This window comes from Rana temporaria, chromosome 7 (assembly GCF_905171775.1).
Source record: "Rana temporaria chromosome 7, aRanTem1.1, whole genome shotgun sequence".
In the NCBI taxonomy this organism is placed as follows: Eukaryota; Metazoa; Chordata; class Amphibia; order Anura; family Ranidae; genus Rana; species Rana temporaria.
Window position 1 is genome coordinate 113833215 of NC_053495.1, and position 105251 is coordinate 113938465.

At 43.3% G+C, this 105251-nt stretch overlaps 1 protein-coding gene across 3 annotated transcripts; it reads right to left on the reverse strand.

Moving 5' to 3' along the window:
• Positions 1–7628: 7628 nt before the first annotated feature.
• On the reverse strand, positions 7629–102461 carry WDR47 (WD repeat domain 47). Of its 3 annotated transcripts, none has more exons than XM_040359853.1 (15): positions 102207–102461; positions 71496–71662; positions 58224–58307; positions 58019–58103; positions 43423–44225; positions 40614–40740; positions 40083–40261; positions 39340–39597; positions 37401–37461; positions 31712–31875; positions 31419–31588; positions 28740–28910; positions 27170–27301; positions 26258–26476; positions 7629–10507 (listed from the first exon to the last, which is right to left on the reverse strand). In XM_040359853.1, the coding sequence occupies exons 1-15, from the start codon at positions 102255–102257 to the stop codon at positions 10365–10367; spliced, it is 2814 nt and encodes a 937-aa protein (XP_040215787.1). In that variant the 5' UTR covers positions 102258–102461; the 3' UTR covers positions 7629–10364. The 3 variants fall into 3 exon arrangements, with proteins under 3 accessions (XP_040215787.1, XP_040215788.1, XP_040215789.1); XM_040359854.1 differs by lacking the exon at positions 102207–102461 and adding an exon at positions 72270–72408; XM_040359855.1 differs by lacking the exons at positions 58019–58103; positions 58224–58307; positions 102207–102461 and having other exon boundaries at positions 71496–71514.
• Between the last annotated feature and the right edge of the window lie 2790 nt (positions 102462–105251).

The following is a 105251-nucleotide window of genomic DNA, read 5'->3' on the forward strand; positions in this document are numbered from 1 at the left end:
TTTGCAAAATCCAAGTATACCACGCCTCTGTCCAAGGTTTTACTTGATGTATTTATCTGCCTATACCGACGTATAGCGCGCACCCCTAATCTAGATGTGAAATTCCTGGATTTTTTTTATTTTTATTATTACTTTCAGTTTTGGTGTCTTGCCCGGTGTCCGTCTGCAGCCTTCGTGGTGTCCTCCCCGCACTGTGTTTGAACGCCGCCGACATATACAGAGCGGGGGGTGGTTTTGGTGTTGAAGCGAAATGTCCCTGCGTCTTATGGTGCGAATACTGACCAGGCACTTGGCTTCTCCACCAGATATAGTGTAGCTGAGCTGATTTGATAGGTGGGGTGGTATTGCTGTGTGTCTACCACCCACCAATAATAATAATAATAATAGTAGTAGTATTATAATATACAATATTCAGGGAGAAATGGTCAGGGACAGAGCAGATCCTGCATATCAACATCCTGGAATTATGGGCAATACGTCTGGCCCTACGATCCTGGATGGTGGAGCTTCAGGACAACTGTGCTAGCAGGGTTCTGTCCAACAATGCCACTGCAGTGTGTGTGTGTGTGTGTGTGTGTCTCTCTCCATCCACATACTAGCCTGGGCAGAGGGACATGTGCCGATTCTATCGGCAGTCCATATCCCAGGAGTAGAGAACTGGAAGGCAGATTTTTTTCCGCCACCAGCAAATCTGCCCAGGGGAATGGTCCCTACACCCAGGGGTGTTCAAGGAAATTTGCCAATGTTGGGGGTGGCCAGAGGTTCACCTACTGCCATCCAGGTTCAATAACAAACTACAGCAGTTTTTGTGCTGAACAAGTTCCAGTCATTCTGGTGGCACCAGTCTGGCCCAGAAGGCCTTGGTTCACAGAGATTGTGAGACTGGCCATGGACGCTTCCACGTTGCTCCAATCTATTGTCTCAAGGTCCTATATTTCACCCCAATTTATTTGAAGCCATGAGGCTGAAGGACCGTGGCATCTCGGGACCAGTAGTGTCTACCCTAGTGAATGCTAGAAAAGGTGTCACTAGGAAGATTTATCATAAGGTCTGGGAGACTTATATTGCTTGGTGTAAAGCCAGAAAATGGCATCCTTGGAAATATGTGATTGGGAGAATGCTCTTTTCTACAGTCAGCTGTGGAAATTAAATTTGCTTGAGTACAATCAGAGGTCAGATTTTGGCCTTGTAAGTATTCTTCCAGAGATCTTTATCATCCTAGTCGTTAGTCCGAACCTTTATATTGGGGGCAACTCCTTTTGCTTCCCCCTTTTAGGTCACCTATGTGTCCTTGAACTTGGTGCTGTCTGTTACAGAAACAACCATTTGAACCTATCAAGGAAATTCCATTAGACTTGCTGTCATGCAAGCTAGCCTTCCTCATGGCTATCACCTCGGCTAGAAGGGTGTCGGAGTTGGTGTCCCTTTCATGCAGGGAACCGTACAGTACTTGTTCCTTCACCACTACAGGGTTGTGTTACAACCTGTTCAAATCCTTTTTGCCAAAGGTGATGTCATCCTTTCATTTAAATCGGGACATTATTTTGCCTTCTTTTTTCAGCCTCGTTTGGTGGAAGAGACGACTGCATTCTTTGGACATGGTCCGGGCAGTCAAGGTTTATTTGTCTAGATCTGCAAACTTCCTTTTTGTTTTACCAAAAGGACCCAAGAAGAGGCAGGCTGCTTCCATTGCCAATTGGGTCCGTCAATTGAACATTCAGGTCCTACAGTCTGAAACATAAAGCGATTCCCTTTAGGGTGAGAGCTCATTCTTTTTTTTTTTTTTTTTCAAATTTTCCTTTTTATTTCGTTTCTTTTCCAAGAAAACAAAAAGCAAGAAAGTGATACAGGAAACATAAGAAGAGGACTAAACACAGTCCTATACATCAACATATATATATGGATATTATATTTATTCTCTCTCTTCAACTCTATTTACTGTTCATAATATCTGTATCACTACTAGTTTCAATCCATTCCTCTATGAGAGACCAAATACTTTCTACTTTTAAACTAAATTTCAGACTACCCGAGTATTCCATCTCCCCCTAAGTATCCATTTATTCTTTATCTAAAGTACCAATTCCCTCCTTATCCCTGCAGCACTAACTTCCTCATTTTATTCCCCCTTTCCCTCCCCCTTATCCCTACCTCTAGACCCCCTTCTTCCCCCATTCCCCTCCTCCAGCCGTATATATATCCTCAGGCCGGAGAGAAGAATTAGGAGAAGAGAAGAAATGGAAAAAAAAATAAAATTAATAAGACAAGACAACCCTCCCCTCCTCTGCTGTCCTCCCCCCGTGCGCGAAATGTTCTCTCTCCTATTTTCCTTCTTTCTTCCATCTACTACCCTTTATCCTATTCTCCTAATAGCTTTTTACCTTCCTCCGACTGTAAAAATAATTCCCAAGGTGCCCATATCATTTTAATTTGCTCTTTCTTATCTATTGTTTTTGGGAAGAGTTTCTCCATTATCCCTATTTTCCTTACTTTTTTCAGCCACATAGATATTGGAGGTGCCTCGGGGTCTTTCCATTTTGTTGCAATGCAACTTTTCGCCGCATTTATCAAATGACACATCATTGATCCCTTATATCTCACCGGATACATTTCAGCATGATGTAGTAGAAAAAACGAGGGGTCATCTGGAATCTGATATTCCGTAAATACTTGTGTAATTCTCCGTACTGTTTCCCAAAATTGTCGTATTATTGGACATCCCCAGAATGTATGTAGCATTGTCCCTTTCTCCCCGCAGCCTCTCCAACATCTATCTGACATTTCAGGAAAAAATGTGTTTAAACGCGCTGGCGTATAGTACCAACTTGTTAATATTTTATAATTTAATTCTTGCATTTTCGTGCATCTTGAAGAATTTAATGCTAAATTTATAATATTTTGGCTTTGTATTGGGGAAAAAACTTGGCCTAAATCTCTCTCCCATTTGACTAGGCTCGACATTCTAAAGTCTTCTGGTGGTGCAGTCAATAATATATACATTTTAGAGACCATATGGGCTAGTGGTTCCTTTCCTCCACAATACTCCTCAAACTTTGTAAGTGCCCGTTTATACTTTTCTGCACCATCCAGAGTCTCCAGAAAATGTCGTACCTGTCGCGCTTGCCATATCGGTATCCCACCGCTCCCTCCCCCTTGTGCTATTTCTCCTATTGTCATCCACCCCCTTTCGCCCAGAAAGTGGGAGGCTTGAAATCTACCCTTTTCTTTTAATTCCTTGAGTATATGGGATTCCATACCAGGCTGGAATTCTGGATTTCCTATTATTGGGTAGAGGGGGGAATTATTAGTTGAAAAATTCGGGTTATGAGAGCTCATTCTACCAGGGCTGTAGGAACCTCCTGAGCTTTTCACCATCTGATATCTGTGGCTCAGATTTGTATGACTGCTACCTGGTCTTTAGTGCATACGTTCACAAAATTTTATCAAGTGGATATTCGAGCAGCCAAGGATTCGGCTTTCAGCTGCAGTGTACTGTGGGGCTGCTGTATAAGTTCTGATGGCTATTGTTTGGCAGGGTGTCTCCCTCCCCTCAAGGCTATTGCTCTGGGACATCCCAGTAGGTAATGAATATTAGCCTGACTCTGTGTCCCATGATGTATGAAAAAGAAAAATAGGATGAATTTTTATTTTATTTTTTTGTACTCACTGTAAAATCCTTTTCTGAGTCCATGGACAACACAGCTCCTTAAATCTTGACAAGTGGGTTATGTTCCCTGTTTATAGGAGAGGACTAGGCAGAAACATGTTAGATAATTAAATACATGGGGGGGCGGCAGTCCCTCCAGACATAAACCTCCTCACTGCAGCCCCAGTTCGTAACAAGCAGTACAAACCTAAAAGGAGGGGTGGGAGCTGTGACCATCCATGGACTCAGAAGAGGATTTTACTGTGATTACAAAAAAATCCTATTTTCTCTTATCTTCCATGGACAGACACAGCTCCTTAAATCTTGACAAGTAGGACATCCACAAGCAATGTCAAAAAAATGAGGGGTGGGAAATATATCAGTAAAACCAATTTTAACTTCACCCCAAACCAAGCAGAGCTCCTTAACAGAGGAGGTGCAACTTTAAACAGCCGCCTGCAAAAACTAGCAGTTGAAAGAAACATCAGAAGATGCACTCACAGCAACCATGTAAATTCTGGGAAAAGCATGAACGGACAAGCAAGTCACCGCCTCACACACCTGTTAGACCGACACATGCTGTCGGGAAAAAAAAAAACCCAGGAAGCACCATTGCCCTGGTCGAAAGTGCCATGACCGGCAAAGGGGACCCACCCCTTAAGAGCATAGGCCTGTATGACAGTCTGCCTGATCCACCGGAAAAGGTGGTCGACTAGACCACCAGGCCCTTTTGTGGACCAGACACCACCACAAAAGAGAGTCAGATCTCCGAAACGGATCTGTAGCAGGCTGGTACACCCGCAAAGTGAGTACCACGCCTAAAGTATGAAAGGCAACTTCCATAGGATGCGCCGGCCGAGGATGGAAGAACAATCTCCTTATTCTGGCGAAAGGCCGAAACCACCTTCGGGGGAAGGTCGCGGATGCACCACCACCTAATCCTTATGGAGGATCAAGCATGGCAGCTTGCAAGACAAGACCGCCAACTAAGAAACCCCTCTAACAGAGGTAAAGGCCACCTTCTGAAAGAGTTGTCAAGAGAAATCCTGGACAAAGTCCTGGACAGGCACACCAACAACGTTCCCCCCCTCTGTCAAAAAGCCATGTCACCCGGGTATATATTAGCATAAGCCGGGGCACACTTAGTGTCCATGACTATGCCTTGAGCCTGACAATAACATTTTCCACTGGAACTTGTTATTGGTCAAAAAAAAATCCAACAATATTATAACAAAAACATTGTGGGCCCATTTGTCAGTTACTCTTCTGTCTAAGATTTTGCCAATGACGTGTAGTCCCTTTTTATGAGGTATGGAAAAATATAGAGCTTCTATATCCAGCGTGACTAATGATGTATTTTAGTCCAAAATGCAGTGCTTCAGTGTAAAAACATATGTGTTATAGTCCATGTGATAGAGTCAATATATGATGAAAAAACTGATAAGAACACCTCCACAAAGCTTGAATGACAAAAGCACACCACACCAAATCAACGTGCTCTCAATCTGCTTACCAGAAAATATAATAACAAGCAATGTGATCATAAAATGAAGAGGGTCAATAGCAAAGGAAACACTCCAAAATTGTAAGATGGATGGTAGATATCAACATCAAAAAAGCCTCCAGGACTCAAACAGGCAGATGAATAGATTATACAATCATCAATGGGAGGTTTGACCCAGTATGAGGAAAGAAGCAATCACAGTGAAGTCCGTAAAAGTAAACCATACAGCATTTATCATAGTCTACTTGCAGGATAAACAGGAATATAAGGCATAAAAAACTCAGCGGCTCTCAGCGTACTTGCATCAGCCAGCCTGACATGTTTCATCCTACTTGGATATCATCAGAGGCACATGTATGGTCAGGTAGGATCAAGTCATGCAAAAGGGTCAGTAAATGTGAAGTATCCTTGAAATAAGCAAATTGGTTCCCAACAAAAGGTTAAATTTTGTCAATATATTCACCAATTCTTTCTGTGAGTGATCCTTACTCGTGAGATAATTGGACATCCAGGAGGATCGTCCAAGGACTTGTGGACCTTAGGCAGCGATTAAAAAACTGGTATCTTAGGGTTTTCTACCTTCAGAAAATCAACAGCTTTCTTATCTATTAAGTTATGTTGAGAACGGTCAATAAGTTTAAACTGTTTCTTTTTGTCTCCATCATATTTATATTAGGAATAGGAGTAAACTATTGTTTATTATGAAGTATCCAGTGGCATATCCTAATATATCTTATTTTGTTTGTAAGGACAATATTCCCTCCTTTGTCTGCAATTTTACTAATTTCTGAGTTCTGTATTCAAACATAATTCCTGTAGGGTTTTCCTCTCCTCTCTCATCAGATTGTCCTGGGTGGAGTGATCCCATCTAATTTTTCTAATTTCATTAGTTACCACCTTAACAAAAGCAGGCCACTCCAGAAACTGCAGACAGGGGGGGAAAGGTCTTCTATCATTTAAATACACCCACATCCTTCAATTTAGTCATGTCATTAGAAAAATCTTGTCCATCAGTCAACACAATAAACACCCTCTAGGTATCATGAAGGAACTTTAACCACTTCAATACAGGACACTTTCACCCCCTTCCTGCCTAGGCCATTTTTCAGCGCTGTCGCACTTTGAGTGAGTGAGTGAATAACTTGTATAGCGCTACAAATGCAAACTGATTCACCTCAAGTCGCTTTGTATCCGTTTCCTTCTATTTAGCCTTCAGAATAGGTGGGTCTTGAGTTTTTTCCTGAAAGCCTGGTGATTCACTTCCGTTCGGATACTAGTTGGTAACGCGTTCCACAGGCGAGGTCCTTGGACTGCAAATCTTCGTTTTCCTTTGGTCTTGTAACGGGCCTTGGGGATTTGTAGTAGATTTTGGTTAGTTGATCGAAGAATGCGATTGGGGTTGTGGATTCGGTCCTTTACTGCCAGTCAGTGGAGGGACCTCAGGGAGGGAGTGATTGATTTTAACTTTGACTTCGTCTTTGAATGACAATTGCACGGTCATGCAACACTCAAAGGAATCAGTACTCAAAAGGAATTTATAATTTTCTTCACACAAATAGAGCTTTCTTTTGGTGGTATTTAATCACTGCTGGGGTGTTCTATTTTTTACTTAAACAATTAAATAAAAACTGTATTTCTTAGTTTCTGTAAGTAATTTTTCTCCTTCACCGATGTTCTGATGAGGTGGCACCAATATGCCACACTGGCGAGCACTGATCGGAATAAAACTGACAGCAGCCAAGTACAGCGATCTCCCTTGCTGAGCTGTTGCGTTCTGACAGAACACACCAATCAGCACTCTTTGCCATTGGCTGAGAGCGATGATCAGGAGTCGGTCAGCTACTGGTTTTCCAGCATGCACGTCCAACAGAAGCCAGCCAGACTGACACACATAGGCCGAATGGCTGGCTTTTGTCAGACAGACTGACTACACACGGACCGAATGTCAGCCATGGTCTTCTGACATTCTGCCTTTGTGTACCCGGCTTAACACTGCCTCCTGATCCTCTTCATTTCCACCTATTCTAGGCCGGGAGAAAGGCCCAATGAATAAAGACTAAAAGGCTGCTTGAGGCCGATCAGTGTCCATCATAATAGGTCAAAAGACAGGGGGGTTGTTGGTTGGGACTTTCAAGGCACTGATGGAAGACCAAGAGGGTAATGTATAATGTAAAAAGCGATATTTATTTACATATAACAACGTAAGTTGCAATTCCAGTGCAAAGTTTCCAGTTTTTTTGGGGGGGGTTTGATTTTTTTTTTTTCTGTAACCCGGTGCATTTTGAATGTGTTGTGCCGCTTTTCAGTGCAGTTCCTTGCAGAAAACATGCAGCTTATTCTACGTTTGTTGACTGTGCTGGAATGCACTGCAATGTAGTGTACTTTACCATTGAAATCCATGTAACCTACTGTCCATGTGTTTTTGATGCAGAAAAAAAAATGCACTGGACTGCATGTGGTGTGAAGCAGCCCTGAAGGTTTAAACAAAACTGCTTTAATATGTTTTGTAGAAGCTTGGTGTACATCTGGATCTTACAAAAGCTAAAGTCCACAAGAAAACTTTTTTTGCACAATTGTGACAGTTACAATCCCACTGTGAAAATAAAATGAATGCGTCCGTAACTAGACAAAACAACTTCTAATGTGTAACTCCACATAAAATTGTCACACTTTTACAGAACTTGTCCATTACTAGAAGCTGAAATAATGTATCTTTAACATCTTTATTCATACTGCAGCACAATTACAATTTCAAAGTAACATTTCCACATGGAACAATATGTAAAAAATATCTGCATACAGTGCACAGAGTATTTAGTATGTTAAAAGAACAAAACAATATTTTCACTTTATATCAAATAAATAAAACATTCCTAAATCCGATTTAGGATTTTTTTTTTTAAATTTAACAAAAATAAAAATATACAGTATGAACAGAATAATCTAGAAATATTAGCATTTACATTAGTGAGTACAGTTTTCAGATTCTTTTTCTACCATACACAAGTAGTTTTGGAGTGGTAGAAAAAGACAAAAAGACCGTTAACACAAAACAAAGTGCAATATCCAAGTAAGTTGGTGTTTGCTCTGAAAATGAAATATAAAGTGTTCCATGCTAATGTGCCATGCTGTAATACACAGAACTCTTTCTGGCACCTAAAGGGTTATATGTGTAATCATGAACACACAGTGACATTTAACCCCATCACTGCCTTTTAATATATTACTGGCCATTTAGCAAGCAGATGGAGTGCAGAGCAATCTGGTTTGTGTTGCATATATTTCCATGTTTAAAAAATAAAAAAATAATAATAATGTAAAACAACAATATAAACACTGAATAATCTAGCAGCATGTAACCCCACAATAAAATGAAGCATACTGTATATTAGTGCTGAGCATCTTGATTTTCCTGGCCGGTTGTTATTGGTACAGCAATTTAACTGCTACAAGCTTAGAAGGACCTGTAAGCAGACCCAGATAGCAGAGCTATAGGTCTGGATCAAGTGCATTAAAACTGATTTAGACAAACTATGTAATATTAATACAATGGTAAAAGAAAAGTTCTAGGTCCGAGTTTTCGGTAAAATTAATTGTCCATTTTAACCCATGATTGCCATATTGTATAACACCATGAAAGTCACTTGTACGTACGATAACATTATCCATCTGCAATCACACAGCATAGCACAACACATTCATAATGAAAATAGATTGCTCTTTGTTGATTGGCATATTATTAAAGGGGACCAGCTGAAAATGAGGGCAGAATTTACTTTAAGTCAACCCTGTCACAAACCTAAACAATTTAAATAGAGCATAGAATGAGAAAATTACATGAGCAGAGGTTGTCTTCATTGGAAACTGCCCTCAAAATTATCCATAGATTCAAATATATAGGCAGCTAAACTTCTATGTACATCTAAACTTCTTCTGTAAAAGCTGAGCTTAGCCTCAACCCCACTCCTACTGGTCCTTTAACAAGACATGCGATCTTACTGACCAATAGGAAGGCTTGGGATGGATGGAATGAAGGGTCAAGCACAATCTGAAAAAATATTAATTCAGCTGCCTATAATGGTCAAATCTACTAATTTTGGTGGCTGATCTCCATTTTTCCACGTGCGCTCAAACTGAATTATCAAGACTAGTGACAGGAACTTTAACTTTGGTATTTTCAGAAGGAAAAAAATAAATAAAAAAATCCAGCAATTATGTGTGAATGCTTAGTACATTTAAGAAAATAAAAGATCTATTCTGTTTTAAAGGGCCACTAAACCTAATACATAAATTGCCTCGCATAAAGAAGCCATAATAAAATTTGCAAATGTACCTAGGATCACCGATACCTGTACAGAACACAGGAGATTTCATGCTTTATGAATATGTTATGTGTAGGTCAATGCAGCCAATTATCAGTGATGCCAGGATGGGGAGAAGCTATTTTAGAGCCCTTCATGATCAGAATTTTGTTTTTGATATTTTCAGCTATAACAAGTTTCTGTATAGCATTTTCATACAATTTAGTTTGTACTCCCCTTACTGATCTTTAACCACTTCAGCCCTGGAAGAATTTACCCCTTCCTGACCAGAGCATCTTTTTTTGCGAGCGATTCGACCCTGCGTCGCTTTAGCCGACAATTGCGCGGTCGTGCGACGTTGTAATATATACATATATGAGGTGACCATAATGTAAGTAGTTTATAATAGCATTGTTCATAACTTTTACTAAAATAGATTAGTGTAGGGAAAATGCTACAGGATCTTCTGCAGTAAAATCAATATGACCTTTTCTGCTGCCAGAGAGGAGAGAAGGGAATACAAATGAATTGATTAACTAGATAATGGAACAACTGACAATATTTAGGATGTGATTTTGCTTTACTTTTAAAGAAAAATATGTTTCCTGCGATAGTGCAACCATGTCCTTTTTTAGTGTGTTTGGAGAGAGGCGCAAACAGCTAGAAAGTTAGCATTACATCCCATCCATCAGAATATGGAGGCTTGTGACAACATGCTTCAACCCTGCAGATCCTTCATTTCATTTCCACTAAAAGCATGCTGGTACTAGGAGTTGCTGCTGGGTACAAGCATAGAATGACATACCTCTCTGGCAGCTTCAGAGTTAAACCATTAAAAGCAAAACCATTGCAACCAGGAAATGTGACATTAGCCTCTTGAAGACAGCCATGTGATACTTTCACAAGTCTATGACTAAGGATTGTAAGTCCACAAGGATACAGTCCGATCAGCCGACGATGAAAGGAAGGAGAGATCTTGCGTATGCCAGCGGCACTGGATCACCTTGTCTTTGTGCTCACCCACATCAATGATTGGAAGAGGCTTAGTAAGGTCACCTGCAAAAAAAAAATAAGGTAAAGTAAACCAAGGTAAGAAACAATAAAAAAAATCTCAGAACCTACTCTTAGCGTTTTGCAGCTTGAAGCCTGAAACTACAAAACGCTGGAGGGGAAAAAAATCAATTATTCTCTATGGAGATGGTTCATATCTCCACTCCAAATCGCCTGAAGTTCAAACAAGTTCTGGAGCTTTTTTTTTAGGCAGATTTGGTCATTTTTCTGCTTTTTACATTGGTGACCTTTTGACCTGTAACAAAATCGTGGTAAAAACGTGACTTTATGCCTAAAAACTCTACACTTAGGTGTGATTGGGGCCTAAGAGCAGTCTTATGACTTCCAACAGTGTCCAGCTGAGCACTGGTTAAAGCTTGTAGAAGGAGTTTTCATTCTCCCTTGATTATCATATGAGGCTGTAGGACCCCTGACCCTCTGTCTGGACAGTGCCGATTGGCCCTGTGCTGATCACACGCACTCTCCCAAGATAAAAACTCTCTAGCAATACACACCAAACTGACCATGTGCAGCTCGTCACCTAGCCTCTGTAATAGCTGGAGATAGTTTGGGGACTCTGGAAGAAGGGCAGGATCAGATAAGACAGGATCAAACAGCCTTTTTACACAATGCAGAGCCCTTAGGTTCCACAGTTAGTATAACAAGCATGCTTTACTGCAAATGTCCACTGATTTTACTGTTGTGGGTTTAGCAACACTTTAAGCTAGGGTTACTATCAGTGAAAAATTGGAATTTGTGGTTTATATGTAAAATCATTTTCTTGGAGTACCTTACAAGAAACAGGGAGAACCTTATATTCATAACTACTTGGGCCGAGAATGGACAAAAAAAAGGCAGGATTTCCCACCTAGGCATAACCTCTTCCAGCTCAGCAAGGCCTACGTTTTGTAGCAAGCAATGAGTAACAAAAAGGGGAAGGGTACCTGTGATATACTACAAGATAAAAGATGTATATTGTAACCAAAAATCCTTATTTCTTAATCGTACATCACAGGACACAGAGTGTCTTCATATTCATGACTACTTGGGATATCACAAAAAACACTGAACATGAGGGTTGGGCAACACAGCAAAAGGACCAACAAGCCCAAGGCTCCTCTGTCAAGAGATTTACAATATCATACCACATTCTTCTTCACGATGTGGGTGTGATCAGAATAACTGGAATAACCTGCTCCTTTGTCCTGCAGGTGAAGAAGCTGCAGTAGAGAAAATGCATAGATCTGGGAGAATTAATCCCAAGGAGTCACCAGGGCATCCACCACAAACGCCCAAGGATCCCTGGACCAGCATGCAAAACCTGTCCAACTTATCAAATCTGAACGCCAAGAGATCCACATCCAGCATCTCCCAAAATCTCTGCAAAAACCTCAGAGTGAAGGGCTCACTATGCTGAATTGAGCCGTTGATGACTGAGAAAGTTGCCCAATTGTGCACACTGGGAATGTGTACTGCAGAAGAGGATGGAACATGAAGTTCTGCCCAGGACAAGATCAGGCCTGCTTATTTAGATTTTTTTTTTGCCAAAGCTCCTAAACTCAACTCCATAAAAGCCTGTGTGTCAAAGTATACATAGGCTTTTAGCCGAGTTTAAGAGCTGCTACGGTTAGGCAAGGTTCAACCACTCTCTCCTAAATGCGGAAGAATCGCGTTCAGGACGGGAACAATTTGACCGCCGGCCGTGGTGAAATCGCAACGCAATTTTGCTGCGTTTTGCATTTTCCTGCGGCCGTTGTAAATGATGGGCAAGTGTACATAAAGCCCAACTGTGCTGGGGGCGTGTTGTAGGGCATCTCAGCACAGGAAAATGTTTACATAGGGCTGCATATATGTGTACGGCCGTCGGGAAGAAGTTAAGTTCTAGTTCTGGCCAGCTCGGTAGATAAAAAAAAAAAAAAAAGGGAGATGGATGCATTCCTAATTTTTCCCCCACTGAAGCAATATGGACCATGCTTTATGAGTTTATTTTTTCCTCTCGATCAGCTGTGGGTATAGGATTCTGTATATGGGGGTTTTCCCATTTACTTATACTATTTATTATTTGTTTGCTATGTCCTTGGATACCTTTATCCACAAGGTTATTGTGGATAAAATAAGGCAAGATTAACAGCTTAAGACCAACAACCCAGCCCACCCTAAAAAGCTGCTGTATGGAGTTTTTCGCTTATCCACCTTAGAAACCTAAGGTTCCCAGAAAATCCTTAAACTGAAGGATTGTGCACCTGAAACAGAAGAAAAACCCCCGTTGGTCTTACCGGTAACAGTATTTCCAGGAACCTTTCAGGACAGCTACTTAAGAGATGATTGGCTGCGCCCTCTACAGGAAACACAAATCGGATACAATTTAAAAGGCCCCCCCCTTTCCTCTGACCCTCAGTTGTTTAGAAGATCAAAGTGCACTCGGCAGAGGAAAAAACACAAAAACAAAACACCTCCACCAGGTGAAAGTAAAATAGGGTGGGAACATGGACGCTGTCCTGGAAGGTTCCTGGAAATACTGTTACCGGTAAGACTAACAGGGGTTTTCCCCCCTCACCTTCCAGGACAGCTACTTGAGAGGATAAGCAAGATACTATACCTTAGGGAGGGACAACAGCCTGAAGCACTTTTCTATCAAAGGAGAGGTCCTGGCTGCAAAGCATCTGAACTCTATAATGTTTGGCACATGCATGAGAGGAGGACCAGACGGCAGCTTTAGAAATTTCTTGTCATGATGCCCCCGCTCTTTCTGCCCATGACATAGCCACGGATCTCATAGAATGGACCCTAGTTCTAGAATGAGGGATACGACCTGATGCTTTGTAAGCTTTGCAGATAGCTTCTCTAATCCATCTAGCAATAGAGCTTTTAGACGCTTTGGACCCTTTCTTGGGGCCACTGAACAATACTAACAGCTGGGAGGAACTCCTAAACCCACTGGATTTCTCTAGGTAAAGTAGAAGACATCGCTTTACATCTAAAAAACTAAATCTTTCCTCTTCCGCATTTTTGGGAGAGGTACAGAAACTAGGCAGGACGACTTCCTGGGACCTATGAAAGTTAGAAGATACTTTGGGTAAATATAAAGGATCAGGTCTAATCACTATCCTGTCCTCTAGAGCAGTGGTCATCAACCCTGTCCTCAGGGCCCACTAACAGGCCAGGTTTGCACAATAACTGAAATACATCACAGCTGATAGAATACTGCAATCACTGAGCAGCAAATGATAAGTCTGCAACTCCCCAAGGTAATATATAAAACATGGCCTGTTAGTGGGCCCTGAGGACAGGGTTGATGACCACTGCTCTAGAGTCCTCAGAAAGGGATCTTTACAGGAAAGATTGTAGATCAGAAATCCTTCTCCCTGACGTAATAGCTAAAAGGAAGGAAATCTTTAAGGAAATACATTTCAGGGAAGCTTCATGCAAAGGCTCAAATGGAGCCCTTGTTAGAGCATTTAACGCCAATGATAGATCCCAAGGAGGCACATGTTTGACGATCCTGGGAGCATGTCTAGATCTGGCTGAAAGGATCCTTCTAACTAAAGGATCTTCCACTAGCCTCTTGTCTGAAAACACAGACAGGGCCGCAACCTGAACCCTAAGGGTGCTGACAGATAGACCTTTCTCCACTTCCTTGTACAAAAAAATCCAATATACTGGAAGTGGAAAAATAATCTAAACCGGAATTCCTTTGCCAGGAATTAAAAGTTTTCCAAACTTTCCCATAGATTCTTCTAGTTACCAACTTGCGGCTGTCGAGGATAGTTTGAATAACTTTCTCTAAACACCGTCTCAACTGTAAGATGCGCCGCTCAGCCTCCAGGCCGTCAAATGGAAGGTCTGAGGGTTTGGATGCAATACTGGTCCCTGATAGAGTAGATCCTTCCGATCTGGTAGGGACCAGGGAAGATCCACAGAGAGGGTCTTCAAAAAGGAAAATCAACTTCTCCTGGGCCACCAGGGGGCAATCAGAACCACTTCTGCCCGATCCTGAATAATTTTCCGAACTACCAGACAGAGATAAGAGTGGAAAAGGGGGGAAGGCGTAGGCCAGAGCGAAAACCCACAGGAAGGAGAGAGCATCCGTCCCCAAGGACCCTGTCTCTCTCTCCAGTGAGAAAAATGCCGGCAGCTTTCTGTTGAGACTGGAGGCAAAAGGATCCACTGCAGGAAGGTCCCATCTTGGCACAATCTCCTGGAACGTGCCTTGATGTAATTCCCAACAGCTGGAACTGACGCTCACTCTGCTCAGATAGTCTGCCAGCATATTCTCTGAACCCCTGATGTGGACTGCTCCGATTGAGGTGACATTCTGTCCAGGACAGAATCTGCTGTGATAGCGTTAGAAGTGACTCCGAGTGCCCCCTTGCTTGTTCAGGTATGCCACCCAAGGGGCATTGTCTGAAAAAAAAACAATAGGTCTTTCGAACCGACCCTCTCTTGCAGAGCCAAGAGAGCTTTCCCTACAGCTAGTAGTTCCCTGAAATTTGAGGAGCAACCTGCCTCCTCTGGCAACCAGGCTCCCTGGGCCTACCAGCCCTGAGAGTGCACACCCCAGCCCCACAGACTGGCGCCTGTAATAACTTTTACTGGAGCATGTTGCGCCCAGTTCTTCCATCCCTGCAGGTGTTTCCTCTGCTCCCACCAGGATTGAGAAAATCCTCTTGGCAGCTGAACTAGCTGATCTAGAGAATCCTTCCTGCGATACCAATGGTGCAAGAGCAAGGCCTGGAGTGTAATTGGGCCCAGGGCACCCCTGGGATGGCTGCAGTCATTAATCCCAATAACTGCATGATTCGCCGAAGCAAAGTCTGTGGGAGAAATTTGAAGGCCTGCACGGTGAGAAGAAGTTTCAAAATGTTCTCCTCTGGGAGAAAAATCTTCCGAGCAACAGTCTATTAGATAACCAAGAAAAAGCATGCTCTGGGAGGGTACCAGACAAGACTTCCGTTGGTTGACTTTTCACCCCAGATTCTGAAAGGTCTGCAAACTAACTGCAGATCCCGGATAAGGGACTCTGTCTCAGGCAAAGATCAGAAAATCGTCCAGATATGGGACGATCGATAGACTCTGTATACGAAAAAAGGCCATGACTTCAGCCATGATCTTTGTAAAAATTCTAGGTACTGCCGAGAGAACGAAGGGAAGGGCATGAGAATCACAAATCTGAGGAACCTCCAGTGGTTCTGGCAGATTGGAACATGAAGATAAGCGTCCTGAAGATCCAGGGTAGCCATGAATACCTCTGTTTACAATAGAATCCTTACAGAATATATGTTTCAATCCGGAAACGTCTGTAGAGAATATATTTGTTCAGGATGCTTAAATTGATGACCATCCGGAAGCCGCTGGAGTCTTTTTGAACCAAAATGACGTGGGAATAAAATCCGCGGAATTTTTGATTTTCCAGAACAGGGGATATGACCCCTTCTGTTTCCCACATGGAAACTAGATTCAACATGCCTTGCCGTCTTTCTTGGTTTCTCGGCAGATGAGTAAGAAAAAAATCTTTGGGGGGGGGGGGGGATGGGGGAGACTTTTGAATTCCAACCTGTAACCCCTTTCCAACGTTTGAAGGGTAATGGAATTGTCGGAAATTTCTGCCCATTCTTTGATGAAATGGGACAACCTTCCCCCTACCCCTATCCTGGCGTCACTGGGGATTTTTGGAAGGGGCTGAAGGAGTAAAGAGTCCCCTTCTTCGGCTTATCTTTGTTTAAATACCACTTTTTCTTCGCCTGTTGGTTCCAAAATTAACTTTGTTCTGGAAACCGCAAAAAGGCTTCTTATTCTGTGGCTTATACTTTTGAGAAGAAGGGAACCTTTTACTCTTCTCAGAGGAATGAGCTAGGACCTCCACCAAGGAGGAACTGAACAAGAGCTTGCCTTCAAAGGGAATGCCGCAGAGTTTGTTCTTGGAGGTAAGGTCCCCCTCCCAAGACTTAAAGTGGATGTAAACCCAAAATTCCTCTTTTATTGTTCAGTGAAAATGAACAGACTTCCAGATAAAAACCTGTCTAAATAAAAAGTCCATTCCTCTCTCCTTGCTTTGAGTGACAGGCTATTTACATATCTAGCTTGGACATGTTTATCATATGTTAGGTTATGTTTATCATAATATGAGGTGAATCACAGTTCGTTGTATATTACCAGGATGTGTTATGTGGGGGAGGGGTGGATTTCTCACTTTTTATACTGTGGATCACCTCATATTATGATAAACATAAACATAACATATGATAAACATGTCCAAGCTAGATATGTAAATAACCTATCACTCAAAGCAAGGAGAGAGGAAAGGACTTTTTATTTAGACAGGTTTTTATCTGGAAGTCTGTTCATTTTCACTGAACAATAAAAAAAAGAGGATTGCTCAGAACTGGATTAACTCTGTGTGGCAAGACTGGGCACAGATGATAGGAAATCTTATACTCTACATTGTGACATCAAAAACGGGAACCCTTCTGTCCGAAAAAAACGGACTGAACACACCCAGGACTTGGCCACAACCAGTACTGGATGTTGCCAGAGCAGGGGGCACCCCCAACCACAGTTACCAGACCTAGGAAAAACAAAACAGTGCTCCTGGAGCGGCTGGAAACACAAAACAACTGAAGGTCAGAGGAAAGGTAGGGGCCTTTTAAGAAGGATGTCCAAAAATGCCAGACACCCAAGTCATCCCACTTCACAAAAAAAGTATGCCAATACTTGCAGAGGCACCACTGTGACAGTGTAGCTGCTTGCTGCCACTTAATACTGCTGCACTGGAGCTGTGCAGGACCACTGAGAAGAACTGCCAATCACAGGTGTTAAAAAATGACCAGAGGACGTCAAAATGGTCCCTGTGCAAACACGCACAATAACATCACACATACGCACTGTGGTCTGGTCTTCTATGTCGGAGTATTGCTTTGCGGTGCATACAAACACACCAAGTGCCCCAAGCACAAGAGGACACAGGAAACCGCCACACATGGTACCGCTTCACAGCCACAGGCCCAATCTTCATCTCACACAGTGGGCACTGCCACACAGGGCCTACAGGGACATCGCTTCCCCTCAGGGGATCACTGCCCTGGACCTTTAAAGCATGCAGCCAGCAAGTTCCCCAGAGATCTAATGCTGAAAAGCAACCTTACAGGCGATTCCTTCTGCGTGTGAGGTCCGGGTATCATTCCTCTTGGGCCCAGGGCTCTAGGTGACAGATCTGCATTAAGCCTTCCCTTTCCCAGTAAAAGTGTGCAGAACAGGTCATGAAAAACAGGAGACTAGGGCCCACAGAAATGAATCTTCAGAGAGATTTCACAGGTACATCCATCACCCAAGGACAAAAACTGTGGCTTGGCTGAGCTTGGATGGGATGGATATGCCTGGGCAGGGAAACTGCTTTTTCTTTTGGGCAGTGTTCATTCACCTGAAGGCGGTAGCATATCCCAAGTAGTCATGAACTTGCAGACACCATGAGTCCCTTGATGTATGGCTAAGAAATGCATATCAAAATGATTGATATATCAATAGATATAAATAAGCTGAAGATATATTTGCCATTTCAAATAAAACTGAGATGCTGCCTGCCTACACCCCCAATTCATCCATCTTACTGGTCAATAAACCAACCAATCACTAAAGTGACCAACAGGAAAAGGGTAGGGCCAAGTCTGCCTTTGTATCAGCAAGGAAGGTTTGCTACTCCACTTTAGGAAGAATACTTATCACAGTGGCTGAATATACAGTACATTTCCACTCAAATCGGACAAAGCCTGTCAGGATTTGTTCACTCCACAACCTGCATCACTTGAGGAATATACACAATGCCGGACTAGTGGACACTTATTCCATCTTGCAGCCCTGGAATTGTAGGCTTCTAGTCCACCCAGGATAATACTTGCATGGAGTTTGTATATCTTTCCCCTATTTGTTTGGGTTGCTAGAATGGGTCTAACATCTCAATTGGGGTTTGTCACCATGAACAGATTTGAATAGAACCTAATGCCCTGCTCTTGTAATCTCTATAATTACACCCTGAGACGTCAATAGGTCCAGTGCCTGGAACAAAGACCTTCTTTTCACTGGGTCTTTCGGAACGTTCGACCGAAAAGGTGGAAACTCACAAAACTCTAGTTTGTACCCTAGAGATACAATGGAGATGACCTATCTGTCTCTGATCTTTTCCTGCCAAGCCTCTGAAAACTGCAGAAGCCTTCCTCCCACTCGAGCGAGTGGGGGCGCCCCTTCATAAGGAGGCCTTGGGACTCTGCTTTGCAGATTTCTGCCCCCACGGCTTCTTCTGGCCTTGAGGCTTGCCCCTCGCACCTGATGGCGGAGGCCGTCGTGGCTGGTGCCGCGGAAGAGGAACATTTAAAAAAAAGAACGTCTATTGCTTCTTTTCACTGGTAAAAGGGCACTCTTACCACCCAAAATGTTCTGGATATATTTATCCAAATCATCCCTGAACAACCATTCCCCATGAAAGGGAAAACCTGCCAAAAGCTTTTTGCATGGCAATTCAGCTGACCAATGCTTCAACCAGAGAATTCTACGCATATGCACTAAGAGAGCAAGGCCTGACACCTGATAAATAGAATCTTTAAGAGCATCAACCACAAAACAAAAGGACCCTAGTTAGCTCAGCTAACTCACAGGCCTCTTCCCCTTGAGTAGGCACACTTTAATAACTTGGTCTATTAGGGATTGACAAATGCCCATCGCTGCAACTGCAGGCTGTGCTGCTGCACCTGCTACAGCAAACAAATTTTGAGCAAGGATTCTCGTTTCTTATCGGCTGGATCCTTAAAAACCTGGACATTGTCTACTGGACAAGTTAGACTTTTATTCACAGAAGAAATAGCAGCGTCTACTGCTGGCAAACTCCACTTCTTAGTGAACTTTTCCACCAAAGGGTAGAGAAGAGAAAATCCTCTAGGAGGAAGAAAATATCTATCTGGGTGATCCCAGTCAGCATATATCAGCTTCTCCAGCAATGGGTGTACAGGAAATGCATGTGTACCCTGTAGAAGCCGTAAAGAACCCAAAAGAAGAAAAGGGGACATCAGCTACCTGTGCTGGGAGCAACTTGTATCCAGAACGGACCAATTCCGTAAGGTATTGCACTAGCAATTTATGAGATTGAGAGGCTGAAAAGGGAGAGTGAATCCTCAAAAGGGGGAGTCAATCACCTGCCCTTCCTCCCGGTCACCCAATGGTATCTCAACATCAGCCAATTCCTGTTCCAACACTGGAAGATCAGGCGAAGGAGAAGGGGGCCTATCACGTTTTTTTCCGGACTGGGGTGAAGACGCGAACATATTGGCTATTGTTCCTTCCAAACCAGCTAAAGCTGAAGCCAAATCGTCTTTGGTGACGTATGCAGAGGCTGAAGTACTGGAAGTGGCTACTATGCCTGAGAGCCTGAATGACTCAGACTGGCCAGTTGCTTCTGGGGCTTCGGGGGAGGATAGAACTGTGGAAGCGGGACTAGGATCCTCAGACCCTGACCTTGGCGCCCTTGCGCTCCTCCCCTTCTTTCAGGAAGACATAATTCTAAGCACAGAAGGCAGAGGTACTTACAATGTGAATCTACCGCCGAGCTATAGTCCAGCACTGGAAATATACCACTATCACTGCTCAGCCTGATGCTGAGTAGACGTGCCCTTAGGAATGCCTGTAACCAACACCCATACAGCGCTTATATGCCCTTGTATGCTCTGTGTCCCTCTGTCAGCCACCAGACTCTTTGCAGAGTAAAAGCTTTATAGGCAGTGAGCCTTGCGCCTTGTATTATGTGAACGCCGGCCGTGCCAATCCACGCCCTCCACATCCTAGAATAGCTTAAACAGAGCTATTCCCGCGCGAACGAACGGTCCTGCAAATGGAACGCTCGGGGAAAGAAGGGCTGCTTCCCAGGGAAGGCCGACCGAATGTTTCAGAGACGGCGATCCCCTAGCCCTTTTGGCAGCCATGACAGAGCGAAGTAAGGATGCAACACTGTTCCACAAGAGCGCTGGCAGACACTGAGCAAGCTGCAGGGGAAGCATGGTAATGTTAAACACCAGGTATGTTACAATTACACCTTCTAGTAGTAAAAAACAGGCAAGGCAATATTTACTCAAAAGAAGTCCAAAAGTGAACCGTATGTGTTCCTTAGGATCTTCTTTGACTTACCATTCCCACCACAGAATACTGCTGTAAAAACACAGCCATGTCATGACGGACCTTCAAGGACTAGGTCCCCCTTTTATACTGGGGTCCACACTTTTAGACCCGTACAGCACCCTGCCAGGACAACCTTTGGTTTGGGTATGCGACCAATGTGATCCCAAGGTCCATCCCTCAATAGAGGAGCATTACAGGCAAGTGACCTCCGTTTTCCATGAGGCTCGGGTACCATCCATTTCGGCCATTGCGCTTTGGCAGCTAGGGTGGCTCCGACTGCATAGCCCCTTGATCCTGTTTAACCACTTAAGGACAGAAGGTGTTTTTCAGATTCGGCGTTTACAAGACTAAAACATTTTTTTTTTGCTAGAAAATTACTTAAAACCCCCAAACATTATATATATTTTTTTCTAACACCCTAGAGAATAAAATGACGGTCATCGCAATACATTTTGTAACACCGTATTTACGCAGCGGTCTTACAAGCGCACTTTTTTTTGGAAAAAAATCACTTTTTTTAATAAAAAAAATAAGACAACAATAAATTTGGCCCAATTTTTTTTATATATTGTGAAAGATAATGTTACGCCGAGTAAAATGATACCCAACATGTCACGCTTTAAAATTGCGGCCGCTCGTGGCATGGCGTCAAACTTTTACCCTTAAAAATCTCGATAGGCGACGTTTAAAAAATTCTATAGGTTGCATTTTTTGAGCTACAGAGTAGCTCCAGGGCTAGAATTATTGCTCTCGCTTTAACGATCGCGGCGATACCTCACTTGTGTGGTTTGAACACCGTTTTCATATGCGGGCGCCACTCGCGTATGCGTTCGCTTCTGCGCGCGAGCTCGTCAGGGGACGGTGCGCTTTAAAAAAAATTGTTTTTGTTTTCTTATTTATTTTTATTGATTTTATTATTTTTTACACTGAAATTAAAAAAAAAAAAAATTATCACTTTTATTCCTATTACAAGGAATGTAAACATCCCTTGTAATAGAAAAAAGCATGACAGGTCCTCTTAAATATGAGATCTGGGGTCAAAAAGACCTCAGATCTCATATTTAGACTTAAATGCAAGAAAAAAAAAAAAAAAAAAGGAAAATTTGTCAACCAAAAAATTGTCTCTTTAAGACGCTGGGCGGGACTGACGTTTTGACGTCACTTCCGCCCAGCAGAGCTGTGAGGACAGGTGGGGGCCATCTTCCCCTCACTCAAGTCCTCACACATCAGGCAGCAGCACCCGATCTCCTCCGCCGATACCGATGGAGGGCGCGGGAGAGCGGCGGGAGGGGCCCTCTCCCGCCACAGATAACGGCGATCTCGCGGTGAATCCGCCACGGAGACCGCTGTTATCGTTTACAGGCCCGCCCACTGAAAAGATGGATACCTCGGTTGTGGCAGCAGCTGCTGCCGTTACCGAGATATCCACCTTTAAAAACAGGACGTATATATACAGTGGGCGGGCGTTAAGTGGTTAAGGATTACCGCAATGGGGCTTCTTCTTTGTCATAACACTTCTTCAACCGTGACCAACACCTTCAGACACTGGCGAAAAAACTGAGGTACTTCCTGTATGGGAGGGGTTATATAGAGGAGGACTTCCTGTCTTGGGTTGCCAGTGTCCATTCACCTATAGGTGGTGTATAACACACATAGTAGTTACTATAGCTGCTCTGTGTCCCGTGATGTACGATAAAGAAATAGTTTAATTTTCTAGATTAAATCGTTTTTTTTTGTTTATAGTGCAAAAAAAAAAAAAAAACACAGAGGTGATCAAATACCACCAAAAGAGAGCTCTATTTGTGGGGAAAAAGGGAAATCAATTGTGTTCAGGTACAACATAGCACGGCCGCTATGTTGTCGTAAGTTAAAATTACCCAGTGCTGTATCGCAAAAAATGACATGGTCATTAAAGGGGTAAATCCTTCCGGGGGTGAAGTGGTTAAGCTTCTATTTACTCAAGCCTGAAAGTGACATGTGTATTGTATTTGATTCTAAAAATCCTATCAAAAGTACTGAAAGTACGGATAGGAGAGTTTGGAATGCAGCCAACGTTTGTTAATTGTACAAGATGCTTTCCTGGGATTATGTAAAGCAGGGCTTGACAAACTTGCTTTGAATCTAGGAGCCAGCTAAAAAAAAATTTTAGTGTAGCAACCGGAGCAAGGCAAGTTATTTGCATTCCCTAATGCTGCGTACACATGACCGTTTTTCAGGTTTTAAAAAATTACATTTTTTTTTTTTCATTAAAAACGACCGTGTGTGGGCTCCAGAGCATTTTTCACGATGTAAAAAATGGGCATTAAAAATTTAGAACATGCTCTAATTTTTCACTACGTTTTTAACGTTGTAAAAAATGGTAGTGTGTGGGCTGTAACGACGTGAAAAAAACGTGCATGCTCAGAAGCAGGTTATGAGACGGGAGCGCTCGTTCTGGTAATACTGGCGTTCGTAATCGAGTAAGCACATTCATTACGACTGAAAAGCACGAATCTACTACGAATTTACTAACACGAAATCAGCAACTTCCCGTTTATAGTGCTGTTGTACGTGTTGTACATCACCGCGCTTTGCTCGAGCATTTTTTTTTCACGATCACGTGTAGGCAAGGCCGTTTTAATGATCGGGTTGAAAAAGAACGTTGTTTTTTCTAGACCATTAAAACGTAATTTTTAACACCCCGAAAAACGGTCATGTGTACGCGGCATTACTTACAGCATAGTGGCTGGAAATAATGACAATAAAAACATGTTATAGGGGGGTAACTCATTATGCCGATTGCCCTCTGAGCAATTCCGCCCCCCCCGCAATCTTTGCAAACTACACAGCCCTGGAAACAGTGTAGAAACAATCTTTTCAAGGGCTCCTGCCCATTTGTTAGCGTGGTCATGTGAACAAACTCTCACTGACCAGTGTTGTCACATGACCACGCTAACCAATGGCCAGGAGCCCTTGCAAAGATTAGGGCTGGATATCTCAAGTGTACGGAGATGCACACCGGCGACGGTGGGAGGATGATGTTACACAAGACAGTGAGTGCACAGGGGACAGCAGCAGTGAGGAGGCTGTTAGGAGGGTCTTAATCGTGGTGGGTGCCAACAGTGAATGGACTGACAAAAGCCCAGGTGCCAGGACACAATTTCTAATCGCCATGGTGACCTGGCACCTGGGATTTGTCCAGCCCTGATGTAAAAGGGAATCAATGCTGTTATGTGTCGTCTAATGTTACAAAAGGTCATGGATGACTTTGGAATTCTGAATAATATGTCTGCCGTGTATCATCTCACACAGTTTTTGGTGTGCCCAGTACACATCATCATCATAACCTGGGACTTCCCTAAGCAATAAATCAGAAGGGTGGGCATAAAACTGCCCTAATAATGACAAGGTTCAACAGACCCAACTCAGAGTGTTGCTGCAAGAACCTTGAGGCCAGAAACTACATCCACAGAGGATTGGACATCCACCTGGTAGAATTTTGAAACAGCATGAACAAAAGATTAGGCAGCAGCCTTACAAAGCTAGGCAACAGAGTCAATGTCAGAATGCCCAGGAAACTCTGAATGGTACAGTGAGCACATATTCGTGCAGGAGGTGCTTTGCCTTTGTCCTTATTATTCATGTTATTGAGATTAGTTGTCTTATCTACATAGGTAAAAAAGGGAATCCATCTTCCTGATGGAATTTGTGATTTTGATGTAGACTATGATGCTTTGGACCACCTGCATAATCTCCTGTGGATGTTTTGGAGTAGGGCACAATAAAGGAAGGACCATGTCTGTATTGAGGTGGAAGGCCATACCCACCTCAGGATGAAAAGAGGGTCTTGGGTGCAAGCCTACTTTTTCCTTGTAAACAATGAGGAATGGCTCATTACAAGCGAGAGGCACTAACTCAAAGACATATCTTACAGATGCGATAGCCACAAAGAAGGCTACATTGTGAAAGAGATCATCCTAAGACAATCAAAGTTCCCTGATGGGTTCAAATGTTAGTTTCTGTAGAGCAGAGAGAACCAAATTGAGATCCAAAAGGAAGCAAAGGGTGTTGTAAGGGTGGTTTGATTGAAGAAGCATCTTAAATAAAGGTCTTTAAAAGAGAAAGCAAAATCAGGGTTTTTGTAAAAGAACGGACAAGGCCGAAACCTGTCCTTTAAAAGTACTTAAGGCCATGTTCTGCTCAAGTCCTGACTGTAGGAAGGCCAAAATGTGGAGGCACAATGTAATCTCTGGGACTGAAATGTTCACAGGCAAAGAAGGATGTCCATGTATGATAGTAGAACTTTCTGGTAGTTGCTTTTCTTTCATTTACCTTATTTGAATGACAGACTCAGAAACACAAGGAATTGTGACATTGTTGAAGAAAAATCTGCCTTGGTCAAGAAGGCTACGTATTGCTTGCCTGAGATAGAACTATAAATCGGATCCAGAAAACAGTGTTAAACAAGGTCCTACTCCGATGCAAGGTAAGCATCATCACCTTGAGTGGTTTGAGTGTTTTGCAGACCTTTCATAGAAAGAATATTTGCCTGGCCTTTTGCTGCAGTTACTTTGCACCTGGTTTCCACCATTGCTATCTTTGTGGGTATTTCCCTGTGGGGTACTCACGGGTGCAGGGTAAGAGTGTCCAAGAAGATGACCTTTCAGTAGCAAAATCCTTATGGCAAAAAGCCAGGTTGAAGCATCTGAGTATCTTATAAAGACTCTAGGTAAATGTGGCAGTAAAGTATGCAGTCTGTGGTGTGCTGTTAACACTTGGTCATCCACTCGAGACAAAAAAAAACAACAACTTTGAGTGGTTGAATTTTAGGGCTTAATTTGAAAAGTTTAAAGTGGAAATTCAGACCATTACCAAGCTTAAACCTGCATCTAACCCTACCCCCTTTCTAAATCCTATTCTTACTAGCCTGTAGAAAGAAGGAAGAGGTCTATACTACCTCTGATGGTGCTCTGGTCTTGTTATGTGATGCAGCAATGTCACCCATAGACTTACTATGGGGTATCTGTTATCCACTGTCCCTCCTCTCCCATAAAGCAGCTGCTGGGAGCCTATCATGTGACAAGACCAAAGCAACCTGTATGTGGGGGGTTTACACACACTCCACAAGCTGCCTGACTGCTGGAATAGTGGCCCTCAACCCCCCTCCATGTGATATAAAAAAAAAGGTGTAGTTTAAAAAAATAAAATAAAAATATCATCAAAAAATAAAAAGTTACACCGAAGCACTGAGAACCGCAACCTCCCCCCAAAATGGAAACAAACCTGCCAGTCAGAGGTGCCTACGTAAGAAAAGATTGCTTGTGCTCCATGTTACATATTGCCACACACACACACCAGAGTGAGAGCAATAATTCTGGGGCCATTATTTAATTAACTCTAAAGTGATGGCCTGTAAGGGCCTTTAAAGTGTCCCCTATGAAAAATACAGGGTATCAAAGTTCATTGTTTTGTTATGTACAGAATATCTACTATTGGGTATATTCATCAGTAAACATGCATATCAAACTTACATTATCACCCAGTAACAAATATGAAGCTGATCACATAAGCATCTGACTGCTGCAACACCAAAATAATTGTAATAAAGAGACTTGCACCTACCTTGTAAATCTGTCACTTTAATTTTCATATCGTAAGAACCAGTAAGCAAATAGTGAGCTCCAGCAGAGAAGCGAACAGAGCGAACATCACTGGAATGGGGTTGATAACTTTGCACCATACGACCTCCTCTGATATCATACAGCATACAGCTCGAGTCCTCTTGTCCTGTGGCAAGCAGTCTTCCACTAGGGTCCACAGCCACAGAGGCCACAGCACTCCCTGCCAAAACATGACCGCCAATTCATTACATAGTTGGCTAAGCCAACGAGAGAAACACTTCCAGAAAACTGATTCACCCTTCTATCAATTTTCTAAAAAGCATTAAAATGCACAGAAACGTGTTGCATGGGCTACGTAGAAACAGACTACTTAGCTGGATTACATGCAACTTCCAATCCATATGAAACATTGCATTAGGACTGGATTTTTTTTTTTAGGAAAAATCACACGCTACTTATAGACACTGTAGACGGAACCGAGAACTACTTTCAGTTTGGGAAATTGGCTTACATAAATTTTAAAGCCAAACCCCAGGCCAAACTATTTATTTTGTTTTAAGTTAAAAAGAAGAGAATGGTTAGAACCTCTCTGTCTGGCTTTTACTGCCGTCTGTCCTTTTGGGGAGATCGCCTCCTACTCCTTGCCAATACAGGAAGTGAGTGAAAAAGTCTCCAACGGGGACACAGACAAAAACACATTTTAAGTAGGGTATAGAAGGTTAGACTTCTGGCAATGGTTTTATTCCAGCCTGTGCTTGCCCTGGTGAAAATTGGACCCACAAATTTTTATATGGGTGTCACAGGGACAGAAAGCAAATGAAAATGTTCCCAGTGGAGTCACAAACAGAAAAAATAAATAAAATGTAAATCTTTCCCACTCTTTTTTTTTTTTTAAGTTTTTGAAAGACTGTACCTGTTCCATGGAATGTAGTTCCAATTACTCGAACACAGCTTGGTACACGCAAGTCCCAGAACCGCACAGTTTTGTCCTGGGATCCAGAAGCAATCATCCACCCACTCCAAGTGTAAAGTGACAAAATATGCCCTGAAACAAAAACAGCTACTTTAAAGGAAATGTATTGACAAAGCATGCTGAACAAAGAAAGAAAGTGGTTCTAAAGACTGAACATTTTTTATCTTGATGCATTCTCTGCATTAAAGTAAAAAAAAAAAAAAAAACCTTCCGAGTGCAGCTCCTTCACCAGCCCCCCACCCTCCTTATACTTACCTTAGCCTGATCTCGATCCTGCGCTGCGCAGAAGAGCAGTGGCTCTCTCCCTCTTGATAGGCTCAGAGACAATGTCAATCACAGTCAGTGAGAAGGGGGGTAGGAACAGGCAGTACTTTGTGGGTCAATGAAGCGAGCCCGCACAAGTGCCCCCATAGAAAGCAGCTTGCTATGGTGGACACTCGGCAGGAAGGAGCCAGGATTGCCAACAGGGTACCCGAGAAGAGGAGCATCGTTGCAGCTCTGTGAAAAACCATTGCACAGAGCAGGTAAGCATGACATGTTTGCTATTATATTTTAATTAAACTTAGTTTTTAATCAAGTATGTACATGAAGCAACCAAATTTGTCTGTGACCCAAGAAACAATGAAGAGTGTCGCTCCAAGCACAAACATGCAACAATCCGGTGGCTTCAATGCTGCTGGGTGCCAGCATCCAGCCTGCTGAAAAGGAGTATCAAAAAGAACAGGGAGCTGCACACCAGTTGCCAGCCCAATTACCAAGTGCAGAAAAATGACTTCTGCTTGTCTTATCCCAAGCCACATCCCCTGATGTGTTGCACCCTCCCACGATCTTAGTCAAAGAAAGTTCATTCATACACAGTCCAGTACAAGTACCACCTACAAAAATCATAAAAGGTTTTCTGTAGTGACCATTAATACCGTGAATGCTGAAATTTAAACATGTTCGAAAATCCCTGTGCAACTGTACATTAAATGATTTCTGTGGGGAAAAAAACATAAATGTCAGCAAGTGTATGCTGCATTGATTGAGCTGGAGATGATTGGGGTGTAATACGATTCCGCCCTTGGCCTGGTCAGATTGCAAAAAGAGTGATGGGGGATTGGCAGAATCAGCAGGTATTTGACAGCAAACTAAGGAATAAAATGAGAACTATATTGGGCCCTTTTCACAATGGTCTATGAACCCCAACTCGCATCAAAGTCGGACCAAAGTAGTATAGGGACTACTTTGAAGTCGTACAGATATGAATTGTCATCACCGGGAATCATGGGGTATGACTTGTCATGTGACTCTGATGTGCAAAGTCGCAGTAAAAGTCGCACACGTGTGAACAGGGCCTTACTGTAACAAGGTTTTGTCTGTTAGGGCAAAAAGATCACACAATCATGTCCTCTGCTTATAAGTGAATCATTTCCAAATAAATCTTTGGCTGCAGAAAATGCACAAATTCTCTTTGGGCTAGGGCTCTCAAATAATTTATAAAAAATAATGTGGTTTGTGTCATGTATACCTGTATGTCCACTTAACGCATGCAGTCCCTGTCCCCGCTGGCAGTCTGTGGTGTAGATATTACAGTCTCCAGCTCCTGCACTGATTAGAATGGCACCTCCACTCTCTGGACCTTCCATGAATGCCAAGTCTCGAATTGTACCATCGTGCATGCTGAATTCCAGGTCTGGACCTGAGGAAGCAAACCAGCAGAAAAGTTATGGAAAAAGTAAAGAGCAGACAATGATACAGTGCACTTTGGACCAAAGGTCACAGATTGAGATTTTGTGAATATCACACAATATAGTTAGTTATACATTATATAATACTTTATTAGTTCTACATTATAGCATAAAATCGGGAAGGCATCAGTTTGCATAATGGTAACAGGCAAACAGGTTTAAATAAGGCAAACCTGTCAGTGGCTAACATTGCTCAATACCTTTCAAAGATGTAAATTGCTTGGCTCTCATGGGGACTCTCTGGTTTCAATACTTGGAGCAATTAACCAAAAATGGGTATACCAATCCAAAGGGATGAAGAAAGTCAGCAGTCCCTGTCACGATTCCGCCCGCCAACGGCGACTAGCTAACCACGACGGGCGTTATGTGACGGGGCTATATGAGGAACTAAGGGAATAAGAAGGAATTTCTACTGAGCATGCAAGACTGGCTGCGATACTTTCACAGCCCGCACTACTTTTGGCCACCACTAGAGGGAGACTCCACTCCAATCCAGCTAGCTGACCACACACAGGCATATACGAATCTTGCATACAATCTGGTGCACTCTAATGCCGCGTACACACCATCACTTTATGTGATGAAAAAAACGACACTTTCTGTGAAGTAAAAAATGACGTTTTTGAAACTTCAATTTTCAAAGACGAAGTTGCCTACACACCATCGTTTTTCTCACAATGTTCTTGCAAAGTGAGGTTACGTTCCACCACGTTTTACCAGCTTCTGGGCATGCGTGGATGAAAAAACGTCTTAGAAAACGACGTTTTTTGCTACACACGGTCAATTTCTGTGAAGTAAAAAGTGCACTTTTGAAAAACGACACATAAAATTGAAGCATGCTTCAATTTTTTTTGGTCGTTTTTTACAAGACATAAAACGACGTTTTCCCCCACACACAGTCAATTAAAGTGACGTTTTTAAAAACGTCATTTTTTTTTCATCACATAAAGTGATGGTGTGTACGCGGCATAAGGGTTGGGAAACAGTCTAGCAATTACTACACACTTCTAGGGTTCCTCCAGCTATCCTGTAAGCTTGAATCCCAGTGTTAATCACTCTTCCCACTGTCCCCACACACCAAACACAGACTAATCGATAGCCTGCCACCACCCAACAGTTTGTCCGCAGACTGGTCTGCTGAGCCACCACACACACACACACAGATCTCCATCTGGCAGATCTGTTAACTTACAATCTGCATGCAATCTGCCAACACACAGGGCAACAGCATACCGATTGGCACGTAACATAGACTGAGCACTTGGGCACTAAAATACAATAACCTCTCCAGAGCTATGAGTCCGAGCTTAGTACACATAAGTCACTTATTAATTTTATCATTTAATATCCCGAAAGTGGGCAGCGCATACAAAGAAAAAAGTTACCAAAAAGGATACAAATACAGAAAAACAATTGGCAATTTGCTATGAAAATAAAAAGGGATAAAAACAGAAATAAAACTTTACCAAAGGCTATCCGTTAGTAGAAGCATACTGGAATCTGTCACTCCCCAGTGTGGAACTGGCTTCATGGAAGAACAATGTCCATATCTCAGGCTACTCCATTTATTGAAATATGGATTTGGGCTAGGCTTTAGCCCTTGGCCAATCAACCCTGGGGGGTATTCCTGTCTCAGCCCACAAGATGTTTTGTGTTCTGACATTACAAGAGTCGATTGGCCCAGAACAGCGCAGATTGCTGGGTCATGGATTGGATTTCCGATACCAGCGCATCAGTCTGATTGAAACAGTACCAATCACTGCCTGCCTGCCGCAATCAGGCGTCATATAACAGTTTTGTGTATTTTTCTAGGATTCTACACACGCTACAAATACAGATTGACATGTACGTGTAGCCCAACATGTGTACCATCAAAAGGAATTATTTTCATCTCTCTGCCGCTAATATTTTAGCTTTTATGAGACATAAAATAGATTCCTCAGATCTGATGATATAAATCAAAGTTTGCAGACTGGCCTAGAAACTGGTCCTGTCCCTTTCAAATGCTAATGAAAGAACATATGTGGCATGACTGATATTGGAAACTCTATTTTTAATAACCCAGAATTAAACTACATCTACAATTACACTATTTCTATAGTTCACATCATCTCGTTAAGGAAAAACTATCTTATGCTTATATTTACGTCACAGTCCCTAGCTGTATTCTTGTTCCAGATAAGTAACCCAAAAAGGACTGAAGCCAGAGGGTTAGCATGACAGCTAGAATACTATATATTATATATATATATATATTTTTTTTTTTTTTTCAGAACAGCTTTCTTTAAATAGGGAAAGACCAGCAACCCACAACAACCAATCAGAATTCATCCTTCAGTTAACTGATGCAGTAAATGTAAATCTGCTTGCTATGGGTTACTGCACTTCAGATTAACAATAATTTACTGAACAAGTACATTTTTTTTTAAACATAACTACTAAAATTCAAATGACCTTACCAGTTGCATTGCAGGTCTCTGCATTAAATGGAAGGACTTTAACATATTTGTCATTAGAACCTGTAGCAAGAAGCTGCCCACAGGAGCTCCACGCAACACAATAGATTGATCCTTTATGATGCTTGTTTCTCTTGAATCGAACAACTGGTTGTGCAGGACCATTTGGAGGACTTTAAAAGGGAAAAAAACAAGAAAAAAAACAAGACTGATTTCTGAGCAGCACCAACATTTTGTAAGAATTTAGTTCCCGTAACCAGTACTGTGCACTGCATCCTAATGCATCACATTCTTACCTGCTGGCATCAATGACATCAGGATATGCACAGACTCTCAGTGTTTTGGAATTAGATCCAACCGCATACAGTGACCCACTAGGGTGGAAAGCTACTGCGCGAATTGCCTGTGTGTCCTCCAAAGTGTTGAGACAGACAAACTGCTGTTTTTGTTTGCCATCCGGCTATAAAATGAACACAGAATTCTGAAGTTAGGTCATGGTAATATTTAATTTTAGGATACAATGGCACTTTAAAAAAAGCAGCACAGTACTTGTAGCAAGCAAACAGATCTCACTTTCTATCGGCTAGGGAAAAAAAAAAAAGATTTCTGGTTGTTATGAACTATTGCACATTTTGTCTTATTAAATAAGCATACTACATACAAAGTTATGAGACTATGTGATAATTAAACAACTGTCATCAGTAATAGGCTGAATGTATTTTTTTCTTAGTCTTTTTTCTCCTTTATTTTCACTTGATGATCATGCCAGTAATACACCTTCTGTTCTTGGGTAACAATGCTCACCAACAGTACTGCATCTGTTGTTATCCTAGGACTACAAAACATGTGCCCTCTCCTCTTCTCTATAACACAGTGTAGTCAGAGATAGCTGGGAACAATGTAATTAATAAAATTGCAGCACACGCAGATAGCATAGAAAGCCAACCACTTTGAAGAATTCTAACATGATCTACATATTTAACACAACTCATCCAATGGTATATAAAAAACAAAAACAAAAAGGGAAACAATGAGTTAATTGTTAGGCTTTACATACACTCTATCTAACCTAGGAATCATTTACAATTTTTCAATGCACATGTGTTATATCTTGCATTAATGGGCATTGCAATAAAGTAGCCAATTGAACACAATGGGCTGCCAATGCACAAAAAATATCCCGAAAAGAAGACATGTTAAAAAATGTATTCTACAATGCGCCCACTGACGTGTGCCCACTGTCTCAATGCACTGGAGTGCCATTCAAAATTAATGGCATTGCAATGCATGCAACATGTGCTGGCAAGAGTTACCATAGCACAACAGTAAAAATGGATCCTTTAAGGTTTTCCAGACCCTTCTTGCCTTTCTGTGAAGCAGTCACCAAACTTGAAGCAAACCTAATTTTGCAATTCCTCATCCCTGTTCCTGCCAGGCCATTTTTTTTCAATTTTTCAAAGACATGATAAAACGCATATTATTAGCTTGAAAACATATTTTAAAAATATTATTTTCTGAACGCAAAAGACATATAAAAAAAAGCTCTTTGTTTAGATTTTTATGGTGCACAATATTTGCATAGCCATTACTGAAATCTTTATATTCGCTAAAAAGAAAACAAAAAAATAAAAAAAATACAATATCCACATTTTAATTAACCCCTCACATTGCCCCCCCCCCAGCAGGCCCAATAAGTGGGCTTTAATGCTGGAAGGTAGTGGAGCGTCCCTATCATGTGACCGCTGTGATTGGTTCTTGTAGCAGCTACATACATGCCCAGGAGCCATTGCACTGGCTCTAAAATCAGAAGCTGCAACCAAAAGCGGTTGGTGATGGTTCGGTCAGTGTGCTAGGAGCGTGCAGTGAGCGCACACTCTCAGCACACAACTTTAGGCTGCCATGGACACAAATATGCAGCAGCTGGGTATTAAAGCCCAACTTTCCTGCTCTCGCATATATGTGTTACGCTGTAGGCAAGAAGTTAAAGTAGTTCTAAAGGCAAAAGTTTTTTTATCTTAATGCATTCTATACTTGCCTTAGCCCTATCTCGATCCAGTGATGTTGTACGAAAGCCTCGGCTGTCTGGCACTCTCACTCCTGATTGGCCGAGACACAGCAGCATGTGCCATTGGTTCCCGCTGCCGTCAATCAAAGCATGTAAGCCAATCAGGAGGAAAAGGGGTGGGGCCAGGCTGATTGCTGTGGGGCCACTCGGCAGGAAGGGCAGAGAAGTGCCGGCGAGGGACCCAAGAAGTGGAGGATCTGAGCTGTTCTGTGTAAAACCACTGCAGAGAGCAGGCAAGTATGACCCAAAAAAACAAGACTTTATCACTTTAACCACTTCCATACTGGGCCATAGTAAAATGACGCTGGGCCATTATATGACGGGTGGACGTCATATAATGTTCACCTGGGGGGGCGCAGCGATCGGGGGTGAGGCATGTCCCTCGGGACACAGAATATCCCCAACTAGTGTAAAGAGACAATAAAAATGGCTCTTTACCACGAGACCGGCTGCAATTGCAAGCACTGTCCTCGTGCACGCTGCTCTCTCGCGCCCCCATCGGGTACGGGAGCTAATGAAATTGGCTCTTTACCAAGTGATCGGCTCTATCCAACTCACAGCTGGTCACAGAATGTAAACAAACCGCGGTAACTAGCCGTTACCAGGTTCTCCTCCTCGCATCGATCGTAGTGTACACCAAATCACACAGATTGCCCCCAGTAATAAAGAGTAACTGTCACCAGCCCATCAGAGTTCTCGAGTACCTGTCACAACTCCTAATAGTACCCGAGTACCTGTAGACCATCTGAGTACCCGAGTGCCTGTCACCAGCCCATCACAGTATCAGAGACCAGCCCATCAGAGTACCTGTTCCCAGCCCAGAGTTCCTATCTGCAGCCCATCAGATTACCCAAGTACCTGTCTCAAACCCATCAGAGTACCCGAGTACCTATTTTCAGCCCATGCCTCATAGAATATACTTTGGGGTGTTTGCTTTCCAAAATGGGTTCATTTTGTGGGCAATTCTACTGTCCTGGTGCTCCTAGAACACGTGATGGTGCTCCCTGCATATTTGGCTATGTACATGCTATGTGTTAGAAATATATCTTATGAATTGACAACTTAGTGTAAAAAAAAAAAAAAAAATTGTTATGACCATTTTGTGGGAAAAAAAAATCTTAATTTTCCCAAGAGTTGTGGGAAAGAAATTACGACATTTCAGGGCCTCAAGAAATTAGATGGGCTGTCAGTGTATCAGGTGTGGTAAATTTTCAATGATTTTCAGCATAGCTTGTAGACTCTAATGTTGGCCATACACTATACGAAAAATCGTCCAAACCAATTTTTGAAAAACGAACATTCAGCAGTGAGAGCAAAATGATAGTCATCATGCAATGACCAATAAATCGTTCAGTGAACATAAATTAATCTTTTGTTTTTTTTACATATACCTAATACAAACAGTTCGGACAGCAAACACATTAACCTTTCAATTTATCGTTCGTTTGGCAAAAAAAATTACAAACGTCCCAACGATTACCGATTCTGTGCCCATTAACAGGCCGAAAAACAAACAAACTGGCCAAATGACGAATTTCGAATTCCGATTTTTCGTATAGTGTATGGGCAGCATAACTTTCACACAGACTTAATAAGATCCACTATTTTGGTTCTTTTTATCAAAGATATGTAGCAGTATATATTTTGGCCCAAATTTATGAACAAAATTTACTTATTTGCAAAATTTTATAATAAAAACAAAAAAAAAAAGTTTGTTTTTTTTAATCGTTTTTTCACTTGCATCGCAAAAATTAAAAAGCCCAGTGGTGATTAAATACCACCAAAAGAAAGCTCTATTTGTGTGAAAAATTCTAACCATTTTGTTTGGGTACAGTGTAGCATGACTGAGTAACTGGTATTCAAAGTGCAAGAGCACTGAAAGATGAAAATTGGTCTGGGCAGGAAAGGGGTATAAGTGCTCTGTACTGAAGTGGTTAAATACAAAATACAAGACTGTGTTGAGTTAGTAAATCACAAATATATCTAACCTTAAAACCATGTACACTTGTAAAAACTTTTTTTTTTTTTTTTTTTTATAACAATACTTTAAAACTGTAAATAGGTTTAACATTAAAAATACATTTCTAACTAATGGCTTTAAAACGAAACCTAAAATGATGGCCATAAAATCATTTTTTTTCCTACCTGTAGCAATTATACTGCATTTGTTGCATAAAAGGAATTTACATTCCTACATGCATCCTCACTGCATGCATGTGCGTTTGGGGTCTTGTGTATATACATACATTTTTATTAGTCAAGGTACTCCATCTCATAGTACATGGACGGTGACAGGTACTTTTTAGGATATCAGGGGTCCATTTTATTTATACTTCTGATGCGTTCAATCCACAGAAATTTATTCTGCGCGCTTTTATATAGAATATCCCAAAGCTGTAGTTGTAATTGCACCTATGAGTTGTTGTAGTTTGTGTATCTCACAATTCTACCCTCTTACAGATCAGCTCAAATTATGCTCACTTTCAAATAGTACCATTATTACATGACTACATATCCATACCTGTTATTTACCATTGACAGTCAATATTGTCTTTATTTATGTGTAAATAAGAATATAGTTTTCAGTTGTTTGTGGGACATCATGCCTAATTAAAGGGGTTGTAAAGGTTTGTTTTTTTATTTTCTAAATAGGTTCCTTTAAGCTAGTGCATTGTTGGTTCACTTACCTTTTCCTTTGATTTCCCTTCTAATTTTTTTTCCTTTGTCTGAATTTCTCACTTCCTGTTTATCCTCAGTAAGCTTTCCACCATCATCCGAGCGGTGGTTAGTCAGCCAGAACAGCTTACTGAGGAGGAACAGGAAGTGAGAAATACAGAAAAAGAAAAAAACATTTAGAAGGGAAATCGAAAGAAAAAAGGTAAGTGAACCAACAATGTACTAGCTTACAGGAACCTATTTAGAAAATAAAAAAACAAACCTGTACAACACCTTTAACTTGGAACAAGCATACAGCCAAATCAGGAGAATCAGGACAGCCTGCTCTTATCATGGCAGGGACTTAAAGCAAAAAACAAATAACAGATGGGGAGCTTGTACTCCTAAAAGCATCATTACAGCAATATTAAAACAAAAAAACACACACATTTCATGTTACAAATGTGTAAAAAGCAGTTTCCAATTTACTTGCTAGCACATTTAAAGGTGTTGTAAAGGAAAAAAAAATTCCCTAAATAGCTTCCTTTACCTTAGTGCAGTCCTCCTTCACTTACCTCATCCTTCAATTTTGCTTTTAAATGTCCTTATTTCTTCTGAGAAATGCTCACTTCCTGTTCTTCTGTCTGTAACTACACACAGTAATGCAAGGCTTTCTCCCTGGTGTGGAGAAAGCCTCTTGAGGGGGGGGGGCGAGCAGGCAAGACAGGACACTCTCTACTTTGCAGATAGAGAAAGGAGCTGTGTGTTAGTGGGCATGCTGACACTCCTGCTCTCTCCCTCCCCCTCAAGAAGCTTTCTCCATACCAGAAAGAAAGCCTTGCATTACTGTGTGGAGTTACAGACAGAAGAACAGGAAGTGAGAATTTCTCAGAAGAAATAAGGATATTTAAAAGCAAAATCGAAGGATGAGGTAAGTGAAGGAGGACTGCACTAAGGTAAAGGAAGCTATTTAGGGAAAAAAAATATTTCCTTTACAACCCCCTTTAAAGCCAGCCATAGATGGGTCAGATGTTTTATTCAACCAGCATGTTGAAAGAAAAATAAGGATTCATCCAATTCAATTTTCCATCAGAAGTAGTTTGGTAGATCGACTTCTGTACAGCCACAGTGCGCATACATGGATCAAAATACAGCCCACCCCTGATGAACTGGTCAAATTTTGATCCATATATAGGCAGCCCAAGGTAAATGGAGATTCAAGTCTCTAATTTCAAAGAATTTTACAGAATGGAATGTGCTTTTACCTCTGAACTTTTCCTTGATCCAGCACTTGCAGGTTCTTCAAATTGTCCTGGCTCTATTGCACTACAAAGTAAATCAGTCAAAAGTTATTACAATGGGTAACCACCTAAAAAATAAAAAAATAAAAAAAAACAGAAAACACAACAACTGCAGTTAAAAAAAAAAAAAAAATTCTGAGACCTGTGGAAAAAAAGATTTTCTCACTACAGGATATTCAAGGTTTTTACATGTGCCCTAAATGTTTCTATATCTTGGAACAATATACACTGTTCTAACTTTAACCATCAGGCTAATGTGAAAACAGAGGATTTTTAGGGTCACCATACACATTACAATCTGACCATACAGACAACTTTACAATGTACCAAACACTATGTAATATGAGGACTGGCTTAAACTATCTTGCAGTACATAGTTGTTGGTACATCTAAAAGAGGTTGTACAATCAGAACGTCATTTGCGTGGTAATGGGTGTTGAACTTTTTTTTGGAAAAAATATATTTTAATACATTTTAGTGCAAAACACAATACCCATTTTTTGGGAAAATATAAAAACTGAAGTTATTCTGAGTAAATAGATACTGTATTTATTGGCGTATAATACCCACTTTTGTACCCTCAATATGGAGGGTAAACTGTGCCTGCGTGTTATACACAAATATTATTTTTACTAACTGCAGGCAATCTGCCCCGGGTTCCACCCATTGGTGGGGTGTCAGGCCGGCTGCCCCACCTTTTGGCTGTGGGACAGCGCTGCCAGCATACTTTAAAGTTAAGAAAACATTAATGCCAGTCCTTTCTCATAGTCCTTACTCATCCTTTCTCCGCGTCTGGGAGTCAGTGTCCGGAGAAGGGGGTTCATGTCTCGGGCAGGGGAAAAAAAATTCTAGAAACTTCCCTCTTAAAGTTAGGTTGCATGTAATACGCCTGTGCGTGTTATACGCCACTTAACATGTCATGCTTTAAGATTGAGAACACCCGTAAAACAGTGCCAAACTATGGCACCTAAAAATTTCCATAGGCAAGGCTTTTAAAGCCTTTACAGGTTACCAGCTACACAGGAGTTCTAGTGCTAGAATTACTGCTCTTACTCCGACATTTGCGGTGATACCTCATATGTGTGGTGCAAACACCGTTTACATATGTGTGTGGGATTTACGTATGCGTTCGCCTTTGCGAACAAGCATGGGGGAGAGGGGGGCTTTACATTTAGTTTTCTATTATTTATTTTAATTTTTTCTTTTTTACACTGTCTCTCTACATTTTATCACTTTTATTGCCATCACAAGTGATGGAAAACATCCCTTGTGATAGCTTGGGCAGTGACAGGTACGCTTTACTGAGACATTGCCATATCTCTCCTCTGCCCTTAAAGGCATCTTATCCAACCAAGATTGGTTTGATCAGCCAGTAACCGCTTGTTTGCATCTGTGCAAAACCAAAAGTGATAAAATTCTTGTCACCGCCAGCTTCCGTCCAAGGCTGCAGGCATCATCCCAGTATAAACAACAAAACACTAGGAAGTTATATGAGCCCTAGCAGACTCAGAGGTGTCACTCAAATTGCACTATATTATAGTATTCTCCTTTACTCCTTACCTGGCAGCTACATAAAAGACCATGTAAGGAGGTGAATGGAAGAGCTGGGCAAGCACAGACAGTAATTGGACACAGAAGAGAAAAAGGCTATGACATGCAAGAAGGAAGAGGGCTGTGCTAGGAAACTGACTCTTCCAAAAGTAAACCCATCTTTCTTTTAGGAAGTTTAAAGGCACATTGCAAATGAATAAAAATAATCTATGGTCAGCATTTAAAGTACTTTATTTTACCGTGCGTTTATCTAGAATTTTTTAAGTTGGTAATAGTCTTTTAAAATGACAAGATTTACTTTCTACAGTTGTGTACACAATTTCAAATCTGGAAACAGACTTATTTCACTGACCCAGCACTTCCATACACAGGTGACTCCTCTGGGAAAGGGATGTGGTTAGAGGCATCTTGCTTGTGAGGAGTACTGGTACTGATGCTCTGGCCATCAGGCTGTGGATTTCTAAGCAATGAAGTCGATACTGGAGGTGTGTGTCCATTGGTGGCTGAAGAGCTGACATCTTTGGGACCATTGTGCTGCTTATTCGTTAGTTGAATGTCCTCACTCAGAGGCTCCATCCCCACATTCAACTCCCCTAACTTCTTGATTGAGCTTAAAAAGAATACATAAAAAAAAAAAAAGGACTTAATTAATTAGGGCGCACACACACACACACACACACACACATGTTCTACAAATCTGAGTACTCTCATAAACATTAAATGCCACAGCTATGTATACATTCCTATCTTTGCATGTTTTAAAACAAACCTGTCTGACTTGATTATGGTGTTGTACAGCAAATTAAGACATAAAAAGCTGTATTGACATTTTACATTCATGCATGCCAATCAAAGCCTTGCAGTTATACCACCAATAGCTTAGCTGAAAATTGCACGTGGTTAGCACAAACACAAAACTCTCTCCCTGCCAAAACATGGTGACTGCACCCAATCTAAATTCTGTATTACAGTATAATGTTAATCCAGGAACTGGTAAACTTCATCAAAATTCTAGCAGATTGCAATCCTTTTTGCAAGTTGTCTTATAATGAATAAGTAACAAGTGTGTTTGGAGCAACTTAATAATATAATTACCGATTAAGAAATTGCTCTGTGAGATTCTGTGGATGCTCTGCCTCCTCTGTCTGGTTCACTCCCCCTTCAAAAAGCATTTGCTGGTACAGCTGTCTTTGTTGCTCCTTCTGCTCCAGGTGCTGCTGGTAACGTAGTTTCTGCCGGTAATATTCTTCAAAATGGTCTGTGGAATCCCGAAACTAAAACACATACCACAAAAGAAATGTCTGAACAATCGGTCTGGCTTGTTCTTTGTAAATTGTGACCAGACAAGTCCTGTATTCTCACAAAAATACATTTAATCTCAGGGCTAAAAGGAATCACCCGAATGATAAACATGCTATGCTCGGATCTGGTTCTTCTGACTCAGAAAGCAAGGTATAGGTTTTATAGGAAGCTTACCCGAGAGTGGACAATTATGTATAACACTTGGGGGAAGAAGCATGGTGGCAAAGTTGGGAATTTTACTAGTAACACGGAAGTAAAATATGATTGTATATTCCATTCACCATCCCATGTCTAGAACTATAAAAAACTAGAGAAGGAAAATACCTCATTCTTGTCTGGCTTCTTTGGTTCCTCAAGGACAGCAGCACTCTCCTGGTCTTTTTCAGAACTTGGATTTTGGCACAAAGTCTCACTGCTATTCATAATCTCGTTTTCCTGTGGGGTGTCACTCCTAAAAAACAAAACAAAAAAATAAGAAAATTAGAAAATGAGAAAACACCCTTAGCAGTTACTTGCCTTTTCATTTCTTTTTACAGAGATGCACAGGTTTTCTCCCTTTGTCCCTAATAAAGACAGACCCCAACTGATAATATAGGAACACCAACACTTTGTTCCTATGACCTTATGTGGGTTTCCAAGCCCCAGATTTTTATATTTTTTTAAATGATACTAGTAGGTAATCTGTAGAGACATGTGGGGAATACAGGTTGGAGTCAAATATAGATGGCACACAATTATACAGTTATTTTGCAGTAATAACAAAAATTGCCTGTATTATAACAGCACATAAAAGATCATTTGGTTTGCTTATTAACTGAACATTTTAAGTTGGCTCCATAACCTAGTATCAGCATTAACAGTGGAATATTAACACTTACACAATTAACCATTCAAGGAAATCTATTCATGTCAAAAAGAGGATTTGTCCCATGGAATATAAATCCTGGGATTCCAATGTCTTTTGAAAAAAGTCACAGGAAGCAACGAAATTCGTCAGAGCGGAGCCTAGTGACGTCATCATGCCACCAGGAAGGAGCTGGCTGGATACAAGCCAATAGTGATGCTGTATGTAGCCTTACCCTTAAGGGAGACGTGTACCTGTATATACCTTAACATGTTTTTAAAGTGGTGCACTACTGTTTATTAGTAAATGGAAACTAATCTAAACTAGATTTTTTTTTTACTTTTGGCGGTACACGAGTAATGAATATAAAAATCTATAGATATTTATTGTAGAAGACATGTATATAAAAAAAGGTATCTAGACTTATAATACAGTATTACATCAGCATGAGATTGTCAGGTGGGAGTGGCAGACACTGTTATACACGGATAGCAACATTGACGGTTTTAGTGTGTATACATTTTTTATGTTTTATGTATAAAAACTTGTGTGATTGACATCTTTGACAATGTTTTTGTCTATGTTTATGTATGTCTTCTATTAGACTTCCATGCTCCTGATGAAGCGCTTTCACGCAAAACAAGGACAGCCGAGTGTCTCCATTCACTCCCTTTGTACAATTTCCTTTAGATTGACCAAAACTATGGAGTAGGAGGGCCCACCTGAACAATCTATTCAATTTGTATGAAATCAGGCAGGCCCTTGCACTATAGAGTTGATGGTCGATCTAAAGGAGATTGTACACCGTATGGTTACCTTAAGGGAAGAAGTAGGACAGTGGGTTAAAAAAAAAAAAAGATGGTATATTAACCACTTGACAACCGTATACTGTATATATACACATGGTGGCAAAGCGCCTCTCTTGTATGCGATTTGCATGCCCGTGCCACCCTGGCTGTGCTGCGATTCGATGCAGCATGAAACAATTAGCGGGTGCCAGCCACCGATTGGTAATGTCCTGAGCCAATCGTCAGATGACAGTGACCAGAGTCCTGTAGGTAAACTGTAGGACTCTGACAGCAGCACATCGCTTAGTAAAAAACAGCACACATTAACACATGTTGGTCACACATTTAACCCCTTGATCGCCCCTGATGTAAACCCCTTCCCCGTCAGTGTCATTAGTACAGTGACAGTGCATATTTTAGCACTAATCACGGTTTTGGTGTCACTGGTTCCCCAAAAAAATTCTAAAATGTCAGTTAGGTGTCCTCTTTGTCTGCCACAATATCACAGCTACAAGTCGCCAATCGCCACCATTACTAGTAATAAAGATACAATAAAAAAATCCATAAATATATCCTATAGCTCTTGGGCGCTATAACTTCTGTAAACCAATCAATATACACTCATTGAGATTTTTTTTTTTTTTTTACCAAAAATATGTAGCAGAATACATTTTGGCAAATACAAATGCATGAACATTTTTTTTTTTACATTTTTTGTTTGGTGTGTTTTCTAGAAAAAAGTAAAACAAATAGGTTTTCCCCAAACTTGTTTATAGTGCAAAAAATAAAAAAAAATTGCAGGTAATCACATACCACCAAAAGAAAGCTTTGTGTGGAAAAAAATAAATAAATAAAAACATAACATTTTATTTGAGTACAGTGTCGCACGACTGCACAATTGTCAAAGCAACTCATTGCCATATTGCAAAAAAAATGGCCTGGTCATGAAAGGGGTAAACATCTTCTGGAGGTCAAGTGGTTAATGAGGGAGGTGTGGTCCAGAGAGATAAATACCCCCTATTCTGTGATGAAGTAAGGCAGTGCATGATGGGATATGAAGTTTCCTGGATGGTCACATGATGCTACAGGAAGTGATGGACTCGGAGTGCATATGTTATTATTTTGAACAGAATGGTGCAGATTCAAAGCTGCCATGGACTAGGTGAGAGGCAAGAACAGTGGGATGGCTTGGGCAGAAAATACATTAGAAAAGGCTTCTATATTAAACAGTAAAATTCTGCCTGAAGAGATGAACTTGGTCTTTAAACCAATTAACCAGATGACCGTGTTCCTTACACACAAAGATCACTTTACCATTTTTGGGGATTCATACATTTTAAAAACAAAATACAGTGAATATGGGACAGGTTAATGATGAACAAAGCTAAACTGCTGAACTCTAGAAATAGTTTTCAATACAAATTTTAAACTCTTCAACTTAAAATGTTTTGCTTTAATGTTTTCTTTGTCCTATAAACACACCCAAAGATTTGTTGTATACCTTTCAGACGATTCTTCGTAGATACTGTGACAGTCTGAGCTCTCCAACATTAAGCTGCGGCTGAGGTTTTGTACTCCAGGATAATGGAAGTTGGCAAACGAGTGAGACATTGGAGAGGTTTTGCTTGTAGGCTCACCTGACCTTTTATCATGACTGCTCAGTCCACATGTCAGTCCATCTAAGGCTGGGTTCAAAGAGCGAGACATATATGCATCAGCAGATTGTGGGCGTCTCATTGGTGAAGAGGGGTAAGGGGAAAGCTTGCTGATGAGCGGAGTAAGAAGGTCAGCATACCCAGCCTTGCTGGGCTTCATAAGCTTGTCAACATGGATACTCAGGGTCTTCTGTTCAAAGGCACAAGAAAACACACTAGGGGGCAAGTTCTGAAGCCAAGATAAAAGACTTAAGTCCAGATCATCGCATCCATTACCACAGAGAAGGTCTATTCCAAGTAGAACCTCACTCTCTGTAATCTCTTCACCAGTGGCTTTGCTCTGGCAGAACTCCACACAACATTCATAGAGCAAGCCCTTCATGATGAGCTGAAACAAGCGATTATTACTGGCTTTGAATCCAGCCTCACTTAGTTTACGATCAGCAGGGATAAACTCTGCTACCATAGCACAAGCCTCCTCAAAACAGTGCACCCGCGCCGTGCTTGGATTCCAGTCCTTGAACTCTGCATGGTTTGTAAGCCTTGGGAGAGTTAGCAGAAGACACAATTTACTGTAATCATCTTTGGAAGTGCAATATTCTTCAAGGGCATGAAGGCATTTCACAGCTTCTTGCATTGTAAATTCAAGCTGTAAAAAAAGAACAAACACCAATGTAAAAAGTTCTGTTAATTTACAAATAGATTTGAATTCTCACAAATTCCATGAACCTGCTGCACATCAAAGACTTGTATTCTTAACTAAACAGTTTCAATTTGTATGCGATCAGGCAGGGCCTTGCACTACATGCAAGTATAAAGGAAAAATCAGACAAAGTTGTATAGTGTGTATGGGGTCTAAGAATGGGTGGGGGGGGGGGTCAAGTGACACAAAAGGTAATAACTGTAGGAGATGAGCTGATGGCGATAGTAATAAGACAGTTGTATCAGTTGAGAGCATAATAGGCTTCTCTAAAGAGATGTGTTTTTAGGGATTGCCTAAAGGTGGCTAGAGTAGGAGATAATCTCAGAGATTGGGATAAGGAGTTCCAGAGGACGAGAGTGGCTGTGTAGACGTTCTAGATGTGAACAAGGGAGTAGGTCTTGGGTGGACCGAAGAGAATGGAATTTTGGGGTAATGTTAGAGATGTACAGTAGCTGGGGGCAGAGTTGTGGTTGGCTTTGTAAGATGTTGTTAGAATTTTGAATTTTATTCACTGGGTAAGCGGAAGCCAATGAAGGGATCGGCAGAGGGGGTAGAAGACAATGAGTGGCTGGTAAGGTGGATGAGTGTGGCAGCAGCGTTCATGATGAAATGAAGGGGGGATAGCATATGCATATGCAAAGGTAAGCCAATGAGGTGGGAGTTGCAGTAGTCAAGCAAGAGATAACCAATGAGCGAACTAGAAGTTCTGTGGCATCTTAAATGTTTGTTCTAGGCAAAAAAAATCTTTTAGCTTTAACCACTTAAGCCCCGGACCAATATGCTGGCTAAATACCCAAGGGGTTTTTACAGTTCGGGACTGCGTCGCTTTAACAGACGATTGCGCGGTCGTGCGACGTGGCTCCCAAACAAAATTGGCGTCCTTTTTTCCCCACAAATAGAGCTTTCTTTTGGTGGTATTTGATAACCTCTGCGGTTTTTATTTTTTGCGCTATAAACAAAAATAGAGCGACAATTTTGAAAAAAATGCAATATTTTTTACTTTTTGCTGTAATAAATATCCCCCAAAAACATATATAAACCATTTTTTTTTCCTCAGTTTAGGCCGATACGTATTCTTCTACCTATTTTTGGTAAAAAAAAAAAAAAAAAAAAAAAAAAAAAAAATCGCAATAATTGTTTATCGGTTGGTTTGCGCAAAATTTATAGCGTTTACAAAATAGGGGATAGTTTTTTTGCATTTTTATTTTTTTTACTACTAATGGCGGCGATCATCGATTTTTTTCGTGACTGCGACATTATGGCGGACACTTCGGACAATTTTGACACATTTTTGGGACCATTGTCATTTTCACAGCAAAAAATGCATTTAAATTGCATTGTTTATTGTGAAAATGACAGTTGCAGTTTGGGAGTTAAACACAGGGGGCTCTGTAACATTTAGTGTTCACTGTGTATGTGTTTACTAGTGTAGGGGGGTGTGGCTGTAGGACTGACATCATCGATCGAGTCTCCCCTATAAAGGGGATCACTCGATCGATGCGCCGCCACAGTGAAGCACGGGGAAGCCGTGTTTACACACAGCTCTCCCTGTTCTTCAGCTCCGGGGAGCGATCGGACCCCCCACCCACGTCAAGCAGAGGACGTACAGGTACGTGATTGTGCCTGTCCGTGCCATTCTGCTGACGTAAATGTACATGAGGAGGTCGGCAAGTGGTTAAACAGAGCAGGGAAACGTTACAATGGTAGGTATGGAGCAGCATAAAGTTTTAGAAATCAAAATAGTGACCACCCGGACATAGTTGGAATAGGTGCAGTGTATGTGCCACAAATTCCTGTTTGTTTGTTTTTTAACAGGGAAAAAATTCCTGTTTGTTTAAGGGACATCACCTTAGACCCAATAAAATGCATCTCCTGGAAAAAAAAAATTAGATGGGGGTTTATATTGCTGTATATAAACACTAAAGATCTCTTAATTTTTAAGTTAAGACCTCTAAACATTACAGGAGATGATCAGTTCGTAACGCCATCTTATTGGGGGTACATACACAACATGAAAAAATAGATAGGCGGAACCCTGAAATCAAGGGTGGCAAGTGGGTCATGCATGCCACTCTCTAGCAGTGCAGTCTTGCACCTACATACCTCAAGTTTTACGCAACAACAGCAGAAAAAAAAAAAAAGCATAAATAAATAATCCTTCAAAAGCGTATACATTTGAAACACTATAGAACAATCCGTACCCACCCAGCGCCTAATCCCCAACTGATAATGAGCTTAAACCCTAAACAAGATTAACAAAAACGCGGAGAATATTCTCTCGTCCAAAGGATGAAAACAGTTCAATACAAGATTGCTCGGCTCCCTGAGCTACAGTATGGGAGTTTCTAGCCATGGTTGCAATGTGACAGTCGTTTCTGTAGTGTAACAGTTTGTAGGAGAGCATCCCAGGAGGGAACAGTAAGAAGGATCTGGATGTAGGAGAACACCCTTCATAGGCCACAAGGCTGTCAAGCAGGAAAAAACAAAAGACTCACAATTTGCCCAAGGAGCCAAGCCATCGATCTGATTCCACTGGGGTTACAAATAAACTGAGCTTTGCCTTTAAACACACAAAGCCTCATGGGGTATAACATGCTATAAGGGAGATGCCTCATCACTCAAACGCTTCTTTACCCCTTGTGTTGCAGCTGAGAAATCAATTATTGTAGATCAAATCTGGCAAATTACAAGCCTTCCACAATGCTTGCCAACAGTGGCCTTGGGGAACCCGCTGGAAGAAAAGCTCTCCCAAGGCTGTCCCCAAGGCTGTCTTCATCCACTCCGCAAGGAATTCCTCAGGGTTTTTGCCCTCCGGGAACCCGAGGAAATGTAGGTTATTCCGACGTAGTCGGTCTTCCCGGTCTCCCAATTTAGCTGCATGCATCTTTTGTTCCAATGAGCTCCGATTGATGCAGATAGATGTCGTGCGACGTGGCTCCCAAACAAAATTGGCGTCAATATTTTTTACTTTTTGCTATAATAAATATCCCCCAAAAATATATTAAAAAAAAATATTTTTCCTCAGTTTAGGCCGATACGTATTCTTCTACCTATTTCTGGTAAAAAAAAAAAAAAAAAAATCGCAATAAGCGTTTATCGATTGGTTTGCACAAAATTTATAGCGTTTACAAAATAGGGGATAGTTTTATTGCATTTTTATAAAAAAAAATGCATTGTTTACTGTGAAAATGAAAATTCCAGTTTGGGAGTTAACCACAAGGGAGCGCTGAAGGGGTTAAGTGTGACCTCATTTGTGTTTCTAACTGTAGGGGGGTGTGGCTGTAGGTGTGACGTCATTGATTGTGTTTCCCTATAAAAGGGAACACACGATCAATGACGGCGCCACAGTGAAAAACGGGGAAGCTGTGATTACACACAGCTCTCCCCGTTCTTCAGCTCCGGGGACCAATCGCGGGACTCCAGCGGCGCTCGGGTCGGCGGGTCCCACGGTCACGGAGCTTCAGACCGGGTCGCGGGAGCACGCCCGCGACCCACGGCTGGGCACTTAAAGAGGACGTACCTGTACGTGCTTGTGCCATTCTGCCGACGTATATGTGCAGGAGGCGGTGCTTAAGTGGTTAGGCAGAGCACCATTTTCAAGCAATATGGGGAAGAAAAAGGATCATTCTGCTGCCGAAAATAGTGAAATAGTTCAATGCCTTGGACGAGGTATGAAAACAGATATTTCACGAAAACGTAAGCGTGATCATCGCACTATTAAGAGATGTGTGGCTGATTCAGAGCACCGACGGGTTTCGTGCAGGTAAAGGCACATTGAGGAAGATTTCTGCCAGATCCATGCATTGGATCAGGAGAGCAGCTGCTAAAACACCATTACATAGCAGCAACACAGATATTTGAAGCTGCTGGTGCCTCTGGAGTTCCACGGAAATCAAGGTGTAGAGTTCTCCAGAGTCTTGCAACTGTGCATAATCCTTCCATTCGGCCACCACTAACCAATGCTCACAAGCAGAAAAATACATGAAGACCAATTATCAAACATTCCTGTTCACTGATAAGTGCCGTGCAACCCTGGATGTTCCAGATGGATGGAGTAGTGGACAGCCACCCTGTTCCAACAAAGCTGTGACGTCAGCAAGGCAGTGGTGGAGTCATGTTTTGGGAAGAGAGCTCGTGTGACCCTTTAGGGTCCCCGAAGGTGTAAAGATGACCTCTGCAAAGTATGTGGAGTTCCTGACTGACCACTTCCTTCCCTGGTATAGAAGGAAGAACTATGCTTTCCATAATAAAATCATCTTCATGCATGACAATGCACCATCTCATGCTGCAAAGAATACCTCTGCATCAATGGCTGCTATGGGGGATAAAAGAAGAGAAAGTCACAGTGTGGCCTCTATCCTCCCCTGACCTCAATCCTATTGAGAACCTTTGGAGCATCCTCAAGGAAAAGATATATGAGGGTGGGAGGCAGTTTATATCTAAACAGCAGCTCTGGGAGGCTATTCTGACATCTTGCAAACAAATTCAAGCAGAAACGGTCCAAAAACTCACAAGTTCAATGGATGCAAGACTTGTGAAGCTGCTATCAAATAAGGGGTCCCATGTTAAAATGTAATGTGACCTGTTATAATATTTAAAAAGTTAAAATGTTGTTCAAAGTTTGATTGAAATAGCTTTTGATTTCAAGAAAATATGCTGCAAACTCAACAAATGACAATTTTCAGTTCTTTACAACATATAAAGTGTTTTGAAACTTACTGTGCATAATAATTTGTAAGTTTGTCTATTGGTGCCCATCAGTGCTGCTTAACAGTGCCCATCAATTCTACATATCAGTGAAGGGAAAAAAAAAATGTTGGCTTTTTTAGTTTATTTAGCAAAAATAAAAAACCTGAGGTAATGAAATACCCCCAAAAGAAAGCTCCGTTTGTGGGATGAAAATTATAAAAATGTAGTTTGGGTACAGTGTTGCATGACCAAGCAATTGTCATTCAACGTGTGACAGCGCTAAAAGCTGAAAATTGTCCTTGTGCAGTTACCTTAGCTAATGCTACCGTTTTACTTCAGCAAAGCGACTGTCCTGCCACTGAAGAAATTTTATTTGAGATTTTGAATGTTGTTACACTGCTGCAGGCCCACAACCCTAAGCCACTGCCTCACAGTCAGCAGCAGTTTTCACTCTGCCATGACCTCTCTTGCAGTTGGCTGTTGACCTATCAGATGAGATCTGAGCGCACAAAGCAAGCTGACAACACTGCTGCTAAGCCAGTGTCTTAGCATAACCAGCCTGCAACTGGAAGTGCTGTCACTGGCAGGATCTCTGCATAACGAACTTTGCAACAGATTTCCAAAAAAAAAATATATATATATATTTACCCAAGACGACTGTATGCGGCGAGGCATGATGCCATACTAAAAATAGATTTAGGGTTCCTTTACCTGCAGTCCTCCTTCACTTACCTCATCCTTCGATTTTGCTTTTAAATGTCCTTATTTCTTCTGAGAAATGCTCACTTCCTGTTCTTCTGTCTGTAAATCGCCACCATAATGCAAGTCTTTCTTTCTGGTTTGGAGGAAGCCTCTTAAGGGGGGAGGGGGCGAGCAGGAGTGTCAGGACGCCCACTAACACACAGCTCCTTTCTCTATCCGTGTCCTGACTTGCCTGCTCGCCCCCTCAAGAGGCTTTCTCCACACCAGGAAGAAAGCCTTGCATTACGATGGTGAGTTACAGACAGAAGAACAGGAAGTGAGTATTTCTCAGAAGAAAAAAGGTTATTTAAAATCAAAATGAAAGGACGAGGTAAGTGAAAGAGGACTGCACTAAAGTAAAGGAAGCTATTTAGGGAAAACAATGTTTTTCCTTTACAACCCCTTTAAACCATTTCAAATTTGATGTAAAGGCATCATTCATAATACTTTCTGTAAAATATATAGTTAGGTCACCTTTTTGTTACATTTTATTATTTTAGCCGTTTGTTTTTTTCAGCAAATTCTACCAACTAGAGGAAATTGCACATGAGGAGCAATTCTACTTTGAGAAAGGCAGGAAAGAGACATTACAGAGGAATTTGATAGTTACAAGAATAAACAAGGGGCTTCCTTTCCTTTCCTTTCCATAGTGATCTCTGTCCTCCACTGTCCAACTTAACATTTACTCACTTCTAGGTTCTCTTCCTTCAGACGGTTTGTAGGGAAACTGGCTGAAAGTGGGAGCAATAAATCGTACCGAGATTGTAAGCAAGAAAATGGTAAACCATTTATAAAAGCATTGTAGGTTTAGCTCTCATACTGCAGTCTCCTAGAATGAGGACCTTTTTATTGTGCAGCTCTCTGACATAAGCAGCTCTCTTTGACATGGCAGTCTTCATCACAAGCCATATTTGTTTTTCTCTACATATTGACATTTACTTTAATAAGAACACCACATAAATCCCAGAACAAGGATGGTAGGGATAAAATTAGTGTTGGTGGCAATTTCCTTATGAATTGAACTGCTTGACTGTGGAGGCCAATATTTACCTTGAGCCACTGCCACATAAACCAATGCCACATGAGTGCTCATCTGCATGCCCGAGCCATGAGTACACTCTAGTAATGGGATTTTGTGACAGTTGCAAGAAATGTCCAAAAATGCACTTTATTGAATCAAAACATAAATAATGACACCTACTATGTTTTTATTTTAGACCATACCAATTCCCATTGAGAGTTATGCTCACCAGAGCACTCAGTTTTAGTACAAGCTTGTTTTTTGGATATTTATTGCCGTTTTCTGTGCTGTACTCTGGGCAATGGTAATGTGGCAGACATGGTGTGCAGAGAAAAACCCCACCCCCCCAGGGCCACCCACATTTATTGAACTCCAGCTCTGAGATTTGAGAAATTGGAAATGCCTTGAAACATGTCATCTTGGAGACCCTACGCTTACTGGCATTGAAGATTTCATTGTCCATTGGCGATGCACTTCCTGATTATCGATGACACACTTCTGGTCCGACGCTGCACCTCAGGTGTTTCCGCTGTCTTGTTTACACCCACTTCCTTCCATCACATCCATTCTCACTTTGGATTGTGGACCTTGCCATACCCGCTGGTCGGGTTATTTACAGGAGTGCCTTCCATTAACAGTTCCACTGTGATAGAAGCTGCCCATTCGCTGCACACCATGTAAAAAAAATAGTGAGCCGCAACACGGAAACCATTAAAGAGGAAGTAAACGCAGTTTTTTTTTTTTTCTTGCCTGCAAAGAAAAGGCATATTGTGCTAGTATGCATCGCATACCAGCACATTAAGTGAAACTTTCCTGCAAACAAAGCCCCCGTGGTCAGCGCTGGAGGCCGCATCGATCTTCGTCTGTCTTCCTTCCAAGTCCACAGACTCCGGCTGTGTGACTGGGCGGAGCCACGTAACGTCACTCCCGCAAATGCATGCAGAAGCAGTCAGTCACGGCACAGGCTTCTGACGAAACGGTACGGGTCGCTGTTCCTTCAGAGTGTATGCGCCAATGACGCCATCAGCGGTGTATACAGTAAATATCTCCTAAACGGTGCATGCAGATGAGCACTTATGTGGCATTAGATTAGGTGGCAGTGGCTCAAGTTCAATATTGGCCAACGCAGTCAAGCAGTTCATTTTCATAAGGACATTGCCACCAATACTCATATCACTACTGGCCTTGCGCTGGGTTTTATGTGTCGCTTGTCCGGTTTTTCCAATCCTCATGTAGGAATTCCTGGCAGCAGGACTATTGGAATAAGGTTAAACATTGGCTTCACAGGTCTAGTGCCTTGGTTCAAATTATGTGTTTAATAAGGAGCAGCCTACTTAATGCTTTCATGATAGGTGTACTCCAAAAGTAAGCACTTTGATATGCTGCCATCACCTTATGCTTTATGGAGGACAGACTCATGAATTTGGGGAGCTGCAAGAGATCTTTCATCTCTTTCTTATTTGTCTCCATTGCAGGATGATCTACCATTGCAAGGTGCAACATATGCAAAGGCTAATCTGTAGATGCCCAGACACACATTTAGGATCTTCATGAAAGAAGCTTTCTTTGTCATTAGTCCAACTCTCAGTCAAAAAATAAAAATAAAACTAGAAGAATTTTCTGCCATCTACTACAGAGATGATAAATAGGGCAAGAAAGGAGAGATGAAAAAGCAGCAAAGAAGGTGAAACACAGAGGCTCAACTGCTACACTAGAAACAGTATCCTCCTCCAACTGGCAGTCCTCCATCTTGGAGCATCTAGGGAAAATATTGCAATTGGCACCTATCTGGCAATTAACCCTGACCTGTTGGTGGTGCAGTCACTACTGTAAAAGCAATTTGCAATCTTTTTAAAGCCATCACCATTAACCTCATAATGCACCAATTTCTGAGGGTAGAAGTCAATCTGTAAACACCACCAAGAAAATCTAGGTCAAGCAAATCCCCCATTCAAACATTTATTGATGCATATCCAAATGCTGCTTCTTTTCCTCCCTACCAGATGTATAAAGAAATTCACATAGTGACCCCAGGGTTGGGGTCCAGGACATGACCAGGAAGAGCTGTACTCATTAAGCAAATTGTAAGCTTTTAAAAATTGCGCTTCTTGCCAAAAACAAAAAAAACAGTATTGTTTTCTACAACCTTTCAGAGACAATGCAAAATTGTCAACAACTTATGCACCTAGGAATCAAAATATAAACCCAACTAGCAGCTGATCATGAATGGTGATCACCCACAAGGGCACTTGGGCAAAGAAACAAACATCTGGCTGTCCCAACTCGCCACCCCACACCCGATATCTGAAGCCATAATTGAGTGTGCAAATGGCACCAGTAGATCGAGCTAGCCCAGTCTCATTTTAGATTACCCCTTACCTATCTCTTTTAAAAGGGAATTCAGTACACCATGTGGAATAGTCACCTCAATGGGCAACTTTGTCTGCAACAAGCAAAGAGAATTTTATCATGGAAAGACGCTTAGACGCTCACTTCACAGTGGGCATTTGGCGCCTAACTAAGCTCAAAAATCAATCAATCAAGACAATCTTGGTTACGTATTAAACTTACCCACCTCTTACCCACTCCTGCAAAGTGAGAGTGTGTTCTTAAAAACTCCTGCTGTTGACTTTAGTAATTTTTACATGCTGGATAGATCTAAAGCAAAGTATGCAAAAGTACTAATCACTGGCCCCCCTATTTGTAGTACAACCCTGCACTTAGGATGAATCTAAAAGTCCAAGAAATAAAAAATCTGTCCCAATAAAGATCTAAAGCAACCCTATGATGAAGAAGAGGAGTCTCACAAAAACAAAAAATGGCACAGATGTGGTATTAAGTTCCCATAGATAATGGCAACATCGTCCTGCTTTTTTACTTAAAGCAGAAAAACAATTCTCCATTAGTACCACATCTCAGTTAAACTGGAAACTTTTCTGCAAATCTCATCAACTGTGCATTACAGTAATCTACTTTTTCTTTCTGGTGCTATTTTTTTTGCAGGTTTCACAAGGACAGAGAAATTACTAGTGTCTAATACAGGGGTGCCCAACCAGTGGCCCGGGGGCCACATGTTGCCCGCAGAGCCCTCTGATGTGGCCAGGGACCTCCTGCTCTGGGATAGCAGGTTGGCAAGCCCAGATTGTGGGTTGTCGACCCAGCATCCCAGAGCATCAGTGTTGTGAAGCAAGTGTCTGCAGAGCCACATAAGCCGATGCTTCCTGTAAAGCGCCAACTCCTCTCATAGGCGGAATGATATTAAATGCACCCTGCCTGGGACAGCAATAGGTGGCGATATCTGAATTGAAGACTGTTAATAAAGGTGGTGTTTATTACTAAACTGTGTCTATGGGCATATCTGTTCTGCAGTGGTTACTGGGCTGCTTTCAAACGGATCCACAGGTGCACTGCAGAACACCTGTGGGTTATCTGCACTTTGCCATAGACTTCTATTACCTACGGGTTTGGTGCAGGTAAATAAAATGCACTACACCTGCAGGATATAATAGAAGTCTATGGCAAAGTGCAGATAACCCACAGAAAAGCCACAGGTGCACTGCGTTACACCCTTGGTGTGGGTAAACCACAGTGCATCAGTGTGAAAGCAGCCTTAGGACTCTTTTACGTGATCAGTCTGACTCAACCGGACCCACTGGCCACCTCTTTTGAGCCACAGATGTAAATGGACTAGTGGCCATATACCCACCTACCTCCAATTCAATCTGCTAAAAAAATCTGGGCAGATTGGATCAGAGGGCCCATAGAGCAGAGTGGGCCATGTCCATGTCCACTCTGCATATGCAGAGTGGCCATGGACCTGTCATCCGCCTGCTCTGCTCATTGTGGCCCACGACCGGTTACTAAATCACTTAAGTGGCCCTCGCTCCTCAAAAGGTTGGGCATCCCTGGTCTAATAGATGTGCCTATACAATTTACCGCTGTTACTGAACTAGAGCCCTATATTTTGTATTCATTATTTGTTTGCTTTTGCAATGCATAAAACATGAACTGAATGGGCAAAGTAGATGCAGAGGTGCCAAATAGGACACAAAAAAAGAGCATTCTTTAGACAACAAAAAAAAAAGCACTCCAAGTTTAGGGCATTACAGGAGCACACATAAATCGCCTATAGTGTGAAATAGCCAACAAATCTCTTAAAGCCACAACGATAGAGTCTATAACTACTTCCAAGAGAGAACAGAATAAGCTCAAAGCATAACAGAATGCCAAGCTGCAGACTTCGGCACTGTCAGAAGGCATGCTGCAAGCAGCCCCTGGAATGGTTAGGCCCCTTTCACACTGGGGCGGTTTGCAGGTGCCATTGCGCTAAAAATAGCGCCTGCAAAACGACCCTAAACAGCGGATGCCGTTTCTCCAGTGTGAAAACCCGAGGGCTTTCACACTGTAGCGGTGCGCTAGCAGGACCGCTCCAAAAGTCCAGCTAGCAGCATCTTTGGAGCGGTGTGTTTACTGCTCCTCCACCGCTCATTCCCATTGAAATCAATGGGAAACCATGAATATACCGCCTGGCAATGCGCCTTTGCAGAAGCGCATTGTGGACGGTATTAACCATTCTTCGGCAGCTAGCAGGGGTTAAAACCACACCCGCTAGCGGCCGAATACCGCCGCAATTCAAACGGTATAGCCCCGCTAAAAACAGCGGCGCTATACCGCCACCGCACCTCCCGCCCCAGTGTGAAAGGGGCCTTAGTGGAATGTGAACTGAGGGCACCCAGACCAGCGATATGAGGGGGATAAATCGAAAATCAGACATGTTGCAACCACATGGTGATATGCCAAAATATATAGCCTCATGGTACAAAGCAAGGGCTCAAGCACTCATGAAACCTAGATAGCCGGTATGCTGGAAAGCATTAAATCGAAGATACTAAGCTCCAGAAGGGATGTGAAAAGAGTCTTGAAGAATAAAAACAAAATCATTGAAGAAAACAGAGCACAGCAAAAAAATTGGTTAAAAAAAAAAACAGCAGAGCTATAGAATTAGATGTCAAAACTGAGGCATGCTGATAGTAGGAGGCGTTATACTGAGCTGGACCAGTTTGGACTAATGTATGTATGTATGTACTGTATATGCCATACCTGTAGGATCCCCATAAAGGTGGAAATCACTATAGTACACTCTGCTAGCTTCCACTAACTTCTGTGTCCAGTGCTGAGTGCCTGTTTTACTGCATTGTGTATTTGATCCCCTGCTGATTTTGTACGTTTGCCCACTGACAAAGAAATTGATCAGTCTATAATTTAATGGTAGCACCATAAGCCACTGTGTCTGGTGGACACAGCAGTCGCAGATCACGCAGCGAGCAGAACTACATATTGGTATGTTGCAGTGCCTGCTCAAGCCGCCAAACAGTAATAAGATTACTGTTGGCCAGTCGGCAAGTGGTTAAAAGCAGTATTACACTATTGGACTGTATTTGGTTTATTATATTTACATTCTTTCCACATTGAGAGAATTTGCATGGATGGGGTTGAAATGATGGAAAAAAGATTCTGCATGAAATAACTGGTTATTCCAACCCTGACGTTTATTTTCTCTATGAGATATATGGAGAGAACGCAAACCTGACCTTTATAATTTGGAGGTAAATATTATCTGGGGAGTGAGTCTTTCTGAAGGAGGTGGGGGGGGGGGGGGTAACACAGTTGGAGCACATTTGAAATGCTGTTTAGAACACATGTGGTGATATGGATAATTTACCTGGTTAAAAGTTGTGGATCCATTTCAGAGGACATTTTTTGTCTGGTGAATGCAACAGAGTTACAGAGAAACATTGTGGAGAACTTTGCAACATTGAATTTATGATTTGTAGCACATATTTAAATTTTGGGGGCTAGTTCACAGCAGAACCGCACAGGAACACACTCCACATTCCCGTGCGTTGCCCTGCAGAGCGATCTGCCAGCTCATTATGCAAACTGCAACGGACTACACAAAAAGGAGCGCATACTCTACTTTAAAAAAAATGCGCCACACCACATTGTATTGTATGCACTTCTTTTGTGCTTGGGGTGTTAATGTATATGCACCCGCAGCAGGTTGCAAAAACAGTCTCTTTTGAATGTGATGCTGGAAAAGTGCACGGAATGTGCCTTTCCTGCACCGCGTTCTAGAGTGAACTTGCCCTTAATGCCAGTTGTGTATGTGGCTAGAATATTAGATCCATTTAATCACAGCTGCTTTTGACATTATAAGGCATTGTTCACACGGCGCCGATGCCCATACATATTGAACAGGCCTTTCATTTGTGTCCCTAGCAGGCAGGTGCTTGTGCAATAGCCAGTCAAGTCTATGAAGATGCAGTGGCTGCAACACAGCCCCACTCGTCCCAATGTGACAAGCGTGCGGGTGCATGACCCCAAACACAGACAATGTGCATTCTGAGCACTCTGACATCAAAACGAACGACTGTGTCCAACAGCTGCTGTGTCCTTCCAGGCTTAAATAGGCTGCCTGCCAGGGATGATCACAAAAATAAAAATGGGCCGTTCACTGTGTATAGGCATTAGTGCCCCTTGGAAAAGGTGTTCTGGTTTATAAAAATTGTTGATTTGTGGTTAAAAAGTTTATGCCACCTGCAAATAATTGGGCATGTGCCAGACCATGCTAGACTTCCTGCGCTGTTAAGTATTTATTTCTTAAAAGTCAGCATCTACAGTACTTGTACTGTTTTCCCATAGCTGAGAAAATAACCTCTTTAAGGATGAATAGCTCCGCAATAAAAGGATCTCCGTTAACCGGTCAAAAAAGTGAACTTGTCCTTCATTTTATCGACCTTCTCACATTCCATATTTGCAAAATGATCTTAAATGTGCAGTAAACTGACAACTAGGCAGAAGGCAGCCCCACCTGGCTACTCCAACACCACAAAGAAGCCATCCTCAGTACCCTATGAAAGTGCAACTCCCCAATCCACCTATAGAAATTTAAGGCACCAGGTTTCATTAGGATTGCGTCCTCTTTCACGCAATTTTCAGTTACAATAATAAAAACACTGCGTACTTCATTGATGTCTTTTCCATATTCAGTAGCATTATAGAGTGCAAAGCTGTCTATGTAAACAAAGTAAAGACTATTCTTTGTGTTTACAAGCTACAAACTGTAGAACTGACAGATGCAGCCTTGCAAACTATATCATTGCTGAAAACAAGCGTTGTTGCACCCTTCTCTCACAGAATGCTGCATAATCTGATAAATTCACATTTCCATAAGGGAAACCTTACTAAAGCATGAAGGGTACACCCACACACAGAATTAATATCTTACATGCTGTGGTTCCTCTTCTGCTGACATTGCATTGTTCACACAAAGTGCTTCCAAAAACTTCTGCTTTAGGACAATATATCGAAACCTGTACAGGACATTGGGAGAAGTATTAAAATGTAAATCCTGGGTCTCTGATTTTATTTAAGCAGTCAGGTAAAATCATCCTACAACACTGTGTTTTATCAGTCACAATGATACAATTCACCTTTTTTTGTCAAACTTCTCCATGCATTCCAGAGGCTGGATAAACTGAAGGACTTCATCCCACTGTCCATCAAGAATCAGCTGTCTAGAAATTAAAATGAAATACAAATAAAACACTTTCCACTGAAGAAAAGGCACACCGGCATACAACATTCTGTTAAAATACTAAATTTTTATCTTGAGCAAGCCTGCATCAGAGATATAAAAACATATTCACAAGTGAACAATTCTATAAACATTATACAAATCAAACACAGAAATTAGATGACAGTAACACATTAAGAAATTAGTGATTCAAATGATCCCTTGTATTCTCCCCTGACAGGTTCTTTATACCCAATCAGTCGACTGTGACTAGGCACTTGAAACATTTCAGAGGATCACTGGCTCCCTTTTTCTCATATTTATACATCTAGCGAAAATCTATCATGCGTGCAACTTCAAACAAAGTGTGTTCATGTACCTGGACCACAGTGTTTATACCTGCACTGAAAGACAAAACAAAAGAAATATAGGCTCCCGGCTGAAATATTTCCAGTCCCACGAGATAATAAAGCAAATTCAGATACACCATCATTTAGGCACAATTAAATAACAGGTAATAGATGGGTATTAATGCGTATGGCTGGGGTCAAGTAGCCAGTTCTCTTATCTCTCAATTGTCAGGATATTCAGCATAAACAATTAATCATTAGTTGTTCTCAAGGGATTGCATACCCTGGCAGAAATCATGACATTTTTGCACCGATATTGAAAATCAATATGACGGATCTCCAAACTTTTCAGCACAAGGGCCACATTGTAGATTTTACAAATATTCCCCCTCACATCAGATTCCCCCTCACATCTGTGTCTCCCCCATTCCCCCTCACATCTGTGTCTCCCCCATTCCCCCTCACATTGGTGTCCCCATCAGAGGTATTCCGCACATCTGTCTATCCCTCAGATTCCCCATCAGAGATTCCCCCATATCCGTGTCCTGATGGCACATTGCCCTCAATTACCTCTTGCATTACTGTCACGGTACAGCTCTCCTGCACCTCCCAGCTCCTGCCGGCTGCTACATAAGCAGGCTACAAGCAGCAGGATGGCCAAATATAAAAACAGCAGGTAGGAGACGGGAGGTGCTGACGACATCATTTGTTGCTAGGACACTGGTGGTCCTAGCAGACAATCCACAGCACAGCATGAGAGGGGGGGGGGGTGGATATGGCCTGCAGGCTGGGGTTTGGAGAGCCCTGATTTAAAGGATAGTGATCATATGAAGCCAATTTAAAATAGTTTGGCTTCTTTTTTAAATCAGAACAGAAATCACCCAAATGGCCCGGATTAAAATTAAACATACCCTGAAATGTTTGGCCTTGGTAAAGACACACATAGGTTAAAATGGCAAGTACAATTTAAAGAGTTTGTTAGCTCTCACATGTGTGGCACTGAGCAGGTGAGATTCTGAGCCATGGGGGGGAACAGAAAAGAACTGTCAAAATACTCTGCCTGCTCAGATAACCCACTTTATATCCTCTTTAAAGTAGAGGTCATTCCACTGCAACGTCTACGGAATATTTATGCAAGGGCATTGGCAAACACTTAGGTTATATTTCTAAGGTTTATGATATACTGACTTCTGCTGATGCTAAGCTTCCTTACATGAACCAATGGGAGCGGGATACCAGGAAAACACTAGAACTAGCTGAATGGCACAAGCTGGCACAATACACAGCAAAAAAACAATTTACACCTCATTTATAGAAGCCAACTACAAGGTGCTTCTAAGGTTCCCGGAAGCCTCCCCCCACTGTTTAAGAGGTTGTGGTCAGGAGGATAGAGCATAACACATATGGTGGACATGTCCAAAAGTCAAAGATTAAAATTCACATCTGTAAATTTCATTTACTCTCTTAGACCCCATTCACACCTGAGCGTTTTGTAGCTTGAAGCCTGAAGCTACAAAACGCTGGGGAAAGGGGGAAAAATCAATTATTCTCTATGGAGACGGTTCATATCTCCACTCCAAAACGCCTGAAGCCAGAAGTTCAAAAACACCTGAAGCTCAAACAAGTTTTTAGGCAGATTTGGGCACTTTTCTGCTTTTAACATTGGTGACCCTAGACCTGTCCAAAATCGCAGTAAAAAATCGTGACAAATACGCTGCAACTATCACGGCAAAACGCGGTAAAAAACGCCGCAAAAGCTACGCTCAGGTGTGAATGCAGCCTTAATGGTGTTAACCTCATTAAATCTCCAAAACAGACCTTACTTTGCCATCTAGTGGAGGGAGGCCGAGCCTCACAAAAAGACCGATAGCAATTATGGCCGTGAGAATCACTATTGCCAGATTGTGCAAATCTCCCCTCCCCTCCTCTTGAGTTACTAAAAGCCAAGAGGTCTTGGATTATTATCAATGAACACCTTTCTGCTAGATTACGTGATTCAATGCTGATATTTGAGAAAACATGGGACCCTTGGATTAAACAACGGGTGCCACTAGTTAACCCAACAAGGACCTCAGGCGGGATTGGTTCTGATGCTCAATTCCACTATTCTGTTTTTTCTCCTTTCTCTCCTTTCCTTAAACTCCCAGAATCTTCAGGGCCAATTATTGTCCGCACTGAGCTTTGTACTAACCTTGGACACTTTATGGGAGTTCTGTTTGGTATCAGTTGGTACTGGACTTCTGGTATTTGTTGATCTCTGCATTGAGGACCTACAATTGTGATTTCCCCATGCAGAACTCTGGTTTGATCCTGTTTTTGTATTTTCTGTTGTAAAGCTTTAGCTTATTATCGTGAAAAGCCACCGATTAGCTGAAACTTTGTATTCTTTGGTAAAATCTCAATAAAAAAAAAAAAAAGGGATTGGAAACATAAGAACTGTCGTAAGACCTGCATAACAAGGTAATGCAACTTTATAGAGATGGAAATTATATATATATATATATATATATATATATATATATATATATATATATATATATATATATATATATATATATATATATATATATATATATATATATATATATATATAAAATTTCCATCTCTATAAAGTTGCATTACCTTGTTATGCAGGTCTTACGACAGTTCTTATGTATATATATAGCATTCTTTGGACAGATGAAACCCAAGATTAATCTGGACCAGAATGACGCAAAGAAAAAAAAAAGTGTGGAGAAGGCTTGGAACAGCTCATGATCCAAAGCACACAATGTCAAAAAAATGGTGGAGGCAGTGTGATGGCAAGGGCATGCATGGCTTCCAGTGGCACTGGGTCATTGGTGTTTATCGATGATGTGACAGAAAACAGAGCCAGCCGGATAAATTCTGCAGTGTTTAGAGATGTACTGTCAGCTCAGATTCAGCCAAATGCAGCAAAGATGATTGGACAGCACTTTACAGTACAGATGGACTTTTGGGGCTTTTGAAGGAAAATAAGTGGAATATTCTGCAATGGCAATCACCTGATCTCAATCCAATTGAACATGTATTTCACTCACTGAAGGCAAAACTAAAGGCAGAAAGATTCACAAAGAACTGAAGACAGCTGCAGTTAGAGGCTGGCAAAGCATCATAATGGCAGTAACCCAGTCTTTGGTATTGTCCATTGGTTCAAGACTTCAGGCAGTCATTGCCAGTAAAGGTTTCCCAACAAAATATTAAAAATAAACATTTTATTTATGGATTCATTTGTCCATTTGTCCAATTACATTTGAGCCCCTGAAAATGGGGGGACTGTGTATAAAAAATAAAATGGTCGCAGCTCCTAAAATTTGTACTTGATATTTATGTTCAACCACACACACACACTATATTGTCAAAAGTATTGGGACACCTGCCTTTACATGAACTTTATTGGCATCCCCGCTAATAAGCTTTGTACACACGATCGGATTTTCAGCGTACAAAGTGTTGGACTTTTGTCCAAAGGGCGTTGGTCATGAACTTGTGTTGCATACAAAAACGGCAAGAATTGTCAGCCAACAAACCCGAAACAACATGTTTTTTCAGCTTTTTCGCGCCACCCTTTTGGGCAACTTCTGCTAATGTTGCCGTTAAGAAAGGCTTTCCAGCAACTAGAGTGACAGAACACTACCTGTGCGCAGATTCCGTTAGAAAAGCCGTTCAGCGCATGTGCGTGCGCAATGGTATGTATGACGGCGCGCGTACGTGCATGGGGATGCGCACGGACTTCCTGACAGCGATTGGCACCAGATGCACTAAAAGGAGACCGACGCCTTGCTGTCTGGTCTACAGCGTTTCCAGAGACCCCTACTACGTGTTTATTCTGCATATCTGATTCCAGTTGATTCAGCTTGTCCCTGACTACCCCTGCCTGCTGCCCATCTCTGATCCCGGCTTGTCCCGACTCCGCTTCTGCTTCTCCTTTGGCCTGTTTGCTGCCCGCCTGATACCGACCCGGCTAGTACCTTGACTCATCTTCGGCATCTGTTCCTGTACCTGATCTGCCCGCCAGTGTATGACCCGGACTGCCTGCACCTGCTTGTGTCCTGAACTACAGTACACCTCCCTACTGTCTGCTGTATCCAGCTTTCAGTCTGATCCAGCCCGACTACTGTTCCAGCCTTACACCTGCTGCAAGTCTCCTCTCAGTCGCATCAGAAGTCCGGACCAGCCCCTGCATCAGCTATCCGGTCAGGCACTTGTCCCTCTTTGCACTCCCAAGCTCCTGTCTGCTCTATTAGGGGTTCTGGAGCCAGAGGTATACGAGAGGCCGCTCCCTGCATAATGGGCTAAACCACTAGGTACGTGACAGTACCAGACAGCCATGTCTGAGCCCACGCAGGGAGCCACTCCTATGGCCGCAGAAGACTATGTATCAGAGTTCAGGCGTTGGAGTCCCGACACAAACTGGAACAATGCCACCCTGCGTTACCAGTTTCAAATGGGAGTTTCTGAATCATTGAAAGATGAGCTGGCCTGAGTGGGCATCCCGGAAACCCTAGATGCTCTCATCAACCTATCTATTCAAATTGACAGCCATCCAAGGGAACGAAGGTCAGAGCGAACATCTGGTCCCTCTCGTCCAGTGTGGATGCTACCACACGTGCCTAGTTTCCCTCACTCTGCTTCCTCATCCCCAGTGACCACCACCTCCGATACCTCTTAACAGGTGCAGTTGGGCTTGCTTCGCCCTTCACTCACACCTGAGGAACGTCAATGGCGGCGGGCCAACAATCTCTGCCTCTATTGTGGGGAATCTGGACATTATGCGAGGACTTACCCCGCAAAACTCCTTAAGTGCTTCTCCATCTCTTCTGCTCTAAAACCTGCCTTGCTAAACAATACCTCTCACCTGGCTGTCACCATTTTCCTACAGCTTCCAGGAGGGAATACTCAGGTAACCGCTATAGTTGATTCGGGAGACTGCAGCTGCTTTATGGACCTATCCTTTGCCATCAGATACCAAATTCCCCTGCGGCCAAGGGCAAGGGGACTTTCTGTACATTTAGCTGATGGATCAGCTATTAAGTCTTGGCCAGTCACGCAAGAAACTGTTCCTCTAAACACCGCCATTGCCGGAAACCATCAGGAACTGCAGTGTTTAGACATCATTGAATCCCCACTGTTCCCCATCATACTAGGCATGCCTTGGCTCAGAACCCAAAAATTGATTGATCTCCGGGAGGATCAGTTTCCTTTCTCCCTACTGAAACCAACACTGCTTACAGGAAGCTGCTGATGTCCCGTCCTCTTTACTATGTTTGGTTAACGGATGCTGAAACCCGCCAATCTGTCCCAGAAGCATACCACAGTTTCTTGGATGTTTTCAGCAAGAAAGGTGCAGAGACTCTTCCCCACATAGGCCCTAAGACTGCCCGATCAAACTCCTATCCGGAGCAGAGATTCCTTTTGGGAGAATCTTTCCTTTAACAGAACTGGATTTAGGGACTAAAAACTTACATCGATGACAACCTGGAGAAGGGGTTTATTCGTCCTTCCACCTCCCCAGCAGGAGCAGGGATTTTCTTTGTGGCGAAGAAAGACCACTCTCTACGTCCCTGCGTAGATTATCAGGAGCTCAACAAAATTACGATTATAAACCGGTTGCCCCTTACCTTGCTAACCAAACTGTTTCAGAAACTTGGAGCTGCAGTAACATTCACTAAGCTGGACCTTCGTGGAGCTTTTAACTTAGTTTGTATCCAAAGAGGGGACGAATGGAAGACCGCTTTGCACCCAGTTCGGGCACTTTGAATATTTAGTAATGCCCTTTGGTCTATACAACGCCCCTGCCACATTCCAGCATTTTGTGAATTACATTTTCAGAGACTATCTTGACCTGTTTGTCATAATATACCTAGATGACATCCTGATCTCCTCCTCCTCGGTTAAACATCGTGAACATGTTAGTCATGTTGGCATATTTCTTCGACAACACGGCTTGTACGCAAAACCTGAGAAGTGCAAGTTTGAAGGCCAAAGAATCCAGTTCCTGGGGTTGATCATCTCCATGGAAAGTGTCAAGACGGATTCTCAAGGCCAGTCAAGTTCCTCCACCCCAAACTTGCTCATCCATGTCTTTATGGACCTTACTTTGTGCACTGGTGCCCAGTCATGTTGGAACAGGAAGGGGCCATCCCCAAACTGTTACCACAAAGTTGGGAGAATGGCACTGTCCAAAATGTCTTGGTAGGCCGACGACTTAAGAGTTCCCTTCAACGGAACTAAGGGACCAAGGCCAACCCCTGAAAAACAACCCCACACCCTAATCCTCCCTCCACCAAATAATTTGGACCAGTGCACAAAGCAAGGTTCATAAAGACATGGATGAGCGAGCTTGGGGTGGAGGTACCTGACTGGCCTGCACAGAGTCCTGACCTCAACCCAGAACAACGCCTTTGGGATAAATTAGAGTGGAGACCGCGAGCCAGGCCTTCAGTGCCTGACCTCACAAATGCACTTCTGGAAGAATGATCAAACATTCCCATAGACGCACTCCTAAACATTGTGAACAGCCGTCCAAGAAGAGTTGAAGCTGTTAAAGCTGCCACTCAATATTAAACTCTACGGACTTCGACTAGGATGCCATTAAAAGTTCATGCTCGTGTAAAGGAAGGCTCAATATTTTTGACAATATAGTGTATATATTAATATCAAACAAGCTGACTCTTAATACAACTAACTTCACAAAGCTCAACATATGTAATTTATGCATAGCATAATGTATACATTTTTCATATTTAGTGCCTAGAGCAAAGCATATTTGACAATTTATATATGTTTGAATTCCAGAGCAGATCTGACTGCTTCCTAACATTAGCTAACCAAGCCACAACAGCACAGTGCCGCTTCTTGACTATAGTTCTAATTTGAAAACACAGTTGGCAGAGACATACCATCTACAAAGTGAGCAATACCTCTCAGGGGCTCTGGTGCGCACAATTATAAAATGATCTATATGCATATTGCTTTGGAATAAAATTTGGAAGGAGCTGAAATGGAAACCTTACCCACCGCCTCTTAAAGATGACCTGGAGCATATCTATCAATAAATTTAGAGTGCATCCAGGGGGTTTATTTATTCAAGGCAAATAGACTGTGCACTTTGCAAGTGTAGTTTAGTGAATGTGGTGGAGAATACTCAATCAGGTGCAAGGAAAAAATAAACAGCATTTTTGCTTACACATGATTGGATGATGAAAATTAGCAAAGTTTCACCACTTTCCTTAAACTTTTGGGAAAATGAGTGCAATTCTATTTACAGTCTATTTGCGTTTAGCAAATCAAGAACTCTTAAAGGGGTTGTAAAGGTTAGTTTTTATTTTTTTAGGTTCCTTTAAGGTAGTGGCATTGTTGGTTCACTTACCTTTTCCTTCGATTTCCCTTCAAATTTTTTTTTCTTTGTTTTCTTTCTCTGAATTTCTCACCTCCTGTTTTTTCTCAGTAAGCTGTTCTGGCTGACTAACCCCCGGGCCACAACAGCTCGGATGATGGGGGCAAGCTTAATGAGGAGAAACAGGAAGTGAGAAATTCAGACATAAGAAAAAAAAAAAACATTTAGAAGGGAAATCGAAGGAAAAGGTAAGTGAACCAACAATGCACTAGCTTAACCACTTAAGCCCCGGACCAATATGCTGCCTAAAGACCCAAGGGGTTTTTTACAGTTCGGGACTGCGTCGCTTTAACAGACAATTGCGCGGTCGTGCGACATGGCTCCCAAACAAAATTGGCGTCCTTTTTTCCCCACAAGTAGAGCTTTCTTTTGGTGGTTTATTATTTTTTTATTTTTTGCGCTATAAACAAAAATGGAGCGACAATTTTGAAAAAAATGCAATATTTTTTACTTTTTGCTATAATAAATATCCCCCAAAAACATATATAAAACATTTTTTTCCCTCAGTTTAGGCCGATACGTATTCTTCTACCTATTTTTGGTAAAAATAAATATCGCAATAATCGTTTATCGGTTGGTTTGCGCAAAATTTATAGAGTTTACAAAATAGGGGATAGTTTTATTGCATTTTTATTTTTTTTACTACTAATGGCGGCGATCAGCGATTTTTTTCGTGACTGCGACATTATGGCGGACACTTCGGACAATTTTGACACATTTTTGGCACCATTGTCATTTTCACAGCAAAAAATGCATTTAAATTGCATTCTTTATTGTGAAAATGACAGTTGCAGTTTGGGAGTTAAACACAGGGGGCGCTGTAATTTAGTGTTCACTTAGTGTGTGTTTACTACTGTAGGGGGTGTGGCTGTAGGACTGACATCATCGATCGAGTCTCCCCTATAAAAGGGATCACTCGATCGATGCGCCGCCATAGTGAAGCACGGGGAAGCCGTATTTACACACAGCTCTCCCCGTTCTTCAGCTCCGGGGAGCGATCGCGACGGAGCGGCTAAAAACAAATAGCCGCGCCATCGTCCCGGATCGCTCCCCTAGGCTTACCGACCGCCGCATGTAGCGGGGGGGGGTCCCGATCGGACCCCCCACCCACGTCAAGCAGAGCACGTACAGGTACGTTGATGTGCCTGTCCGTGCCATTCTGCTGACGTATATCTACATGAGGAGGTCGGCAAGTGGTTAAAGGAACCAATTTAGAAAATAAAAAATGAACCTTTACAACCCCTTCAATCTGCATATTTGTTCCACATCAGTGACTTAAAGCTGAACTTAATCTAAAAGGGGAAGTTCCACTTTGCCTCCCCACTTTTTGGGGAGGGACCACAGTGAATATGGTTTTGATCCAGGTAATTCCAATAATTCCTAAACCGAATGTGTAAAGCAAAAAGTATTGAAACATTTTTAAATGAAATTTGTTAGGTCATCGAACATACTGATGAGAATTTACTGGTACGTATGCATGTTTGTTCTAAATCGATTAGTGTATTGTCAGCTTCAGCAAAGTAAATAGTGGTTTGTAAAAAGTGAAAGATAGAAAATAAGGTTAAGCACTTGTCCCTTTGAATACCCAATTATAAACAAAATAGGAATAAAAGAAAAAAAAAGGAAGGAGAGATCGTCATTGCACATGGTTCATTAATTGGACAGAACTCAGCTCATTTGAACACTCAATGTTCTAAGTTTAATTTCCTTAAAAATCGACGCCAATATCTTGAACGCCTCAAACCCCTAAAACTCAGGATGCTCCAATATGCAAATCTCAAAGTTTATCAGAGATATTTGAGGGCAAGCCCATCTTGCCTTCTGCAATTCCCTATTTGGAACAGTGGTCACAAAAACTAGAAGAACACACAGGAGGACTAGCCAGGGACTTTTTCAGAAAATTCACTTTTGAGCATCATGGGTTTTGGGGATCCTGATGACACGCTCTAAATGGTAGGTGCAGGTACCAGAGAATGTCTGCATTGTGGATTTTACGCTACAGGAGTAAAGGATTGTCATATATTGAACATATGAAAGGAAAAATATTTCATTTCTGATTCATCCTTTAAAGCAGCGGTCTTTAACATTTTTGGCAACGACGACTGCGTGGAAGAAAATTGTGCAAAGGCTCGTGGGTGCAACACGTGGGGGGTAAGCGATTTTCCACAAGCAATTTGTCAGACAATGGCTTGTGTTGACTGAAGCGCATTATTTCTATTATTATATTACAATATAAAATTAAATAGTTCAACTCACAATAATGCAGAAACAGTGGGATCCCTGAGCATGGCTGCAGAGAGGCCATTGCCCAGTAGAGGGCCACAGCCCGGTGGTTGGGGACCCCTGCTTTAACGCACAGGCTTCAGGGCTAGGAACCTGATCCTGGCAGAGGTCTGAACTTTATTGTCGTTACACTTGTTCCCTGTCAGTGATACCAGAATCAGTCTAGTGTCCTGTCCCAATAAAACAACTCCTATATTTATACCCTTACTAGTTCCCTTTAAAAGAACGTCTTTCATTTTGTTTATATACTAGCAGTAGACATAGCATTTTGCACAAAAATATTTACCATCATAAAAAGGATAGGGTCAAAGCCTATTGGTACTACTGGCAAGCTGAAGTTGCTAAGCAACAGTGCAAGTAGGTAAATGTAAGTCAAAGATGGAAATCCAGGCTCAAGCATTATGTAATCTTGTACTATGCATGAGCTAAAAAAAAAACACCTGCTTTACAGATGGCTGACTTTCTTTTTTTTTTTTTTTTTTTTAACTAAACGCCCCTCACATGTTAGTAGCCTATGTGATCATGCACACATAAGGCGTTTACAGGAGTTGAGGTAGAAAAAACAACAACGCACAGTGCCACTGTGCATTGAGTATTAGAGTAATCATTTTTCAATAAAAATAAAGCATTTGATACAATGTACTGTACTAAAGTGAAACTATACCAATTCAGGGTTCGACAAAATCTGGTCGCAATTGCGACAAGAATTATCGGCCTGGCTCCCGGGGAAGCTTAGGCCTGCAGAAAGCCGCGGCCTCAATTACTGGCCGGCACGATCGCGTGGGAGGTGGGGGCCCATCCTGTGTCTCTGTGCGTCCATACCTCCCCTGCCGCAATCGGGCCGCGGCTTTGCAGCCCTCTGCAGGCCTAAGCTTCCTATTGTCATCCTTGGGTGTAAAGATGATGGTATGCTTTTGGGATTATTACTGGTTTAAAGCTAAACATTCATTATATTGCAGCTTACAAATTCTAAGATGCGATAGCCTAAAAAAGAAAAGAAAACAAATGCAGTCTTTTTTCCTTTATTTTTACTTAGTGATCTGGCCAGCAAGTCTGTTGTTTTTCAACAGAACAAGTTGTCCTGCAGATGTAGAAATTACTGGGTTGAAACAAACCATTTACCACCGACAGAGGGCTTACAACAGGGGTGTCCAAACTTTTTTCAAAGAGGGCCAGATTTGATGAAGTGAACATGCGTGAGGGCCGACCATTTTGCTTGACATTCTTTGAACCATTAAAATTTGGTCTAAGTGTGTTTGTCCGATCACTAATACACTGCCCAACAATAATTCTGTTGCCTTTGTGGCTTTGTGTGGTGAAGAGATGAGCTTGGGCGTGTTATTAGGATACACTGTATATATCTATTTGTGGCCCCAACGAGTCCCTGAGCGCTGCTCAGGACTAAGGATGAGCTTGGGTGTGTTATTTGGATATACCGTATTTATCGGTGTATAACACACATAGGCTTACCATTGCCATGAATGCAGCCTCATTATTGCCATAAATGCAGCCTCACCATTGCCATGAATGCAGCCTCACCATTGCCATGAAAGTAGCCTCACCATTGCCATGACACCAGCCTCACATGTGCCATGAATGCAGCCTAAGGCCGAGTACTCACGAGCAGACATGTCCGATGAAACCGGTCCGCGGACCGTTTTCATCGGACATGTCTGCCCGGGGACTTCCCGGGGACTTCTGTTCGATGGCTGTACACACCATCGAACAGAGGTCCGCGCGTAAACAATACGCGGGGCGTGTCCGTGGTGTCGCCGCGTCGATGACGCGGTGTCGACGCGACAATAACGCGGTGAGGTGGGCGGCCTGCCTTTAAAATGCTTCCACACATGCGTCGAAGTCATTCGACGCATGCGAGGGATGGCGGGCGGCAGGACATGTACGGTAGGTCTGTACAGACGACCGTACATGTCCGGGCGGACAGGTTTCCAGCGGACTGTTTTAAAGCAAGTCCAGGAAACAGTTGTCCGCTGGAAACCTGTCCGATCCGCCCGAAAATGGTCCGCTCGGGCCTACACACGGCCAAACATGTCTGCTGAAACTGGTCCGCGGACCAGTTTCAGCAGACATGTTTGGTCGTGAGTACAGGGCCTTACATGTGCCATGAATGCAGCCTTACCATTGCAACCAATGCAGCCTTACCATTGCAACCAATGCAGCCTCACATGTGCCATGAATGTAGCCTCACATGTGCCATGAATGCAGCCTTACCACTGCCATCAGTGCAGCCTGATTGATGCCCATCTGCAGCTTTGGAGTGGACGGGGGGGAGTGAGTGCTGACAGATTACAAACAGGAGAATCTCTTGTTTACTCGGTTACCTCTTTAATACAAAGTCCCGCCTCCTATGATAGACAGAACAGTCATCCAATGGCATCCCAGGAGACTGGACTTCCTATTACAGACGCCGCTAAATAAACAGGAGATTCTCTTCATATATACTGATGGCGCTCCTCCCGCCCCTCCATGTGCCCTCCAAGGCAGCGCCGATAAATACGGTATACATCTAATATATATATATCCAAATCCCCAGGGGGCCATATTAAATCACCAGGGGGGCCGCAATTGGCCCGCGAGCTGGACTTTGGACATGCCTGGCTTACAATGATCAGCTTTTATGTATTTATGAAATGCCTTAATCCTAAATGGAAAAAAACTGTTTTGTGCAACTGCTTCTAAAGTATTAGCTGGAGTTTGACTTCAATTTGTTAGTGAATCTAAATTTCTTAGTACATATAACACTCCCCTCTCCCCAGATTACCAATGCTGCTTCATCCAAAGTGGGGGCACTCTAATACAGGAGGTGTGATACTGGCCAGATCACCATGTGAAAACATAGGGGGAAAAAAAGAAAGAAAGGAAAAAAACGGATGCAGCCATTTGATTTAATACCGCTTTAAGGGCTGAGTGAGCACATACTGTTCCGAGTCGCATAACACTCAACACTTTTAATTATACATTACATACATAGTGGTTCAAGAAAAGTTAAATCCAAAAGGTAATGTAGAAAAAACTAAAAATACAAAAAAAGGGAGATCAAGGAAGACGGTACAGAAAAAGATTATTATATACTATACATAAAATTCCAATAATAAATTAAAATTGGACTATGGTAACATACCTGAGAAAAAGCATGTCATCAGAATAGAGCCCATTTATCACCCCACTCTCCTTCTCCAGGGCCAGCATGCTGATGTGCAGCTTCTTGGCATGGAGAAAGTCTAATATCAGCTTGGTGATCTCTACTTCTTTAACATTTACAGTTTCCTCGGCCGTCATTGTGATGGTCTGGAGAAGAAAAAAAGAAAAGAATATAGTTTACCTCTATGGTAATGTTTCAGCCAAAACATACAAAGCTAGTAAAATAAGAAGAAAAAAAGAGCACAACATTCCATTTATGAAAAGCACTGCAGACTGTGGTTTCAAATAAAGAGAGTAATATAGTAAAGAAGCGTGCCCACTGTGCAAGATGAACACATTTAGTTCTATATGATTATATCTGTTTACATACAGCTCTGCATAAACACGCCAGTCATCAGTTACATGACAGGTAACATGAGCTGTTACCGTCTAGAAGCCATGCACACCCTGTTGCTACCGCTCACAAAATGCTTACACAGTGTCTACACCTTGGGTGTGAGCAGAGATGAAGTAACTCCATGTAGAAGTTTAGGCTTCTTTCAGAAATTATCAGCACTGATTATCTATACATTTTATCTTTGCATAGCCAAGAAAACTCTCAGACCAAAATTCTTTAAAAAGTTAAAAATTAAAGGTCTATTTTGCAAAAAGTATGGAAGGTTAAGTAGGAGCATACTACATACTACAGACAATTAAAGCTGAAATTCAGGATAAGCACTTGTTGTCTAAACACAAAAGGCATGTATATTCTTACTTGAATCTTGATGTGCGTTGTATTTCTTTCAGATCTATGCAATAATCCAACATAAAGCAACAACTGAACTCTGCCTCTCCCTGTAATAAAGACCAGTCACTGCTACCCCTCCTGTAGTTTTCTGCAGACAGCCTATAGTGTGCAGATGTTTTGGGTCCCTCCCACAGCTCACAGTACAATTATGATGTCACAGCTACTTTTACAAGGTAGTATTTGGGCTTGCAAAGGCATTTGGTGCATACAAAGTAGATGTATATTCTTTTCAGCTAGTGAAGAAGTTTTTGTGTCCGGAGTTCAGCTTTAAATTAACCACCATACAAGAGTAGAAAGTAAGGTACCCTATTTATTGCCGTATAACACACACTTTTTTTCCCCCTTAAAATCAGGGGAAAATCGTGGGTGTGTGTTATACACCGATCCCTACTGTCTGAGGGAAGAGGAGCGAGCGATGCTGAATTACATAGAGCCGAAATCTCCTGTGTACCCGGCGCTCAGTCACGCACAGCTACGCCTCCGAATTGCGGCGGTATTCGTCCGCTAGCGGTGCGGTATTAACCCCCCGCTAGCGGCCGAAAAAAGGTCAATACCGCTGGCAATGCGCCTCTGCAGAGGCGCATTGCCTGCGGTATTACTGCGCTGTCCCATTGTTTTCAATAGTAAGGAGCAGTGAAGGAGCGGTAAACACACTGCTCCTCTCACCGCTTCACAGATGCTACTGGCAGGAGATTTTTTGTCCTCTCGCCAGCGCATTGCCTCAGTGTGAAAGCCCTCGGGCTTTCACATTGAGACTGCAGGGCAGGAGTTTTTCAGGCGGTATTTAGGCTCTAAACAGCTGAAAAACTCCTCAGTGTGAAAGGTGCCTAAGTGAAAGAAATTATAAATTCTGTCAGGGTATGTAAACATTTATAATTATATATATATATATATATATATATATATATATATATATATATATATATATATATATATATATATATATATATATATATATATATATATATATATATATATATATATATATATATATATCTTTCAGTATGGGCACTACGCTAAAGTTAGTGGGGAATGGGAGAGTTATTTTGCTCCCATTCGCAATATGCTAAATTGGGACTTCTGTCGTTCCAGAAATGTCCACTGGGTCAGTCTGTGCTCCAGGGATGCGGTGCCATCCCTGGCCGGCAGTTGGCACCAGAGGGGTTCAGGCAGAGCAAGTTTTCCCCAGCAGCCAATCAGAGGAGCTTTCCCTCGCAGGGCATGCTGGGGGAGAGTATATCTGTGACAGATGTCATGTGCTCCAAAATCTTCGCGGGGTCCCGATTCCAGGTGCGGCATCCACCTTTAGGGTGCGCGCATCCATGGACCCCGCCAGCGCAGCCCACCTAGCCAAATTTGCAGACTACACAGAACATCATCCAGAGGTGAAAAGGGACTCCAGTGACTTACTGGATCCCCGGTTCTATTGAGAGGATCCCAGGCTGGGTGCCGTTCGATTGGGGGGGGGGTCGGCTTGAGGAGAACCCGGAGGCAGGTTGTCCAACAGGGCTTGAACGAACCAATCGGGGATCTGGTGACTGGAATGCCGACAGGTATGCTTTGCTGTCATCCGGTGACCTATGCTAAAACTTACTGGGAGGATTTGCTCCAATCATCCATCTAGCTCACCTAAAGTAATAGGCCTGTGGCAGAGGCCCTAGAGCCAGGCCTGTGAGAGAGACCTGTTCCTTCCAGCAAATCTGGGGTGGCGCCTCGGCTGCCGGGCTTGTGATGGGGGTCTGTCCGGGGGAACTTCGCCCACTCTGGCTAGAGTGGCGCCGAACCACAATCTGATACTACTGAGAGCAGGACTGCTCGGTTCATATCCAGGCCTGACACTGCAGGGTTTTTCTCTTTTCCTTCATCAACCTTTTATTTCCCATTTGATGTTGATGTTGGCCTGGAAATAAAGCATTGCAAAACCTTTATTCACTGTCTGGACATTCGCTCACTGCTCTGTTTCTCCAACTGTTCCCCTAGACTGCATCAAGGTAACCTAAAAACGCAGATCCCAACAACAAATCAGCAGCTCCTTCGGGGGTAGCGCTACATAATATATACACACACACACAAAGTATTTAGTCAGCCACCAATTCTGCAAGTTCTCCCACTTAAAAAGAGGAGAGGCCTGTAATTGTCATCATAGGTATACCTCAACTATGAGAGACAAATAGCTAGATTCAGGTAGGTCGCCGCATCTTTGCGGCGGCTTAGCGTATCGTATTTACACTACGCCGCCGTAAGTTAGCTAGGCAAGTACTGTATTCACAAAGTACTTGCCTGCTAAGTTACGGCGGCGTAGCGTGAATAGGCTGGCATAAGCGCGCCAAATTCAAATGAGAATGTGGGGGGCGTGTTTTATGTAAATTAACTGTGACCCGACGTGATGTTTTTTACGAACGGCGCATGCGCCGTCCGTGTACATATCCCAGTGTGCATTGTGGCAAAGTACGCCGCAAGGACGTATTGGTTTCGACGTGGACGTAAATTACGTCCAGTCCTATTCACAGACGACTTACGCAAACGACGTAAAATTTTCAAATTTTGACGCGGGAACGACAGCCATACTTAAGATTACTAGTCCAGCTATTTGATGGAATAACTTTACGCCTGAAAATGCCTTACGTAAACGGCGTATCTTTATACGGGCGCACGTACGTTCGTGAATAGGCGTATCTAGTGATTTACATATTCTACGCCGAACGCAATGGAAGCTCCACCTAGCGGCCAGCCTAAATATTGCACCCCAAGATACGACGGCGCAGGCTGTCCTATCTTAGATAGGTTTAAGTGAATCCCAGTTTGAGAATACACTTAAAACTTAGGTCGGCGCAGATTCCGAGTTAGGTCAGCGTATCTACTGATACGCCGGCCTAACTCTCTCTGAATCCACGTAAAAATGTGGAAACAAATCCAGACAATCACATTGTCTGATTTGGAAAGAATTTATTTGCAAATTATGGTGCAAAATAAGTATTTGGTCAATATCAAAAGTTCATCCTAATACTTTGTTATATATCCTTTGTTGGCAATGACAGAGGTCAAAACGTTTTCTGAAAGTCTTAACAAGGTTGTCACACACTGTTGCTGGTATGTTGGCCCATTCCTCCATACAGATCTCCTCTAGAGCAGTGATGTTTTGGGGCTGTCGCTGGGCAACAGACTTTCAACTCCCTCCAAAGGTTTTCTATGGGGTTGAGATCTGGAGACTAGCTAGGCCACTCCAGGACCTCGAAATGCTTCTTACAAAGCCACTCCTTCGTTGCCCGGGCGGTGTGTTTGGGATCATTGTCATGCTGAAAGACCCAGCCACGTTTCATCTTCAATGCCCTTGCTGATGGGAGGAGGTTTGCACTCAAAATCTCACAATTCATGGCCCTATTCATTCTTTCATGTACACGGATCAGTCGTCCTGTTCCCTTTGCAGAGAAACAGCCCCAAAGCATGATGTTGCCACCCCCATGCTTCACAGTAGGTATTGTGTTCTTTGGTTGCAACTCAGCATTCTCTCTCCTCCAAACACGACGAGTTGTGTTTCTATCAAACAGTTTTACTTTGGTTTCATCTGTCCATGACATTCTCCCAATCCTCTTCTGGATCATCCAAATGCGCTCTAGCAAACCCCAGACATGTACTGGCTTAAGCAGGGGGAGACGTCTGGCACTGCAGGATCCGAGTCCCTGGCGGCGTAGTGTGTTACTGATGGTAACCTTTGTTACGTTGGTCCCAGCTCTCTGCAGGTCGTTCACTAGGTCCCCCTGTGTGGTTGGATTTTTGCTCACCATTCTTGTGATTAGAGGTCGGTCCGATACCGATGCCGATATTTAGAAATCGGAGTGGCCGATATATGATGCCGATTTTAATTGGCAATAGTTAGCACTGGCAGATGGCACTGGCAGGTGGCACTGGATGGCAATAGTTAGCACTGGCAGGTGGCACTGGCAGGTGGCACTGGCAGGTGGCACTGGATGGCCTTAGTTGGCACTGGATGGCATTGGCAGATGGCACTGGATGGCATTGGCAGGTGGCACTGGATGACACTGGCAGGTGGCACTAGTTGGCATGGCATTGGCAGGTGGCACTGGATGGCATTGGCAGGTGGCACTAGCAGATGGCACTGGCAGGTTTCACAGCACATAATGTAGCTGTGTGAAACTCACTCTCTCTCTCTCCATACAGTTTCACATGGTGCTACAGAGAGCAGAGAGAGAGGAGCTCAGATTCATCGTGATGTTGGAGGTGGGCGGGACCCGGGGTGGGCAGGCCCAAGCAGCTATCCAGCCAATGATCTCATCCCATTGGCTGGTGTTGGACAGCTGAGTCCCGCCCACCCCGACATCAGACTGTGCTAGTGACAGCTCCCTTCTCTGTTTCACACACACAGCGCTGCTCTGCAGACAGTGTGGAGAAGGGAGGAGGAACCCCATGTTTCTCCTTCCTTCTCCACACTCTGCTGATGCAGATGTGCTAAATATCGGCCACATTTGGATAATAAATCGGCCGGTGCCGATTTCTCCAAAATGACCGAATATCAGCCCGATATATCGGTCGACCTCTACTCGATCATTTTGACCCCACGGGGTGAGATCTTGCGTGGAGCCCCAGATCGAGGGAGATTATCAGTGGTCTTGTATGTCTTCCATTTTCTAATTATTGCTCCCACAGTTGATTTCTTCACACCAAGCTGCTTGCCTATTGCAGATTTAGTCTTCCCAGCCTGGTGCAGGTCTACAATTTTGTTTCTGGTGTCCTTCGACAGCTCTTTGGTCTTCACCATAGTGGAGTTTGGAGTGTGACTGTTTGAGGTTTTGGACAGGTGTCTTTTATACTGATAACAAGTTCAAACAGGTGCCATTAATACAGGTAATGAGTGGAGGACAGAGGAGCCTCCTAAAGAAGAAGATACAGGTCTGTGAGAACCAGAAATCTTGCTTGTTTGTAGGTGACCAAATACTAATTTTCCAACATAATTTGCAAATAAATTCTTTCCAAATCAGAGAATGTGATTGTCTGGATTTGTTTCCACATTTTGTCTCTCATAGTTGAGGTATACCTATGACGACAATTACAGGCCTCATCTTTTTAAGCGGGAGAACTTGCACAATTTGTGGCTGACTAAATACTTTTTTGCCCCACTGTGTATATATTTATTACACACACATAGTTGCCATAAGTATGTGAACCCTTTTGGAATAAATTGAATTTCCTCACAAATTGGTCATAAAATGTGATCTGATCTTCATCTAAGTCACAACAATAGACAGTCTGCTTAAAACTACTAACACCCAAAGAATTAAATGTTACCATGTTTTTATTGAACACACCATGTAAATATTCACAGTGCAGGTGGAAAAAGTATGTGAACCCCTAGACTAATGACATCGCCAAGAGCTAGCTGGAGTGAGATTTGCTTTTCACAAGAAGCATTGCCTGATGTGAATGATGCCTCGCATAAAAGAGCTCTCAGAAGACCTACGATTAAGAATTGTTGACTTGCATAAAGCTGAAAAGTATCTCCAAAAGCCTTGATGTTCATCAGTCCACGCGTGGTAAGACAAATTGTCTATAAATTGAAAGTTTAGCACTGCTGCTACTCTCCCTATCACATTCAAACTCATGTTAAATATGAGTCAGTACACACCTGCCATCATTTAAAGTGCATTTTATTAACACCTAATAAAGTCCAGCTGTTCTAGTAGGTCTTACCTGACATTTTCTTAGTTGCATCCTACAGCAAAAGCCATAGTCGGCAGAGAGCTTTGAAAGCATTATAGGGATCGCATTGTTAAAATGAGAGAAGGGAGAAGGGTACAAAATAATTTCCAAGGCATTAGATATACCATGGAACACAGTGAAGACAGTCATCATCAAGTGCAGAAAAATATGGCACAACAGTGTCATTACCAAGAACTGGACATCCATCCAAAATTACTGAGAACAAAAAAAAAAACTGTTCAGGAAAACTGTCAAAAGGCCTACAGCAACATTAACTACTTCAGCCCCAAACCTTTTCACTGGCCAAAGACCAGGCCACTTGTTGCTATAATTTGGCCCAAATTTATGAACAAAACAAAAATTACTTATTTGCAAAATGTTACTATAGAACCAAAAAAAAAAAAAGACCCAGTGTTGATTAAATACCGCCAAAAGAAAGCTCTATTTGTGTGAAAAAAAATGATAAAAATGTTGTTTGGGTACAGCGTTGCATGACTGAGTAATTGGCATTCAAAGTGCGAGAGCACTAAAAACTGAAAATTGGTCTGGGCAGAAAGGGTGTATAAGTGCCCTGTATTGAAGTGGTTAAACATGCAACAGTTGTGCAAAAGTTGTCAAAACCGAAGACGCGTCCAAGTTGCATGACTTTAGAGTTGTACATGTGTGAATGGAGCCCAAAACCTATAAGCTGGTCACTATGCACAACGGCCCCAGATTTTGTGTGCTCCAGATTAATTAAATAGGAGCTGGACTCACTTTCTATGCTTCCACTGGCTGTGGAGGAAGTGCAAACACAGAGGTACACACATCATACCCAAAGCGCACAGCTAAATATTAGTTCATTAGTGTGCTCTTCAAATCGGAGTTCCACTCGTTTTTAAGTTTATTAAAAGTCAGCAGCTACAAAAAGTGTAGCTGCTGACTTTTAATAAACTGACACTCACCTGTTCCACAGTCCAGCAATGTGGGCGTACGAAGCCTCGCTCCTCTTCATGGCGCCGTCATTGCAAGTGTGGGCACCCGGCTGTGACAGCTGGTGGCTTCACAGCCGAGTGCACACTGCGCATTTGCAAGACGCGCTGAGCTTTCTCAGTGGCCAAGCAATCTTCTGGGACCTGTGACATGCGCCAGGAGATTGCAGGGAAGGAGGGAGAGGAGTCGTCGCCTAGGCGGCGAAGTGGGAGCTGGGTGCCTGCACCCAATTTTACCTGCAAATGGGACGAGGAGTGCTTAAAAGCGGAAGTTCAACTTCACACCTTTCACTGTACTATCCTCAATAATAGCACATTAACTATCATCATTGTACATTACAGTTTTTTGTCCGCTTTCCTATCTCTGTACATTAACCTTTTCAGTGCACACACTTTCAACTTTTATAAGCCCTTTTATTGTGCAACCACCTCCCCCCCCATACAGATTACCCTTTACCATGTTGCAGACATTTAGGCCCCTTTCACACATACGGACCGTTAGGGTTCTTTCACACGGGAGGCCCGTTCAGGTCCGCCTGTCAGTTTTTTAGGTGGACCTGAACAAGCGCTCTGTTTTCCTCTATGGAGCCGCGGATGTCAGCGGTGACATGCCCGCTGACATCCGACCCGCAAAAGTGTGACGGAGGAAAAATCTACTTTTCCATCCATCTGGCGGATCGGGTGAACATGGACAGACGGTCAGTGTTCATCCGATCCCCCCATAGAGGGGAACCGCCCTGTCATCCGCCGGCTCAGCGAGGATCAACGGAGCGATCCCAGCTGAACAAGCAGAGGTTCACGGGGTGGATCATTACCGATCCGCCCCGTGTAAAAGGGGCCTTAGTCCTTTTTTTCATTCATCCGCAGACATCAATGCATTCCTATGGAAAAACTGATGACCACGGATGATCATCTATTTTCATCCGCTAGCATCTGTTTTTTTAGGTGGATGAAAGCCCTATTTTTTGGTCTGTCATAAAACGGACTGGACAAAAAACGGATGTAAACTGACAAGTGGTCAGTTTTTCATCCGTTTTTGCATTGGTAGTGGATTTAAAAAAAAATAGAAAAAAAAATAAAAAAAAATGGATGAAAAACTGATGACCAAGGATGAAAAACTGATGAATACTTCATTTCATCAGTTCAGTCACATCAAAATGGATGAAGGGTCTGCATGTGTGAAAGGGGGCTAAATATTTCATTGTACAACCACAAATTTATTGTACATCAACAACTTCAAATGAACTTAATATTGTGTAATTTCTATATATTGTATGTAAATCATTTAATACTCACTTCATGTTTTCTATACATTTCCAAGTCTTTTCAAGCCACCTTTAACCTTAAGGGTTCTTTCACACTCAGGCGGCCCCGTTCAGGTCTGCCTGCCAGTTTTTTAGGCGGACCTGAACGGGCGCTCCGTGCTCCTCTATGGAGCCGCGGATGTCAGCGGTGATATGCCCGCTGACATCCGATCCGCCAAAGTGTGACAGATGAAAAACCTACTTTTCCATCAGTCTGGCCGATCGGATCGGGTGAACACAGACAGACGGTCCGTGTTCATCCGATCCCCCCATAGGGGAGAGCGGAGATCTGACAGGGCGGTCCCTGCACAGTGTGCGGGGACCGCCCAGTCATCTGCCGGCTCAGCTGGGATCAACGGTGCGATCCCCGCTGAGCAAGCGAAGGTTCACGGGGCGGATCATTACTGATCCACCCCGTGTGAAAGGGGCCTAACTGTGTAATCCATTCACTGTTTAATTTAAAGTAGAAGTTCAGCTTAAAACTAAAATCTATAAATCTACTTGCAGCCACATTCTAAGACTAACCGATCTAGCCCTGTAAATAAAAAATTGATATATATACACCTTTTCTGAAGCCGCTCTGGTCCTACGCTGAGCTGTTAGTGGCAGCTTTTGTATGTTGGAGTGTGCAGAAGAGGCAGCCAACAACAGAAGCCCCATAGTAACTATAGGTGACATCACTTCATCCGCTGCTGGAGACTGGACCGGATCAGCTATAATAGTGATTTATCCCTTGCTGTACCTATGCCTGATCTGTACAAGCAGATACAATGACCGTGGACAGTTTATCTGATAGCTGAACTCACCAAAACACCCTTTTCTCATCACCGTAGTACAGTGGTTCTCAACCTGGGGGTCGGGACCCCCTCAGGGGTCAAATTATGATTTGCCAGGGGTCACCAAATCCTGGGCTATTCCTGAAGCCCGCACCACTCTCCCAGCCTTCTTACGGCTGCTCAGCTGGGCTGTTCCTGGCGTACACGACTGCCCACTCAGCCTCTTCGCAGCCGCCCATTCAGTTCACGGCATGGCTGGGGGGCAGAGGCTAGAGGTTCGCTGACTGGTGAGGATTGTGAGGTGGGAGGGGCTGGAGGAGACCCTATCTCCTGATTTCAGCATAGGTGTCACTGCTACGAGACACCACAAAGTCGGAGACACACTGGGTAACACTACCTGTGATTATAGTTGCCATTAAAAGTCCCCAGATCAGCAGATGACCTTGATGAAGAGCACCTAAGTTGGCTGATAAGAACTCTCCCCAGCATTGCCACTCATCCCAACTCCCCCCACCAAGGAGTAAGAGAAGGAATTAAAATAGAGAATACATGGAAGGGAGAGGAAAAGAGGGGGAGGAAGTAAGAAAAAGTGAGAGAAAGAATGAGAAAAAAACAAAGATGGCTAGAGAGAGGGGTGGGGGGGGGGCTGGGGATAAAAGAGGAAGAGAAAGAGTGGTACATCCTAAAATGTATCATATGAGGTTTAATACTGTACGAGTGGAGGGGGACTCAGGGAGCGCTAAATTTCCATGGGTTAGGGGCGTAAATTACTTGCCTTGGGTGCTGACAACCCATGCTACGAAAATAATTTTACTGTTAGGGGTCCCCACAACTTGGGAAATTTTATCAAGGGGTTCACGGCACTAAAAGGTTGAGAACCACTGCCGTAGATCTTTATTGCAAGCAGGAGGTATAGCAGACAACAAGATGTGGCAGAAGAATGAAAAGACGGTATTTGCAGGTTAAAACATGGTAATGTGTTCCCGTTTGCAAGCATATTGGATGTGAGATCTAGACCACAGTTTCTCAACTCCAGTCTTCAAGGCGCCCCAACAGGTCATGTTTTCAGGCTTTCCAGTAATTTTGTTCTCAGTTTCACTGCCTTAGTAATTACCACAGCCATTTCAGCTGAGGGAAATCCTGAAAACATGACCTGTTGGGGCACCTCGAGGACTGCAGTTGAGAAACACTGGTCTAGACAAGTGTCCATCTCTTATCCCATAAGCACAATGTGAGAAGGAACGGGAAATACATCATAAAGTGGGCAGAACACAGAAAGGAACACAAAAAAAGATGGTGTAATAATCAAAACAACCACAAGATGGCAGTATATCAATCAACTATACAGGGGTCAAATAAACACTAGCTAAAGAGATAAACTATATAAAATGTTCACACAACGTGTGTAACAAGTACAATGTGTCTGCAAATAGATTCAGCGATAGTTAGGTTTACGCTAAACTGCTACATTAAAAATAAAAAATAAATAATAATAAAAATACCGTAATAAAAAAAAAAAAAAACGCACACACTTTTCAGTTATTATACCACACAGTTCTCTGTATGCACTAAACTGTGGACAATAAAGTCCACTTTGCTTAGATGTATATACTCTACTGTGCACTATATACTTTGCACTGTTGATCTTTAAAACACTTATTTTCACCTTGTTCAGCAGCATACATAGTCAAAATACACACCACTGAATAAACTTTTGTATGTTATATACTCTGCAGTGCTATATTTTTCATTAAAAAATAAATAATAATAATTCAAACCCTTCTAGGCGCAAACATGGCTAAACGCAGCATGTAAACGCGGCTAAATGGCTGTTTTTAGATGCCGGTTTCTAGCTGTCAAGTTAAATCGTTCAGGAGGGGTTGAACAACGTCCCGTGTACATGAAGCCTTATATACTCGAGAGCGCTCCTGCCGATTCTCCACTGTGCATTAAAAACCTTATACTGCACTACGCTGCTTCTCAGCAAGAGGAACATATGTGAACACCAGAAGGTATCGTACTTCCACTTTTCAGAAGGGTTTTTCATTTTAGCTCATAGTACACCTTATATATAAAATCAGTAAGTATTGTAGCCATTATAAGATAAACTGAATTGCTTGGAAACACATTTCTGCACAATTGCAGAGTACAGGTAGTAAATTCAGCCAAGCCAAGAGGATGCTTGAAAAGAGGTAAACCACAGTAGAGGATAATCAATAAGCACTGGCTTGATGTCTGCCGGTGGCCCGCGATTGTGGCACCGAGAGGCACAACGGGGAGATGCAAGATGTAAACAAGGCATTTCCCTGTTCTGCCTAGCAACATGACAGGGATCTACTGCTCCCAGTGATCTCTATCATGTTCTAGTGAGCCCACCCCCCTACAGTTAGAACACACTGAGGAAGCACACTTAAAGGGGTTGTAAAGGTTTGTCTTTTATTTTCTAAATAGGTTCCTTTAAGCTAGGGCATTGTTGGTTCACTTACCCTTTCCTTCAATTTCCCTTCTAAATGTTTTTTTTCTTTGTTTGAATTTCTCACTTCCTGTTTCTCCTCAGTAAGCTTTCCACCATCATCCGAGTGGTGGAAAGTCATTTAGAACACCTTACTGAGGAGGAACAGGAAGTGAAAAATTCAGACAACGAAAACAAAGAAAAGAAACATTTAGAAGGGAAAACGCAGGAAAAGGTAAGTGAACCAAGAATGCACTAGCTTAAAGGAACCTATTTAGAAAATAAAAAACAAACCTTTACAACCCCTTTAACCCCTTGATCGCATTTTTATAGCACTGATCGCTGTATGAATGTCAGTGGTCCCAAAATAGTGTAAAAAAAAAGTGTGTCTGCCGCAATCACGATACAAATTGCAGATCGGCACCATTGCTAATAAAAAAAAAAAAAAAATTAATAATAAAAATGTCATAAATCTATCTCCTATTTTGTAGACCCAAAAACTTTTGCGCAAACCAATCAATATACGTTTATTGCGATTTATTTTTACCAAAAAAATGTAGAAGAATGCATATCGGCCTAAACGGAGGGAGACATTTTTTTTATATATATATATATATATATATATATATATATATATATATATATATATATATATATATATATATATATATATATATATATATATATATATATATCTCTTTGGGGGATATTTATTATAGCAAAAAGTAAAATATATTGCTTATTTTTGTTTATAGCACAAAAAATAAATAAAAACCACAGAGGTGATCAAATACCACCAAAAGAGGGAAAAAAAGGACGTCAATTTTGTTTGGGTAGAATGTCGCATGACCGCGCAATTGTCAGTTAAAGCAACACAGAGCCACATCGCAAAATTCTTCAGAGGCTGAAGTAGTTAAACTTTGTTGAAGCACCTTTTGAGTTTATTACAGCACTCAGTCTTTTTGGGTATGAGTCTATCAGTACGGCACATCTTGACTTGGCAATATTTTCCCACCTCTTCTTTGCAAAAACACTCCAAATCCCTTATTTTAGTTTTACCCCCCCCCCCCCCCAAAAAAAAAAAAAAAAAAAAAAAGGATTTCAGTTTTTTTTTACATCAGAGAAACCTGACATTTTAACAGGGGTGTGTAGACTTTTTATATCCACTGTACATAATATAATAAACTTGACAAAAACTACTATAAAAGGACACACTGTATAAGAGCCTCTCAGCCTTTTTACCACAGAGAAAACACAAATAGTTTTCAGGTGCCAGGAAACTAAACCCTTTGTACAGCTCCCAGTGATCAGATTGTAGAGAGTAATAAAAAAAAAAAAAAAAAAAGAGAAGACAACGACATTAAATGGGATTTAAGAACGTTTTCTGCTCTCCGTTCCTCCTCCACTCCCCTACTGTCACTATGTGACATGCATATACCAGGAGGCTAAAAGAGATGGGGGAGGGCCTAGAGGCGCGCCATCAGGAGGTCGTGCTTGAACCTGAAGAGCCAGCAGCCTCTCAACATCACAGGGGCCCAAGTGGTGACTGCAGAGAAGAAGATATCAGCAGGACAATGCTGGATCCGCTGGGTGGTTGAAGTTTCTCTGTAAGAATAGTTAGTGCCAAGCATCAATTTCACTATAACCCTCATTCCCTTACCCCCCTCTACATGAAAAATCCTTTTAAATAATAATTCTTAAGGCCCCTTTCACACTGGGGTGGGAGGCTCGGTATAGCGCCGCTAAAAATAGCGGCACTATACAGGAGGAATTGCCACGGGATTCGGCCGATAGCGGTGCGGTATTAACCCCCGCTAGTGGACAAAAAACGGTTAATACCGCCCGCAATGCGCCTCTGCAGAGGCGCATTGCGGGCGGTATTACAGCGGTTTCCCATTGTTTTAAATGGGAAGGAGCGGTATACACACCGCTCCTCTCACCGCTCCAAAGATGCTGCTTGCAGGGGATTTTTTTCTCTCCTGCCAGCGCATCGCCTCAGTGTGAAAGCCCTCGGGCTTTCACATTGAGAAGACTGGGCAGGAGTTTTTCAGGCGGTATAGCAGCGCTATTTTTAGCGCTGTAATGCCTGAAAAACTCCTCAGCGTGAAAGGGGCCAAAAAGAAGTATGGGTTGTTTTCTTTCCCCCCCCATTATACTTGCCTAACTGGATGCAGCATCTGTCCCTCACTGCCTCTACACTGAGAACTGAGCCATCGAACATCGCCAATGGCTCAGTTCGCACAGATCCCAGAGAAGAGAGCTGCTGACTGTCACTGGAGCGCTGAGCTGTGGAAGGGCAGGAAGCAGCGGTCACAGTCTCTCAGCGGCTCACGAGAGGCCGAGACAGGCATCAGCACCTGGCGGATCCAGACTTTATTGTCACGATGACGTAATGCCTGGACTGATTCCAGTGACGTCAGCAGAGAACGGATTTCAGACCACTCTCTGCTGAAAATGGGTCACAGGAGTGCAAAACGAATTGCACTCCCGTGACCCATAGGAAAAGCCAGCCAAACTAGCTCAGGCTGGACTTCTCCTTTAAACAAATAACGGACAAAAAGAAATAAAATAAAAATTGCCGAGAAGCCATGAAGAGAGAAGGAGCTTTGGTGGCATAGAGACAGGCACCTCAAAAAGGCGATTCAGCAACTGTTGAACCGAGTGCCAAAAAGGAGTAATTAGTGGACAGATCCAGTAGATATGGAGAAGGGTGCCCTTATCCCCATGGCAATGCCAGCATCGGTCGGAACTAGTGGGGTAGATGGCATGGAGCACATCTGGGGTCAGGTACCAAAAAGAGAGAATTTTATAGGCAGTTTCCTTATAAAGTGTACAAAAGAGAACTGTTGGCTGCTTAGGACCAAATTACCTGCCAGGTCTCTGAGTGCCTTCTCCCAACGGAGCATGCAAGCATGTTTTCCCTGTGCAGTTATGGAGTAGGCATTCAGCATTCGGTAAATATTGGAGATTAAACCCTGCCGGTCAGAGCCTTCTAGAACAGGGTTTGACAAATTTGCATGGAATCTAGGAGCCAGCTAAAAAAGTTAGGAGCCAGAAAACGCGCCCCGTCCCGACGAGCTCGCACGCAGAAGCGAACACATACGTAAGTAGCGCCCGCATATGTAAACGGTATTCAAACCACACATGTGAGATATCGCCGCGATCATTAGAGCGAGAGCAATAATTCTAGCCCTAGACCTCCTCTGTAACTCAAAACATGCAACCTATAGAATTTTTTAAACGTCGCCTATGGAGATTTTAAAGGGTAAAAGTTTGTCGGCATTCCACGAGCGGACGCAATTTTGAAGCGTGACATGTTGGGTATCAATGTACTCGGCGTAACATTATCTTTCACAATATAAAAAAAAAAAATTGGGATGACTTTACTGTTGTCTTATTTTTTAATTAAAAAAAAGTGTATTTTTTCCCCAAAAAAAGTGCGCTTGTAAGACCTCTGTGCAAATACGGCGTGACAGGGGGGCGTGGTCTGCCGGCGCTGAAGATGGCTGCTTAGTCCTTTAGCTCGTCTGTCAGGGGAGAGCACCGGAGCGAACAGGACCCGAACCAGCCATCCATACCCAGCACAAAGAGCCTCTAGGGACCCAGAGCACGGACCGGAGCCATGTCGAGCAAGCGCAAGCCGGAACGACACCCGCAAAAGCTCACGGCCTTCTTCCAGTACCCGGCCCAGGTCAGTCAGAGGCAAGATGGCGCCGCCGAGAACGCGCGGTCCGAAGCCTACTCAGAGCTCCCGGATGCCGAACCAGCCACCCAGGACCTGGCTAGAGCTGCCTCGCCACCAGTCCTCAAAACGGGGGAGAACCCGATCACGGGGAGCCCGGCCAAAGCGCGGATGCGCACTGATCCAGGCCCGCCGCGGACGTCCTCACAAATCGAGGCCCCGGCTTGCGGCCTACTACCGGCGAATCAGGCCCTGCAATCCTCAATGGCCTCATTCCCTACCACAGGCCAGCCAGTGGTCGACACCACATTGAAAGATATGTTGCTGTCCCTCCAGAACTCCCTGATGACAGACTTATCCACAGTTTTTACCAAAATCAACACTGAATTGCATATTATGGATGACAGGGTGACACACTTGGAGGATAGTATGGAGGAATGCACGACCACCGTAAATGAGCTAGTTGACTCCTATGATGACATGAAAGAGGAGCAGAAGTGGATGAGGGCCAAGCTGGCCGATTTAGAAGACCGCTCCAGGCGCAATAACTTAAAACTCAGGGGGGTCCCGGAATCCATTTTACCCACGGATCTTCCCAGATACGCAAAAGAACTCATGCACTTGATCCTGCCCGACGCATCGCCTCGAGACCTCATAATTGATAGAATCCACCGCATTGCCAAACCGTCGCATCTGGCGGCCTCAGTCCCTAGGGACGTATTAATGAGAGTGCACTTTTTTCATGTTAAAGAACAATTGCTGATGACCGTCAGAGGAAGACCACCTCTACAAGCCCCGTTTGAAGGAGTACTACTATTCCCTGATCTCTCAAAATACACTCTGCAACTCAGGAGACAGCTCAATCCAATTACTAAGGGCCTTACCAACAGCAAGGTCCAATATAAATGGCGCTACCCTGCTACCTTACTCATTGTGAGAAATGGCACCTCACACGTAATACAGGATCTACAAAAGGGGATGCAACTGCTCCATTCCTGGGGAATCGTCCCAGACCCACCCCAGGACTCATCGCCTCCGAAAGAAAAGCGTGGATCCAGGTCTGCAAGGCGCAACCCAGATAGCCGCAGTGGAAGATCGGACCAGATGACCTGAAAGGCGAGGACCCCTGTAAAGTTATCTACGAGACAGAGGCTCTCCCCAGCACTCAACTCTCTATTTGTTTTTGTTCCTATTATTTTCCGTTGACTTAATTCAGTTACTGTATGACATTCGTCGCCCCTTGGTAGTGGTTTAGTTGGGGTCTCAGATCCCCTACTCCATTGTTCAATACCTTGGCGGTACCTCCGCCGTTAGTTTGCGCTAACTGTTCGCATCCAGTTTTTTTTGCTTGTATAACTACGATTACCCAACTTACTATTGCAGTGAACCAATCACCAGTGCAGGGCTCTGCACGAAACAGATCTTCGCCCGACTTCACTTCCGCAGACACCTAAGTACCACTACAGTGGACAGCCACGACCGTACCTCGAAACCGTAAGTGACTTTAACAACCACCTTCTACACAAACACAGGCCTCAATGGCAACTACAATCTTGTCCCTCAACGCTAATGGCCTGAACCACCCGGCAAAGAGACACTCGCTATGGAAAACTGCATTAGACTTAAAATGTGACATACTATGTGTACAGGAAACACACTTCCTCTCTGCTGGGGCACCTGCCTGTACCAACAGACACTTTCCCCATGTTTTCTCGGCCCCCTTTGTCTCCAAAGCAAGAGGGGTGCTCATAGCAATAAGGGACTCAGTCAAGTTCGTCTTGCACCACGCTGAAATAGACCAGGAAGGTCGATATCTGATACTAGTATGTAAAGTGAATGATGTAGACTACACACTGGTCAATGTATACGCCCCCAACGTCAAACAGATCCGATTCCTCCGAAAAGTAATGAAACTTGTTCACTCTGTGAAACGAGGTAGTCTTATTATGTGTGGTGATTTCAATCTAGTCCCTGAAGTCCACTTAGACTCCACCACTCCTACTAAGAGAAGGGAATCCCCTTTGAAACCATTTATCAATACTTATGATCTGTTTGACGTATGGAGGTGCTGTCATGGGTCGGAACGTGATTACACGTATCTCTCTCCCCTCCACAAAACTTACTCACGTATCGACCTGTTTCTCACCGACAAATGGCTCCTACAATCTGTCAGCGCATCTGTAATCCACACCACGACCTGGTCGGACCATGCCCCCATTACCATCACCTTTGCTAAACCACATGTCATGCGGCCTACATATGTATGGCGAGCAAACAACTATATAGTACAACACCCTTCTTTCTCACCGAAAATTTCAGACCACTTGACGGAATACTTTGATTCCAATACAGGCTCTGTGTCCGATCCAGGCGTGGTGTGGAACGCGCATAAGGCGTTTATTAGGGGGATTCTGATACAGATGAGCTCAGCCCATAAAAAGAACAGGACGTTAAAAATCGACAATCTTACCTCCCAAATAGACGCTCTCGAGCGTCTCAACAAATCCAACCCAGACACGACTAGGGCTGCCAACATACTCTCCTTGAGACAAGAATTGAGACTCCTTCTTCTGCACTCCTATGAACACACACAAAGGAAATTGAAAGCCTTTTCATACTCCACCTCAAACAAGGCTGGGAGGGCGATGGCACAACGCATCAAAGGTAGGAGGGCTAAAAATCGGATAGACCATCTTTTTCACCCACACACTAAAGCACATCTCGAAAACCCACAGGCGATCGCGGATGCGTTTAGCACATATTATGGAGATCTATATAACCTGTGCAATGACCGTGACACCCACCAACCGTCTCCAACTGACATAGACCAATTTCTCAACCACATACGCCTCCCGTCCATCTCTGCTGACCAACTGGTCAAGTTGAATGAACCGTTCACGACCCCGGAAATCATTGCAACCATCCACTCCCTACCAATGGGTAAATCCCCCGGCCCAGACGGGCTCACGGGAGAATACTTCAAACAATTTGCCCCTCAACTCGCACCCACACTCACCGCAATGTTCAACAATGCTGCGACCTTTTCCACATTCCCTAAGGAATCCCTACAGGCACTGGTTGTCACCCTGCCCAAACCGGGAAAGGACCCCACGACACCCCAAAACTTCCGTCCGATATCACTCCTCAATCTCGACCTCAAAATATATGCGAAAATGATAGCTACTAGGCTTCTGAATATCATGCCCACACTGATCCATAAGGACCAATCGGGGTTCACGACCGGACGACAAGCGTCGGACGCAACACGTCGAGTGATAGATGTTCTACACTACGCCGAAACCAGCGGAACGCCTTCTCTGCTCCTGGCTCTGGATGCAGAGAAGGCGTTCGATAGAATCCACTGGGGCTACCTACGAAGTGTTCTCCAAAAATTTGGGTTCCAAGGTAACATACTAAACGCCGTACTCGCTCTCTACACATCTCCGTCGGCACGAGTGTTCTCGGCGGACATGCTCTCCCAACCATTTGACATAACCAACGGCACCAGACAAGGCTGCCCGCTTTCACCGTTGATCTTCAACCTCCTTATAGAACCCCTCGCAGAACACATTAGACAAAACCGGCGCATCTCTGGATTCCAGATAGGGCCTGACTCACACAAAATAAGCTTATTCGCGGATGACGTCATCCTTATGCTGACCGACCCGACGACATCACTCCCAGAAACGCAAAAAACCCTCAAATGGTTCAGTGAGGTGTCCTACTACAAAGTTAACGCCAACAAGTCCTATATATTAGACCTAGGTCTTGATGCCACTACCAGAAACCTGCTACAAACACAATTCCCCTACATTTGGGCGGACCGTGAGATATCTTACTTGGGCGTCCAAATACCGACCTCCACCAAACACTTATTTAAAAGCAACTTCAAACCTTTCCTCGAAACACTACAGAAAGACACTACTAACTTGGCCAAACATGAATTCTCGTGGTCGGGCAGGCTCGCAGCATTCAAAATGATGCACTTGCCCCAGCTACTGTACCTATTCCGGACTCTCCCCATCCCCCTCCCGGCGTCATATTTCCACTCCCTACAGACTATCCTGAACAGGTTTTTATGGCGAGGCAAGAAACCCCGCTGTGCGCAACATCTTCTCACTAAACATAGATCCGCAGGGGGAGCTGGGTCCATAGACTTTAGGGAATACTACTGGGCATCGATTCTAACTCAGCTCAGGGATTGGTTCCTGCCGCGCCCACTTACCCTGTGGGGTCGGCTGGAATCGTCACTGATCAAACACAACAATCTACGCGACTGGATCATGGGGGTCCCGCACGGCACGATTGTCCCTAACTCTCTCCCACCCACGATGAAGGCATCGGCGTTGGCCTGGAAATTCCTCGTACACATCGGTGAAAACCATCCACGACCGTTCCGCCCTCCTGTACCTTTAGCTAGCCTAACGCATTGCACTACAGACCTACAGCTGTCACACTGGAAGGCCACGGGCATATACCACGTCCATGATATATTCAGAGGAGATACACTTCTCACGTTCCCCCAATTGCAAGAAAAATATCAACTTAACCCATCGGAGCTATACACCTACATCAGAATCAAACATTGTCTATCACAAACACCTAAACCACTATACGCCATACCTTCCAAAGTGTGGCCGTTCTTGACTGATCACATCACGAAAAAGAAAGGGATCTCCCTTTTCTATAACATATTCAACCAAAAACTGATTTTTTCCAAAACCAAACAACATGACCAATGGGACACGGACACAGGCCAAAAAAATCACTGAGGTTCAATGGCACTCGGCTCTCAGATCCATTCACAAAGCTACGCGTAATGCGGGGCTTTGGGAACTCACCCTTAAAATCTCACTACGGTGGTACCTCACGCCAGCTAAAATAGCTAAATTCGGAGGGAACACCCCCGATACCTGCTGGAGGTGCGCCAAAGTTAAAGGAGATATTTTACATATACTGTGGTCATGTCAGATCATTAGCAAATATTGGTCCACTGTATTCCACATACTGTCAGATATTATCGGGAGTCCTATACTACCATCTCCAGCTCTGGCGCTACTGAATGTAGACATTGACTTGATCCCTACTGACCTAAGACTGGTATCCACCAACATTTTACTGGCTGCCAGACTGAGCCTAACCAGAATGTGGAAGTCCACAGACTCTCCGACAATAGAAAGTACTTTAGACCTGGTGAATCTGCATTACAACTATGAAATGACACTGGCCGCTAGCAAAGGGAGCCTCAGGGAAGCTCAAGAGGTATGGAGCGCATGGACAGAGTGGTCCGGAGTATCGAGGTTTCTGTGAACTCGGGGGCCACAGAGCTACTCGGGGTAACAGCGATCTCATACCAACGCTAACTTGCTTGCCTGTATTGCTTTACCTATGTACCTTGTTCACTGTTCTTGTGTATTGCATACACATTCTTGACGAAAAACTGGTATATATTCTAATCTGTATGTATGTTATTATGAAAATCTAAATAAAAAACTACTGATAAAAAAAAAAATACGGCGTGACAGAAAGTATTGCAACGATCGCCATTTTATTCTCTAGGGTGTTAGAATAAAAAATATATATAATGTTTGGGGGTTCCAATTAGAGGGAAGGAGATGGCAGTGAAAACAGTGAAAATTTACACATTAAAACTGGTTTTACTTGTAATGCCAAACGGCCACCAGCAGATGGCGCCAGGTCAGAGAAGGAAGCTTGGGACTTCACAAGGCCACGGCCTCAATTACCGGCAGGGGCGCAGGCGCCAGGTCACAATTTGTCGCAATTGCGACCTGGCACCCGGATTTTGTCGAGCCCTGTTCTAAAATTACGTTTTCAAAGGGGGATGGGGGAGAGAAATTGCAAATTTGGAGTTCTAGTTAGGGCATAGTGGCGAATTTGCAGATATCCATAAAACACCTAGCAGGGCAGATAAAATGTATCCTGAAGTTTAGCAAATGGCATTAGTTTGCAAGACCTAGGATCTACTAGATTCCCAAAATGGAATAAATTCTGCAACGTCCATGGCGAAGACATCCAGTGAGTAAGGCCGTCTGGAACCTTGGGGTTGCAGATAAAGGAGGTCATCAACGATTTTTCGGACGACAGCTCATGTTGACACGACAATTTGGGACATCGACTAGGGTCTACTTCCGCATTTGCACTCCAAAGTAGGTTATTTTGGTGTACAGGAGCAAGCCATATTTTTTCGATTTCCGTCCATTTATTGTAAGATCGTTGGGTAAACCAAGAGGCTATCGCGGGCAGCTGAGTCGCTTGATAGTATTTTATAAGGTTAAGAAATGCTAGGCCCGTATCTGAGCGTGCTGCCATGAGTACCGAATGGGGTATCCTATGCCTCTTATAGTTCCAAACATATTGTTTAGCAAAAAAAAAAAAAAAAAAACATGCAGAGGTGAACAAATACCACCAAAAGAAAGCGCTGTATGTGGGAACAAAATGTTAGAAATTCTGTTTGGGTACAGTGTAGCATGACCCCGCAATTGTCATTTAAACAGTGACAGCACTGAAAGCTGAAAAGTGGCTTGGGCAGGAAGGGGGTGTAAGTGCCTAGTATTAAGTTATATGGCAACAAGGCACATTATTTAATTGTGTAAACATGATAATAAAGTGATATACAATTACATATGGGCAAATTAACAATTGACGGGTGCAGGATTATAAATTCAGTGGATCAGCAAGGTGTCCATATTGTATTGTGCATTACACTAAAGGGCATGCCAAGCCTAAATAAAAAAATAAAAAAAAGTAATATAAGCAATAAAGCAAATTGTGTGGAACAGTGAATTTGGGTGCTTCTAGGTCCTCTAGGTTTGTTTTCTTTGTCTGAATTTCTCACTTCCTGTTCCTCCTCAGTAAGCTGTTCTGACTGACTAACCCCCATGGATGAAGGGGGCAAGCTTACTGAGGAGAAACAGGAAGTGAGAAATTCAGACAAAGAAAAAAAAACATTTAGAAGGGAAATCGAAGGAAAAAGGTAAGTGAACCAACAATGCACTAGCTTAAAAGGAACCTATTTGGAAAATAAAAAACGAACCTTTAAAACCCCTTTAAAGCGGATGTGCCACAAAAAAAAATATTAAAAGCCAGCAGCTACAAATACTGCAGCTGCTGACTTTTAATATCAGGACACTTACCTGTCCTGGAGTCCATCGCCGTTCGCAGCAGAGGACGAGCGATCGCTCGTCACTCTGCTGCTCCCCCCGCCATCCTCAGTGAGGGAACCAGGAAGTGAAGCGCTCCGGGTTCACTACCCTGTTCCCTACGGCGCATGCGCGAGTTGCACCGCTGATTGGCTCCCGCTGTGTTCTGGGAGCCGAGTGTTCCCAGAGCACAACGGGGGGAGGACGGGAGGTGATGTTCTGCCCGCAGTAAACCCGAAACTGTGTGGCCGGAAGTGGGTGCAAATACCTGTCTTTAGACCCCTCTCCCCCCTGAAATGTGACACCGGAGGGGGGGGGGGGGGGAGGGTTCCGATCAGCGCGAGTTCCACTTTAGGGTGGAGCTCCGCTTTAAGCTAAAACAGCCTCCTCTTCTATTTACACATAAACAGATAGAACTTCTATGCAGGAGATGGTTGTAATTTGACCCTTAAGATCTCTGCATGGCACTGGGAAACAAATTAAGCCAATCACATTAGATGGGATATCAGGGATCAGACAAGCACACAAAAAGTATCCTGACCAACTGCTGGAATTGCAATACAACCACTGTCATGGAAAGGCACTGAATGGAATGCGACATTGAAGCTGCAGCCACATGACACCAACAAGGCCAAACACCTCAGAGCATAAAGCTGCTCTTCCACAGCTACAAGCACCTAAACAGGGAAGGGGGTGACCACAGACATGAAGCATAGACTTACCAGAGGAAGAGTTTTCTCTAAATAAAATTAAATATATGTAAGATATTCTGATCACAAATACCTGAGAAATTCTTCACCTAAAGCACTTTGAACACAACTATGCAGTTATAGCAATAGATTTGCTTGGTTTATAAGCGTCACGGCATAGAAACATTCCTCATAAAAGAATTTTACCTATTTTATGTGTTACCTGAATTTCTATACATTTATAGCTTTTACTTTGTTCCTATTGTATATTTATATGTGCCTTCTTATCACTGGAAGAACCCCTTGTGCAATCCACATCTTTTTTTCCAGACTCATACTTACTTAGGTGGATGGAGCATCGCTCTGATGCTGCACCCGTCCCCCTCCGGCTCTAAACAGGCATTGCTTCAAGTCGTGGCAAAGTCACACGACTTTCAGGTCGTACAAGTGTGAAAGGGGCCCAAGACTGAGAACCGAGCAATCAAATACCACTGATTACTCAGTTCTCAGGGCTCCCTGAGTAAAGAACTGGTGACTGTCAGTCTCTGCTTTTTGCTATTTCCCCCCCCCCCCCCCTTCGTTTACTGGAGCGTGGGGCTGTGGAGGGGACGGAAGCGGCGGGCTCAGACACGTGGGTGGATCCAGACTTCATTGTGTCGAACTTGCCCCAGCATGGACTGGCTCTGTGATATCAGCCGACAGCAGGCTTCAGCCCGCTGGAAATGGGTCACAGGTAGGGTTGTCCCGATACCGATACTAGTATCGGGACCGATACCAAGCATTTCCTAGAGTACTTGTACTCGGGGAAAATGCTCCGATACTTTACCGATACCTAACTTTCCCTGTATCCTCCAGTTACCCATCCGTTCTGCTCTTCCCCTCCATGCTCCTGTGTTCCCCCTCCGTGCCGCTGCAGTTCTGCTCTCCCCCTCCGTGCCGCTGCCGTTCTGCTCTCCCCCTCTGTGCCGCTGCTGTCCTCCGTTCTGCTCTCCCCTCCATGCTCCATGTCCCCCCTTCGTGCCGCTGCCGTTCTGCTCTCCCCCTTCGTGCCGCTGCTGTTCTTCGTTCTGCTCTTCCCCCTCCATGCTCCGTGTCCCCCCTCCGTGCCGCTGCCGTTCTGCTCTCCCCCTCCGTGCCGCTGCCGTTCTGCTCTCCCCCTCCGTGCCGCTGCCGTTCTGCTCTCCCCCTCCGTGCCGCTGCTGTCCTCCGTTCTGCTCTCCCCTCCATGCTCCATGTCCCCCCTCCGTGCCGCTGCTTCCCCCCTCCACCCCCTCTGGAGGGACTAAGGGACTGGGGAATCTGTCTCCTTAGTCCCTTTCTCTGTCTCAAAAGGTGAGATGTCAGGGGTCTGTTATGACCCCTGATATCTCACCAAAGCCCCCCCGACAGGGCTAAGAAAAAAAATAGCAAAAATAAAAATAAATTGTAAAAAATAATACATTTTAAAATAAAAAACACACTGACACATCCAAGTATCAGTAATCGGTATTGGCGAGTACTTGAAAAAAGTATCGGTACTTGTACTCCGTCGTAAAAAAGTGGTATCGGGACAACCCTAGTCACAGGTGTGCAGAATGAACTGCATTCCTGTGATACACAAAAGAAGAAGAGTCAAACAAGCTTGGGCTGTACTTCTCCTTTAATACAGAGTGGAAGAATGCATTAAGGTAAAAAGCCTTTATACTAGAACCACTTTATTACAGCTTTAACCCCTTGCCTACTGGGCACATTTACCCCGTTCCTGCCCAAGGCAATTTTCACCTTACAGCGCTGTCACATTTTGAACAAAAATTGCGTGGTCATGCTACACTGTACTCAAATGACATTTTGTCACACAAATAGCTTTCTTTTGTTGTTTTTTTTAAACCACTTCAATACAAGGCACTTTGCCCCCTTCCTGCCCAAGCCAATTTTGAGCACTGTCACTTTTTAAAATGACAATTGCGTGGTCATGGTACACTGTACCCAAACAATTTGGTGGTATTTGAACACCTCTGTGGTTTGGGTTGATGCACTGATAGGCGCCAATGGAAGGCTACACTGATGGGTACTTATGAGTGGCACTGATAGATACGTGATTTTGTGCAGGAGGGCTGCCCTGTCACAGTATATATGCGTGGGGCGGTCCTTAAAGCAGTGTTCTGCCCAAAAAAATTATGGACATTTACCTGTCCTGGAGTCCAGCGATGTTGGCATCCGCAGGTGATGTTTCCATCAGCTGTCGGGTGCTGCTGCCATTGTGGGTAAGGGTACCTGGCAGTGCAGCCTTTCGGGCTTCACGCCGGGAACCCTACCGCGCATGGGAAAGGCACGCTCCTCTCTCCTACTGGACCAGCGGCCAAAAAAAAATTTTTTTCCTATTTAAGCCTACCCTGAAAATAAGCCCTAGTTTGAAGTGCTTGTGTGCTTTTCAGGAAAACGCAGTATAATCCTCTTATGGCAGTGTGCGTATCTGATCTCCTGGCTGGGAATCTCAGCCCCTTCCCTGCAGTGTTCAGAGAAGAGAAGACGTTTTGGGGCAGGCGCTGGAAGCGCCAGGTGTCGCCAGGGGATCTCAGCCCACCTACCTGCAGTGTTCAGAGCAGAGGACAGCTTGGGGCAGGCGATGGAAACGCAGAGTGACGATATACGGTAAGGGTGTTTGCACAGTTGTTTTGCAGAAGCACCTTTTGCATTATATGATCCTTTTATTGGTATGTTCATACTGGGGATTCCTGCATGACAAGCCCTATCCTGAAAATAAGTCCTAGTGTGTTTTTGGTGTCCAAAATCAATATAAGACCTGGGCTTATTTTCAGGGAAACAAGGCACATTACCATATCAAAGCTTATATGAAATGTTAGTGATTGGGTTTACACATGCTTTAATCTTTATATCCATCCCAGCAAGCTTGTACACATAGTTTAAAGTAAATATTTGTATAAAGAGCAGCTTTAAGCAACACTGGTTGCTATGTGATAAGTTATGAAGGGAAAGAGATGGTCATATAGTTTTGCAACGTAAAGAGAAAAACTTACCAACGCAACAACAAAAAAAAGTAAACAAACTTAGCAATGTAACGTTCATTTTGCCATTATTAGACCACATAAATTTAGCACAATGAAGAATGGAAACTGTGACTGCTCTGCCTTGTCTTCTCACTGTTGTTGATTAGTTTGAATTAAAACCATGTTTTTATATAAATAAAAGACATAGCTGAGCAGTATTATTTTAAAGTATATGGAAACTCAAACAAGAAAATCTAGCTGAAATGTAATCGGTTTATATTTTTGCTTTCATTATCTCGCAGAGCCTCCTGTCCCTCAGGTACCCCTGGCCGCAGTCACTCAGGAGAGTGGCCAGTCCTTCAGCATCATCATCATCATCATCATCATCATCAATGCGGGGCGAGACGCAGGAGCCTTTCGCCCCGCATTTTACATGATGATGCTGAAGTACTGGCCACTGCCCAGAGAACAAAAGGAGAAGAGGAGAGCAGCGTTGCCAGCTAGAGAGGGGTGCAAGGCAAGTAATATGGTCTTCCCACCTCCCCTTGACCTAACGAGCATTGAACGCTTGCTGTGCGCCGGGCAACATTCCGGGCAAAATTTGGACTTTAAACTCAGAAAACATTAGGTGGGAAGTATAAACAAACATTATGCTTCCCAGATCAAGTTCTCCAGTGTTTACCCTTTTGCCAACCATATAAAGCATATGTGGGGTGGCTTGAACATGTGTGTCCATGGTTCCTGAGGTTTTTGTGCAGCATAGTGCCCAAAATTTTCCAGATAGCTCCTGGTCTCGGTTTGTGATCAGTAGCTGATGGAACAGGCTCCCAATCATGTGACATACATTAGGAAGCCTGTTCCGGCATTAAGGCCTAGCTAAAGCAGAACTAAAAAGGAGTTGTAAAGGCAGAAGTTTTTTTTTATCTTAATGCATTCTATAAAAAACCTTGTGTGTAGCAGCCCCCCCAGCACGCCCCTAATATTTACCTGAGCCCAATCTCTCTCCAGCGATGTGCACGAAAGTCTAAGCTGTCCAGTACACTCTTGATTGGCTGAGATGCAGCAGCGGCGCCATTGGCTCCCACTGCTGTCAAAGTCAGTCAGTCAGAGAAGAGAGGGGGCAGGGCCAGGAGTAGCAAAGAAGGGGACCTGAAAAGGGGAGGATCCGGCTGCTCTGTGCAAAGCCAACTGCACAGAGGAGGCAAGTCGAACATGTTTGTTTTTTTGTTTTGTTTTTTTAAACAAGACTTTAGTATCACTTAAACCCTCCTATCCCTTACTACCAAGGAAGCTGCCATCTTAGCCTCCTTTTGATCTGCAGTTGCCATGGTGCTGCACATTTGATTTGCTGAGAACAACTGTGATGGTCATCATTCACGGCATGCTTTGAATGTAGCAGGTTGTTATTACAGGTACTTATATAACGCCGTCAATTTACACAGCGCTTTACACCTATGTTGTACATTCCCCGCCCTCAAGGAGCTTACAATCTAAAGTCCCTAACTCATTTATACATACACATAATAGGACCAATTTAGACAGAAGCCTATTAACTTACCAGCATGTCTTTGCAGTGTGGAAGGAAACCAGGGAAAACCCACACAGGCACAGGGAGAACATACAATGTCCAGGCAGGTAGTGCCGTGGCTGGGATTCGAACCACCAACCCTAGTGCTGCTGTCTTGGGAAACTGCTAAATCAACGAGTTTAGTTCTGCTTTAAAGTGGAACTAAACTCTAAAAAATATTAACTTCAACCTTCCAACAATGTGACAGTTACATATCTTGTCAACCACGCTCATCTTCTCTTTGGGTTACGTACAGGTGCCAGTGGCCTCTTAATAGGCCAATGAGGAGTGACATCACCCTGTGCACGTGCAAGGGAGTCAGTCATTCCAGCACTGCCAGAGTGGGCTGGGAACACAAGCGGAGGTGTGCATTCATTAGAAGATTGCGAGCACACAAGTGTGTTTTACTATAGAAGAGACATAGAATGTCTCTTCTACAATAAAGGGCTATCTTCTCACAATGTTTGAAATGTTTAAGTCCAGCTTTAAAGGGCTGCCGGGGAGGGAGGGGGTTAAATGTACTTGTGTTTACATTCATTTATATGAGTTCAGAGAAGCTAACCTGCCCCTAGACACACAGATTTTTGACTTGACTTTTTTCTAAACATTAGCTAAATGTACAATGTGAATCAGGGCCAGATATAGGGGGGTGCTGGGGTGAGCTTTGCCCCCCAGATCTCTGATAGTACATAGTTAGTTAGTTAGTCAGGTTGAAAAAAGACACAAGTCCATCCAGTTCAACCACAAAAAACAAAATAAAAAAACACAGTAAAATCCTATACACCCAACTCCATACCCACAGTTGATCCAGAGGAAGGCAAAACATGAGCCAGTCTGATACAAGGAGGCATTTTGATGGGGACAACTGACGCAAGGGGACAACTGACGCAAGGGGACAACTGATCATATGCAAGGGGGCACTCTGATGGGGACACCTTACGCAAGGGGGCACTCCTGAATGAAAGGGGCACTCTGATGGGGGGGGGGCACCTGAATGAAATAGGGGCACTGATGGGGCGGGGGGGGCGCGACACCTGATGCAAGGGGGCACTCTGATGGGGCGGGGGGGCGCGACACCTGATGCAAGGGGGCACTCTGATGGGGCGGGGGGCGCGACACCTGATGCAAGGGGGCACTCTGATGGGGGGGGGGAAGGGTGCGACACCTGATGCAAGGGGGCACGATGATGGGGCGGGGGGGCGGGACACCTGATGCAAGGGGGCACTCTGATGGGGCGGGGGGCGCGACACCTGATGCAAGGGGGCACTCTGATGGGGGGGGGGAAGGGTGCGACACCTGATGCAAGGGGGCACGATACCTTAATGAAAGGGTACACTCTGATGAGGTGGTGCGATACCTGAATGAAAGGGGGCACTCTGATGGGCGGGGTGGGTCACCTGAATGAAAGGGGGCACTCTGATGGGGGGGGGGTGTGCGACACCTGATGCAAGGGGGCACTCTGATGGGGGGGGTGCGACACCTGATGCAAGGGGGCACCTGAATGAAAGGGGGCACTCAGATGGGGGGGGGCGATACCTGATGCAAGGGGGCACTCCGTTGAGGATTCCTAATGTAAAGAGGGATCCTGATAGGGACATCTGATATAAGGGGCACTGGTTCTGTTTATACATCCTAATCTGATGACAGCCTAATACATAATATTATAATACGGCAACAGTATTTCCCAGGTGATAACACTATGTGACAGACTGTCAGTGACTCACACCCTGTTATAATTATGCCACTTTTTTTACTGCACCCCCAGATCAGATAGGCTAGATTCAGCCCGAATGTGAATACCATTTCCAGTGTGAATAAGGCTGGGGTTACATCCGCTTTAATAACTCAGTAGAAACCCCCCCATGGGTTGTCAGACACACATGAATGCAGCGTATGTTCATTTGCAGTAGTGTCTCCTTCCAAGCCGCTAATTTATTTGATGCTTTCCACCACCAGATGGGAAGAGAAGCCTCTCATTTCAATGGGCACAGGAAGGCTCATTTCCACCATGCTCCATAAATAATGGACGAGCCCAAACCCCCACCTGGGGCACTAGGAGGGTGGGGAGGGAAGATTTCAGGCATGATGAGGGAAGAAAAAGAAGCAGCAGCCTTGTGTAGAGCTCATGTAACAAAGGAAATGACATGTAGTTTTTCCCATGAAGGGGGGAGTCCATCCCATCACACCCCTCAGGAAGGCGGGTTCCCAGCTGGCAGTCAGCCCCTCATCCTTCCAAATAAATGGAGAGCAGACGGCTGCCTGGGTTCCTCCCAGTACAGGCCAATGGAGTGATGTGTGAGACACGGACACTGGGCTTCTACACCAAACACCCACACAATAGGGAGCTCTGTACGGCTACAATGGCACACATACCATACATACACATAACATATACACCATACATACATGACATATACACTATACACACACATGACATATACACACACACATACATGACACACTAGACCCCCCTGAGAATACAGCACAGCAGCCTATTACCACAACAAGCGACCAGCTAACTCTTCTAGCATTTTCCACCGTTCTGGGTGTGATGAGGGGAGCACAGCCTATGGATGGACAGACCCCTCCCCGGTGTGGTACCTGCTCTCCTATGAGCCGCTCTCCTCGCTCGGCCCAGTGGGTACCGTACATCCGGTAATGACCTCTCCCAGTCCCCGGTATGTGACTCTCCAGGCTCAGCCCCCGGTGCCCGGGCCGCCGTCACTATAGCCGCCACACTCCCTCTGCGTCTCTAGTCTCAGGTTGCGGTTGTCAAGCGGATCCGCCGGTACCCAATCAGAATCCGCGACGTGAGGACCCCGAGCTGAGCTGTCTGCATATGTGCCTGCTGGCGGCCAGCGATGGCTAATGCTATGTACAGACTGATAGGCGAGGAGGAGATTCGCAGTCAGTGATGGAACAACAATCTATCCACGCCTAAAGAATGTTTTCCTTCTATAAAGTATCCAGACAAAAACCTTCCTTCTTAGTTATGTAGAGAGTGGGGGAAGCAATAGAATCCCTGTCAGGTTTTTACTGCAATCTGGGGCTACATTCCAGATTCCTTATAGGTAGATTCAGTAAGAGTTAGGCCGGCTTATCAGTAGATAAGCCGACCTAACTCAGAATCTACGCCGACTTATGTTTTAGCGTATGCTCAAACAGAGATACGCTTAAACATATCTAAGATACGACGGCTTGCGCCGTCCTATCTTAGATTGCAATATTTCGGATGGCCGCTAGGTGGCGCTTCCATTGCGGTCGGTGTAGAATATGTAAATGAGTAGATACGCCGATGCACGGCCGACGCAGTACTTTTACGCCGTTTACGTAAGAGATAGGCCGTGTAAAGTTAGAGCTGGGCCCTAGTTGGAATAGTAATGTCAAGCATGGCCGCCGTTCCCGCGCCGAAATTCGATTTTTTTACGTCGTTTGCGTAAGTTGTCCGTGAATCGGGATTTACGTCGTTTACGTCCACGTCGAAATCAATAGGCCCGTCCGGCCTATTTAGCCGCAATGCACACTGGGAAATGTAGCCGCCCGGCGCATGCGCAGTTCGAAAAAAACGCAAGGTCAAGCGCTATTAACATAAAACACGCCCCCCTCAAACACATTTGAATTAGGCGCCCTTACGCCCGCCGCTTTAGGCTACGCCACTGTAACTTAGAAGGCAAGTACATTGTGAATTATGTACTTGCCTCGCTAACTTACGGCGGCGTAGCTTAAATTCCTTAAGCTACGCCACCGCAAAGTGGCGGCCATGTACCTGAATCTAGGTATTAGTATTAAAGTATACATGAATCGTGCAACGCTGTTTCCAAACAAAATTGACGTCTTTTTTCCCCCACAAAAATAACTTTCTTTTGGTGGTATTTGATCACCTCTGCGGTTTTAATTTTCCACGCTATGAACCAAAAAAAAGTGACAATTTTGAAAAACAAAAACAATATTTTTTACTTTTTGCTATAATAAATATTTACAATTTTTTTTAAACCAATTTTTTTTTTGTAAACGCTATAACTGTTGCACTAATCAATAATTATACGCTTATTGAGAATTTTTTTTACCAAAAATATGTAGAAGAATACATAGGCCAATATGTATTCTTCTACATATTTTTGGTAAAAAAAAATCTCAATAAGCGTAAAATTATTGATTAGTGCAACAGTTATAGCGTCTACAAAATAGGCGATACATTTATGGCATTTTTTTTTTTACTAGTAATAGCAGTGATCTGCAATTTTTAGCGGGACTGTGACATTGCGACGGACAGATCAGACATTTTTGACACTTTTTTGGGACCATTGACATTTATACAGCGATCAGCGCTATAAAAAAATCACTGATTACTGTGTAAATGTCAATGGAAGGGAAGAGGTTAACACTGGGGGGCGATCAAGGGGTTAAGTGTGTTCCCTCGTGTGTGTTTCTAACTGTGAGGGAATGGGACTGACTGGAGGATGAGACATATCGCTGTTCCTGATTAGCAGGAACAGCAGATCTGTCTCTTCTCCTGCCAGAACAAGGATCTGTCCGTTTACACACACAAATCCCCGTTATGGCTTATAATAAGGCTTACCTGTAGGTATAGTAAATATCTCATATACTTGCACTGCTTAGGAGATATTCACACAGCATGCAGTTGGTGATGTTACCGGCGCATGTGCTCTGAAGGGATAGCATATCCACGCCCTACTTTCAGAGCTCTGTGCTGGGGTTCCAGATTGCATGCACAGGAGTGAGGTCATCACGGCCCTGGCCATTCATACAGCTGGAGTCTGCAAAACCAGAAGTAAGACCGGGTGAAGACGGAAGCTCCATGGGGGCCGTGACAGTGCTGTGCTGGTGGGTTCCATGTCCAGGTAATGCGGGGCATACTAGTACAACCTGAAAGGTGCCTGATTTTTTATTTTATTTTTTCTGGCTTCACTACCGCATTAACCACTTAGGCCCCTTTCACACGGTGGGTGCGTCAGCAGTAAAGCGCCACTATTTTTAGCGTCACTTTACCTTCAACCCCCGCTAGCAGCCAAGGAACGCGGGAACGACAGTCATACTTAACATTGGTTGCCCCTCATATAGCAGGGGCAACTTTACGCATCGCAAATCTAACGTAAAAGTCGTAACTTCACTGCGTCGACCGCGCATACGTTCGGGAATTCACGTATTTTGCTAATTTGCATACTCGACGGGGAAAACGGCGGAGGCGACACCTAGTGGCAAAAAAAAAATTGCATTTAAGATCCGACAGCGTAAGAGCCTTACGCTTGTCGGATCTAATGGTTATCTATGCGTAACTGATTCTAAGAATCAGTCGCATAGATACGACGGCCCAGATTAGGACTTACGACGGCGTACATTGCGTTGCGCCGTCGTAAGCCCTTTGAGACTCTGGGCCCATGTTCTTTTCTTTGAAAAATTTGTTTTTATTATCTGTGAACATATAGCTATGTGACTTGCCAAAAAGCTCATCTGTTGACATTCTCCCAGAAGCATTATGGCTTGTCAATACATGCATTTTAGCAAATTTAAGGGTGTTTTTTTATGTTTTTCTATTAACCTTTTGGGGTCTTCTTCATTTGAGCCCACTGTTTCTCAAAAACAGGATAGCATGATCAAACACTGATGTGCTTTGACTTTGTTCAG

Excerpts from the sequence above, each read along its gene's own strand:
- WDR47 (XM_040359853.1), bottom strand. The coding sequence starts at position 102,257 with ATGTACGGTACCCACTGGGCCGAGCGAGGAGAGCGGCTCATAGGAGAG. Across the intron at positions 71,663-102,206 it reads AGCGGCTCATAGGAGAGCAG|ACCATCACAATGACGGCCGA; the intron begins GTACCACACCGG and ends TTTCTTCTCCAG. Across the intron at positions 31,589-31,711 it reads GATGTCATTGATGCCAGCAG|TCCTCCAAATGGTCCTGCAC; the intron begins GTAAGAATGTGA and ends TCCCTTTTAAAG.